This window comes from Falco cherrug, chromosome 9 (genome assembly GCF_023634085.1).
Source record: "Falco cherrug isolate bFalChe1 chromosome 9, bFalChe1.pri, whole genome shotgun sequence".
NCBI lineage: Eukaryota > Metazoa > Chordata > Aves > Falconiformes > Falconidae > Falco > Falco cherrug.
Window position 1 is genome coordinate 22,681,438 of NC_073705.1, and position 144,179 is coordinate 22,825,616.

The 144,179-nt window shown below is 41.7% G+C and overlaps 2 protein-coding genes and 1 long non-coding RNA gene across 5 annotated transcripts; 1 reads left to right on the plus strand and 2 right to left on the minus strand.

Annotated features, from left to right (window-relative positions):
* The first annotated feature begins 5,717 nt into the window (after positions 1-5,717).
* On the plus strand, positions 5,718-59,392 carry NRAP (nebulin related anchoring protein). The gene is made up of 41 exons (XM_005443876.3): positions 5,718-5,806; positions 6,506-6,593; positions 9,867-9,971; positions 10,520-10,624; positions 11,290-11,397; positions 12,225-12,329; positions 12,892-12,999; positions 14,532-14,636; positions 17,382-17,486; positions 19,381-19,497; positions 21,254-21,358; positions 22,314-22,421; positions 23,133-23,237; positions 25,624-25,722; positions 26,244-26,348; positions 27,858-27,965; positions 28,785-28,886; positions 29,381-29,578; positions 29,807-29,911; positions 32,194-32,292; positions 34,349-34,453; positions 34,930-35,037; positions 35,639-35,950; positions 36,960-37,064; positions 39,215-39,313; positions 41,121-41,225; positions 41,925-42,032; positions 42,820-42,933; positions 44,366-44,563; positions 46,158-46,262; positions 47,306-47,404; positions 48,178-48,282; positions 48,642-48,749; positions 50,389-50,700; positions 52,589-52,693; positions 53,375-53,473; positions 53,590-53,694; positions 55,255-55,362; positions 56,027-56,338; positions 56,586-56,732; positions 57,991-59,392. Exons 1-41 carry the CDS (start codon positions 5,751-5,753, stop codon positions 58,090-58,092), a joined length of 5,097 nt encoding a protein of 1,698 aa, XP_005443933.2. The 5' UTR covers positions 5,718-5,750; the 3' UTR covers positions 58,093-59,392.
* LOC129736745 (uncharacterized) lies at positions 51,366-56,088 on the minus strand. The gene is made up of 2 exons (XR_008733765.1): positions 56,010-56,088; positions 51,366-52,427 (listed from the first exon to the last, which is right to left on the minus strand). It is a non-coding gene; the product is annotated as an uncharacterized LOC129736745 (long non-coding RNA).
* Positions 56,452-81,323, minus strand: HABP2 (hyaluronan binding protein 2). Of its 3 annotated transcripts, none has more exons than XM_027812191.2 (14): positions 81,169-81,323; positions 72,807-72,841; positions 67,617-67,753; positions 66,424-66,531; positions 65,897-66,013; positions 65,411-65,530; positions 64,542-64,713; positions 64,020-64,114; positions 63,644-63,890; positions 62,639-62,781; positions 62,159-62,293; positions 60,504-60,649; positions 59,403-59,603; positions 56,452-58,050 (listed from the first exon to the last, which is right to left on the minus strand). In XM_027812191.2, the coding sequence occupies exons 1-13, from the start codon at positions 81,235-81,237 to the stop codon at positions 59,427-59,429; spliced, it is 1,701 nt and encodes a 566-aa protein (XP_027667992.1). In that variant the 5' UTR covers positions 81,238-81,323; the 3' UTR covers positions 56,452-58,050; positions 59,403-59,426. The 3 variants fall into 3 exon arrangements, with proteins under 3 accessions (XP_027667992.1, XP_027667993.1, XP_027667994.1); XM_027812192.2 differs by having other exon boundaries at positions 67,617-67,745; positions 72,805-72,841; XM_027812193.2 differs by lacking the exons at positions 72,807-72,841; positions 81,169-81,323 and adding an exon at positions 68,626-68,772 and having other exon boundaries at positions 67,617-67,745.
* Between the last annotated feature and the right edge of the window lie 62,856 nt (positions 81,324-144,179).

A 144,179-nucleotide genomic window follows, 5' to 3' on the forward strand; every position in this document is an offset into this window, starting at 1 on the left:
GTTTAACATTCACTACCTGAAGAGATTTACATCAAAGGGACATTTTTCAGTGTAACTGCCTCATAATTGGCACAAAACACAGGCATGGTAACAAACAGCCTTTTGTTTCCCGACAGGTCACTGCTTCCATGTGACGGAGGCACGTCTGAACGGCGCGGTGGCTCTTGCCGTGTGTCTGCATGTGCTGCTGCGGCCGGTCTCTGCTTCGTGCGATTATGCCTGTAGCTCCCAGTTGGATATGTAGCCGAAGTTTTCTCCTGAAAATCAAACTAACAGAATCCCATGGTTCCTCTCATGCCATCTGTTAGCTGCTTCTTTTCAAGAAGACAGCACCTCTTCCAAATTTGTAACGGATGGATTGTTATGGAGAACAGAGACACTGGAAATGTGTAGATCTTTAAGTAAATGCGTGGAGGGGAGATGAGGGAGACTGTGCAGTCACCAGCAATGACTGGTAGTGGCACCTAAACTTCAGAACATCCAAATGTGCTTTCCTGAGCAAGTGTATGGAGGTTACCAAGGAAATCCAGAGGCTATTTGCCAGCTGTGACCTTCTATGCCTTGATGAAAACGTTTATCCATTGCCATCTGGCCCCCACAGCAGAATTAGCAAACCTAGAAATGTCTTTTTTCTAAAAGTCATTGTATTGCTATTGAAAAAGTGGTATTGTATGTAATAATGCTTGCCAATTTTCAAGAGTTTAGTAATAGAATTGTATATGGGGAATTTCTGACTCAAACTGTTGATGAACCCCCTGATTCTGTTTTCTTTTCACATTGGCTGCTGGCATTCACAAAGAGAAGAGCTGTTTCCTTAGTGTGCTGCGATATCTTTCTTAAGTACATGTTAGATAAAGCAGTTTTAATGTAGTGTAAGGTACTAGATTTTTCAGAAAATCTTGCTTGTTTTCAGTAATGAGTGAGGGAGAATTAAAAAAGATAGTAGAAGCAGGAGGAAGTATCTTGCTTCGGGACATGAAGTGATTGCTATGTGGGGAAAGGTCAGGAAGGTAAAAATTTCTCATGATATTGCACAGCTGGCCATATGGATTACTGGGCAGGGGGAAGAGCCAGTAGTGCTTTATACCTGGTGACTCACTCCCTAAAAACATTTATAATGAAGCCTTTGACTGGATATTTGTGTTGTGGAAAATAAGTGTTTAACTACCATGTAAGCAGCTGCAGGATGACAATGGAGTATGCCTTTGAGAAATTGAAAGGTAGATGGCAGGTACAAACTAGAAGGCTTGAGGCAACTAAATAGTACCTGTCTGGAATAATAACGGTGCGCTGTGTTCTGCACAACATCTGTGAAAACAAGGTTTGGGCTTTGCTGAGACATGAGGCAGGTGTGGGGATACTTTCAGGATGGAGGATTTGAGCAACTCACAAGGTGTTTCCTGCTAAGTGACTTTTGTTAGAATTTTATGTATTTTGCAAGAAAGGATGGATGGGTTTGGTATGCTATGGGGAATGAGGGTTGTGTGGTGTGATTTGGCACACCACAACTGGATGAAATTTGGTAGAATAATGCATCTCAGTCAGCTTTGTGTATGTATTTGGGTGGGATTTCTCTGTAATCAGGCAGAGGTGATCTATTGCACATGCCATGTTTTATGAATTTCAAACTTGTGTCTTTTTAGTTTATGATACATGATAAATGGGCAGGTTTGGACACTGGAGGTCTCATTGTATGTACATGGGCTATGCTGTGCATGCTTTGCAGAGATTTCTTCAAGCTTTCAGCTTAAATTGTAGCATATCCTCATGACTTCTTGGCCTGTTCGTTCTTTTTTCCATTTCTTTCAACTCCCTTTCTTGCTTTCTCTTGCTCTATTAGAAGCATTTGCAAAATCCCCACACTTTCAAGTTTTCCCAACACTGGTGATGAAGGGAAAGTGTAAACACAAATCCTTTTAGTCATGAAATGTAAACAGTTTGTTGGTTTCTAGAACAGCAAAAATGTAAAAAAACTACTGTACATGTTTGGAAGGCAGTCCCTTAGAAGTTTTTCTTCAAGTCTTAGTGTTGATAAATCTTTTCAAGCTGTCTTTCAATATTTTTGCAAGCTCGATTTGCTACTTTGATAAATTTGATTAGCATGGAGAGGCTACATGAGACAAAAGGCCCTGAGCCCAGGTAACTAATTAATCACGTGGTTCAAGGAAGGTTATGATGAGGCTGGTCTAGTGCTTGAACTTTTACAGGCAGCTTGTAACAGTGGGTAACACCCCCACTTTGTGTAATAAAACAGCACCTTTTTTTTTGCAAACGGAGTGAAGATAGGGTGGCCATAATTTGTGGTGTCTGGCTTCCTGCTATTCATGTAGCTGGAAGGGCACAGTGGCTATTCAGGAGTGACAGAGAAGGTGGCCCTGACTTCAATGTCTGTTAAGTTACTTTGTGTAATGAATGTGTGCTTTTTAGATTCAGATTCAGGATGCAGACATGCTCTCAGTTTTCTATGCAGTTAATTCAATGATTTTAAGGAGGTTGGAGAGGTAACAATGTTTTTTTCCTACTAATTTGCACTTTGAAGGTGCTGTCTCCTTGTACTTTATGTGTAACTGCAGTACTTTTAAACCACATTGATTAAGGTTCTACTGTTAAATAAAGCCTTTTAAGATTTTCATTGATATCAAAAAGCCTTTACGGGGCCGTACTAAAGGAGGAAAAAAGCCACAATGAGCTTTTAACTGAAGAGAAAATGTCTTGCTAAGATTTGTTAAGATAACAAACTTGTGCTGGTTTTGTGATTTAATTCCTTGCATGATCAAAATGCAATGCGTACTTTGTAATGAGACCATACAATGATTGTTTTTCAATAAACTGTCTTTTCCATTAGCAGCTCAGATTTAATCCAGGGTGGTGAAGAACAGATCATGCAACAGGACAGTTTTGAGATGCTCAGAAATGGGGAAATCTTCAATAGACTCCAGCAGAGCTGGTGCACAATGGATGTGAGGGAAGTAGTATGGCTGGGAAAGCCAGTAGCTGTATAGCATTGTGGCCTGCCATGCTTCTCTTCTTGAAAGTGCTGTAACTTGGGAGAAGCAGGAGAGCTTGGAAAATGTGTTCACTGACTTCCAGCCAAGCCAGTAGTATGTGTTGCTGTGAAAAAAACCAAACAGGCTTTGTGTATCTTGAAATGAAGTAAAATTTAGCTGTCTGACATGCCTCTTGAAAGGAGCACGTAGTCTCATTCTTCCCAGGGACCTCTAGTATGCTCCCTGGGTGCACAGCACATATGGGCTGCATACACTGATGCTCCAGGCTGGGGCCCTGTCCAGATCATCAGTGTTCAGGTGACTTCTGAAGGAACGATTTGTTCTGTAGTTGCCAAGCCTTTGTGGTTTTGTGTGTTTCAGGGATGTCCTGCTTTCAGCACCTCTCAAAACTCATTTCAGGGAGGACCTTAAGCAATGTATTGTCTGTGCTAGGACAGGAGCAGGTCATGCATCTTTGTTCTTTCCAAAGCGTGAGACAAGGGCTCTGGCAGATAGCATGAAGACAATGACTATAAAGAAAATATACAATATGGTGACTCTTGGAGTAGACGAACACAAAAGAGGCAGCAGCTGGTAGTGTGCCTGGTGCTAAATAAGGAGGGGACAGCCTGGCCACTGTGACCCTAGTATAGGTCACTTGCATAAACTGAATAGCAATCTGGGACAAGATGGAAAGCTGTCTGAGAAAGGAACAGGAAGACTTCCAAACTATTTTGGTTCACAGGTGTGAGCAGGGTAAATATTATTGTGATGTAACTTGGTCAACATAAAACCACCCCTGATCCCAGATGGAATAACAAGAGGTAACTCAGCAGTTGTTTTAATACAAGAAATTACATTTTGTGAACATTTTTTTTAAAAAAATGAAAATACATCTGTTTACATACTGATATTAGTTACTTACTCTGAAAGGCCTCCAGTGTTTTCAGGACTTTGTGCCATACCCATTGCTCTTCAGATTAGAGATTCTATTTTCAGCGCACCAGTTGCTGACAGTATGTTGTGCCAGTACATTGTCAGCATTCAGTAAAAGTAGTAATAATAAGTTAAGCAGACCTGCATATCTCCGTGGAGAGATGAACAGGAGGCTCTCTAAGCATACCCAGAAGGTTTAGACAGAAAATTATTTTGATTGAATTGCTTGTGACGCATAGAAAAGGAAAGTGCCTAGCAATATCCCAGGACTGCTGCAGGCACGGGAAGTGGTGCAGGTGCATGGACGACTAAGTAGACCTTTACTTGGAATGAGATAACTCTTAGCTGTGTCCCAGGGTAATGGAGCCCTGTGCAGCTGGAGGTATTATGTTTAGGTGAGATGTAAATCTCAAATCCTGACCATTTGTAGCTGGTAGAATTTAATAGCTTCTTTAGTTCAGAGCAGACTTCATAATCCTTCTAGCTTGCTTGAATCCTAGTATCAGGCATAGTAATTTCTTACCATTATTTGGCTATGGAATTTTTATATTCTGATCTATGCCAGCCTAGTCTTTGTGAACACTGTTAAATAGCTGCTTTGTTCATTCAATTCAAAAGTAAATGGTTCCTTTCTGACGTTTTTCCTGTAGGAGACAGATGTTTGGATTTGTACCCATCATGTATTGAACTCTTTGAGATAAGAGGCTCTACCCATTTCACTGTGCGTTGTCCTACACCTGGAGATGGAGTGATAGGTTGATGAAATGGAAAAACATGAGAAATGAGCATGCTCTGCTCTGCTGCCCATAGCATTCAAGGTGAAACTGAGTTGGCACCAAGGGAAAAAAATCATGACTTGACTGGGATAATGGCGGTGCACCTCTTCTAGATCCAACAAAGGGCCAAGAGGCTCCAAATGCATCTCTGGCCTGTGTTCCTGGTGGTACCTCCTTCTAATATGATGCTGTTCCTAAACACAGAGTAGTCCTCTATGAGGTCACTTGCTGTGTATCAGAGTGAGGAGAGACTGTGATAAATTGCTGCTGCTGTGTAAACTCTTCATCCTGGGCTTATGACAACTGGCTTTGCAGCAAAACTGAAATACTAAATGATCAGACTCTGAACGTTCACATGGATATGATTTGTTTCTGTGAGTTCATTCTTCTATTTAGAGAAAGATATTGCTACCCTCCCTTACGCACTGACACAGTTGCCAAAATAACCGCTCTTACTAACTGGCGGCTTTAAAAGCCAGCCTGCAGCTGACTTTGAAACAGAAGGTCAGCAAACGGAGCAACAGACTTCAATTCAGAGCTTTAATGGGAGCCATTGACCACAGCAAAGGGCCCTGACTGGAGTGTCTAGAGTGTGCTTTGCACAGGCCAAAAAGTCACTTTCATACTCTTTGAACCTTTTGTATAAACCTATATATTTTTCACTCTGTGGATTTCAAGATGAATGTGCAGCCGTGTGCTAGATGTGGCTATGGGGTTTACCCTGCTGAGAAGATTAACTGTATAGATCAGGTCAGTTCTCTTTCTTTACTATTTTGGACTATAATAAATGTATGGATTGGCACTTTTAACACAGTGCAAATCTCTTGGTTCCAAAAATTCTTTACTCATAACTGGTTTCAGAACTGAAATGAGTTAATAATAGGCATGTATTTGAAGGATTCTTCAAATTCATGAAATTAATGTTAAAGATCAATACTGAGATTTGAAACTCAACAGAATAATAATGAAATACAATCATGCCTGTTTGGTTTCTCTTTTGTTGTATTTCCAGACATGGCATAAAGCCTGTTTTCACTGTGAAGTATGCAAGATGATGCTAACAGTAAACAACTTTGTTAGCCATGAGAAAAAGCCTTACTGTCAAGCGTAAGTGTGTTTCCTTTTCTTTTTTTTTAAGCAAAGGTTTAAAAAGCCAAGTAATTTAATGTAACAGAAGATCACTATCTGGACTCAGCCTGGTCCCATGTGTGATGTGAAATTATGTATTGTTAGTGCCCTCATGCATATCTTTGGATTTACATGAATCACAAATGATAGGAAACTCCTGTTACTGTATATAAAGCCTCCTCATTTGTCCAGTGTGTTAAAAGATAGCAAATTATATTCAATTTCAGTGCTGTGGGAAGAGAATAAACCCAACCATAAAATTCAGTGCTTTTCAAATCAGCAGTTAAGAGTTAACAAGATTGAGCTGATCATCAGGAAAATGTATAAAATGCAGATTTTGGGGCTGGTTTATTCTAGGAAGTTTTTATTTTATAATGATCAATTCCTGTCAAATTTGTCAGCAGAAAAAGAAGAGATGACAGTTGTTTTTTATTCTATTATTCTCTTTTGTTATTAGAAACACAGCATTGATATGAAGATCATTAAAATTAATTTTGCTCTAGGCACCTACTCAATACAATAATAACTTGAACGTAATCTGAGATCTGTGTGTGAGTGGGGGGAAAGTTATGTGTAGAGGGGTGGAGACTGGTATTGTGTTTTTGAGTCCTCAAAGAGAACCTTTCTGGTGGGCTGCCTGCTACATTCCTAATATCCTTTTACAATTTCCTTCTTTAGGCATAATCCAAAAAACAATGCGTTCACAAGCATATTTGAGACACCAATAAATATGAATGCAAAAAACCTGTCAGAAGTGGTAAGTGAGGTAAGAAGCTTGAGGGCCAAATACATTTAACTTTGTTTTACATTTTGATATCATATTTGTATCGTGTTTTAGAAATATAAATATGTATTCTTTACTTACCCTCCTGTGCTCTTGCAGAGCAGTAAGATCTCAGCCTGGGTTTGAATCATAGTTTTTTAAATGCGTTCCCTCGTGAGAAAGAAAAGTTAGATATGAATTTGCCTCTGCTTTCAGAAAGAAAAATGGGTAGCAGTTTCTCACCTGCCGTATCTGATAATCTACATGGAAATATTTTCCGTATAAACTTCCCAGAGCTATGTAAGCTTAAAAACTAAATCAGGGGGGTTTACGCAGCCATTGGAAACAAGAATGACCTACTTGCTTTGTGATCTTTACGAAACTGAGACTAAAGGGCACGAAACAAAAAGTAAATTCTGTCTCCGTGGAACACAGGCAAAGGTTCTCATAAATGCTTTGTCAAGTATTGCTGGCAAACCAGAGATGAGAAAACACGAAGTCCAGGGAGCTTTGCGTGGTTTTACTGAAAATGGTTTTTGCTGAAATGCTGAGGCGTCCGGGATGGAGCAGTTTGCGTGGCCTTTTAGCTGCCTCTGCCCTGTGAAAGGCTGCTCTGCCCCGGCGAACCGCTAGGGGTGCTCCAGGTCTTCTTTCCTCCCACGGCCAGTCTTCTCTGTCTCGCACTGTTCTCCTCCACCTACATTTGTTTCAGACTTGCATTTCTAAGCTTTTCATGAAGTGAGAAATACAGAAACGGCCAGTAATTGATACCTATCTCACTTCTATGTGTCACGCTGTTTTCTTGAATGTCGTGTCTTTTTATACTCTAAAATAGTACTGCGCACTGCATGGCTATATTTAGTAGGCAAACCAATGTGTGTTGATGTGATTTAGCCATCATTAAAATAAAAACAGAAGGTTGTATTTCTTAGATTATGACATTATAGCTAAATTCATTCTGATGTTCTGTATTAGCTGTCCAAAGCTGAGGTACATTAATAGCCATTATTAGACCCTGTATCTTTTATCACTCTTGTACAGCCTTCTTATGCATCCGTTTTTGCAATATCATGGGAAGTAACTATTTCAGCAGTGACTATCACACTTACTTTAAACTGTGTGTGACAGATCTGTTCAGGAATGAATTTGGGATTACTGCAGGTTCTATTTCTGGTTTTAGGCAGTGATATGAGACTCTGATACTTCCAGTGCATGTGAATATACACGCCAGACAAATTATAGCTCAAAGATCACTTTCCCTTGTTTTTTACACCTAAAGCACCTTCTGTCCTTTTCAATCACATAATGAGGTTCTTCTCCAGAGAGAAAACTGCTAAGGGTAGTAAAAAAGCTGATTATGCAGTACTTAAAGGGAGTACTTCTGTAGAAATTTCAGTGCAGAAAAACTTTTTCATCGGCAGTTGTATAAAATAATGCTAACTTGGGAAAAGGTGTCAATAGCTACTGTAGTTTGTTGGAGTTTTTTAGGTAAAATTATTTCTTATGCAGAAAATGTAACATTTCTGCAATCCTAACACGATGTTCTCACACAAGTCTTACTTTGAGACACCAACTTGAACATAGAGATAAAAATTCAGGTCGCACCCTCTACACAGAATTTCTATGTGAGCAGACAAATCATTCATCTCTCTGTACCTCTGTACTTAATTTATAAATGGGAATAATGGTACTCATGCTTGGTAATTTTTCTGGCCGGTCAGTTTAGATTTTGCACTCTTCAGGACAGGGTCTGTTATTTTTTGCATCTGCAGAGAGAGTTGTATAACAGAGCTGTGATTTCAGTTGTATTTCTACATGCTGTTCCAATGAAGGTAACAGTAGGACAGTGATGACCCAAGACTAAATATAGTAGTCATTTACATTTACACAGTCATGATGCTTTGTGGACACTGTGCAGAGAAATAAGAGAGTAGAATATTTCTTATTGGGTAATAGTTCTTTCATCTAATGCTGCATTGATATGTTCTGCTTAAAATTTCTTAGAGATTTCCAATCCTCATAGATTATTTCCCCAAAAAGTATTATCTAAAGACCAAATAACTCTTTCAAAACTTTATGCTCTATTTCATTTGTAATGTGCTGTTCCTTTACGGATGTGCAGCTCCAATAATAGCAGAAATCTTAGGCAGAAGCTGCATGTGGATTAGCAAGTAGAGTTGTGACCTTAGGGCTAAATGCAGCCAACTCCTTTGGCAAGAATGGGTGTCATGGAAGAAGTACTTATGTAGTCTTTGCATGGCATAGAGCTACAGGCTATGTGGCCTTTTTTTGTACATAAGCAGGGTGTACGTAGTGTTAATCTAAGGAGGGAGAAGGAGAAAAAGATGGAGAGTTTTGCAAGCTTTTAGAAGTTGGTTGGTATTTTTTATCTTTACTGTGGCAGTGGTGAGGCACTGAAAAAGGCTGCTCAGAGAAGCTGTGGATGCCCCATCCCTGGCAGTGTTCAAGGCCAGGCTGGATGGGGCTCTGAGCAACCTGGTCTAGTGGCAGGTGTCCCTGCCCGTGGCAGGGGGGTTGGAACTAGATGATCTTTAAGGTCCCTTCCAACCTAAATCATTCTATGATTCTATGATCCTATGACTTTATTGTGGGCTGTAGAGTTTTTGTGGATCAGGTGTGCTTGTCATAGTCCCTTGATTTCTGCATTCATATCATATGCAAATGTGTCTTCAGGGTGAAATTATTAGTTGGCAGTGAAAATTAGGCTGGTCTGTAACAGCTGGAGATCTAACACAGAGACACAGGTAAACATTATGACTAAAGTAAATCATTAATAAAATTAGTTCTGTGTAGTCATATTATTCCTCTGCTACTCTTGTGATGATGTTGGTAATTTTTACAATGAGGCAGATGGAGGAGCTGACATAGCTGAAAGCTAACACGGCAAAAGCCTACATACGAATTCCCTGATCTAATTTGTCCCATGGTTGGCTGGCTGATGGTGTCAGTGTGTGACAGACAAGAATAAGGGTTGCCTAGCGGGGCCAGAGGTGTTTTTGGAAGTAGCTGTCCTTCAGACCGGTGTAAGATGCAGCCAAAACTAGCAGGCACTACATGGATTTGTTATGGTGGGAACTGCACTGTTTTTGTTCTTTTGTCTTGCATTCACCTCCTTTTGTTGCTGCAGCTTATACAGACTCCGTATTGTTATTGACTAAGAGACTGTCTCCCTTACTGTTCTCCTAAGATGGGGGGGTGTTCGTCTGTACTAACAAAATACTAAAACCAAGTCTTTATTTTGTTTGGGTTTTTTAGATAAAATATCGAGGAGAGGGTGAACAATACAGTTCAGTCTTTCAATGGGATGTAAGGTCCAGAGAAATTGAAGCTGCCTATAAAGCCCAACAACTGGCCACCCAGGTAAGAAAAAATCCTCAAGTCTCCACACCGCTAGCCTGCAGGAGACCGAAGATTGGCCTTGGCAGTCCTGGGTGTTAGGGTTTTACTCACAGCATTTCAATGATAAAAAAGCCATTGCTTCTCATTTGGCTAAACTTTTCAAGGTAGCATAGCTTGATTATAGCTTAGGGTACAAGAATCAGAAGACAGGGAAAGAAGAGTGTACGTATATAGTTAGCTGTCTGAACTGTGGCATGTACAGCCATACTCTATGTATCTTCTTCCTACTGGTGCTGAAGCTTCACAACCAGTGATCTGATTCCCAGGGGGAGTTATCTGAGTCTCACTCCAGGATCCTAGATCCTGACATCTTGATGTCAGTTCTTGCTATAGAAGTTCTGCCCTGGCATTCTGAAGGTATGTGGAGTGTAGGCCTTGTGCTCTACGTCTGCAGAGAGTAAATTTCACTTCCAGAGCTTTGTGTGTGTTTCCTTTTTTTCTGTCAGATCAGCTGTTTGTATATTAAAACAAGGGTGAAGATTGGTAGTTACTTAATTTTGCTTTTGTAGAATGCTTACTATGCTGCCTGTGAGGAAGGAAGATCATGGTACTCAGGGAGCATTCCAGATCCTGAGATGGTCAAGGTAACACAGGCACAGAAGACTCTGAGTAATGTAAGTGGGCTGATGTTTGGAATAGCTTTATTTGTGTGGTCTATCATTCTAGAAGACTTACCAGTGCATCAAAGCCAGTCTTTGGTAAGATGTTACCAAGGGAGAGACTGACATATTCACTTTTGTCAGTAGCAATATTTAACCATATAAATGATTAAAGACACAGAATGGTGCTATTGCCCATCCCAGAAGTCATACATTTATATGTTTATAATTGTATTCAAGTACTTCAAGTACTTCAAGTACTGACCAATGATATCTGAGGTGACCTGATCTAGCAGGCAGTGCTGTTTACCTCAGTAGAGCAGAACTCATGATGGAAAACAGGTCTCATTTTCCATACAGTAGACCTTTCAGTGATTATATTTCCATGACTGATGAAAATAACTTCTGAATTATGATGGATTGTCTATGCCCATACAATGGGTTAGTGACTCTGTCAACATAGCCAATTAACAGTGGATAATTGATGTGAATGGGGAATGTTTTCCGTTGTATGTAGGGAATATTTCTACCTAACAAACTTATAAGGTAGAAGTCCTTTAATGTGTTTACTTTTAAATGAAGTGATATGTATCTTTAGGAAGCAGGCATTGAAAGAATAATCACATTAAACTACAGTGGGTTCTTCTGTAACAAGAAAACACAAAATATTCATTTTCTAGTTCCAATTTACAGAAGAATATGAGCCGCGGAGGGGCAAAGGCAGCTTTCCTGCTATGATCACTCCAGGTTATCAGGTTGCTAAAAGAGCCACCCAACTAAGCAGTAATGTAAGTCACAGTTTTTTACTAAAGAAATGTATGCTAGACTTCTGAATTTGAAGAATCCTGGGTTTAGGTCACTCACTTTAGACAGTAGGTTCTATGATGAAGATTTGTTGTACTGTTAATTCTGCAAAGTGAGAAAACTTTAACATGATGCAGGGAACAGGGTTAACAAACTACTTGGCTTGGGAAGACAATCATGTAAGATAAATGACAATATAGATATTTCCTGAAAGATGTAGCAACTTTTGGTGTAACTTATCACAACCTAAAAAAGATTGTGAATGACTCTAAAGTGCTTATTTAATTAATTATCTTTATCTTCCCTTTATGGCTTTATTAATCTATTTATTTACATCTGACATTTTTTGCTTTCTTTACTATTTGAAGTTAAATACCTGTAATATTGACTTTAATTTATATACAAGCTACTTTATGCACAGAAAAATGCTTATTTATAAAAGCAACAATTCAACTAAGAAAGTAAAGTAAAAATAAGTCCCGTAAAAATTAAAGCATTGCATTGTTTTCTGTACACAGTCTGCATTGTCAGTGAAGTATAATCTTAGTTAGGCTATTCATGACCATTTTCATGATATTTTGATCAAACGTATGGCTCACATAAATCTATTATCATTTGAAAATTTGATTATCTAGGTGCATTTCTGTCTGTTTCTGGCATTCACTTTAAGGAAATTAGGCCTTAAATATACTGATAGCTTGACTGTACAGTGGGGAGTGTCTTGACTCCTGTTGCCCATTTTCTCTTGAAGCCTTGTGATAGAAAATAGTGCTTATTGTTTGTAATACGTATTTCGTGTTTTCTCTGTCAGGTAGAATATAAGCGGGGACATGAAGAAAGAGTTTCGAAGTTCACCTCTGTTGTAGACACTCCAGATATACTTCATGCAAAGGTTGGAGGACAGCTTTCAAGTCATGTAAGTGAAATAAAATAAGTTGACCTGTTTTGACTCTACAGGTGGCTTTTAGGACATTTATAAATCACCTAAAATTATGAACTTAAAAGAAAAAAAATAATATTTTAAGGGAAAACTCAGTTTACCATTAAGTATGTAATACTTCCAGTTATAAAGGACCATATTAAGTTCTAGGCCATTTTAGGGACTAGCTGGCTGGCAGAACTGAAGGCAGAAAACTGATCAGTTCTATACCCAGCAACTGAGTGCCATGCAGAGTAAAGAAGGAAGCTGCCTGACTCTAACATAAATCAAATGGGCATCTTGCAGACAACTTTGGTATATTTTCTTTAAACAGCTGTGATCCATCCTATACTGTGAATGAGACACAGAGGTCCTGCAGAAGTTATGCAGTCATGTAGTTAAACACTACATTGTAAAGATTCAGATTTCATGGTTCATCTTCCTTTAGGCAGGTGACAGCCTTCGGATGCCTGACTTTGCAACTCTAAGAACTGATTATGTGTGCAATCAAGATACATTTGGTCTAATTGCTCCTGAACTGTCTTGATTTTTTTTACAGTTGAAATACACAGAAGACTTTGAAGAACAGAAAGGGAAAGGCAGCTTTCCTGCTATGATCACTCCAGCTTATCAAATAGCCAAGAGAGCGAATGAATTAGCCAGTGATGTAAGTGTCCAAAGCAAAGTTTCTTTTGGGGAAGAAAAGACAAACACGTCACACAAATTTTGGATTAAAATGTTTACTGACAGAAATTCCATTAACATCGTGGACTTAAATTAGCAGTGCACTTCATGCACAGATTTTTAAGAGATTGTCTTTTGCAGGAATGAAGTTGAGTTTTATGCACAAAGAGAAAATTAGGTATTTTATTTGTGAATCAACACTCTAGATTTTTGTAAGCAAAAGTGTCACCTTTACCTCTGTTGCATACAAGTATGAAGGAAGACAATAAGGAGTCAGCAGGAGGTCTTTGATTTCATTCTGCCCAACTCAGTATGAGTTAGAGGGGCTGAAGTGTAGCTCTGATTTACACAGCAACAATATCTCTGGATAACCTTGTACCAGGGGAGGGCTGTGTTTGTAGAGCTCTCTTTGCCATGACTTTACATGTTCCCAGTTGATCCTTACAGTTCATTCTCCTATTCCTTCTTTTATGGTCTTGCAGGATGAGGCTTTTGTGAATGCAAGAAACTAGCTTCCTGAATAGCAATTATATATATATATATTAAGTATATACACACACACATATACACATGCATATATTTGACATAGGTATAGGTTTATAAAATACAGCTTTCTATTCCACTAATTTTGCTGTCCTACTCTTGGGGTTTTTTTAACTCCTTGATGAACTAATCTTTACTGGCTTTCTTTTCCTCTCCAAACATAACAAAACCACAAATCCTTCTGTATTCTTTAAAAAGCATTGTAAAAGGACATCAGTATTGCCTCAAAATGTACAGTTAATTGTGTTTTGCCATTGGAGACTGAAAGGAAAGCTCTTATTGTTGGAGAAGATAACATGTGCTGTACTCAATAGAAGTGAATTTAAAATGTTATTAAGAGTCACTGAGGAAAATAAGAGGCAATCTGTAATTTTGAAGGCAAAAGCAACCGACTCTAAAATATTTACATGTTTTTGTTTGCCTTTGATCTGTGGAAAACCCTTCATTTGTGTCAGCAAACACATGGTGATTAAAGGGCAGTGCCAGGTTACAGACATTATTTTGACCAGCAAAGGTAGTGCAAAACTTAGTCTAAACTTGAAGTTTGGCTGCCTAAATCTTTCTGAAATGAGCCCATTTATTAATGGTGTTCAGATGACCCTGTGGTAAAAAACATGCTCTGTGGTAACCATGAATTTACATTACAATCGGTTCTACTTTTTAACTTGCTAGAGCATCAGGGATTAGCCACTGAAAAACAAGTGGTGCTAAAAACACTGAACTAATGGTCTAGGTTGAAATGGCAAGTCCCATGTTCCTACTGCATTATTCAAAAATACACCACTACTTTTATTATATCTTCAGGTGGCATATTTGACTTCTGTAGATTTGTGGCAATGGGAATTTTGACAATCTTTTGACAATCCTTTATTGTCAACATGTTCATGTCATTGATTATTATTTATTATGCAGCATCTGTGTACCAGACAAAACTCATATGGATTATTCTTTCCTTTTTGTTTTTCCTGTTAGGTGAAGTATCATCAAAGATATGAAAAAGAGATCAAGGGAAAAGCCAGCCATACAGCTGGAACAGATGCTACTTTTGCAAGAGAAAATGTAGATCAGTATGGCCAGGTATGTAACATCTGAGAGATATCCATGCCGGCGTTGATCATTGCTATGGCTGATTGCTCAGAACTTTAGAAACTACAGTAAGATCTATTTTCACTTTTCTTTCTTGTACAAGAAAGTAAGGTCTCAAAGGAAAAGATGGTGTGCAACAGCACCATGCTTTGAATGTGTAATATACTTAAAATACTTCACTTAAAAGGTGAGACTACAAGGTGTATGCACTGTCATTGCACGATCCTTACAGTAGGGACATTCCAAAAGGTAAGCATTACCTTGGTAAATTTTATCTGTGTGCATGTGTGCACTATGCATATCTATTGTGGGGGTGTTATGTATCACACTGAAAAGTGTTTACTTGTGGAAACTTTCCCATTCCATGAGAAAGAAAATGTAAATTCAGTCAGGAGAAAAGGTGCAAGGGCTGTGAAATGGTAGAAAATTAGTAGTTAGGCATCTTTTCCCTGCCAGTATTTTTAGAAATCTTAGAAGCTTTTCAGCTTTAAATATGTGCGAGTAGCACTGAAGATTGTACATGATTTCTTGGATTTGAGCTCTTCTACAGAAGTGGTATTGTAATCTTGACAAGTTGTAGTTCTGTATTTGTGGAACAAATAAGCTATAGTTCAGTTTCGGTCTGTGGCATTCATTTTGGTTTTGTTTCATTTTTAAGGGAATGCAGTTATTTTTGTGGTCTCCCAAAATGCATCCAAAGTTCTGTTACAATTAAGTTAGGGAAATAGTACAGCTGAATAGAACTGAATACAGCTAAAGGCAATTTGAAAGGAACTGAATAGTGGTTTTGTATAAACAAAACTATATGGTTAGTCTCAGGTTTGTCATCCTACCTCCTCATGAGACCCATGTACTTTGGAGAAATGAAGGAACAGGCAATATATTGTCCTAAGACATTTGGGATTTTACATTTCTTCACTTCTTCTGTCCAACCCAACATCATCAATGTGTGAAAAGCAAACCATCATTTAAGAATGTGAGTTTAGAATATGTAGGAATGAAGCCTTCACTCAGTTTCTAGTTTTTGAACTACTGCAAGTTTTAGTAAGAATAAGCAAATAAAATGAATTTGAAAAAGCATTAACTGTATTTTCAAGCATTAAAATGCTTCTATCTTTAGAACTAATTTAATTTTTTTTTCTTCGGAAGTATCTTTGAAACTTCAGTCATAGACTTCAAATCTAATTTGAGTTTTAATATTTGTAGATTGGATTTTGATATTTTTATTCAAATAAAATAGAGCCACTGAAATAAATGGATCTTTCTGAGTGAAAGATGGTTAAAGAGATTAGATTTCTCACTGTTGAGATCATGGAGGTACATCATACAAATATATATATAACATGAGACAATTTAAGTAATCTTACTGTAAAATTCCTGTGTTGTTCATGTTTTGAACATGAACACCTGTTTTGTTCATGTTTAAAATAATCTTAGAAATGGCTAAAATTAATTATCTGGAACTTTGAAAATACTATTTTGTAATATGAGAAATATTAGAAATTATATAAAAATGTATTTGAGAATGTTAGAAGAAAAAGAAAATGGCAAGTTAGTCTGAAGAATTCAGGCTCAGGAACAGTATTTTAAGAAACTAACTCAGCTTATTAGTCAAGGATATTTTTTATTTTCTATGCCTGTTTATAGAATAATTTAGATGCAATAGCTATAATTACATTATATTGTTCACAGAATTATATGACCTATCTTATGATATGACATTGTTGGTGCACAAAATGACCTGCAGTGGATTGTTTTGCATTGAGAAGTCACAAAAGAAATATCCCAGATATTTATAGTCCTTTCTATTTGTGTTCTTCATGACATTATTGACATGCCACATGTTCTTTTTTTCACTTAAACTGACTCTTAACTACAAAGATTTACGAAATATTACAAAGACACATTACACTATATCTTACTTGTTTGTATGCTTACTGTATTGTCCCCAGATCTTGCCACAGAAAGCTTTGGGATGATCATTGTGCATTACCATTTTAAAAAAAACTCCAGTATTTTGTTATTAAATTATCAAAATGCTTTTCATATTGTCAAAAATTTACACCTAAACTTATCTATAGGTAGATTTAAGAGTATTAAGTCCACAACAATTGTTTTTTAAATCAAGCAAATGGAATTTTGTGATTTTGTTTCCTAAGGAATTTAGTTCTTTATATGTTTCTACTTCATTAATGAACCCCTCTTCAAGATGTATCGCTGCACTAGAGAAATATTATTTTTGGTCAGTTATGATGTGAGAAGTGGCCATGGAGAGATCAAGATACTTCTGTCACATCACAGAGGAAGGGTGACCTTATGCGACACTTGGAAAGTTTAAGCAAATCTCCTGGCTGCCCAAATCGTTAGATATTTTTATAGCTTTCCAGGGAAACATCTATTGACAAAGACAGGGGCTAGCAGGTATCATCTCTGTAATAACTGAGGTGAGATTAGAAGGATGTATATCATTGTATACTTGAATTCTGTCTTGACCACAACTAATTGCTACCTAAATTTCTCTTGCAATGCAACATAAGTAATTTTACAGGCACAGTTGATGTAATGGGTGATTTTATTCTTACAGTTTGATCATTTTATTCTCTTTTTCATAAAAAAACCCCACCAAAATGAAGCAATGAAATTTCCTACTAATAAGGACTAATAAGGGGCTTTGTGAAATCACCCATGGTCCCACCTGCTCATGTATGATGAGTAAACACTCTGAATTTTCTTCAGGATTATATGAATGAGTATGAAGAACACAGAGGGAAAGGAAGCTTTCCTGCTATGATCACTCCAGCTTATCAAAATGCCAAGAAAGCAAATGAATTGGCAAGTGATGTAAGTATGAAACCTGAATCAATACAATTCATAAACAATTAAAAACAGCAGTTTGTCAGAGCAGTGCCTGGGAGGAGAATGCTAAAATTACACTTGGGAAGTAAACAACAATGACATTTCACTGCATTGCTGGGAACTGCATGGCTCAGGGGATTAATAATATCCATTAATAGGAAGGGACACAGCTCCAACTTGCATGAGGGAGGAGATGGATGTAGCAACTAATGGGGATCCCTACTGTTAGGTTAACCCTCCTGGCAAATCTGTACCTGTATTATTAATGAAACCTTCAACTGCCTTAATCATCCTGTGGACTACCGTGGTATTCCCAGTAGTGAATAAATGGAGGATGAATGAGCGGTACTGGTTTTGATATTTTGATCTATCATGCCTCTAGTGCAAAGCAAGTCATATGGAGGAAAAGCAACTATGGAGTATGACACTGTCACTTCACAAGAGCTGATTTCTAGGCTGGGGATTTTTAGTTTTGGGTGGTAAGCTAAAGAATTGGCAGAAAAAGTAGCAATGTGCAATTCTTGCATTCAGCTCATTGATTAAAGATCCCCAGTCCTATTTGAGGAGACCGTTTCTCATAGTGACAAAGAAAGAGTCAGTCTGTATGTCACCACACTGTGGCTGCTGTGAAGGGTTCCTGTGAGTGACAGCCTTTGAACTGTGGACACCTGTCCCCCATGGGGCTACCTGAGTTGGTGAGCTCAGTCTGTTTTCTGGGGACCTGACAGATAGTTGAGTGTTTCAGTCTAGCCTGGACTAGACACTAGCAGTAAACTAGAGTGAAAGGATCAGTCATATTCTGTTACCTGAGTTTATGACTGAGAGAATAAAAAAACCCTGAAACCTTCTGTGACTAATCCCTATTTTGATGAAAAACTCAGTGATCCCTTGTTTAAACATGAAATATTTAACCTTTCCAGATAAAGATGGCAGTTTCATAGGTTTTCAAAATGCTAATAGTCAGTAGTTTCCTTTCTAATTTGTAATACCTGGAGCAAGAAGAAGGGTTGGTTCATAGCAGTAACGCTTGCACACCAGAGTACTTATCAAGCTGTTTCTTGTCTTTAAAGCCTGAGAAACTGTGTGCAGACTTGTAAAAAAACCCCCACCAAACCCAAACACTTTGCACTTCAGCATGTTTAAAACAGTTTGTTAATTTGTATATTATGAATCTGATTTTTGAAGCAATAACATAAGATGAAAAACGTAAGCATCTCCTTGTATGCAAAGAATACTGAAATATATTCCCAATAGGGTTTTCGCTGGACAAAGTTTGGTAAAAGGCCAATGTAAGTGTTATCTCTCTTCACCCATCCAATCCCAATTTAAGTCAATAACCTGATGTTGCAATTAAATTAACAGATCCCTTATTTCAATCTTGGTTTTGTAGAGAAATAATTTCCTTAAAAACATTTTAAGTGCAAAAAGACACAGCTTCTTTAAAAAGCTGGTTTCTACAAAAGAAAAAGTTCACAGAGCACTTGATAACTATACAAAATTCTCTGACTAGAAGTGTAAAATTACAGTACTGAGGCTTAACTTCAGTAACAGAAGAACACACAAGCTCCAGCTAGTCACTAGCCAAGGATCCGCTAGCTATCTGTTCACGCTATGAACAACAACCAGTGCTGTTCAATCCAACAAAAAATGGATTAAAAAATGCTGTCTAGTGAAGTGGCTTGACAGGGATTGTTAGGCCTGTGATTTTATATGTGGTTTATTTCAGGAAGTAGCAACTTACAGTGTTTCAACTTAGCAAGTTCTATTTGCTTATCAAAGCAAGAATAGGAAAAATCTTATCCTGACTCATGAAGCCGGTCTAAATAGCAATGGTGAAAAGGTAGACACCTATTTTATAATTTTGCCTACTTCTTTTCAGATAAAATACAAGAAAGATCTTTCCAAGATGAAAGGTGCAGCTCACTTTCACTCCCTAACGGCTGAAGACAACTTAGTCCTGAAACAAGCCCAAAGTGTTAACAAGCTTGTCAGTGAGGTAAGGGGTTGAATTGATCTGATAACAAGTTTGAGAGCAGCTCATACAAACATTTGTGACTGATGGGTAAGGACTACAAATACAAAAAGCTGTTTTTCTTATTACACATGGGCAATGATCTGTCTGTAGCACAGTGACTGGAGAGAAAGGTGCAAAAACAAATTTTCAGGTGCTGTTATCTGGCACTTCCAATGCTCTGTAAGAAAGTATGGGAAATTAACAACAGAAGAGGAATTCTGATTTGGCCACATGAAGAATAGAAATCTAAAAAAAACCCCTGAATTGTGCTCTTAATGTGCTGTGAATTTATATTCATAAATGTTTTAGGATGACTTGGGTATGTACCTTAGAGTGTTTCAAAGAAGGTTCTACTGATAATTTAAAAAATAACACCAACAGAGCCAAAATTTGTACCATTCTGTTAATGCACGTTTCTGTTTTCTTCCGTCATGTTAAAGACTGTGAGTTACTGATAATGCATTCTTCTTCTGCTTGGCAAGGGAAGATTGCTAGGGAATTCTCAGTAGACTCTGAATTACTAATTTATTTATAGTGTCATATCAGCTATAAAGCTATTAATAAATGTGAGTTTCTAGAGCTTCCCCATGGCAGTTTAAAAACTTGCACTCTTGAGATGTCAAAGTATAAAAGTTTCAATAATGAAAACTCCTGGAAGCAGGACTGGAAGGGGCCTCCTGGGCCAACGATTCCTGGATCGCGTTGTTCCAGCACAATATTATATAATCCTCTTCTTCTAATTTCTATCCTACATTTACTCCTGTCCACTTTATTACTATTGTGGTTTGTTGTAACATTGTCCTTTAGTTTAAAAGATTCTTCTCCCTGCATGATTACCTTTCTGAGATGTTTACAAACACATATAATTTTCTTCTCTCTACCTTTTTTTCCTAGACTAAGCAAGCCAAAATCTTCTCATCTCTCACAGTCTTTCACTGCAGCTCTTACAGGCTGAGTGCGTGTTCCTTAAAAAGGAATGACTGTAAGAGAACATAATTTAGTGTTGAGTTCTTGCTGGAACCTGGTGTATGGTATGTGCACTGCCCAGTGCCTACTCAAAAGTCTCCTCTTCCTCCTGCCTGGAGCTGCATTTGCCTTTTTCATGGCTGTGTTACATTGGCATCTTGCCATCTTTCTGTGGTCAGCCTACATATGAAGAGTTTTCTCTTTCTTAGCCTTTCCAGGTGATGAGCTCTTGCAGCTGAAATTTTCATGACTACTCTTGACATATATTAACCTACATCACTAAATTTAGTCTCATTTCCATTGCCCCTTTAAATATCACCCTCAACATTCCTACTTCAGAGCAACGGTACTTAATGAAAATATTAAACCAGCTCTGTATTTAAACTTTCGCTGAATAATTCTGCTGGTGAGTGTCCCCTGTTCAATCCTGCTTGTTGAAAACCACCCATTGCTTTTTCTGTTTTCATTTGCTCCACACTCACCTGAAAATTCCTTTGTAGATCCTTGTTTTTCTTAATAATTTTCCTCATGACACTGTCTCATACACTTTGCTGAGGTCCAAATGAATGAAATTGATTGCATTTTTTTTGCCTATAAAACAAGAACTGAGCATATGAAAATCATCTTCGTATTAACTTTCATCATAAGCCATTTGATGAAAGCCATATATCAAAATCTCTGAACAGTGAGTCTGGCTAATAAAAAGTGTGTGGAGGAACTTGACAGAGCAGGTTAAAGTTTAACCTTTCCCTTGTGCATTTTTGTCACTAAGGTGGAGTATAAGAAGGATCTTGGAAAGAACAGAGGCTACAGCATGAACTATTGTGATACTCCGCAATTCAAGAATGTGAGCAAGATCTCAAAATTCACCAGTGATGTAAGTTTTCAATACCTCATGTGTGGCTTGCTTAACCTGGTAGCTGCTAGAATTGCAAGACATCTCTGTGTGTGTTTCAGATAAGTGTGTGCTGGGAATTTGATTATAACTGATTTTAACCCATGTTGTGTACAGCACCTATCCTAGTCTGTCCAGATGGATAACTGGGTCTTATTTTATATAGGATTATGAAAAGAACTATTATGATATATGAAGAGAATTTACTTACAATAGACTGCTAATCTGGCAAGTAGTTGTCAGTTGTTACTGTAATCTATCATAATTGTTACTTATTTCATTGTGTATGTCCATGTCCTGACTGGAAAGGTAGGCAGAATATACTTTACTGCAGTTACTGTCAGTGAGGAACATGTTTACTGTATGACAGTAAAATATTAATAATTATACTGCTTGTTATCTCATGATACTGAAGTACAACTTTACTTTATACTGCTTGGTACCATTCTCTGAAATCCAGGAGGAGTCGAGCTTTTGCCATACAGATGAGTTGGTGGAGTGATTAATTTACCATGTTGTTGAATTCCCTGCTCTGGGCTTGGTGAAATCGGCACCAAAAGAGTCCAGTTTTGGTAGAGGAGTATTTGTTTGTTAATGTACAAATAATATTTCCCTACAACTTCTTTCTAATACTTAGTTCTGATGAAATAATACGCAGCAACAGAATGCAGAGGTATGTCCTTTACGTGACGTTCAGGTGATCTGAAGAATATGTAAATGACACCTTGAAAATAGGAAACTCACGGAGGGGTTTAGTTTTTATTTTTTAAAGAACAAAGGTTGTTATGGTTGTTATAAATTTCTGTAGTGGTGCAACACTAGTAGACCACAGTTGTAATATTTTGTCTCACTGCTGCAACATATGGAAACTCATAGAAAAATGAAATATATTTTCTCAGAGTTGTTTTTTTTGTTTTTTGGGTTTTTTTTTGTACAGCTTAAATACAAAGAAACCTACCAGAATGAGATGAAAGGTCATTATGTAGGTATCGGCATGGACAAACGAATGCTACATGCCATGAAAGCCGGCAGCTTGGCAAGCAATGTAAGTCTTTTTTTAATCACGCTTGCATGGTTGTTGCTTTCTGGTCTTTAAGTTTTTTCCAGAATTAAACTGACTGATAGAAAACTTTAGATCATATTGTACTGGAGATCTGAAGGATAGATATGTTAAGAAGAGGGGAAATTCTGGAAAACCTTTTGTACTGATTTATAACTCACTGTGTGGAAGAAGTTAAAATAAGCAAATTCAGTGATCTGGCAACATACTGAGCTCCTTCAGGTTTTTTTGACATCAGTAGGATGTTGAAGGTTGCTGTGCCACCACCCCCAGGGTCAGACCTTTGCTGAAAAAAACCCAGTCTTTAATGAAGATTTCTGGATTCCAATTTAATTTACTGGGTTAGTCAAGAAGCTATTTTGTTACATACCATTCCTTCAAGTACATTATTTACAAATCTGTAAGAAGCTTGAGAACTAAGCAGAAAGATAAAAGAGATGTGTCATAGGTGGAAGTTAAGTTAATGCTCCCACTGTTGGCATTGGATTAATTGAGGAGCTGAAAAAGAATCAATTAGTGGCTAAACTATGCAAATAATTTCATTTTCTTTGTCACTCATGACATTGAACTTACTTTGTTTCCTGCATTTAATATTAATATTATTGTTTCTCCTTTCCTCTTGACTGATAATTATTCAAACAAATGACAGCTTAAAAAAAGAAAAAGAATGATTTTTTTTTTCTCCCTGTGTTTCAGGTAGCCTATAAATCTGATTACAAACATGACGGTGTTGACTACAATTACCCAGCTACTCTTACTCCTTCATATCAGACAACAAGGAAGTTGGTCCCTTTGAAAGATGTAAATATGTTTTGGTTTGGGTCTTTTTTTTCCTTAGGACTTGCATGGCTCATCATCTCTCTGTAGGAAAGATTGTGATAGATTGCATGTGTCAAATGATGATTTAATCATGGGAGCAAGCAGCTAGTGGTAACAAAGTTAAAGCAAAATATTGCAGGGAGTCAAGAGGGCTCAGAGGAGTAGAAAGTGCTGCCACCTCCTGGCATTGGTTTCAGTTCAGCACATTGTAAGTGATGTGAAATGGCTGAGTTCTGCCTTATCCCTAGTCTGTGTTGCAAAATGTCTCACCATCCTGGGCAGCTTCCACAGCAACATCAAGCACAGAAGGGGTAGGGAGACTTACATAGGCTTTTCATCCTTTGTGAAATCCCTGAAGAGAGGTGTTGCCCTTTGAAGGGGAACGAATTGGTCACATAACCTTCCTCATGCTTGTGGTCCGTGTGAGAGAAGTGCCCTCTGTGCTTGGGGTTGAGTTACTTACGGAACGTGAAGAAATTTGTGTACTGCTTTGGTTATATGTGCTCTATACATAAATGGAGGACATCAGACTGTAGAAGATACCATACTCTCACCTCTCACAAGCATTGAAGGCTTGATTGGTCTCATCTACCATTGGGAACTTACCCTGTGCCTTAGATAGGAGCACAGTCACCAGGCATCACTTACAAAATCAGCAGGAAGAGAGCAGCACCTCTGCAGGGCATTTCTAACTCCCTAAGACATATACAACCTGTCTTTCCATTGAAATTGCAAAAAACCAGGGGCGAGATGCCTTAAAGAGACCATTAACATATGAGATTTATCTGGGCCTGAATACCTTTTCCAGGAAAAAGATGGTACCATAGTGGGGTAGAATTTAGAACCCTGATGTTTTTGTGGAAGTGCTTGATACACTTCAAATGTAAGACGCACTATTGCTTCTTCAGCAGTAATGTCAGCTTTGTCTTTGAAAAAGCTTTAAGAAATGAAGACCAGCGTTTGATTGCTTAGTGCGGAGAGCACTTTATCCTGAAAGAGTTCTAAGTAAGCATGAATTCATGTCAAAAATGCACAAATTAATTCTACTCACTCTAAACATTTCAGTACTACAGTTCATAGTCAGCATCTGGGTTTGGAGAACATTAAATCCGTTGGCCACAGAGACTCAGTTGCATTAGTCATGATCATCATTTAGTAGCTTGAAACAGTCCCAGGACTCATCGTGTTCACTGATAACCAACATGTTTACTCTGAACTCTTTAAGAATACAACTCTCACACACTAAGGAATCACAAGTAGCCGTAAATACAGAGTTTCAATTAAAAAGAAATATCCCTTTGGTGGAGTTAAAATTCTTTCTGTCTCTATAAAGAAGCAAATGAACTGTTTTAAATACCTTGATCACTTTGGACCTGTGAGAGCCTTTTTTCCTAGGTTTTGTCATTATGGCAGAAAGAACAAGTTTATGTGAGGATACCTGAGATAAGAAGGTTCGCGTTAAAATAGCTCAATAACTCAAAGCCACTAGAAATATATTCCACTTTGCTGGAAAAAAATGTTCTTAAGAGACTAGTTTTAAGCAATGTCATTTGCAGTGTTTACAAGGTGGTGATTAACTACAGTGAATATTAATTAAGGCCTACAGAGAATAATAACTGTGTCCTGCAGTGTAACACTGAGTCCTTTGGCAGCAACAGGTCTGCTAGAATGCTTCACGATTTTTTTTTTATCTTGCATAATTTTGGGATTTAATATATGCATTTTATAGATCATTTTTGCTGCTACCATGCTAATGTGTTAGGAATTTAGTGGGCTGCAATCCTATCAACAATTGACATTAAAATGACTTTGTTTTGTACCATAAATATATATTTTTCTTTTTTCATCATCCACACAAGCTCTTACCACACAGGGAGATTTCATGGTTAATTATTACTTTAAGATTCAATAAAGACAAAGAGTAAGAGAGTTCATTTGCTCTGCACAGCATTACACTGGACAGACCTCTTAATAGACATTAACCATGTTCCTTTATAAAGATAAGCCTAATAAAGATAAAAACAGTCTAAGTGATGGTTAAGAACATCAGTTTTGTAGGAGTGCTTTGGGGAACCAGCTGAAACTGGATCTTTTTAAGAATTTGGGGTTTTGATGGAGAGGAGCTATAAATGAAGTCCATTTTCAAAGTAAAATAAAACCTATGACCTCAGACTATGAAATTTTCAGAGCATTAACTCATATGTCATCCAAGAGATCCTGGCATTTTTCCTTACCTCAATTTATTATGGTTTAAGTAATGATTTATCCAGAGTATTAGCTAACAAAGCTTAGTCTACTGTCTCTCTCATTTTCCAGTCTGAACATTTCTTCCTTTATTAAATCTTTTTAAAATTTTATTTTAAACTAGGTAAACTACAGGCAAAGCATAGACAAGCTGAAGTACAGCTCTGTTGCCAGCACTCCACAAATTGCTCAAGCCAAGATAAATGCGCAGCAGCTCAGTGATGTAAGTTCTGTCATCATTAGCCACCATTGTTTCTTAGAATTATGAGATAATTCTGCTTCATAGCATTTGTAGCACTGAAGTGCTTGATTATTCTTGATAGGTCATCTACAGATTTACAACCAAAATAAGAACACAAATTGAATGAAATAACTTCAAAAAAAGTGGCAAGCATACCTGTAGATCTAGTATTTTCCTCCATTTTTAAGATTTGTATTTGTGTGCTTTGTTAGGGTTTTGTCTTCTGTGTATTTATTAATGCATGTTTTTAATAATATATTTTCTACTTATAGATAATCAGTAACTATTCTATTTATAGAATAATCATTTTACTTTCTAGTACCTAAGTAGAAGTTATAAGTGTCTTATTGTCCTCATATTTATGTCAGCTGTACCTATGAGTGTATCTATAACATATGGCACTACTAGCCTGAAATTCAACAGCAGGCAACCAATGTAATGATCATATTTTTAGTGAATTTAAAATAACTGAATTTGTTGTTGACTTTTTCATTATATGGCAGCTGAACTACCGAGCCCAGTATGAGAAGACAAAAACAAATTACACTCTACCTCAGGATGTACCTCAGTTAGTCAAGGCAAAAGCCAATGCTGAGTTATACAGTGAGGTAAGCCACACAATGTGGAAATGCTGGTGTTCATGATGCTGTTAATAGACAGAAATTAATGTAAAGATGATGACAGTGTTTCTGGAAGCATTTAATATTTATCATCAGTCTTTACTAACCAGCATGAAATATGGTAAACAGAATAGATAGGGATACAATCTCAAGTATAGTGAAACCACTATGTTTTTTTCAAGACCTTTTCAGATAATTTGAAGTTGCTTAGTAAATCAGTGTTCACATTACAAAATTAACTGCCTCTGAGGTGGTGTTTGTATGAAAACCCAACATTTTCACAGTTCTAATATTTCAAAGCCCACTGAAGTCAATGGAAAAATACACAGTGACTTTAGTGATCTTCAATCAAACTCACTTTTGCTGCCATTCATAATTCATGACAATACGTAGTGACTTGCTTGGATACATGGGAGTTAAAATCAAGCACTTGCTGGAAAAGTGTAATTTCTATTTCATTTTTAAAGTATTTTTTCAGGCCTCCATTGTTATAGTTTTGGAGGAAAAAATGCCCAATGAGACAAATAAGTGGAAAACCAGAAAAAAATCCAGACTTACTAACTGACGTGACTGTTATTTTTGAACCAGTTTCATAATTTTTCATGATTGTGAGTTGGCATTACTGGAAGTTTTTCCTGGTATATTCATACCTTGTGTTCTACCCCTAAGTTTTATTTGAATTGCATGGGTAGAGTGTTGCAGAACCACAAAGTGGCTATAATAGGTTGGGATGCATGCTCACTAGTTACTAGTAAAATATAACCATACAAAAAAACAAATCCAGAAATCATGGCTTCCCGGATACTTCATTAGATGCATGCATAGTATGCATGAAGGCATACTTGTTCAGAATTGAAAAAGAGCTTAAACGACTAGTACTTTAACTCCACTTACTTTCAGAAGCTAAACATGTGATTCTCATGCATATTTTGGCTCAAGAAAATCTCCTGATTCTTCACTGAGCCTTGCTTCACACTTTGGGGTGGTCTCAGAACACATGAGCTGGATTCCCTTTGAATGCAGCCAAACTGAAAGATGCTGTCCAGCATCTCACATGAAGAACTTCAGCTACAAATAAGTATTCAGTGTATGGGACCTGACTAGCTCTAGTATGGCAGGGAAGAAATCCTGAAATGAGTAGTGTGACGTCTGATTCTGAGCACCAGCTGTTCTGCCCTCTAGATCAGCTCCTGTTGATTGACATGATTTGCGTATGTAGACATAACCACAGGCACTTTTGAAGAAGTTCCTTCCCCCATGCCTGGTAAAAATTAAGAGCTATTGGTGCATGTTCTGGGATTTAAGGTGCCTGTAAACTCTTAGAATAAAATTCTTGGCTCAATCCTGGCCAATTATAATGAACCGTACCTTAAGAAGGTTCCAGTTTATGGACTGAGCATATTTCTACTTCTGTTTTGCTCTTAGTCATTTTCATGTTTGTTTGAAGATCTTATGTGTTCATGTGTTAGTGACATGTTGATGTCTTTCCTTTCTCAGATTAAGTACAAAGAAGGCTGGGAGAAGAGTAAGGGCCAGGGCTTTGAAATGAAACTTGATTCTCTGCCTTTACTTGCTGCCAAAGCTTCAAGGGATCTTGCCAGTGATGTATGTTATATATAAATACCTAGGTATTATTATTTATATAAGTTGCTATAGCACAGGGAAATAAAGCTTAGCTCACTTCATCTGGATTTTTAAGTTGTGCATTTGGCTGTCCGAATTTCTCAATGGCTGATCAGTTAGAAACTCTCTCAGACTCTACTATGAAATGTCACTCTCTGAAAATTATTTTTTTAAATACAAGTGTACAGAAGGAAGCAAAATTTGCAAAATAACCCCATAGTAAAATTCAGCATTTTGAATTGTTTATAGCCTCAAAAATACTGTTATTATCCACTGCAAAGGGAATGCCTATTTCTTTAGTCTGCTTCTTCAACATAAACACGTCTCTAAAAAAATTTCCAAGCAAACTCTTTTTAAACAAATTATCTCATGATACTTAACCTGCGGAGAGGCAGAAAAGGAAGAAACTCTTCCTGGAAACTGTTCTGCAATGATGCTGATTCTGAAATCCCACCTCATTAAGAAAACCAAATCTTGAGTTCCTTGCTTGATTTTTATTATTGATTTTCTTATCTTTTGCTTTAAGAACCAGATAATTTAGCTAATTGGAAGACTTTAAGTTTATAAACATAGCTACCTTAAAGGAGTGAGCCTTGAAGTGTGAGGTTAAAGACAACATAAATGAGACCAATTTTGCACTTTGGGGATTTCTGAGAAAATCTGGGAAATCTGACGTGACAAAATGAGAATCAGGCAAAGCCCTTCTAAATTTTGACCATCCAAATCACCAGTGAAAAACTTATTGCTTACATCTTGGGTAATTGGAAATGTTCTTTGACTTAAACAATTTTTTTTTCACAGATTAAATATAAAGAAGAATATGAAAAATCAAAAGGAAAAGCAATTGGAGCCAAAGATTCCAGACTTTTGCACTCTTTACAGGTGGCCAAGATGAGTAGTGAGGTAAATTGTTTCTCTTGCTCAAAAGATGTTTTTCATAATTATGAATCTTTCAGCAACAATTTGTGATCTACCACTGTTACTGCTCTCACTATAAGAAACTCTTGGAAGCGTTTAACAAAAATTGGTTTCCTTTCTCCACCTGTTAATCTGCAATGTTTGCACTGTATTTTTGTTCTCATAGGGAATTTTGGGTTGATGGTGTCCTTGTTTTGGGGCAGGAAAATCACATCCTATTAAAAACTCAATATAAACTCTTCTACATAAAACTTTGAAACAGATAAAAATATGTTTAAAGTTAAGATGTACTGTAATAAAGATGTCTCTAGAGTCTGCAAAATTCATCCTGTCATCTTGCCATCCCTCATAGACCCTGATTTCTACATATGTTTTTTGCCTAACCTGCATAAGGACCCAAACAAGAGTGGAGATTTAAGATAGCTTTGGCTTTGCAACACACTGATACAGCCAACTATTTTCATCCCTTCTATTTCTAGATTGCCTACAAAAAAGATTTTGAGGAGAGTAAGACACATTTCCATCTGCCTATGGATATGATAAACCTGAGACATGCTAAGAAGGCCCAGGCACTTGCTAGTGACTTAGATTATAGAAAGAGACTCCATGAATACACAGTGGTTCCAGAAGACATGAAGACGAAATGGGCAAAGAAGGCCTATGGTCTCCAGAGTGATGTAAGTTGATGTATATCTTAACCGTTACAAGAAGTATAAGTGTTCATAGACATTTTCAGTTTGACATTAATTTGCATTTCATATGGACACTGATTTACATTACTTTTTAATGACAAGACTTTAAAAAAAGTCTTTGCAATGTCTTTGAAACTACAAGGGGTGCCCATGTTCACATACAAATATTGTACCTGTGTTCCCCATTCCAATAAATAGCATTTTCCCCTACAGCTTCGATACAGGGCAGATCTGATGTGGATGAAAGGAGCTGGGTGTATCACAGAAGGAAGTCTTAATATACAGCAAGCCAAAAAGGCAGGAGATTTGGTCAGTGAGGTAAGCAAAGTACTCAGGCTTCTGTCATTTATTCAAAGCTTTATGCAGACTTATTCCACTACATCATGTGCAATAGGTAAGGAATTCCTAATATGGAAAATCTAAGAAATAGAAGAACTGGTGCGCATAATTGAGTTATTCTACAGTTTAGACATCCTGGGTTAGGGGTTAAAAGTAATTTTTCCCTTTTTGTGGTTATTGTGTCAGGTTTGTGAAGCAAAAGTCCTCATAATTGTCCTTCCACCTCTTTTCATTCAGCTACTCATTTTGCAGATCGGCATTGAAAGGAATTAGCGTTTCCTATGGTACAGGCTACATGAAATGCATAGAGTTTAAGGAACAGTATTGAAAAAATAGGTATTTGTTAGCCATGTTTGGAAATTTCCTTGCTCTTTGGCCAATAAGGGTTGTGACTTTACTGGCAACTTCAGCTTGTGCTGCTTTTCCTTGCTTTACTTGATTAATTCATGGCTTTGCACTGCCATTAACCTTATGGAAGTACACTTCCTCAGCTGCTTAGCTATGGTTGAGTCATCTCACTAGTGCTAGGAAAACTAGAGGACAGATAGAAGAATAAATTAGGGGAAGTTTGACAAGGAGGATAAAATCCCACTTAGTGCTGGAGGAAGGAACAGAAGCCAGTTAGTTACTGGAGATCACACTCTGATACCTTGGGTCTCTGACATCCTCTCACTACTCCTGCAAGGGGAAAAAAATACATCTTAGAAACAAAAGAAGAGCAGCTACTCTTAGATCTGGTGTCTCACTAGGGATAGACTGACATCTGCTGCTGTGGTGTGCTGTAGTAATAATCACTTCCACAAATATTTAACCCATAATGATCTGCCTTTTCATTCCAGTGCTGTGTAAGGCCAAGAGATGGCTGACAGTCATTTAAACTGGAGACTAGTGGATATTATTTTAGAGAGCTCTATTGCCATACAGTGCCTGGCATTTTGTCATTTTGTTGCAGAATGTCACTACATTGTGTTGCATGCAATGTGACAAAACATGCTTTTTTTAATCCGCCTCCATTCCAGGTTCCTAAAATAAAGCAATGAGCACCTCTTTGAAGTGCTGCATGCTTTTTTAACTTCTATTTTGTGTTCCACTAGCAGAGACACAGCATAAACTGATATGTTCACCCATCAGTTCAAACAGAAGGATTTCTCGCCTGAAATGCCAGATAACGAAAAGATGCTTTCCTTCCTAGGTGGAATGCCCCACTTCATGGTTGAACTGTTAGAATAAGAATTCAACTAAAGTATACAAGAAGTATTTGCTTGGTGTCCCCTATCATATTATGGTCATGAAATAGGATGCTGCATTTCTTTATACTGTGTCAAAGATAAAAAGAGCTGCTTAGCCTTTTGCATCACTCATTTGAGAACAAGCTGAGGCAGAGATATTGATTCAAAACAGGGCTGATCCAAAGCCTGAAGAAGTCAATTAAAGTTTTCCATTCATTTTGGTGTATTTCAAATGCAAAACAAGAAGTAAGATGGAATAAAAGTAAAGACAGTCTTATTTAACAAACTAGAAACACTAGTGTCTATGAAAATTTGTCCATTCAAATAGGTTTTATATAAGTACTGGTACCAGAGGATGAATGAAGCATGATGTTTTTTCCCACATCCAAGACCTGAGCCTTGTGGAGGCCTCTCATAGCTGTTGCTCCCAGGAAGGCTTGACTGCAGTGTCTACACTGAGCTCTGCTTTGAAAAGATCTGGGAGATGGTGGGGAAAGTTTTGAATTTATGTTACTTTCAGGATACTGAAATTGCCTGCTCTAATTTAATTGATAATTTAGAAATATCTTAATTTAAATATCTTAGTAATATATGTTCAGTGATTTGAACATCACATGCATTTGCTTGAGAAGTCTCATGTAAGAAAATGAGATAGTAATATTGACCGTGTAGCTTATGAGCTCTCTTGTATCCTGAGTTAAGTCATACCCAGTTTGCGAAGGACACTCATCAGTTGGTGTGCAACCTAGATCTTGTAAGATACGTAGCTTTTACCTCTGGCACCAAAGAGTACCCATACTTGCAATGTCAGCAACAATGCATTTACCATACTCATTTGCACTGCCCTTGCCTCGAAAATAGTATCACTGGGTAGTATTTGGAAGCTTATTTTGTTGATGCGTATACTAAAACTGTCTTGGGAATTTACATGGGACTTTTGGGTCTATTAGTCACGTACTTTTTGAGAATACTGTATTTACGGGAAAAGGTAGATACTGAAACTTCTGTGTAACCTGCTTTAATTTGATGTAGAAAAAGTACAGACAGAAGGCTGATACTCTGAAGTTCACCAGTGTGGCTGACAGTTCTCAGATCAAGCATGCCAAGAAAAGCCAGGAACTGCAGAGTGATGTGAGTCCTTGACAGAATTTGTATCTTTCCCAGTAGCTTACTCATAATGTGGTCATTCCTGAGATATGTGGACTGGGCTGGTGGTGGAAGAGAACCCAATCCTGAAACCTCTCAATAGATGAAATTTCTTGAGATTTATTTCTAAGGGGTCTTATTTGTTTATTTGATTAATTCTCTCATTAATTCTCTGAACTAGAACAATAACCAAAATCAAACCCCAGTGGGAATGGAAATAGACATGTGAGGTTTCTGATAAATTACGTCAGAGGCTGGCGGGGGAGTGGGAGGGTGCCTCTACAAGACAGTCTCGGTGACAAACGTCTGTGTGGTGCAGGCTGGATCCAAGTATGGCTGAAGTGTGTTCATGAAAGTATAACTGGGTGTTCCAGAGACATTAGTGTCATCTGCAAGACAATTGGTTATCCATGAGGTAGTAAAAGTGAGGAAGGAAGCTGGAGGGAAAACACAGTATTCCCAGCTGATCCTCAAGTGGTGCTTCAAAGCGAGGTAGACATTACCACAGGACTGATATACATCCATCCCAGGTTCTGTGTTTCTCTCCACTGAGGGCCCTGTCAGACTACTTAAAGCTACATCAGCCTTGTGAGACCACACACGTTATTGAGCTGTTGCTTTTAAAGTACTTTACTTACTTTACTAAAGTACTTCACTTTTTGATTCGATGATTTAGTAAAATGCTAAAATAGGCATATTTTCCCAAACTGGGTGCCTTCAGAATGCTCCCTATTCTTCTTTGGGGCTGGGCAACCCTGGCAGACAGATTAGGATAGCTTATAATTTAATAGAATAGAATAGACTATTTCAGTTGGAAGGGACCTACAAAGGTCATTCAGTTCCACTGCCCAACCACTTCAAGGCTGAGATGGTACCTCAGGATTCCTTGGCAGGACTTAGCTGACAGCAGCTCACTTTTAAGTTTCCAAAAGAAAGGGAACCTGTTGTTAAAATTGCTTAATAACAAAATTTGGAACAGTAGTTACTTGCCAAGCTTTTTTAAAATTACTTTTAATATGTTGTGCCTTGAAATGAAGATACTGTCAGCTTCTCAGTTGTTATGTGAATGAAGCATTATTGCTTCTTGATTGGTTTTTTCCAGGAAGCTACCATGTTTGCTTTTTTTTTGCTCCTCTGCTTCAGTAAAAACCTGGCATTTACTTGGATGAGTGTTGTGTGCTCACAGATGACACCATACTGAATCAGAGGAGAATGCTGGTCTCCTGACTCCTGTTACTTATTTCCTATGTACTGGACAGCGCTGCCTTTCTGTATTTGTGCTGAAGTCAGAATAGTAACCACGGATTTAGAGCTTTATAGTAGAGACATTTTTTTATCTTTTTCTGTGAGATGTAAGAAATGTAACATTTTGTGAAATGGAACATCTTTTCATTGCTTTTTAACATCTCCTCCAACAGCTTTATGGGCTTCTGAAACAGAGCAGTTCATTTCTCTGTTGATGTTGCCCTGGGATATAAAATGGAGACATTTGCTACTTGGATCATAAAAGGTCCTTGATATTTTCATTTAAAGTTGGAATATTAGTCCTCACTGGAGTATTAGCAGTCAGCTAATTACATTTAAGTCACAAATTTTCTCTGCAGATTCAATTGCTTAGTGTTCTTAATTTCATGCCTAAAATTCACTGTTTCTGCATCCTATTAAAGACTTTCATTCCACCTAAAAAGTAGCTGTAGTTTAATATTGGATGTATTCTTGCATACATTTTGTACAGAGTATGAATTACTGACAGCTTTATAGCCAGTTAAAGTAGGTAAATTTAGGAAAGAGAATTAAAGTATCCTGATAAGTATGGTGTTTCACTGTTTCCCTGAAATTTAACCATGAGTAATTTGGTCAACCTGACTCTGTGTCAGCTTCCAAATTCATATTTGGCAAAAAAAGTCATGATGCTAAAGACTGACTCACCAAGTAAATTACCCTAACAAATCCTTGAATATTTGGGGTGTTTTAATCAGTATTCCTTCAGTATTAAACATGGACTACTGCTTGTTAACCATGCTTTACTTTCTATGTACAGGTTGCCTACAGGTCAGGAAAAGAGCATTTTCTTCATCAGTACACCATCAGCAAAGATGATCCTGTCTTCATACTGGCCAAAGCAAATGCTGCCAATATCAGTGAGGTACTGTGTAAGACAGAGGTTTGGATTCCCTCACTCCTGTGAATAGTTACAGCTGCTGTTGAAATGTTTGTTCTGTGGGTAAAAGTTAAGTTCTTTCTCTGAGAAGTTCCAAATGTTTTAGATGTAAAAACGTTATAGCTAAATTTGATTACTTGCTCTTAATGAAACACTAGTCACATCTGTTGTTCTAAAGACTTGTTGCTTTTAGAGTTTGAAGCTGTGTATTTTCCACATAAGTAGATTTCCCAGATGAGTGGCACATTGACAGTTTCACTGGAACCAGTGAGATAATGGGGTTACGGTGCCCTCAGTTACAGTATGTAAGTGAAGACACCAGGATCTGATCCTTAGACAGATAGTTTCTGGGCATGGAGTGTATTCTGGTCTGATGTTACTTGAGAGCTTTCATTGTGACTATAGAACAAACAGAATATATTGATAGTAATAAAGAGGCTGTGGTATTTTCATCTCTTTAGAAACTCTACAAGAGTAGCTGGGAGAAGCAGAAGGAAAAAGGATTTGTGCTTCGTTTGGATGCTTTGTCATTCTTGACAGCTAAGGCAAAGAAGGATCTGGCAAGTGATGTGAGTATGGACTCTATGAGCTTCCTTATTCTTAGGACAGCTGACAGTCCACGTTGCTACCAGGTGTTAGGGATATGTCACATACATCTCAGTGCCCTGAGCCACCCTCACTCAATTTGTGCTAAGGATTGGCATTCCATAATTAGTCAGAAAGTTTGCTCTGAGCAATTCAGAGTTTTTCCCCACATGCTGACTGTGTTTTCCTATTCTCATTTTGACCTGAGGGTGAATTTTAGAACTCAAAATGAAGTGAAAATCTCCTGTGAAACATCATAACTAAATACATCTGTGACTGGCCAGAAAATACGTGAAAGAACCGTCTGAACTCAGTGCTTAAAGAATGTTGGTTTTCCTAGAAAGAAACAAAAAGAAAAGATTTCTTACAGCTTTTTGTGAACATATTATTATTTAGAAAAAGTTTATTTATAAACACTTACTAATTTCTAAGGCATTCCAGTTCTCTTTTGCAAATGGACTTCTTTCTTGCTTGTATCAAAGACCAAGAATGTCACAGCTCTGGTAGACCATTGCTTTACTACTCGCAGAGCTGTCAGTTTGGCAGCTTAGATCGTTTACTCACAGTCTATTTTTTTCTTCACAGATTAAATATAAGGAAGGTTATGAGAAGATGAAGGGTAAGCTGATTGGAGTAAAAGCTGTGGAGGAAGATTCACAGATGGCTCATTCCCTTCAAATGTCAAAGTTGCAAAGCGATCTGGAGTACAAGAAGGCATTTGAGGACACAAAGAATCAGTTCCAGGTCTCCATGGATATGGTTAACCTTGTCCATGCCAAAAAGGCTCAGAACTTGGCCACAGATAGAGGGTACAAGACAGCTCTCCATCACTACACAGCCCTGCCTACTGACATGAAAGTGGCATGGGCCAAGTGGGCCTACGGATTGCAAAGTGATGTAAGTCCAGAGCTGAATTTATTTCAGTACCTTTTCATTCAACCCCTTCAGACACTTAGGGCTGAATTTCTTCAGATGTTTATGCTTTTAATGCCATGACGTATTTATGCACCTAATTTTTCAACTATTAAACAGTTAATGTTAAAACAGTAAATATTAACCACTTACTTGCTCAAGAGATATAAAGCCTACTCAAAGCCTACTTCAAATGTTAATAAAACACTAGGATTCATATATGTTGTACAGGTTTTTTTTACCTAATGTGAAGGGAGGTTAAATAATTTAGTGATAAAAGTGGTGATACAATTCCATATAGAGACCACATGCCCAACAGTAACCATCAGATGAACTGTCTGGTACTGTAAATGGTTACTATAAATTAGACTTCCTGTTCTGAGGTTTTAAATCAGAACTTTTCAAGGAGACTAAGATAGATATGTGTATAGGTCTTGTTGAGGTATAGGTGCTGAAAACCTTCTGGCTTCTTTGAGAAACATAGCTGTAGTGCTCGTGTGAGCTTTTGGAATTCAGTAGGCTGTTGGTAGAAGAGGTTTTGTGAGGAAAGTGTGAAGTACTCCTGTACTCAGCCTCCTTAAAGACACATGGAAAAAACAAAACATAATGCTTTCCCTCCAGTACAACAAAAGGATAGGGATTGGGAAATGCTACCGTTTTCTTATCATTGCAAATCATTAATGATATTTGCAACAGTGCACTATGTACAACAGAACCAAAGTTTTTGACACCTTAGAATAAAAATTACAAATGACAGTAAGGTGTAGACCGCTTCTAAAAATTACCTTGCAAAACATATTGCACAAATGCCGGTGAGTCCAAATACTTCTGTTTCATTCTGTAATTTTTTTGCTTTCCTTGCAACTGTGCAATAGTGAATAAAACAAAAGCAGGCACTAATTTGACTTGGTTGTTGTTCCTGAGATGTCTGAATCCTTTAATGGCATTTTAAGTGTATGAACACCAACAATAGGATTTTTTTTTTCTTTGTCAGAACCAATACAGAGCAGATTTGAACTGGATGAAAGGAGCTGGATGGATAGCCACTGGGTCATTAAATGTGGAGCAGGCTAAGAAGGCAGGAGAACTCATTAGTGAGGTGAGATTTCATGACAGCATGTAACAGAATTTGCTGCATAATGCGTGCAAAAAGTCTGTATAAAATTAAAATAATTTCCACTCAAAGGGGAAAGAAAAAGGCATACCACATGAAAGACCTCAAAACCAGGGATAGGACTGGTAATTAGAGGGAAACCAGATACCAAACACACACCAGTAGGAGTCTATATAGCCTTTGCAAAAACAAAGTAGGTGACAAATGATATTATGAATAATAATGGCAATCAAACAGTGCTCAATTGCTACCCACTAACCTACCTTTTTAATGAAGCAAAACAGGAGAGATGATGAAAAGATGCAGTCATTGGACCCAGAACCTTTTTTTGTACCTTCTTGCTCCTTTTCATATATATTCATGTTAGCTATTGAAATTAATATAGATATCTCTATCTGCAGCTATCTATTAGCCCAGGTAGTTTTCATCCTTATTTTTCCCTATAACCAGTATCACTTAGAGGAAAAGGAAGGCTCTAGAATCCTTTGTGTCAGACCCATGAGGCCTTCAGAGGAGGTTCTGGTGGAAATGGTTGAAAGTTTCGTAGTATTCTGGTTCTGTTATTTCAGAGGGAGTCCTACTGGCCAAATCTGCTGCAGTAGGAGACTCAGTCCTGTGATTTTTTAGATAACCACGGGTGATGAAGGAATAATCTGTCCATTCACTCAGTGAGAATAACAGCATAACCACTAGTGTCTCAGAAAAATATGGTAATCCTTTCACGTCTGCCTGATTGCTAACACTATGTTTTCCCTGTGTAATCATCTACAATGAAGAAGGGGGATTTTTTTAGACACAATAAACTAGATCCTCAGCTAGTGTAAAGCAAGGTAGCTTCATAAAAGCCAGTCCAGCAGTGCCAGCTGGAACAGTCTTGGAATCTGTATAGGTATACCATTTTGATGTTAGAATAGTAAAAACTGCCAAGTAGAAATTTGACCTGCTAGGTTGTTCATGTCAACCTTTTTGTGAGTACTAAATAATTTTAGATGGCTATGAGCCTTCTCCTTTCTTACATACACACAGTGACTAGCCCTGGTAGTAATGGTAAAAAGCAATTGCCAGAATATAGTTTCTAGAAAATTTACGTAGAGATGTTCTGGTCAACCCTTATTTGTCTCTAAAGCTGATCAGGACAAAATATAAACCGCTTTTGTCCCCAGTGAAACTTAGCAAGACTGGTCATTTTTTAAGAGATTTCTTTCTGAAACCAAAAAATTGCTCATAAGCTTGTAATACCTTTAAAGTGGTAATGTGTTTTACATTGGTGTTTTGAGTCCCCAAAGAATCAAGATGTTGCCTCAAATAAACTTATGTGGATCACAAGCTCAATGTAAAAGAGAATGACATGCCTTTAGACTCGAACACTGAGATAAAAACAATATCCAGAAGAGCCATGAAATGCTTATTGACTTGGGAGTTCATCACAGGCATTGGGAAAATTTAGTATGCACTATGTAGAGAAGAGATAAGAGTGTTGATGGGTTTAGGACAACTTATGCAGGAAGGGAAGCTTTTAGTGACCTGGTGATATGGAAAGTGTTGTTTTGCCATCAAATAGCCTTCATCTTAATTATGCATATATAACAAGACCTCTCAAAAGCTACTATGGGTCCTTTCGAGCAAGCAGAATTAATATAATTATCCAGAAGATATACCATTACAATTAGGCACAGTGTTAATGGCTGCAGAGATTTAATATAGGTGTTAGGAGGAAACCTAAACCCTGAAACAATAAGTTAAACAATTGCTATTATTAACACATGACAACTGTATATAATATCTTGCTTAAAGAAACCATAAATAAAAAATATAATCAGTCATACTGTATTTGAAGTAATCTGAAAAAGATTTTAAGATCCTGAGTTCTGGAGTATTTAGGTAGGCAGAATCTCATTTTGAAATGTTTTCCTTATATTTATGGAGAAATTCTTTAATATTAATCGGCAAAAGGTTATTGTTAAATTGAAACAAATATTAATCTGAAAGTACCTAGGACATAAAGATGAGGAAAGAGGAATAATAATTATGTTCACAAATTCACTCTAATCTCCAGCAACCTATGATTTTTCTCTTTCAAATAGCATGAAAGAGCAGCACAAAATTCACAGCTTTGATCTTTTTCTGCTCAACAGAAGAAGTACCGTCAGCATCCATATGCTTTGAAGTTTACCAGTATTAAAGACACTCCTGAGATGATCCAGGCTAGAATTAGTTATAACCAGGCTGTGGATGTAAGTTATAATGTATATACATTATGATTATAAGAGTGGTATCCTCTTTGAACGACCTGATTGAAGCACTGGCTTTCTCTCTCTCTCTTTCTCTGAGATTATCCCTGGGAACCATGAAATTTCTGTGTTCTGGTGTGGTGCATCTCACAAAAAGCATGTTTCTAACTTGGAATGGGAAGTCGTAGAGATCCCACTGAAATGAATGAGACTTCCATGTAAAAAGGGATTTCTGTCCAATTTTTATTTTCCAGAAGTAAAATTTAGGAGTAAGACTGACCTTTGACCTTCAGAGACTTTTGGCCATTTGAGATTCATTGAGGAAGAACACATTTGGGGTTCTTTCTCCTTTTCAAACAGACCTTTCAAATTTCAGTTTCTGCATATTCTTTGGAAACAAACTGTAAGTCAGCATGACAAGGAAGAAAAAATAAACTATTTCAAGCTGTCATCCTGCTGAGAGAGAAATCCAGGAGGGGGAAACTTAAAGGGAAGAATTGAGGCTGTTTGGTGTTTAAACATGTTTATTTTTAATAGAAGAGCGATTTAAAAATATTGTAGACTTAACTGGGATAATACAGAAGTGAATAATAAGCAAAAGTCACTCAAAAAAGACAAGTTTCAAACATGAGAGGAGGTTTTATTGTGAAAATAGATATTTTTAAAGTGAAGAAGATGAAAGACTTTGTGTAAAACACATGCTATTGTAATACGTATAGTGTCTATGCCTTTGGTTTAATTAATAAGATCCAAAAGGCTTACATCTCAGGCAGGATAAATATAAGTCATTTTGTTCCACTGAGCCACAGTCAAAATCAGTCTGCTGCTCTACTTCTTCACACATGGAGTTCTCATTAATTTCCCTCTTAGGGAGCTGCAATACAAGTGGACCTACTTGCTAAAGAAAGTGGCAGCAGGGTGAAATGGAGAGGTTCTTTCTAATGTAGAGGATCTCAAAGCCTCACACAGAAATAATAGCCTTGGAAAGGCAAGTTGGGTGGTCAAGATGTGGGTCATATCTAAAGACCCAAAAAATGATGGTGGCTATCTGTACTCACCTGAAAATTATGTCAATGTAAGAAGAAACTAAGCTAGGAAAGGAAAATAATGTGGAAGAGGTGAACTCTGCATAGCCATTGTAGGGGAAGTTCCAGCTAACTGCACAGAACAACTCATACCTGTCTGCAGACATCAGGGAGCTTGTTAGTCCTGAGCCAGCCCTGTATTCTGCCTCCAAGGTAGCCCACATAAACTCCTGTTTTATGATGGGATCAGTCCACTTCTGAGGGTTTTTTAATCTCTTTCCACTGACTATTGAGTACCCTCTTGCAACTAGGGCTGGAAATAACTTTGGAGGAATCGTATAGGTAATTAATATCATATTTGTCTGGTAAAAATGAACAACTTTGGAGAGATGTGTTTGGGGAACTTCATCTCCCCAGATTTCTGTGGAATTTCAAAGTGTTGATGGGCCACCTGTGGCTGCATACCTGTTAATAAATGCTGTTCATTCTCCCTTTCGCTATTCACATATGTTGGAGGTCATCAAATTAATATTCCAATATCTGAATTTTCATATACATTGATTTATACACTCAAAACTTCAAGGAGCTCCTCTTTAGTTGATAGATGTGTCAGACTCCCAGAGCTTTTTGACTAATACAATGGCTTGTATTTATTAATGCTGCTGTCACTTTTCTATAGTCTTTGCTTTCCATAAACTTGTTTATTAATGTTTTTGTCTGAACTAGTGACTGGACATGTAGCGAGTACTTTTTTTTTTAATCTTTTTTTTTTTTTTTCCTCTCAGAGGCTGTACAAGGAGCATGGAGAGAGTGTAAAGCATCAATATACACCAACGACAGATCTTCCTGAAATTCTTCAGGCCAAATTAAATGCTATGAATATCAGTGAGGTATAAATCTGACCTTTAATGCTTTAAAAAAAAAAAAGTGAAAAAGTTGATAGTGCTTTGCTATTTGTCCTACACAGGAAATCAGGCTAAATTTCTTTCCTTTCCCCAGATATGATCTTTATATAGTCTAAATGTTTCTGAATATAAGAAATCAATCTTCTTATAAGTTAGAAAGATTAAGAACGAAAAAATACATTTTAATAACATGTTGTAGTCAGAGTCCAACTCAGCCTCACACAGGGCACCAATTGCTGCAACACAGGCAGGCTAGTAGGCTGCAACAAGGTTTTTACTATCAGTCAGATTCTCCTGCCCGTGCTGTTTCACCTTCCTCCAGAGGTCAGACCACACTGCTCCTCCTCCATCAAGCCCCCTCTCCTAGACTCCTCAGTGCTATTTAACCACTTAGCAGGAACAAGCTACAGCTGCACATCATCCAGGTCAATCAACCCACTGCCTCTGAGGCAAGGCCACAGCTGCATGTTATCAATGCTGATCAACCCACTGCCTTCACTCCTCTACAATAATGGACATTTGTCATGTGATTATTCCTGTTGTGTATTGATAGTTTCATTTATATGAGCCCTCTGCATTAGAATAGAATTAAACTGATGTGTAACATTGCTAGGATAGCAATAATGCTGCAGTGTCAACCCTCTGAACAGCAACTCTGCTTTATTCCTGTTTCCTGCTTCCTAGATTCGCTATAAGGAGTCCTGGGGAAAGATGAAAGATGGTGGCTATCAACTGAAACTAGATGCCATTCCCTTCCAGGCAGCAAAAGCTTCGGGTGAAATCATAAGTGATGTATGTGAACTTACTGCTGATACTGTCCAGTAGTATATGCCAGTCACTCCAGACTGTTTCTGCTCTGCTGAGTGACTCTGGATGGAAGCAGCATGTCCAGCCAACTCACATCTGAGAGACATCTGGCCTCAGTCTAGTTAGTTGGGCTTTTGGAGATGCAGCCATAATGAAGTGCTGTTGGTAACTAAGCAAAGGAAGGTTTGCTAAAACAACAAAATCTGTCAGCTTTGCTAATAAACTTACCTGCTGTAGTGACTCAACAATCTCAGGGATTTTTTAGGAGCTGTCGGCCACTGTTGGCTAGGTAAGCTTTGAAAGAGAGAGCTTATTCAGGGGATTCTACCCTTCAGGGTTTGTCTTGAGTGTCCTTTAAAGGTTGTAGAAATATACAGATTTCAAGCATAGGAGCCCAGTTGTTCTGACTTTGCTAGAATGCTGATGGAGAGAGGCTCCTCAGAGGCTAATTTTGAGCACCTGCACTGGGTTCTTATCTTTCACCACCTGTGCAATAGCAGGTAACTAACCCAAGCTATTTGTAGGTGTTCATTGGTGGGTTTTTTTGTGCTTTTCTCTAAATAGGATAAAATATTAAAATGTTTGCACAGGTGAGGTCTTCCTAGCATCCACTAAAGTTTCATTCAGATTTATTATCATATTAAGTATAGCCAGCATTTATTGTCCGTAGCTTGCTTTCTGTAATGTGAAAACCCTTTTATTCACGTTTTAACAATCTGACTAATGTTTCTCTTCACTCCTATTCACATTTCTATTCTTATTTCCTTTTTAGCACAAGTATAAGGAGGCATTTCAGAAAATGAAAGGACAGATGGTTGGCTCACGAGGCTTGGATGGTGATATTCATATTGCTCATTCAGTCCACGCTGCATTGCTACAGAGTGATGTAAGTACAAGAAAGATGTGGGCATTTTGGAATTGGCTAAGAGCGAGTAGTTCCTCATGAATGATGCACTTAGCTGTGGACTAGCTTACTGTTTAAAACTTGGGTCTTTCTCTCCCACTTGATACAATCATGATATTCTTACCATTCTTTTACATTATTTACAGTAACATTAATATGACAATAAAAGAAGACTGTGCATTCTTGTACAATCCCCTGCTGCATACCGCTGTTGCCTAGCATAGAATATTTTACTCCGTAAAAGTATCACTCAGGGGCAGGTCTAATTGAGAATTAGTAGTGGTCTTTGTACAGAAATAAATTAAATTTAGCAGAGATACGAAGTTATTCAGTGATTATTTTCAGTTTACTGTTTTCCTGAAAGGCTAAAGGATGGATGAGTTTATGAATGAGTTTATGGATTTTCAAGTTGGAATTTTTTGGTTGGGGAATGGTTCCAACTTGGTCTTGGGATAGGGTAAGAATCGCATCATTTGTTCATTGCCTATAGGAATCGTAACTATGCAGTGCATTTTGAACACTGTGGCTTGTTCGAGAAAGTAGTGAAATACTTGTCTGACTTCAAGAACATAAATAATCTAAGATCTACTTATATTCTTGCCAAAACTGTCCATAGTGAGCCCGATTGTGGATATAGATGGGAGAGTGTTCACTTTTAGTAAGTGCTGGGCTTGTACTGGGATTCTTTCTTATGCGATGGTATGCTTAGACATACAGGTAACAACAAGTGTCTGAAGAATTCATCCATCTATCAGGTTACTCTAAATTAGTTTGAAGATTGTCAATAACTCTGGAAGCTCATAATCTGGATGAACAGCCTGAACATCTCAAATTTGCATAAACTGATAGGGAAATGTCATGTTCAAGAAGTTCTTTGAAGATTTCTACACCTTTCTTTTTCTGGATGGAGACAAGAAGTCTAAAAAACCCCACCACTAAAAATGACATTTAAAAATATGAAATTAAACTGGCCAAATCAATGGAGACCAACAAATATTTTGAGTGAGGATATGTACTAATTCTGATATAAATATGGCAGTTTGCATTTTATCCTTGGGTAGTAGCTTCATGTTTTTGTTGTGCTTTCTAGAAATGCAGTGAGTTGTAATTTCATTTATCAGTTTGGTAATTTTATAGATTCAATGTATCCAGTTTTAACAAAAAGAATTATAAATAATATCTTATCTTAATTGAATATAATGTAGGTGGCTACTATTTTGATGAAGGATGGGCTGCCATGTATTCTAGTTATAAGTATTGATCATTCACAGTGTTCTTAAACAAGTTAGGGAACTTTTAAAAAGAATAATTTATACTGGAAAATGGGGGAAATATGGAGAATATCTCTTCGATCAAAACCTGAATTCTAATTACCATGCTGTGATATCTATGTGATCTGTTTTTAATTTGATAGGTGAAATATAAGCAAGGTTTTGAGGATACAAAGACTCACTTCCACCTGCCACTGGATATGATAAACTTGGTACATGCCAGGAAAGCCCAGTCTTTGGTCAGCGAACAAGAATACAGACAGCTGCTACATCAGTACACTCCTTTGACTGATGATGTGAGATTGCGGTGTGCCAAGAATGCATACAAACTACAGAGCGAGGTAACTGCAAAACATCCCAGTGATATTTCCCTGTCGGTCCCAATGCAAGACAGTTCTGTTCCAAACCATGGCACTGTGTATTTAAGCAGCAGCTGAGGGATAAGAAATGGCTGTTCCCCTGTGATTACATTCAGGAATGAGACATTTTTTTTATTGGGCAGTTGTACAGCAGTGATCACACTATCCTGAGGGGTAAAGTATAGTAGTCATTGATGATCAGGCAGAGCAGTGTTTGCAAGTGAGAATCATTGCACTGTTGGTGAAATACTCTTTTTTAAGGTCTTGCTAACCATGCAAACTGTTTGCTGGCTGCTCTTTGAGTTGGTTTGTATCTGGATGAAATTCATGTGTACCTCCACAAGAAAGATGCCTGCTGTTATAAATCTCATTTGTAAGAGACTTATAAACTCTGGGCCAGGGCATAACCACTGAAATTCTAAGAAGCTCCCTATGTAATCTTGAGTGAAATTAACTAGATAAAGCCTTACAAATTGAAGGGTAGGCTGTGTCTGTAGGCACAGCCTTGAGCAAAGGGCTTTTAATGGATTACATTGCCTCCAGAGACCTCAGGAGGGACTGTATCTTAAAAACATGTCTGACACCAAAATGCTGCTGTATATCAATTTAACTTTTGGAGCCAACAGTCTTAAAGATGGCAGGCTGTGTTCAAACAAGCGTAAACATCAGCTGCCATGGTGCTGCCCTAATTCGGGTAAAAACACGTGTAATCAGAGATTCTGAGGCAGTTTTCCATCCATGACTCATTTTGAGTTGGGGGTGAAATGATGATTGGCAGCAATACATCTGAGTGGAGAATTTACTGTCTTAGCAGCTGGTGCTAGTAGCTGACAAGAGGTGGGGACTACACTCTAGCGTTGTCTGCTCTTACCTTCCGACTCACAAAGGACATTTGCTGTACACAGCACTACAATGCCTTTCAGTCTAGAGATTAGCTTTGGACAGGCCTGGATGGAAGGGGAGCTGTTACTGTTTTCCTAGGTGGCTGAATAAAATGAAGGCATAGTCCATTTCCATTATAAGTGGTTGGCTGAACCAAAATGCCTCATTAACTAAAGCTAGTTCCTCCCTCGGTGAGCAGTAGCAATTTTCACATATCCATCAAGTAGGCAAATCTGTACTTTACTAGTTGTTTGGTCTTTATAGCTTTTTTTTTTGAAGCAGAAAATAAAATGATCCTCCTCACCTTTCTTATCATCAAATGTAATAATATTTGTCACAATGTATCTACCAGTAACTTATTGGTGACTTTTGAAAAAGTAGTATTTACAGTGAGTCACTGATAGGTTTGGTGGTCTGGAAAATATTTTAACAAAGTCTGAACAGTGGCTTAGTGCTATTTTTCCTTGGTGTTCCCTGCTTATTCTATGACTATTTGGAACTGTTAAAAACGAAGGCTGTATGCACATGGACACATACATAAACACAAGAACTTAGGGTAATGTATATGAACTGTCTGTGGTAGATACTGATTTTAATGGATTTATCTGAATACAGTTATTGTGTATTTTTGGATGAATAAATATAGGGCATCTCAAATGCAAACTTGTAATTACTTCTGCTTGGTTTTCCTTAGAATTTATACCGCTCTGACATGAACTTTATGAGAGGAGTTGGATGTATTACTCCAGGGGCCCTAGAGATTGAAGGAAAGAAGAAAGCTTCTGAACTCATCAGCGAGGTAACAAAAGAGGGGTTTGATTTCTCCAGTACAAACAAGAGTTTGCCAGATGTCTTTCTATTAAACTGGGCTGGCTAAGTGACTCACTGAATAATGCTAGGCTCCGTCCCCTCGTGTTTGATCATTCCATTCGTGTCCTAACTGCAGATGGGTGAACCTGATGGAGTTCAAGGTTTTGCAGACTTTGCTAAGTGTTTTTGCAAATCTTTTCTCCTGTGTTTCAAACCCAAGAGGTTGTTATTTTGTTATTTATTTTACAATTAAAATGTTTTTTTCAACTAAAAATAAAGCCGTGCCTATCTCTAAGTACCCTAGACTGTTTCTCCAAAATCGGACTGATCTGTGAATTGCCCAATACATTACGCTGTCCTCATCTCAGCTCCTGCTTTACAGTCTTAGTCTGTTTTCCACTTGCTGCTTTTGTGTGCTACTGTTTTTCTCCCTCTGTAACTGAATTTTTATTTCCTTTTTTGTGTTCTCGTATAGTCTCTCCTACTTTCAAAACTTAGATCTGTTGCCCATATTCATATAGATGTGAAATTAAGAAAAATAAGAGTGCTCTTCCTAGTTGTGTTCTAGTGAACAGATCCCTGCTTGTAGTGATCTTGCAGCTATTTTGCTCACAATGCTGACATAGGACCACAGGTCAGATGCAACCTCATTTTTCTCACAAAAAAAGTTCAGTGGGCTTATACAGCACCTTCTCTCTCTGGATTGGATTGCCTTTACTGTTAATTCCACTAGCCAGGTTTAATGACACCAAGTAGTGAAATAACCTTATTACTGTACTCAGCATAGCAGCAGTTGGATTTTTTTTTTAACACCTTATTCTTTATTTACTTTTCACTTCCCCTGTGAGACTTAAATGCACCAAATTCAGAGTAACAAAAAGTAAATTAGTCTAATGGTTAATAGACACATACCCTTTGCACAGTAGAGTTTTAAGCACAAGAAGCAGTACTAGACCGCTGGTATTGCAAAAGCCCCTTATCTGACAAGATAATTTAGTTATTCTGTTCAATTTTCTTTGTGTGTGAACTCAGAATAAATATCGTCAGCTACCACATTCCTTCAAGTACACATTGGTGACAGACTCTCCTGGCCTCCTTCATGCAAAATTCAGCAATATGATTGCTAATGAGGTAGGTTCTCCTAACGTGAATCAGAAAATATGCTCTTCAAAATGCAGTGAGCTAGGGATGGAGGAGTGGGAAAGAGACAGCCCTGTTCTGAAAGCAAAATGTATCAAAAAGAAAGCAAGCATCACTTATTTGTGCTTTTTCACAGTTAGATCACATTTTATTATTTCCAAACATTGAATACAATTTTCAATTAAATCTCTTTTAAAAAGCTTAAATAGTACCCATACGATATAGTCCTGTTACCAGGTTTTTTTACGTAAAACAGCCTCAAAAGATCAGGTCTGTGGGGTGTTCTTGAGGGAGCTCATTTGCATAGTATAGTCCACTTTAGAGGGCTCCTAAACAATGCATCACTTTTCTAATTTTTGAAAAAAGGAGATAAACCTCATAGACAAATTAGCAAAATCATCTATATTAACATGAAGAAAAATCCAAGCTAGAAAATATGGCCAGTGCACCAGAAATGCCTACCTTTTTATTTAAAACATGTTCATGATGTCCTTAACATTCTTAAGTCTGCTTTTGGCCTGCTGGGAACATAACAATGCAAGGCTAAGAATGTAGTGAGTTGGCATCACGATATATGCATAAAAATTAATATAAACATTTTTATGCCCAGAAAAACCCCATTACAGTTGCAATGGTACCTTCTTAGCTGGATTTTGTGCTGGCTAATGTAGTTGTCATAACCATGAACAATTTAAGTACTGCTGTTATATTATTGAAACAATAGAGGAAATTAATTGCAATTGTCTTTTTGATCTCTTTCTTAGCGCCTATATAAAGCAGCAGGAGAGGACAGCCAGCATCACTATACACCAACCCTGGGTCTGCCTGAATTTACACGGGCAAAAATAAATGCAGCCAACCTCAGCGATGTAAGAATTTGTTCTGTATTTCTTATACTTATTTGGGATGGAGGTTGAATCGTGCAGTAGCAAGGAAGATGGATAAGTAGACTTTTTAGATCTATTCTATTTATGCTTTCCCTGATTTGATTATAATGATATTTATCTCCATTAGCATATATCCAGTTGTGAGTAAATTAAATCTACATAAAGAACGAGACATGTTTTGTCTGAGTTAGTAGGATTTCCCAAAGATAATTTTAAAAAATCCTTTGATTATGAAGAATGAGGCTGTAACACAGAATAACAAATGAAAGAGGGTTCCTTTGTTTGTTCCTTTGTGCATTTAAAAGTGAAACAGCAATCTACATGTGCCTTTCCTACTTTAGGCAAAATACAAAGAATCTTGGCATAATCTACGTGCTCAAGGCTACAAGCTGACAACGGAAGCACTCCCGTTCCAGACTGCCAGGGCCTCTAGAGAAATTGCCAGTGATGTGAGTTGAATGATTCAACCTTCCTTCTTGCCTAATTTCTGTTAACTTCATGTAAAACATTGTCTAAAGCAGATTTAACTGAATTAAAGCAACTCCATAACCATGTGAGACAAGTGTGAGACAGAATATATTACTTATGAATGAGATTCTTTGTGTGAATTTAAAAGAAAAAAAAAGAAGAGGAAGAATCGCTGCTAATAGGGAACCAAGCTCGGTTAAACATCTTCCAGTGGGAAATAGCTAGTGAATTAAAGTATTTGCAGACAGACAAATCAGAGGGATTCTGCTCCTTTCCAGTCTTTCAGCTCCTCATATTATAAAGTGCCCACTAATTCTGTCCACCCTGCTTTGAGCTGAGTTTCGGAAGTGCTTAATGTTCCCAAATTGACATGAAGTCAGAAGCTGAGTATGAAAATCAGGAGCTGTCTGTCTGGTTAGGAAGTGAAAATCAGTGGAAGCTCTTGCGTCCCCTTGATTTCTGAAATAGAGGAAATGCATCTTCTTACCCATAAAAATATCTTCTAATTTGGATTGTTGTTTGCAAAACACTTAGACATGGTGGTATCCATTTCTCAGAAAGCTAAGTTCATCCCTTCCTCACAAGACATTTAATAAATTCTAGGAAAAAATGACAATTAAGCTGAATTTAGTAGAAGTAGTTTTCATTTTGTGTAGTATTTAGTGGCATGTTTTCTCTCTAATGTGATAAAATATGAATATATTTAATGTGTATTTGTTTTATCAAGCAACTATTTCTAGCTGTAATTTCTAATGTATACTTAACCATATTTTGCAGAGTGCTTTTGGTTACAGCTTCAGATCTGCTCTAAAGGGTACAAGTCCATAATAGAATTACATCCACTTACAACAGATCTGAATTTGGCCCTTCATCTTGGAAGCACTTTATAAACATTAGCTACTGTAATTCAATCCCCACAACTCTCTTGTGTGGCAGATAAGTGTTATTATCCCATTTCAACTACATTATGAACTCTTCAGGGCCCAGGCCTTCCCTTTAAAGTTCCAAGCACCCTGTTGATGCTATATAAATAATCATTATCATAATCATCGCTATTTCACAGAAAGGATAAATGCAAGATCATAGGGAGAGTCATAGTCCCAGCTAAGATGAGAATGAGGGGTTGCTGGTGGTTATTCTTGTGCTCAGACCACCATCTTAGGCTTCTCAGCATAGTTATTGGTCCAGGAAAACTGAATTTACTCTTTAAAATATCTGGGTGGCATTTGCAAATCTGAAGGCTACAGAGTGCATGATGTTTCTCTTTTGTATAGATTTTTTTCTTCTGTCTTTTGTTTGTTTCTCATGGTTTCTTATTCCTAGCGATAGGAATAAAATTCTATGAGAGATAATAAAAGTACATGATCTGAGGTTAAACATGATCAATACTTTGGGCATATTCAGAGAATGTATTAAGGTGCGCTTAACTTTAATGTTGCAACTCCTGTGGTATTTAAATTTGAGGGCAATGAGAGATTCAGACTATTACTTTCTAGTGCTGCATACCTCGGCTGTTTTTATGGACAGCATAGATGTTTCAGTGGCTTATCCTAAGTTAGTTTGCTAGAGTAGCCAGTCCAAGTTTGGCACTTTTTCACTTTCACCCTTTTTTATTTTTAGTACCAATATAAACACAACTTTGTGACGGAGAGAGGAAAGCACATTGGTGCCAGAAGCATTCTGGATGACACCAGGTTGCTGCATTGCTTGCATGCTGCCAAATTACAGAGTGAACAGGAGTATAAGAAAGGATCCCAAGAAGTGTGGTCTCAATACCATCTGCCCATGGACATGGTGAATCTTGTCCATGCCAGGAAAGCCCAGGCCTTAGCGAGTGATCAAGATTACAGAAAGATACTCCATGAATTTACAGCACTTCCAGAAGACATGAAGATGAAGTGGGCCAAAAGAGCCCACATGCTACAGAGTGAGGTACAGACTTTCCTTCTATTAACAGCAAATGGAATTTAGCAATAACAAACCTTTGAGTGACTGACACGGACTGTATATTGACACTGGGCAGTGATTGCTCCTCACATATGGAATATATGTGAATCAGAGGTTCTCGTGTTATGAACCTGATGGAGAATCACTGTGGTCCATGTTACTTGTTCTAGAGCTGAGGGATATACACAGTCCCCTCCCAGCTGTTTGGATCACAGCTAGTCAGTGATTTGACAGCCACTGGTCTACATGCAGAATTCTTTGAACAGAATATTAAATACTTGGAGGTTGGTTTGGGATATGTTAGAAGGTAATTTGCAAACAGAAACGATCATATCAAATAACCAGTTCCCCAGAAGCGTTTGCAGAAATTGCTCATGCAAATGTAGGCCCAGACAAGCTTTGATGACTGAAAAGATGGAATATCAGCATGGACCACATCCCTGCTCACTTTGCCTTAGCATGTACCTGTGTTCAGGGACAAGCCATTGTCTGTGTGTGCTTTCAAACAGATGTAGATGTTGAGTGTGTGCGTAAAGCTGCATGGATTCGCATAGCTGTATTTTCAAGGACCAGTGTCATTAGCGACTTTGTTAGTGGGAAGCTCTGTTCTGGTGTTCTTTGTTTTGTAAGAGATGAAACTGGATCATTCATCAGGGAAGTGAAAAAGTTTATTTAGAAAGTTATGCTAACTCTTTATAGGTCTTTAGAGAGCTTATCATTTACTGAGCTCAGGATTTTATTGTGAGATAAAGTGATGGGGTATTCGTTGGACTCAGTCAGATCTGATGAGCAGGTATTAACAGATATTCCAGCTGTGAAAATCAGAGCCGCAATCAAAACACTGAAGAGCTTGTGTCCTTTCTTACTCAGTGTATTTGCTATTTGGTATCCCAAATGTAGTCTTCATTGCCAGAACTTTTTTTGGGTATTCTTGGGATGGTATAGAAGCTGTTGCTAGTTCTTTACCTTTCCAACTCCCATTTCTGTCGTCTTCTGTAATGGCTAACAGATGGCATACAGGTAGTTAGATCCAGGAAGGCAGGATTTTTTACTATTTACTGATGTGTGATGGTGGCTCACATGATAGGAAAGTGGCATTTCCAGGGACTTAGTCCTTAGATCCTAAAAGCATATACTTAGGGACAGGATAGGAGGTGAGTAAGAACCTCAGCACTTGGCTCTTTGTCTTTAGACCCCGGAGGTCAGGAATCCAGAGAAATTATGAAGGTGCTTTTTTCTGACACCCTCACTATCTAGTAAAGTACAACATGCTTGAGCTAGCTGGCTGTTACATCCTTCTGCATATAAGGGAAAAAAAACCCAACCCTGAAAAAAATGGATGATCGATTGAGTTAAAATCACAGTAAGCCACTGTTACTCTGAAGAAGTCAGAATTGTCGGGATTGTGGGTACTTTACTGGCTTTCACTTTCTATTGGGTGTGCCTTGTTTTCTTTACTGGATTAGGAGTTTAAGCAAGCCTTTAATGTGAGTAAAAAGAGAGTAAGGTGTCCGCCTAGAAATGGGGTTAATGAGGAAGCATGCACCAGATAAAATAATTAGTATTCCTGACTTGAACTCACCTCAGAAAATTATTTCAAAAGGGGTTCTTTTACACCCAGTACAAACAGGTTATTACTTACTGCTTTGAGTCATACTAATTCACTCGTGGGGCCTTCTCTTGTAACTTGCATATGATACATTATTTAATTCCTGGTGGAATGAACAAATGCAAACAGTTTGGCTTTACGATGTGATATGTGCATGGCAAATGAAAAAACTCAAAATGTTAATATGAATCAGGGAGTCTTTTTAAAAAACCTTAATAGCTATGGATACAAAAACTGATAGCTAACGATTTTCATTTTTAACAGCATCGCTATAAATCAGACTTGAACTTCATGAAAGGAGTTGGTTGGATGGCTCTGAGATCTCCACAGATAGAAAGTGTAAAGAAGGCTGGAGAGCTCATCAGTGAGGTAACTGATAAATCTTTCATGGGGTAGCACGTCTGTAGGAATTGTTTACCATCAAGGCTCCTCGTTACATGACACTTACGAATGTAGCTTATCATTTCCTTTTGATGTGGGAGCCTGTTTATACAAGGTGTAAGTTACCAAGAAGCAGTATGGGAGATGCAAGTCCACTGTGTGACACCTGCTGAATATTTTCCATTCCGAATGAAACACGAAAGTATAAACAAAACACGTAGCAATAAATAAATGCAGTAAACTCCATTATGAAATTCTAAGCAGGTGGTTATGGAAGGCATATAGAAAGATACAGCATTGACAACCACAGTGAAGGGGCATTTGCCTGCTCAGTATCATGCATTAATGGAGAAAAATTATGAGCTGTCAAAAGTGTAGTGTTCTAAAGCTTTTTGCATGTGAATTTTCAGTTAGAAGTCCTTGCACACACACAAAAAAAGAAGTTTGGTGGCCAGGCACCACAGCAATGATACAGAAGCATCCCCATTCCCTAGCTGTAAGAGCAGCTTAAACTAAATCTGAACAGTACGTTTTTTAAATTGTGGCTTCAGGAAGGTGGCTTTTATGTTTGACTCCAGTCATCACATGCTTGGAATTGATGTATCATAAACAGAAACATCCTGTGTTTTTTTTCCTTTGTTTGTTTTGGTTGCCTTCTCCCCCTCTCAGGTAAAGTACCGTCAGAAGCCAGAAAGTTTGAAGTTCACTGCTGTGGTTGACTCTCCAGATTTGATTCATGCTAAAACCAGCTACCTCCAGTGCAATGATGTAGGTTTCATTTTACTATAAGTGATCTTAACTTTAGTTGTTACTAAAATGCGTAAAATAATTATCTTGACATTGCTTCCAGTATCAATTGCATTCAATGACTTTCAACCCCACAGAGACTGTACAAGGCTGAAGGCTTCGAAGCCAGGCACAGGTACACCCTGCCTCCTGATCATCCAGATTTTATCCGAGCCCGCCAGAATGCACTTCACATCAGTGATGTAAGTAAGCCTTTTACTTTGGGGAGTTGACTTGGTAAACTTGCTTGGGAGTGAAAAACTTTCATGTATATGTAGAAGTCAGGTTCTCTAAGCCCGACTAAATCTAATAAAAGCCAGAGGCTGTGGACAGCCAACATGTTGCTAGGTTTGGGCTGGAGGGATCAGGAAAAGACTGTTGATTTTTCTTTTGAGGAGTAGTTCTGCTTTCCAGAGCAGGAAGCCATTATTAAGGATTTCAGTCTTTCAGTATAGATATTGTTAGTTACAAATTTAAATCTTTTTACTTATGTTTGGGTGGGGAAGGAGGGAGAATCCTCTTTCCTTCCTTCATGAAGGATCCACCTTCATGAAGTCACAACGTCGCAACATGACAACTTATCCCTTAGGTACAGTTGTTATCAACCTGGATACAACTGAATCAGTGAATGGAATTGATTTAAAGGGATTTTGTTTCCACATTATCCCAGACAGAGGCACTCAGACTATTACTAATGTACTGTTCCCTGATTAAATAGCTGTTGTCTTTAACTGTAGGGTCAGAGTGACCTTAGTTTGTAAGAAACTTTGAGTTCCTTGTTTGGTGATAGGTGCTCTATAGGTGAAAGAAACAAATAGGATTTACACTCTTTGAAGTGATAGAGGAGGTAAAAAGGCAAAGGGGTGATTGCACACAAATGAAAGGTCAGCCCTAGACCTTTTAGCAGGGTGTATGGTCATGCTTGCATTGTTTCTACCCAGGCTGGCTTGCAGGATTTCTGGCATCTCAGTTTACCTTAAAATTTAGCACCACCTAGCACCAAATTCACCAGTGAAAGAGAGTAATAGCTTTTAAAATGTGAAGTGGATTTTATGCTTGTTTTCATATGATCACAAACCCCAGAAAGTATGAATCAAAGACTTATAGAAAGCAAATCAATAAAGTCAGAAAGGGACAGCCAAAACCACCAGCTAAGATACCATGACTGCGTAGGAAGACCTGCAGACTGGAAGCTAATTTAAGAAAGCTACTAATGGAACAAGAATCAAATCTAGAGCAGTTTTTCTTCAGGATGTAAATGTATTTCACATCCTCAAAGTCACATTAAATATGTTAGAAACGGCTGTTATTCCATGTGAGTTAATGAAGCCACATGTGGCAGGGGATAGAGACAGGGATCACTTGAAAAGCTTGAAATAACTGGTATTGAAATTATGATGCCACGAAACCCAAGACACTGCAAGTGGATGCATCAAAAGAGAGAATAAGGGCAATATCAATGCAATATTGATGTGACTGATGCATCACAGTTTCTAATAGAAATTAAATCACATCAAAAACAACCACATTCAAGTACAAAAGGAAACCCTGGTGGCACTTTTCAGATGAGGCATTTTATCTTTATGGTGAATAGAAAAGAAGTTGAAGTGCTATAGAACTGGATCAAAACCTTGGAGATGGTACTGATGACTCTTGATACAAATAAGCCCAGTAGGATAAAACATTTATTATTGCAGTTTTGGGACTGCGTTTAAGAAACTGTAGGGGGAAATGACTGTTTTGTTCTTTTCTTTTCAACACAGAAATTGTATAAAACATCTTGGGAACAGACAAGGGCATCTGGCTATGATTTTAGGATTGATGCCATCCCATTCCAGACAGCAAAGGCTTCAAGAGAGATTGCTAGTGATGTAAGAACTGTTCTGTTTCAAACACTTCCCAACCCCCCTTCCTATGCCACCCTCAGCCTGTAAAAATGGGTGAACTCTGACGTAAGTGAACCTTGTTCTGCTTTGGAAAATTGGTGAGCCAATGAAACCAAATGCTGGATAACTGCAAAGATTTCCAACTAAATGCTCCCATTAATAATGTTCAATACCAGGCTCCTCTGTTGCACTTCAAAGGGTTGTTCTTCGGAAGGAGGTATATCATGATATAGTTAAATAAAATAGGTGCTAGGCTATGAATAGTTAAAGCATGGTCTAGAATAAAGCGGGTCACCTTTGAACACAGAAGGCCACAGGTGGCAAGAAAGCTGAAGGATGGAGGAGCTTCACTGCTGGAGCTGTGTATTGGTTGTGCTCAAGAGTGCAGCAATAAGAGGATTCTGATTGCTTTTGAGAGATGAGTGTTTTTGGCTCCCTAAGTCTTTCTACTCCTTTAAAAATTACCACAAAGGGCGTTCTTCTAAAGTGTCTTGTTAGATTAGGAGATGTAGTTTGATATCAAACAAACCCTTGGTCTTTGTGCACTACAGGAAGCATGATTGATAGTTAGGGAGGGTAAGTTATTTCGTAACAGAATTTGAAGGCAATCTGAATGTGAAAATGAGATTTACCTCTGCCCTTCCTGCAGTACAAGTACAGAGAAGCCTTCTTGAGAGACAGAGGCCAGCAGATTGGATTCCTGAGTGCAAACGATGATCCCAAAATCAGGCATGTCCTCAGAGTGGGGAAACTCCAGAGTGACAACCAATACAGGAGTGGATATGCCCGAAACAGGGCACAGTTCCAGAGTCACCTCAACCAGCCAGGATTCCTCCATGCTAAGAGAAGCCAGCAGCTTGCAAGCAATGTTAACTACAGGCAGCCTTTTCACCAATACACTTGTGATCCTGAGCAGCTAAACGTGAAGCATGCAAAGCAGGCCTACAAGCTGCAAAGTGATGTAAGTATGGCTGAGCAACACTGTCCTTCCAAGTGCTAGGAGCTGTCTGTGGCGATGTGCTTCGCAGGCCTTACCTATCAACAAAATCATATTCTTGAAAGAACTGCAGTCTGTTTGCTGAAAAGGAATAATGTGTTTATTATTGACTCTGTTGCTCTTTATATGCTCTGTCTTGAATACCCAGGGCATGTGGTTTGATTGGAGACAAACAAAATAAGACACCCTGATGTATGTTTCGTTCTCTCAGGTAAAGTACAAGTCTGACTTGAACTGGCTCAGAGGCATTGGCTGGACTCCCCCAGGTTCTCACAAAGTCGAAATGGCAAGAAGAGCTGCTGAGCTGGCGTACATTCGGGAAATGGGATTGCAGTCTGCTCAGTATGGACCTGGAGTTGTAAGTAGAGTAAACTACTCTCACAGATCCCAGCAGCTCTGCTCTCTAGAAGGCAGGCAGGCACACATCCCATTTTTTTGAATGCTTTTGAATGCTCCCTGGAGTCTACAGTTCTTCTCATTATTTGAACAGAATATGCATACTTCCTTCACGAAGCTTTGTTGCTTTGTGTAAACCTTAATTTGAAGGAATTCAAGAGAATTCATCACTGTCATTGCTGACGAATTCCTGTAGGGACTAGGAAGTGCCATGGAATAGGATTTACTTATACTGTGGGATGTGTTTCACTTAACTCTTGAATGTTGTCAGATCAAAAGGTGTCCCGGTACGTCCATGGAAAGCAGAAGCAGAGGTGGAAGGGAATCCTTGTACAACTGCCATTCTCTTTTCCTAATTCCACTGAGACACCGTGTGCTGCCATGCAATCATGTGTTGCCCTGTAACCTCCACTCGCAGCTGTATTGACAGGCTTGATGTAGACTTCTAACAGCCTAATGTGTGCTGTGGGAGGCTTTTTGCACAGGGGGAATGATCCAGCCTCCTCCATCTCTGTCCAGCTCAAGATACAAGAAATTACAAGCTGGGATCTTCCAGGTTTTTCTTCTCCTTACCTCGACAGGGATGACTCCCAGTTCGCAGTGTCCCAGCACAAGAGAGCAGAAGTCCATGCCTTGTGGCCTCTACAGTTAAGAAGCGTTAAGTTACAATAGAAGAGAAGCTCTGCACTTGAAATGCTTGTTTCATTTAAGTTTTAACTTTGGCAACAAGTCAAACAATAATCCAGCCCAAGAGAAACAGGACATATCCATGGTTTATGTTCGCATCTGAAAAGTTACTCTGGAAATAAATTATAACTATGGTTGAGTAATGCAGGCAGTGGGGACTGCAGGCACTGTCTTCTTAAGCTCTAGGTATGATAATGATCTGATTGTCCAAGGGCAAGCTGCAGGTGTGCAATCCACCTGGAATTTGGGTATTTGCTGGCTTGCTTTTTATTTAGGGCTCAAATTAGGAATTAGGATGTGAACACATTCAGTCCTTTGATATGTATGGTACCTAACCTATGTGAACGGCTCCATTTTTTACACTTTTCCACCTCAGAGGTTCGCTCAGTGCAGGACAGTGATTTAGATTTTGCTCATTTGTTTGCCAGTTGTGATAATTTTTAATATGTAAGTATTTTTTATAGAATAGTTAAAACCTTCTTCTGTCCACTGGATGTCCTCATAATTTACATGGGTTGGGTTTGATTTTACAGGACCAATTGGAGGCAGAAGGATCTCGGCAGGTCACAGTCAACCCTGATGCTTCAGAAATTCTGCAAGTCAAGAGAAGGAAAATGCAGCTGTATCAGAAGTAAAGAAAAACATGACACAACACAAATAGATTTTCGTCTTGTCCTGAGAATCCTGTAGCTTTTCCGGAAGCATGATAGATGGCATCTAAAAACTTCTTGTTTTAAAAAGCAACCTCAACATTGCAAATTATAACTGATCATTTTATTTTTGTGCAGCTACTTGGTGATTTATCACTGTATGTATTACAGCATCTGATATTTATCTGTAGATATCTGTAGAAGCTGTAAATGAAACTAATACTAGGTGACTGGCAGGCTCAGCTTTGTACTACAGATGAATGAACCGGGTCGGTAGAATATAAAATAATTTGTAATGAATAAATTGGTTGAATTGTTGTGGTTATCGCAATAGGGGTAGCTATTGATAGATTAGGTAGCTGCTTGGAGAAGGTTGTAAACCCTGGAATTCAGATGCAAGGGACATCACTGTTTTAAGGAATTGGCTCTTCACAAACATATCTATTCTTTATACCCTGATTTAATACCAATCCCGTTTTTCAAGTTTCTGTGCAGACTAATTGAGCAAAAATTACACAATTTGACTTTTATGAAACACCAAGAACTATCCAATAGCTTCAGAGCCATACTTTTTTAATGGGATTTAATGCCCCCTAGGTCTCACCAGTATTGACGTTAGGCACATATATATCTTTGTAGATCTGGAGCATAAGGAGCTACCCTCTAATCAGGAATAAAGTAGATCATTCCAATATTATTTTGTTCCTTTTTCAATCTGGAATGCATCACTGATGGAATTTGTGGTTATTTACCCTACAGATGTGCTTTTAAAAATAATTCTCCTGCCTGATCCTCTCTCCTCAGATAATTGCAATGGCACAGTCTTGCAAACTTAGGCACATCATTTTTATGTATGTGAAAAATGGTACTGGCTTTAAGAGCACACACCAATAGTTTTAAGGTGTCAGGGTCCAATGACTACAGAAAAAACACACCTTAGACAGGTCATGTCTTCTTAGAGGGGAAGAGTAAATGGCTGGCAGCAGCTGAGCCTGCAGAATTTTCAGGGCTTGAAAAACAGAACTGGAAACATTGGCAACTGTGGCTCTGTTTGGTTTGGGGAAGAACTGGAGTTGGTTTACTTTCTGATCTGTTTTGCTGCCAAATGTGGGCTTATTTCAACCCCCCCCAAAAGAAAAACAGTCACTGACACACTGGCTAATGCTCTAAGGCTATTTTCAAGGTGGCGATGAAGGATGCCGCATGTAGGCCATCAGAAAATATTGGTAACATTATTGGTTGAAGAGGAGGTATTTGAGGAAATGATAAAAAACAAGCAAATTTCTCAAGCTTACCATTTGTTATTCCAAAGCTGTCTGCTAATGAGGTGACCTTGACTCAGACCGAATTTTGGATTTAATCCAACTGAGAAATGTTGTCACCTGGGTATAAACTCCTGGCTTGTTTTTTAACCCACATCCATCACCCCAGCTGACAAGGCCATATACATAGTAGGAGCCATTTTCTACGCAAGTTAGTGGGCCTCCGGAGTCTCCCTGATGAGAAAAAGCACACATGTATAAAAAACGTGAAGCAAAATGTTAACAAAAATAATAATGCTCCCCTCTCATCATATGGCTTTGAAGCTGTAATCATGGGGTTTTTTTCCTAGCGGATGTACCAACAGATGCTGCTCAGTCCCTGAGTAGGCTTGCAGTTCTGGAGACAGGTCAAATGATACCAGGGTTCTGGGATGTTAGTTTTTGTTTGTTCAAGTCTGTGATGTATATCTGACAAGGTCACGTGAAATTTCCCAGGCATGAAAGTACCAGGCATTCAGAGACTGAGTTAGAAAGGTAGAGATGTGATCCTTGGTGTAAATGAAAACACTTGCCTCCCACACCCCTCAAAATGACTTTATTGTGAGCTGGTTGGTCTCAGGTTTTTGTTTTATTGCTGTTTTCTATTGAAAAATGTGCTCACAGTGGTAGTTTGCACCTTAGGAATTGTTGTTCAAACACTTCCCCATCTTAAACAGTACAAATATGAGCTTGCTTCACATTTGCGCTAGCTGTAATGAAAAGAATTAACAACCCTGACTTTCCCTGCGAGTCGTAGCTCTGATAGTGAAAATCAGGTTAGAATTGGTGCTCGTGGCACAGGCCATAATAAAAAGAGAAAAGACAGGCAAGTTTTCAGGTTATTACAACAAACTGCCTCAGAAGCCAAACTTCCCAGGTGAGTCTCTAGCTTCCATCGATCTGCCTGTGGCTGACAGTGACAATATCAGCTCTAGGGGTATACACTTCAAACTGTGCTGAAGAAAGACGACGGGTGTTGAAATACACCGATGGGAGAAACAGACACATATGCAGCACTCTGCCAAAAGTATTACTCTGCACAGCCTGGTTATTTACGCAAAAAATTAGTGTTCAGATACAGAAAAAGCAACAGACCTGACAAGAATCAGCTCTGGGTCTCTGAAGATTTCCTGCACAAAACATGCTTTCATCCAGCACGTGATCATATGCTGTGGGTGAATTGCATTTCCTCTGTGAAATCAGCTTGACATTGGCATCTAACAGCTGACGGGATACTTCATCTATGGGATGTGCACCAAAAAAATGGAGTCAGCTTCCTCCCAATCCTGTTACATGTTGTCTTTGTTCAAAATATAAGCTTGCTTGCCATTTGGAGGGGAAGGGGGAAGGGCAGGGGGGATGCATGTGCTAGCCTGGGAAGAAAAGAATTATCTGTCTGAAATGATAAGGGTTAGAGTTGGAGCCTGGAAGCTTCACTCAGGACACCGAGTTGTTGCCTGAATAAAAGCAAAGTCAGGTATTCAGAACATGGCTCCGATCAGCTCTGTCTGCGTAATCCTGCTTTCCAAAGGTGCTGGTTGTCTGCAGCTCCCATGGGTCCCAATGGGACTTTGAGTTGCTCAGCACTTCTCAGACTGGTGCCATTAGATGTTTTAGTACGCAAGCTAATGAAATAGATGAAACCTGAAAATCATACAATATTTAAGGGCAATGATTAATTACAGTGAATCTAAAGACATAACTTGACATCTAAAGGCAATAGCCAGACCTTCAAAGCACTACATCTGTAGATAATTAAAGGTGGTTTATAAGTTTGGTTCTGCATGAGTTTCAGGAAATATTGCATTTCTGCAGTGATTTCCTGAAATGCTAATAGCTCTGCTCAAAGAAGGAGCCGTCTAGTTTGAACACATACAGGGTACTTGATATTCTTTGTTGGGTAAAAAAATAAAATCCCCCATACCCTTTTTAAGGGAGACTTTTTATTTGGAACTTTTAAAAAATGTCCATTAAATTCTGTTGGTGCATTCTGATCAAATGAACACACTTGTCTCTTGTGGACTTCAATGAGAGTTACATCAGAAGGGAGAATTTGGTCCTATGTATCATATGAGGCTGTATCAGTCACAAAGCACTAGGACACCTACTGCAGCCTCAGTGACACATTTTCCTTCTGCTGCTTTACAGCAACACATCAATCAGAACATGAGAAAATGCATTTTTCAGAAAATTGCCATTATCTTTTTTTAAGAATAGTAATTTCTCCCCTTAGGATTTACTGCGGGCAAGAAAGGTTTTGGACAGAGCTGGTTGAATTTTAAAAGCTTTGCATTTTTATTTTTTTTTTATTTTTCAGCGCATCTGAAGATCCAGATGCTGCTTCTGAAAAGCTTTATCTGACCCAATGGGCTGGAAATCCATGTGAAAATTCCTGTCTTTCTTGGTCCTGTCTTGAAACACACAAACTATACAAAAGCCTCTCTCTTGATACCTTCTTGCTTCTCTTGCTGGCTGCAGCTGAAACCATGACACGGTGTGTCAGATGGCAGGCAAAAAAAGATGCGTCAGGGATTTTTTCAGAATGCTGAAAGGTTTGGTTGCTCTAGCAGTTGGAAATTTCTGCTAATGAGTAATTTCTATGGCAGGGCTTTAGCCTTCCTTAGTTTTGAACTTCATGTCTTGGTCTCACTAAGTGCCTAGGTCCACGCTTGGGTCTGGCAATTGCTACTGAAAGCATCAGCCCACCTTGCCATGAAGTACCCACCAAAACCCAGCTAGCCCACAAATACCTGTCTCGGTTGCACCCCATCCAGAAATGAAGCAGTCAGTCCCAGCAGGAAAGAAGAAGTCAGGCAGGCACACTGTTTTCACATACTTTGTTTCCACTGCACAGTGACCATCAACTGGCTTCAATTTAAGTAGTGCTGGAAAGAAGATAAACAACACAAAGTGTCTGTAGCTAATTTTAATGCCTAGCCATCGTTACCAGTCTGTGGCACAACGATGGCAAAGCTGCACATACTTGATGTTCTGTTTGCACTACATGCCAGACCTATCCCTGTTGTTTTGCTCCTCCCACACAGTGACCTCTGCCTGCCCATCACGATCCACATCCCAAAGCTCCAAACGGGTTTAACCCACAATTTGGCCTCATTATTTCCAGAAGATGGTCTCAATGGGAATTTTACATTGACTTTAGCTGGAGAGAGGAGCGTCAAGCAACTGAGGCTGGAGGTGAACCACAGGAATATTCAACAGAAGCGATTTACCGATATCATTGTGTGGGATACCATCCTTCTCTTTGTATTTGGAATGTACAATGATCTTCTCCACATCAAATATTTGCTCTTGATGCTCTCTCTTCTTGAGGTTTTGCTTTCCAAGGACTACTTGGAGATTTTCTGCTGGTTGTCTGGGAAAAAAAAAAAAGTAAATTACATACAGACATTGTCTATCAGTGGTGGTGAAAACCTGCACCTTTAGTATCAGGAGGTCAAGATATTGCCCTCTGTCATAGAGCATGGCCACAAGATTTCCTGAGGTCATTACAGGAGGGCTTAGACAGGGAAGCAGTGGCATCAGACGATACATGTGCTCTTAACTTGTTGCAATCATGAAATAAAATGTTTTAAAGCCACATAAATATGGTTTCCTTTGCATTTTAGGGCAAAGTGGTAGTGTGCACACAGTCTATTACTGTGACCGTGATGATGAGCAGCAACACAGGGAGCCATGGGAGCACAAGTCCTTGCCACCGTCTGGGCATACTTAAAATCATGTGTTCTGGAATGATCTCCAGAGTGTAATTTACCAGTTTGAAAGGATGGTGGTTTCTAACCTGTTCAACAAAAATGTTGAAGGAAAAGTCATATTCTAAGCTCACTGGCACATGAACATAAATTTTTGGCTGTTCTGGGCATCTCAATTATAATGCAAATATATGATGTTGCTTATGGTAGGTATCCCAATCTCCCCTGAAGTTTTCATAGAGTCCTTCTTTCATACATTACAAAACCTTGTTACTTTCCTCCTTTTTTCCTCTTGCACAACTATTTTAGCTCATTTTAGAGTGTGTGTGTGTGTGTAAGTTTCATTTACTATTCCAGCAAGCACCATTTTCAAGTCTATATATATTTTCATGTATGCGTTCGTTTTTTCGCATACATATTTTTCTTTAATTTGATTCCCAACAATCATTTGGATTCCAAACCGTCTGTAATAACCATCCTGATTTTCATATGTTTATCCACACTAGGCACAGGACATGCACCTACTCAATGCAGTGCCCAGCAGTCAGGACCCAGCACGGTTTAATCAGCACTCCACCACAGAAATGTCTGTTCCTTTTTGAAGTCTTCATCTGCAGAGATGCCATCCAGGGATGTTTGCCAGCTGTAGTCTTAGCTCCACCATAGATTCTCTTGACAGTTCTTTGAATTTCTGGTTGTCCGCATATTTTGAACATTTCATTTGATCCAGGTGGGTCTGTTGGGCTGTCTGTTGGCCATGGGCTCTCTTCAGCTGCATTGGAAGAGACTGCAGATGTACAATGCAGACATAATATCAGACTGGAGGAGTTAAGTAATAGGGGGTCACCTGCTGCTCTGGACCACCTACACACTGCCAAGCAGCTCACTTCTAATTCTTTACCTGTTCCTGAGCAGGGTGAAATGTCACAGAAGTCCCATTCTACTTTGTGTTTTTTTCTGATGTAGCACCAGGGTTTTTCATCCTCATCGGGACTCCTGAAGGCAACGGTTAAGAGTGTCAGCCAGCAGGGATGGATAAATCTCCACAAAACCCGTGAAAGAGCTGAGATGCTTAGGGGAGCAGCCTCATGCTCCCATATGACAGCCAAACTTCCAAAGATATTCTTTCATAAGATTTGACAAAGAAGGTGCCTGAGATAAGAGAGTGGAGCTTCTGCCATTTTACTCTCCCCATACCTATTTTAACCTTAAGAAAAATGAAGAAGAGATTCAGGGAAATGAGGGCTGCTTCTGGAAGCCCCACATCAGTAGGGAATGTCCCTTTAACATCCTGGTTTTTCATGAACAAGCAGTGTCTAGAAAGATGTGAGGTCTTAACACCACCAGTTTGCCAAACTCATGAGCAGTTTGCTCTCAGTGCTCTCTGATACAGACCTTTATAGTTGCTTCACCAAAATGTTACCTGCAGAAGTTATGTTCACCGATGCCATAAGCGTCGGCGTCCTCCATAAAGGCATTAATAGTGTAGTCCAAGAGAAGATGGGAATTCCAGTGCAGGCAGGTCTTGCCATTCGCTGCTTGGTTCACTTTTCCTCTGTACTCAGAGGAGGCCTCTCCATAACAGTCATCCGGTCCTGGAGGAAGACAATGCCAATATGAAAATAACTGTTATGTTGTTCCTTGCCCAAAGTGTGTCCTCTTCCTTCCCTTCCTTGCCCTATGTTCACTTTACAGAGGATCATACTGGGTCATGTAATGATATCCCTTATCCTACATAGGCCAGAAACAAGGGTATTTGTATATGTATAAACAGCATCTGTCCGGCTTGAAGAGTGATTGACTTCAAATGCCTGAAACCTCTTTGCATGGTAGAGCCCCAGCAGCAAAGGGGTGTCTTAATGCCAAAGGAGAATCTCTCTGCCGGTGGCACAGCCAAGAATTGGTATCAGCAAGATCAGAGGGAGGTGGGCACAGAGCTGCTGTCATGCTAGGGCAGTGGATGTGCCGAAAGGAAGGCTGTGGGGTTGTGAACCTAACCTGTAGAGGTGGTGGAGGAAAAGTCACCTGCAATGTAGCAGTACATGGAGTCTGAAGTGCAATCAACTTTTAAAAGAGAAAGAAACAAATCCTTCTCATTGGAAACGTGTGGGATGTGTGCCCATGGTGGCTGCAGGAGTCAGCTTCTTCCTCCGACACTCTCCCCAAGGAGGCCGGTGCCCTGGGCGCAGTCAGGTGCCGGGACTGTATCAGCCAGCCTGGCTGCAGGGGGAAGCCAGACCCTGGCTGCCTGGAGGCTTCGCCCCCACCCTTCCCCCCAGCGCTGTGACATACCGATCTCACAGAATCTCCCTCGGAAAGGTTCAGGGCACTCGCAGGTGAATTTTGATCTGATTCTGTGCCGAATGCAGGTACCTCCGTTTTTGCAAGGATTTGGCCTGCACGGTGAAGATGCTGTCAACGTGGAAAACACAGAAGAGCCTTGTCACTCTGCTAAATGCTGTACAGCCACTCACACACCCGATGGAAGCCGGGCAGAGCTCCCACATAGCCTGTTGGCTTTGAGTTCTTATGAACTCGAAAAACGTTTAGCACTGGGGGGTTTACCGGTGACTGAACCACCACCCTGTAAGTCAAACGTGACTCCTCACTGACCAGCCCCGTGGACGGGAGCTGGAGCAGACTCAGGCTGGATGACCAGGGTGGAGGTTTCCCACCACTGACTGGCCATGGTGAGGACACATTCACCATGCTGTGTGTGTGTCCGTCGTCCCGTCCCCGCCCCCTCCCAGGTCACTCAGTGTCCTGCCGAGTGCTCACCTTGTCGGCAGTCCGGTGAGTTGTAGGGGTGGTTGCAGCTGCACTGAAAATAAGGTGGGGTTAATGTAATCAGGCAGTCCCCCCTGTGGCACCTCTTCTCCAAACACATGTTCTTCACTGTGGAAAACAGGGACATGAGGATCATGGGAAGACACGCTTTCTCCTGATGCTCCAAGGAGGCTTTAATTTAGCAAGCGTGGACTTGGGATTTCCCTTATTGTTCACAGTATCTACGGCAAAAAATCTACAGGATCGATGAGCAGCTCCCTGCTACTCACCTGGCAGGGGATAGAGGAAGGCTTTCTGCTCACCTGAAGCTCATTTTACTATATACTGCTTTAGACAGACCTTGGTCTGGACGCAGAGCTAAGTGTGAGACCTATGGACGTGACTGTGGTGGGCTGTCAGAACCTGCAGCCCAACCAGCAGTGGGTTTATAAAGCCCAGTGTTTGCTTCCATTGACAGAGCTGTAACAGCAATATTAGGGGCCAAAATAAGGAGTGTAAGTTAGCAAAAGAGTGTTCACCTTTCTCACATGTAGTCCCAGCATATGGCTCTGGGCAGAGGCAGCTGAAGCGGCTTCCTCTGTTCTCACACTCACCGTTGTTCTTGCAGGGGTTGGAGGAGCACGGGTCTGCCAGGGCAAGGATGGAAATTGTTTAGTTTGACTCAGCTTCTCCACCTCCATCACCTGCTTTTTCTTTTATTTTCTGACTGCAGAAGGCTGCCTTCCCAGGCACAGCATCCCATGTATCATGTGCCATGCTTCTGCATCAGCTCATCAGCCACAGGAGCAGCTATGAGTTGCTGCAGAGCGTATTGCAAGCCGTAACAGTTCATGGCTTCAGGTCTGCAGCTCCTCAGCTTCCTTTGCCACGTCTATGATGGAGTGGTAACGGGGCTAGTCCCTTCCTTTGCTCAGGGACAGATTTGCCTCTATGGCAAAATCTGAGGGCCAGAGCTGGCCCTGGGCATCCGCCTTCATGCACTTGGTGTGGAGGTGTCTGGATTTGGCATTGCCAATGGTTGCAATGCGGCACTAAAAGTCCTCTGGGTGGCTACTGCTCCAAGGGAGCAGGCACCTACTGAGAGTCACTTGAGTGCTGCTCCTTACACCACGCTCAACTTCTCCACTCCAGGCTGCCAGGAGCATTTGGTATTGGGGACAGCCATATACCAGCTCTTTCTTTGCACCAGGGGATAACCTAGGGGATGTTACAGGCAACTTCCCTGTCTCTCCTTTCATGTTCCCTGAGCAATCTCAAGGAGCCTTTCCTATTCTCCTGAAGTTTGGAAAAACAGAAAAAGAAAAGAAAAAACCCTGCAACTGAGAAAAGGAGGAAGAAAAAAAAAACCAAACACCAAACCTGCTCTACATTTCGTTCCCAGCATAAATACAGAACATATATCCCATGAAAACAGCAATTACATCTTACAGTGTCTATAGACAAATAAGCCTGTGCTTTTTTTTTTTTTTTGTAGTAGCAATCAGAAATATTCTGCATGATCAGAATCCATCCTGTGAAACCCGGAGATAAAACACAGGCTCCTTACAAGAGAAATACAAAGGAGAACACTGCAAACGATCCTCCTAACTCATCCCTTTGATGCAGGCATTTTGAGAGCAGGCTGGCAGCCGAGGCCTGCCATGCTCATGCTGCAAGCACAGGATTGGGATTTTACCCCTTCCTCTCCTCCCTGCCCACCCCTCAGAGGTACCTTTTTTAGTATCACTGTAGCCAAAAAATGACTCAAACCAGTCAGGGTCTTCTGAGAACTGCTGCTGGAGGAAGGGCTCCTGCTCTGGCTGCGTGTACTCATCGTAGTACTCGTACTCATCAGCCTCATCTGCGGCAAGGGGTGAGAAGAGGGTGGAAAAACAGAGGGATTACAACTGCTAGAAGGCGAGAAGGTGTGAAAGAAGTTATCCTCCAGGATGGACAGTCTTTTCCTCCTTCAGGTTGTTTAGGATGCCACTAGGTCTAAAGCTCATATCACCTTGAGGACCAAAGGTGCTGTCCAGCTCTTGCCTGCCGTGGGCAGAGCTCACCCAGCGCGGCCACCCCTGAGCTCCGCCGGCCCCAGCTCTGCCCTCGCCGCAGCTCCCACGGGGTGCTGGGGCCCTGGCTGCCCGGTCGATGGCAGCCGGGACCCCCAGAGGGGACACAGGCAGAGCCTCTGCAGGCAGGGGCATGTGCCCCCCGTGTGGCACCATGGCCAAGGAAGATGCTGATGGCTGTTACCTGCACAATGGGAAAAGGAGATTTAGACTCCTACAAGAAGCAGGGATTTTCTTTGTCCAGCTGTTTCGATCACCAGCATCACCGCTACTGCAGGGCAAGGCAAGACCCTCACCGGCACACAGGTGCCTGCTCCATGTCGGGACATGGAAACCCATTTTGAGGGAAATTGGAGGGGAGTGAGGGCCCAAGGCACCTGCCCCCCTACGTGACCCCCTGCCCACAAAACCCCTTTTGCGGAGCGAGGGCTCAGCGCATCAGACCTGTGCTGGAAGCCCGTCCCCCAGAGCCTGCAGCCCCCCAGCAGTCAGCGTCCTGCCCGGGAGCCCGGCGCAGGCGGCACCCGCAGCTGTGCCAGCCCGCGGTTCTGGGGGTCGGCTGATTAAAGTGGGCTGGCAGCTCCTTGCGTGGGTACGGCGGCTGACAGTGGAAGCCACTCCGCTGTTTCAAAGACAAACTATGGTAATGAGCAAAGCTATGCTACGTACAGAGACATTTTAAAAAGCTCTCCCCTAGGGCCGGACCGATGGCCCCATGGATAATGCTCTGCCTTGAACTGATTATCGACTGCATTATCTTAGTTTTCTCTCCTCATTCATTCGCTTGCAGCCTTTATCTTTATTCTTTCTTTGCTTCTGAAAAAAAAAAAAAAAGAATTTCCACTTTTGTACAATGGGTGTTTTATATTTCATATTAAAATAGAACCGTCTCTTTTTCTTCTTTTTTTTCCTACATGCCAACTCTCATTTCTCACCAAAAAAAAAAAAAAAAAAAAAAAAAAGAGGAAAGTTTCACCTCATTTATTGCTATGTCAAGTCAAGACTCCTTTTCCTCAGCTCATTATTTCCACAGGAGCTGAGTCTCGACAATGTGCAAGTGTTGCAGAAGTGTGTGCCTTGCTGAGGAACAGAAGGATCTCGCTGGAAGATAAGGACATTGTCTACAGTGAACAAAATTAAATTTAATGTGATGTAGTTAAGAAAGGAAAACAAAAAGAGGGTTTTGCCTGAAATGCAGCCTGCAAGCTCACTTTGTCAGAGGGGAGAATTTGCAAGCAGACTTGAGTTTGAGGGGATCATTTCAAGGAGTCTAGGTTTGTTTCCCCTGTTTATCTTCAAAATCTTAGTGGGGAATATTGGCTTTTATTCCACAGACGCTTTCAAGAAGTATTCTGAGGGATGGGGTAGCCTTTCTAACAGAAAAATATACTATATGCTAAAAGTTATGAAAGATGAACAGGGGAGTTATGGCTGCCAAAAGCAGACTGCAAACATGCCCAGCATGCTTTACAGGCTGGTGAGAACTGTCTTGAGTCAACAGAGGAAAAACAAGTGCTCTGAATGATCACAAAAAGCTGAGCCACTGTAGAAGCACCTACCATGGTTTTTAAGCCAACTGCTCAGTGTAACTATGGTGTTAAGAAATGAATATACTGTCACTTCATTTTGTAACATTGGCATCATTTCTTAGCAATGAATTGTTTATTAGCAACACTTAGGAAATTACTTGTTGACCCACCATTGACTATTTTAAGTGCATCTCTGCGGTAAAACCCAAGCTGGCCAAGATGCAATTCCTGTTTTGCAGGATATCTGCTTCTGGCAGCTCTGCAAAGTAGAGGAGGACAAATCCCCGTTTGCACTGACAGGGCAGATGACCCTTGGGAAGTTTTGGGACAAGCTAATGTATACCTCAGGCCAATTTGGCACCCAGCAGCCCTCAAGGAAGGCACTTGTGGGTGGCCAGGGCTAAGGTCATGCAGGTGACACTGAGCAACCCCCTCGTGGGCTGGTAATTACCATTAGAAGAAATTTTATGATCAAACCATGGAGTTAAGGGTGCATGTGGAATGGGCTGGGAAGACAACAGCAAACGCTTTTGGGTACCCTGTCTCACTGTGAGAGCAGTGGGAGTCAGGAAGCTGAGCTGCCTGGCCAGGAGTCCAGCCAAGGTGACGTGAACATGCAGCTGACGTGAGAAACCACCAGCGTCCCTGCCTTCTCCATCACCATCCCTCTTTATGAAACTGTGAAACAGGAATAGCTTCTATGGGTCACGTGAATGATGCTTCTATCTCCCAGCTACTCCATGTCCTCCCAAACTGCATGAAGCAGTGAGCAACAAAGAACAGAAAACCCCGACTTGGGTACATGACATCAAACTAAAAAATGTCTTCTTATTTATCATAGCTTCGACACTAAATAACTATTTGGCTTCCACATCTCTTATTTAAGAACTGCTCCCATTCCATTTTTTTAATTATTCATAACAAGCCATAGGTTTAGTAAAGCAAAAACAACACTATTTTTTATCTGAGCACATAATTAATGCACAAAGTCTGATATACTGGTTGATTTAAACATATTACTAAATCAGAGTGTTCGTTCTTTGTAAGTGCTGGAAAACCTTAACATGCTTAAAAAAGCAGTGATCTGACATTTGTCACTGAAAAGTGACTATTACATGAAATTAAATTAGACATCCTGCATGCAAATTTTCAAAGAATAACTTTCCTCTGTGTAGTACAAAAAAATCCCCCCATAATTGATAGGCAGAGATTGACTTTTAAAGCTTCAAATCAGCTTTGAGGTCTGGGTGATCTTTTAAACTACTCAAGCTTTCATCTGCAGTTTTTCACATTGCCAAGAGCTGTCAATCAAGCAATGGATTTCTGATCAATATCCCCTTGTTCATTAGCTTACACAGGCTCTCTGTTATGGAGAGAACAGATATCCCAACACCGGTAGTCACACTGTTTTCAAAACCTTCACTGGATCAAGTCATGACTAATGTTCCAAGTGAGAAAGTGATGCATTAGGATGCCATTGAGTGACCTGAATGGCCAGGTAACTTTGTTGGACTGCAGTTGTCAAGATGAGTGATGTGCAAAGTTAAAGCCTATTGCCAACACACATCAAGAGCACCAGAAAGGACCCAGCGTTTATTCAAGCTCTCTGAACCTCTGGGGATTGACTGAAATCTGGCCTCATTTAAGCAGGATGAGTTTTTCCACCACCTTTCTAAATACTTTTTGTCTCCAGCTCTGAGAATAATGTCATGTTATTTTGATGAGGCTGAAATCCTGACTGTATTTTAAATAATGAGATGTCCCCCATTTAGTTCTGCAGAGACAACCTCGCAGTATTTCCTCCTTTCCACGCGGGCTGTGGCTGGGAGTATCTGTGGCTTCAGATAGAAATTGCAAAAGAAGTGAGATCAGCTAACCACAAAGCCAGCGAGCCTTTCACAAAGTTTGGTGGCTGCTGCTTAAAAGCAGATTTACGGCACCTTTTCCTTGGAGGGACGGGTGCTGGGTGAAAGCGGGTGATGACAGCTGAAGGAGTGGGGACAGCTGGAGGGTGGGGAGTGGGAGAGTGCCGGGGCAGTGGATGCACAGAAGTAAGTACCAGAAAGCACAAAGGAGGGAATGAATTAAGAAATGGTGAAAGTGATACTCTACTATCAAAAGGCAAATCAACCAGTTTGCACAAGGCTTGTGCATAAAGCATGAAGCCGCACACTCAGCTCTGTGGCCAGATAATTGCAGAAGCCAAATACTGAGTTCAGATACACAAATAATTTGGAAATTTGTTTTCTGCACACATCTTGTTAGAAGAGCAGCATTGATTTGGGGAAAGAAGCAGTGCTTTATGAGCTACAAGCCTGCTGGGCTTGCAGGTTTGACCTGGAAGCCAAAATGCCACCGGAATGAACAGGAATGCAGATGAATAATGAGTGCATAGTAAAAGCCACACTTTTTTTGCAAGAAAATGAGCAAAATTAATGCAATACTTTTTTAGTTATAAATTACAAACTCATGTCTAAGAGTCACTGAAAACACTAAAAGGAGGAGCAGGGCATAAATACTAAACATCAATAAACCCATAATCTTCTATGTGAACCAAGCAGGCTGCGAAAGGATGTACAAATCCTCACACAATCTACACATCCTCACACAACATTCATCACAGCTTTTCCCTTATCAACATCTTGATGCTACATAGTCTTTAACAATTTTTTACTTGCGTGAGCTTGTAAACACTTTTTGAACGTTCTTTCACTTTGGACAAATCCTTGCAGAAATAAGTTCCACAGTCAGTTGTAAGCTGCAAGGGAAAGTTAGCCTTCGTTCATTCGACCTTCAATTTTCATGCACAACTGGACTCTTTATTTATCCTTCTGTGAGGTTTGCAGCCCAGCACCATGACCTGTCCTCCAGCCTGTGACTCACTGTGTCACCCATGGGTCCCCAAAGCTGGGTTGAGCACATGAAGCCACAGAGTGGCAGAAAAGTCTTGGCTTGGAAGAGAGCTGTGAGTTACAGGTGTGGTCTAGGAGTACCCCATGATCAGCTGCAAACTGGTGCTGCTGCACCTCTGTTTTGGGGTTCAGTGCGCCAGACATGCTCCTTGCTGGGACCCGACTCAGCGCTGCCTCCTGTACTGACATAGGGCACATGCGGGGGTCTGCAAGTGCTCACCGTATTACTTGTCCAAAGTCAAACTGACTTTCTACTTGATCACAAGCCTTATTACGAGCTCAGTAAACCTGTACATGGAGTTAATAAAATTCAGTACAGGGCACTAGCAAAGGCTTTTGATGGGCCAGGTTGCCAGCCTCTCAGTTTTGTATGCAGAAGTTAAAATGAAGAAATTGAAACCACTTACCGCGCAGCAGGTCAGCCAGGAAAGAGAAATGGGAAGCCTGCATGAGATAAAAAAGGGCAGAGAGTCAGTTTCTGGAAAAACAAAAGGCATCACGGAGCTCAGTGTGTGGCACAAAGTTTCTGTTTGCTGAACATCCAGATAAGCCTGTTACCCAGTTCGGAGCTAACTGGGTTGGATTTTAAGAGCTCTTTCAAAAGATTAACAGGATGTCTTAAAACACCCATCGCTTCCGACAACCTGCTTGGGAGCTCTGGCTTTTCTGAGCATCCAGCCTAAGCAGCTGGGCTGGTGTGCTTTGGGAGAAATCTGTCCTGAATGAGTTAAATCGCCTGTTTGCTTATTTATTAAGTGACCGAGCACTGACTGTTTGTCCAACTTCTCCGAGATACCGACAGAGGCCACGCTCCAGCCGGCTGCCAAAGCCGGAGGCTGGGACATGCTCGGGCAGGGCAGAGCGGAGGTCAGGCAGCGCAGCGCAGCCCGGGACCCTACACCTGGTGCGGCTGGTGGGATCTGGACCTCCAAGCTGGAAGGCTGTCAACAACCCTTGGATGGAGGAGAACATTTCTGGCACTTCCTGTGAGGAAATGCCATGTGTCTGACCTCTGACGTGGGGCTCCAGCCTTTCCTGTTTGGCTCATATCAAGGGCAAGCAACAAAAAGGAACAGAAGAAGGAAAACAGCTCTCAGCCTTTAAAGAGCGTGAGTGAGGTTTCTCTGAAAGGAGACACACTGACTCCATGCTGGGACGCATCCCCTGCGTGACGATTTCAGCTTGCTTTCCCTCTCGCTTTAAATCCCAGCTGCGGACAGGATTACCTGCCTGTGACAAGAATACATGTGCTAACAGTTGGTGGAAAGAAGGAAATTTGGAACTGCTATTCCTCATCCTTCACATGATTTGTCAGAGGAAAATGTGTTTCAAAATGACTTAACACACGTAATAGACAGCATACATGCACACACACTCACACAGGATTATTATGTGCACCTACACATTGCTACAGATACAGCCAACTGTAAACACTCACCCTGTTTAGTCGTGCATTATATATAGAAATGATATATAAAAGAGTAGCATTCTCAGCTAACACTGGTTGTGGCTAGGAACAAAAAGCAATGAATAAGAAACAACCCTCAAAAAAACCTCAGAACTCACACTTGTGAATATTAGCTGGAATATATAAATGAGTTTTTGCTTCAGGCACGTTTGCATCCCTCTTGTGTTTGAGCCAGGGAGAACAGACACACTCCAGCTCTCCCCTTCCCACTGACTCAAACTGAGTAAGAGCCCCTTTCCAGGTGCTCTTAAGTGAGCCACACACACACGCACACACACACACATACCCACACCCACCCCTAAATCCTTTGCAGCTGGAAGGACACACACGCTCACACAATTGCCCCTCCTGACTGAGTGCAGGGATGATGGTAAATGAGCAGGCTGTAAAAGCTCTGCCTTTGGTGCGTGTGTTTCTTGAGTGCAGGTACAGGCTTTGTCAGATCCTTTGCCAGACCACAATGGAGGCTGTATAAAGAAAAGGACTAATTGCTCCATTTACAATTACTGGTCATGTTCATCCATAAACACAGACCAAAACAAACCCTGCAAGTGTACTCCTTTCTTTTGGAGGAAAAGATGAAACAAAGAACATGGAAGCAGCAATGGGAGCAGCGTGAAGCAAGAAACGTTTTGTCTCCCTCCCCAGCTCTGTGGTGCTGTCTGCCTGATGGGGTTGGAAAGGGTTTGGAGGCAGAAGGGTCTGACTTCAGCCAGGTTGCTCCTGCGCTGGGGGCAGCCCTTGGCACCGCATGGGAATGCTGGAGGGCTTCAGCCCAGGCTGAGCGAGGTGCAGGACGTGACTACATCATGCTCTTTTGTGCCTCAGTTTCCCCCAGCTGTAGAGCAGAGGTGATAGTCTCACAGTGCCCAAGAGGATAGCTCATACACCAAGAGAAGAAGAAAGATGAGAGACCTAGCACTTTGCTATGCTACTTTCTTTTCCAGGTTATGCACCTGGCCCTCCCATCCAAGCGCTCCGGGGGCAGAGCTGACTACAAAAGTGCAGATACCCTAAAATCCCTCTTGCAATATACTGGTGCCCTAGAAACTGTGCAGCTTTCCAGTAGCATCCTTCAGAGCAGGCAGTGGCTTGTACTCTAGCATGGCTGAGTCCCACGTTTTAATTCCTGCTTTTGGATGAAAGCCTTTATCTGCTGCCACAGTACAAACGTCACTGGAAACAAAGCTCCTGGAGCACCTGGCACAGGGAGATCCAAGAGTCAAACCCAATCTTTACCATAAGGCTCCAGTGTCCCATTTTGTCCTGGAGCTTTTCGCCTCATCATGTACCTGTCACAAGCTGCAGCAGCAGAGCCACAGGGGACAAACTTCCTGTCAGAGCTGACCTCTCAGTGTGGAGGCTTTCATCCTCCCTTCTGGGGTCCACTGGACCACTCATCAGACCACACTGGTTGTGATGCATTTTCACCCCTGCTAACCAGCACAGGGCCAAATTTTAGCCCTTTGGCTCCCTGCATTGAAGCCTTCCATGGTGGCATGCAGCAAAGGAGGGAGAAGCGCTTGCCTCCTTCCCTCCAGCCTGCTTGAGCTTGCCCTTTCCTCCATGCCAGGAGGGGATGCAGGATGCAGGACGTGGGGTGCAAGGTGTGGGATGCGGGATGCAGGACGTGGGGTGCAAGGTGTGGGATGCGGGATGCAGGACGTGGGGTGCAAGGTGTGGGATGCGGGATGCAGGACGTAGGGTGCAAGGTGTGTCATGCGGGATGCAGAAGGAGGCTGTTAGGAGGGGCCACAGGCTGGGGGAGGCGGGGGGGTGTGGGGTGTCCAGGAGGGGTCTGCGGGGGGTCTGCAGGAGGAGGGGCTGCAGGGAGGGTGCAGGCAGGGGCAGTGAAGGCAGGGCCTCCTGCCTGCCGTGCCGTATTTGCTGATGGCCAGCAGAGGAGGATCTTGTCCTTCCGACGAGGTGCAATGCTGAACCCAGAGAGGAAGAGAGGAGCAGGATTCAAACAAAAGGAGGAGGGGGCCGGGGGGTGGGGGGGGGGCGGGGGGGGAGAGAAGAAATTAGGCTGCGGGGCTGGTTTCACCAAACATTCGCCTTACTGCAGCTCGACACCGATACTTTGTGTGCTCTCTCAAGAGGGAATAAAATCGCTGGATCCTATTCATAGCAGGTCCACAGAGACGGGGGACGAAGCTGGAAGAATTTGCAGAGAGCAATTTTAAATTTTATTACTTTAGGCTCATAAAAAAGAAACTCTACACACACAAAAAAAAAAAAAAAATCTGGGAGAGACATTTTATATGGGTACCGGTGCATTGCTGAATGTGAAGCCGAGTACATTTATAGGGCTCCTAGAAAAAATGGTGGAAAAATGGCTGAAATTCGAAATATCCTAATTTCACCTGACCTTTGTTGTTTGTTGTCATCATCGTAATGATTAGCACTTCACTAAAACTTTGTTTCTCCAAAGAACCATCAAAATTTTGCAAATTAGGCTTTGTACCAAGGTTGTACGCTGCAGATACATGATACTCTCCATTTTTCCATTTCAACTCCTCAAGGAAAGAGACTAATGAAATGTAATATATTTCAAACAGTAATGCCAGAATCATGCTTTCTTGGTCTCGGAACAGAATCCTACTGCTCTCTCTCAGACAAAAATGTCCAGTTAATCTCTGGCAATTCTTTCTGAATAAAGACAGGAAGATTTGACCCCAAATTCAAGGGAAATTATTTACAGCTGCCAAGGGCATTCTGCAGTTGAACTGTTTATTGTGCCTTTGGTACATTTGCTACCTTTTATTACAATCAAAATGAATAATTAAAACACAAAAGCAGGTGAAAAAAACAGGCAGCACAAAGGTGACAACCCAGGGTTAGGCTGTGAATCTACATATGTGCAAAACAGAAGTCATTCCAGAGAAAACAGTGTAGCTACTCAAGCTGGCACGACAGACTAGCAAAAGGGGTGAAAACTACCTCTGCAGATGTACACACTTTGCAACAAAGCACTACAGGAGTTCAAGCATTAAACTACGTTGGTAGGAATTGACGTGTTCCCTTAATTGCACTAAGTTGTGCAAATTCTCCTGCAACTTGTCAGAAAGTGGCCTCCACAGCAGAAAAACAAATATTACCCCTTTCATTTGCTCCTCTGTACAGTCACAGCTTTGCAGCTGAGAAGGAGGTGGGATGGGGATGAACTGGAGAACAAGCATGGATATTTGATCAACTTCCATCCACAACTGACATAAGGCGTGAAGGAGCCATGAGGGCAGACACAACTACTGCCTTTTCGTAGTGAACCCCTTGATCCCGCTGACAGCTCTCAGTGGGAACCTTTGTCTGGGCTTCTAGCCAAAGGAGGAGGGAATCGACAGTTCTGATGCTCTTACAATCGGCCAGATTTTTGCCTGCAACCATCTTGGGTAGTGACAGTCTTTGAACTTCAAGGGAAAGTGGCTTTTCCAGCAATGACATTGTATTTCTCAGCCAAGGCCACGGTTGCAGTATAATGAAAGCAGGGCATATTATCATCTGGAGCACACATGCAACACGTTGTATTTTTAGCCTGGGAAACCATCCTCTGAAAGGATTCCACCAAGACCTCTGAGGTCTTCACCTCTCTACTAGCAAGACACCTCCTGCCTCCACAGTGAACCGCAACGTGTGCCTCAGAGTGAATGACATGATCCTTATCGACTGGCCCCAAGGTACCCAGATAAGTTTACATCTAAAGTCTTTATTTTGCTGACTATTTAGTCGTGAACCTTTCCCATGGTAGCACCTGATACTAAACCCACAGGGATCCAGGAAAAAGCGAGAGCCCTCAGAGGTGCTGCTGAAACCAGCTTGGTTCTCTGCACAGGCGTTACCCGCTCCTGTTTTCCAAGAGATCAAAGTTTCCAAATTAATCTTTGCACTGTAAGAGATGGCCTGGTGGCAGCTGGCTGTTTTTAAAGTTGCTCGCTGGTGGATGAGGCGTGCTTGTGCTCCCAGGTGGAAAAAGGGGTCAGCCTTGCATGCCACAGCAAGGGGAAGCTACACAATCTGTTTCACGGGGGCTGCAGGAGCCGGCTCGTCACACTAACACAAGTGCGCTGCGCTATCAAACGCTTTCCCAGCCAGTGCCGGGCATGCAGGTTATCCTGCTAGACTTAAAGCTTATGCAAAGTCATTAAGTCCCTTTAGTTACACGGGATACCAACCTGCACGCTTCAGGGCATAAGCTGATTGCCTTGGGGGGTCAGCGAGGAACGCTTCCCTCTTGAGAGCACTTCGCTGGGGGGTGCTCCCAGGGCTTTGCTGCTTTCCTGCTGCGCCAGGCAAATTTAGGTGAGTGCTGCAGAAGGGCAATGCACCTGGCGGGCCACAGATCTGGAGGGACTTGACAACATTCACTTTATTTTGCAGTGATCGGTTGGCGACACAGTGGAGCATAAAGCCCTTGTGTCAGTGGTGCAGCACTGGACAGAGGGTGAGGGGAGCAGGAGTATTCGTTTACTACAAGAATAGATCCGTTGGTGGGTAGAAAAGGATGCCAGACAGAGCTGCCTTTGGGACACCCTAAAATATCGGTCTCCAAGCACCCGAGGCGAGGAAAGACCTGTACTACTGGTAGCAGTTTCCTACCTGCTATGGGCTGACTAGGAGACGGGCACCGATGATAAGTTTTCTTTGCAATTATTTGATCTTCATGTGATACTATAATCCTTCCCTTTCTGCTACTAAGCGCACTTGGTTATTGGAGTAGTCATGGCTAGTGACTTCAAAATACTCGCCATCACAACTAAGCAGACAGCCGTACCCTGAAATTCCTAAATATTCAGTGAAGAGCCACCTCTGCTGCTCTGCCCCCAGCATGTCTTCCCCTCTGCTGCCAGGGGTGTCAAGTTTGCAGGGAACCTTGATATGACAAAAATATCTGAACATCTGTTCATTTAAAAATCACTTTTTTTTTCCCCCTATAAGCATGTGCCCAAGCACTTTAGAGCATTGTTAAATGGGAGCTGCAGCCTGGTCTGTGAGCAGTTTCATCACTGGAGTGTTGTGGGATCCAACTCGGTCTTGTCCTGTTGCAGATTTCTCTAGCCCAACTCAGCACAACGTTTAAGCATACCATTTAAATCTATGTGTATTTCAGAAAAGTTGCTTCAATACAAGTCTGACTAAGGAGGGATACACAGCTGAATTGCACAACGTGCTGCAGCAGAGCTCTTTGGATTTCTCTTTGGCTACGTAAGGAATACTTAACAATACAATACCTTATGGCAGGCACATTTCTACTACAGTATCTTGCTGAGCAAGTGTAATTGAAAGTCAACACCCCCATCATACACCACCCCCCAACCTGAGAAGACCTGTCATGTCTGAAGACAACCTGTGGTATAGTTGCATCATGGATGCTAAAATAAAGGTCCAAATTTTGTTCTCACTTGCACCCATCATGCAGCTTGATGCCGTCTATGGAAATCGTTTGGATTCATGCAGGTGAAACCAGTTTCTTTTCAGGTAATAAAAAAGAACTGAATGGGAATTTTTGCCTTAGGGTCCTGTTCCAAATCTGCCAGATCCATGAATGTCTGAGTGCTTTCCCATTCTATTTTGACCAACTCGATATGAGCTACTGCTTAAATCTGCATTTGACTTCTGCTGTGTATCTCCAAAAATATTTATTAATCAGAGTGTCACTTATAAAAACTCCTAAAACCATGCTTGAATAAAAATGAGAATTATGAAGGTAGATAGTTTTGGGAAAGGATGGAAATAGGAATTTAAGGGTCTTTTCCATGGTTTCAGCAAAGTGAAAAATCTCCTAATTTTTCATTCAAACTATATTGGTGTAACTTTTTCTTTGGAACAAATCATTAAGGCAAAAATGTCCTCTCATAACATGTTTGTCATGCAATGGTCACATCATGGCCACTCATTCCCCTCTTTTTTTTCTGGGATCCATGCCAAGTGCTAAGCCAGAAAACCTTGTTATATTAATTATGAAGAAAAAACATGTTTTATTAAAAACTAGCCTGCTGAATATTCTGTCGTGCTGCTTTTCAGTGACAGCAGAATTGCTTTTGCATTTTAGCAGTGTTAATGAATTTTCAGGGGTGGGGAGAGTTATGCACTACATTTTCCACAGCAATATTTGAGTGAAGTCAGATTAGGATTGTCAAAGCTAATGAATCAATCTAACGCTTAGGACGAGTTAGGAAAAATCTGTGCAAGAATTCGTGTTGTCTAAGACTGCACCTACGTCTTCCTCATTGAGTATGAATTAACACAACCAATTCATTATGAGCTTATTTATATTAGATTGCGTTCCCACAATGTCTGTAAAACTGGCATTGAACAACCCCAGAGCTGATCCCCTCAGTAAGCGGCCACATGTACTGGTGGATCAAGTGTGCCATACCCACTGCTGTCAGAGGATAGATAGCTCTGATGATACACTAATTAACAAATACCTATTGTGTCGCAAAAATCACCGGTTGCAAATTCACTGAGCTCTTCAAAAAGATCTATAACCTATTAAATCTCCTCACTATATATTTTTCCCAAAGGACTCAATTTAAACGTGTCAACATCTGAAATTTTGCAACGCATGTCAGTAAATAAGAACCTGCACACACAGGAACATCATTAGGAAAGCAGGGGTTTGAAAGAACTTTGAATTCCTTCATGAGAAAATCTACTTGCTTGCAATGCTTAGAGGAACAGAAAAAATGTTTTTTAAACCAACTTTTAACTTTGCTTTGGTTACGAGTCACTCTTTCAGTCTTCTTTAAAGAGATGAATAGGTTTGGGAAAGTCTATCAAGCTCTGCCGGAGCAGGGCTCTGGCCATCTCTAGCTGTGTTGAATATTTTGCCATTAACCTTCCTTCCATGTTGGTGCTGATGACAATTCAGCCATCCAAAACACACGGCTGGGCTAAATTTTACCTCTGACAAAAGATGGTGCCAAATTGCCAAGCCAGTGCATACCCTGACCTGTTTAGTCGGGTACCTAGTCCCTTCAGCATGAAGATGAGCTGCTCATGCTGCATCCCAGTGGTGTGTGGGGTCTCCCAGTGCCCAGGGCCAGGGGAGCGACTGCCCTCCCCAGCGCACACCCTGGGACGCAGGGTGGTCACCCAGTGCACCCAGACAGGTCGTTCCTTGTCGCTGTAGGTATCTGCTCCAAAACCCCCACAGGGCTTCCCTCTTACGCAGCATTTACTTGAGCACCTCAGTGTCCTGAAATGTGAATACTTGGCTAAATGCTCCTCCGGCTGCCCGGGAAGGGCTCGGCAAGGAGCAGAGCTGGCAATGGCAAGAACAGCAATATAAAAACATACTCACGCACAAATGTGTGTTCCCTAGGAGAATGACCAGTGGAAGAACCTGAAGGGTAAAAGCACTGTTGACCATCCTTATGCTCGTTTTTTCTTGAAATTAGCTTTTTCTTCTTGCCTACGTTTTTTCAGATAAGCCACAATCATTCGAGGGTGAGCTAATGCAGTGCAAATAATTAACCGTGCTTCAAATATTGTTTAATGTTCAACAGATTGCCCTGATCAAGTAAATGCATCCTGTCCAGATAATCACTGCATTCACTGCTGGTAGATGTTCCAAATCAGTATCAAAGATGGGAACAGTATAAATTAACAATGAAACAAAGTATTTTTCTTATATTACAGTTATTTTTAAACTATTATTGTCCATTGAAAAAAGTATGAATCAGACTTACTTCTTTTCCCTCCACCTGGAAAAATAGTGACATCTAGTTATAAAATATAAGATTTTTAAAAACATGAAAGTGTGCTTTCTATTATTTTCTAAATTTCAGAAATCAAGGTTCATGATCTCAAGCATTTGTCCACAAATATGAGAACCTGGCATCTTTTTTTTAAAATAAAAATTGAACTTCTTGAATAATCTGGACTCCAGAAGCTGAAGCATCTGTAACAACAGTAGCGACTGAGAAAATCACATTATTGTTGCAAGTATAAATAACCCTCTATTACGGAAATGCTGACAAACTTTTATTGAACAGATTTTGTTGATGTTACATCTTATAAAAACAAATTAAAAGATGTATTTTTTCTCCCAGATAGATCAGACCCTGAGTAGGGGGAAGGAAAAGGGTTATAGAAATACAGTGTTTTCACATCACAGCCCAAATTCAGAAAGAAGTCCCTAGCAATATGTTTTCTGTATGGTTGTAGAACAGTTATAATAGGGTAGTGCTAAGCACATTACACAACACCAGGTAAAAAATGGATATGGTTGTCTGCTCAGGAGGACCTGAATAGTGTATAGTAAATAAAATGGATGGATGGGGTTTCCACATGCATAAATTTGAGGAAGAAAACAGTGAAATCACAAGGGCCTCATCATTTCCCATCCTGAATGGGATTTTCAGGTGAAAAAGGTGTGAGCACTTGATTACAGACTCCGTAACAAGTGCTGAAATTGGGATTTTGGGGAACCTTATTTCTGATGATTCCTCACTTTGGAGCCTGACTGTCCTGAAGAAGATTTCATAAATCAAAAAATACACAAATAATTTAGGTATGTTAATTATACCACATGTGCATAATTTAAGCAGGTGTCTACAAGCAAAACGTGTTTGAGATTTACTATGTTGGTGGCCACACATAGAAGTTTAAGAGATTGAGATTCTTTCACTAGTTAGAAAGACAGCAAGATAAAAGGAGTTAGATAACGCATGACTTTATGTAATGTGTCCTTGAGTAAGCTGATTTGCACTGAATTTTAATAGAGGCCTGATTCATCAAATCTCAAACAGAATTAAGGTATGGACTGGATCCTAATAACATCATGCTTTATATCCATGAAAGATAAATTAAAGGATGCAAAACTGCTATTGACAAACATTGATTATATGTACTTTGATGGACTTTGAAGTTGTGCCAGATGCGTCTTGTCAGCCTCCAAAGTTTTCTTTTAAATCTCATTGCATAAGGCTTTTACTTTTTAATTATTTTTTTCCTTCAGCCTCTTTGATCAAGAAAAAATGTAGCTCATATTTGCGTGATGCTATTTCCTATGCATTTTATTTAGATAAGCCCTTGTGCACAGCTCATGATATGTAAAAAAAGTTACATGGCAAATAGTCATCTTAGCCTGTTATCCTGGGTGCTATTTAACACTTCACTGACCTTCTCAAGCTGCTGAGAGAAATCTTGCCATGTGCAGAGGGCCAGCACAACACTCATATCTTTTTGTGCCACATAAATCTGCAGAATAAGACACAAGCGACAAGGTTGCCGATCTCTTTGCTCCCAGGAGAGTTTTCACTGTTGAGAATGTTTTATGGATCCATCTCATGCTGTCCCGCTGTCTGTGGCCAAGTGGTCCTCATGTCAGACCCTATGGAAAGGCAAAGCTGTTTGCAGCTTCTGCTGATTTTAGAAGATGGAATAAAGTTTAAGCATGTGAAACTCTTTCTTCCTCTTTCCTATGTGTGGAAAAGTCTTGTCAGTAGGGAGCTTCAAGAAACTGAAAAGAAGCTTTGGAGCCATTTTGATTCTTAGAAGTTGTGAGCCCACATACACCATCTTGCTTTCCCCGTCCATCAGGGTATGGCCATCCCTTTCATGGCACAGAAGTACATAAAGTATGTTGCCGTGTGTGGCAAAAGGCTTCAAAGGTGGTGCTGGTTTTGGATTCAGATGATCTTGTTTTGGGAATGGACCCATTCCCTACATCTCCAAGGCCATCTTAGTGATGATCAGATGCTCATCAGATATGAGGCACTTTTCTGTGACAGTCTAGGTGTCTTCAAACAATAAATATGGACAAAAAATTAGATGAGAACCATCCAATCTTTTTTAAATTAAGAATAAATAGATGAAAACAGGTGTGTTAAGTACTGGATCAGACCTGTGGCTGATGAGGGGGGTTTCTGCATAGCCATATATACTACCTTGAAAAATGGTTTACTCTCAATATTCCTTCATTCCCACCTCAAGAGTGGGGGTAGTAACTTCACTTCTTTCACTGTGTGTTGCCTCTTTAGATAACACACTCTTCTGGTTCAGTATTTTTTCCTGTATTAACGAGCAGCTCCAGGCACAAGAGGTGCCCTGGCTTGACTCTGACATCTACTATAAAAGAAGGAAAATGACCTAAAAGACTACAGTCTCAATGATTTGTTTGGAATTACTAGTAAGTATTGTACTCTATAATACTTGAGTAGTTTTGGTTGCCAAAATAAACAGCAGAAACATTACTTTGTCCTTTTCCTCCTCCCCCTCCTCCCCCCCCCCCCCAAAAAAAAAAAAAAAAAAAAAAGGGAATTTCCACTGGAAAAATATTTCTTTTGGACATTTTTCTGCCACTGTACTTGTTGAATTCTGATCCTGGAAAGCATTTCAAGCCCTTCCTGGCTGATAACTCTTCTCCATCCTCCAACACAAATGAATATTCCGTGCTGGCTCAACCTACGTGTGCCTGGTGTTTGTGGATTAGTATGGTGTCAGATACACTAACGGCAGATCTAGTTATTAACACCAGAAGAAACAAATCACCACAGGTGTGAGTGAAGAGAGAAAACTCCTAAGGTAAAAGAAAAATAAAAACATCTACTATGCAAAACAGTGGTTCTAGACATACATGCCTGCACCAGCCATCCTCAGCACCATGCCCACAAAAGCATAAGCCAGCCCCTTCAACGATCAGGACATCTTTCTTCAGACTCAACAGCAATGCCATAGAATACACAAAACTTGATGATTTCACTTTGGCCTTTTCCACCGCCATCATTTTGTGGCTTTCTTTAATTAACCGATTAACTCAAAAGCCCTATACATGTTCATGCTTCCTTTTTAGTGTTCCCTCCACTTCCATTATATACAGGCCTTTTTCAAATGGCAAATGGAAATAAGAAAGCAGAAGCCATATTATTCCGCTCTATACAGAAAGACCAGAGTTGAGTGAGTATAGGGAACTGACTTTTAATTTAAAATCTGGGAAGGGGAGGAGGGGTATTCTCTTTGTGAAATTCATCTTGGTGCAGAAAGCCAGCATGAGGTCTAGACACCACTTAAATCAACATTTAAAGTGTTGCGGTTGCATTTTGTTTCATAATTCTCTGTAGCAGCACATTCCCAGCGATGGTTTCAATTCTTGGGCTCAGATCAAAAGCACAGTAAAAATTTAAAGACAAGCAAACAAACAAAAACCAGAATAAGCACAGGCAGCAGAAAGTTCTGTTGGACGTGCAAAAGGGCCCTTCCCTTGTCCCTGCTACTATAACCCAGAAGTAACTCTTCAAAGGCTTTATGCAAGCTCAAAGCTGGTGCAAGAAGAGGCTCAGCTACTTAGGGAGAGAGGCAATCCCACTGCAGTGGTGCACACTAGGACCAGCAACCTCTCTGACGCTGATTCGGTACCAGACTCTCCCTCTGAAGATGCATAAACACCACTGAGCACTTGAAGAACAGCCTGCCATGGTGGAGCTTTGTTCCTGTCCTCAGTCAAAGACTGGTGTATGCCCTGACCAAAAGGTTTTCTGTCCGCTTCTGGCCTCCTGGGTGTTCTTTTAAATCTTTCCTATAACCGCTCCAGATATTCTTGTTAGCTGTGCAGCTTTCTGAGCCCATTTTTGTGTCTTGGAGCTGACTGCTAAAAGCATTAAAATTGTAAAGTGGTGGACGAAGGAAGACAGTTTTGCTTTCAAGATGAAAAACATGCATCAAAGCCCATGTAGTAAATTTACAGAGTATTAAAACAAACAGAATCTGACCGTAGGGTAATATCATTTTAGGAAAGATGCGATGGCCTACCTCAAATTCTGCATTTAATGTGCACAGCTCTCACTTAACTTGCCTAGGCTATAAATCCCAAAGGCCAAATTCTGTCCAACCATCCTAAAACAGAGATATTTTTACACAGCAAAAGTAGACTTAATATAGCCTCTCTGTCCCAGTTACCAAATGCCCCCTTCACAGGCTCTGCTGATCCTTCTCCAGACAAAGTACAAAGCAGCGAACACCAGTCTGAGGGAAGATGGGTTTTCTGGAAGGTGCAGTATTTGGGTTTTAACCTGATGGCAGCAATAAAAGCATGGGAAGGGAAGGAGAAGCTGTAACAGCAAAGATGAAGTGATGCTGCTGGACACTGGGGCCTGGTACTGTGCTGCAAGTAAAATATACAAAAGATTTTCAGTTTCCATTTATTTAGTTCATGGCTACATATTGACAGTTAGCCATCTGATGGCCAGCTGAAAGGATGCACAACTGAAGCAGTGCATGGTTGTAGTCCCTGCCTTACCTACTTGGTTGTCATACATGGAGGTGATGAAATGTGTAACAGCTCTAGTACTTATGTCATATTTATCTTGGCTTTGTTTTTAACTTGGCTGGCCTAGTGTGATGAGCAGGGCCAATTTGGTTGAGCATAAAGATATTGACATCATTTCAAGCCCACATTCCCCAGGTTGCAATTCTTTGTTTTGACCTGTTATCTCAGATTATACTTTGACCCTGGCTTTTCGGTCTGAAAAGCAATTTTTCTATGGACACTGATCGAGTGTTCAAGCTCATTTTTTGCATAATTGAGGTCGAACAAGTATTTTTTAAAGTCTCTGAAACTTACAAGTAGCACAGCACTGTTTGCACTTTTGTCTGTGTAGCAGTAGCAACCACAAGAAAAATTGATTATGGTTTTTATAAGACTGTCTGGGATAAGAAAGCTGTCGCTTGAGCAGCAATGCTAAATGTGAGCTCCAGATCAATAACTGCGGTGCTAATAGCTTATAAATTAGTCACTGGAATTGTGAGCAGTTCCTAAGGGATTTTGTGTCCTGCTCCCGCTGAATTCCCCCTTAACTTCCTTTGAAAACCCCAGCCACTGTTCCTCCTCTTTTTGTTCACTGCATCCAGCACTATTTCCCTGCTTCCCTCCAGTCCTCTTTAACTGACCCTTTTTTGTCTATGCTTCTCCTAAATCTCTTTGCTCCCTTTTCCACTCTCTATTTTCTAATCTTCTCGTTGCAGCCAAACCAGTCATCTTGCAGGCCCTACCATTACACTGATGGCAGGCACCTGGATCCAGGCCCAGCAAAAGCGACGGGAGAAAGATGCTTGCAGCTCAGAGGGTCTCCATGCCCACACCACTAGCACAGCTTTCCAAGGGCCAGACTGGGAATGGACAGGCCTGGTGCCATGAAAAATCAGTGTTTGGGTTTCACAAAGGGAAATGCAGACCCTGTCCCGGGAGGCTTCCTCATTAACAGCCAACAACTCACTGGAAAGTCAGTGTGGTTTTCCTGCTTCCTAAACAAAAACTGAGTATTTTTGAGGCTGGGAAACTCTGGTGCGAGCCCACCATCACAATGTTTCACGGCAGTGGCAGTGAAGTTCCTCCTCCCCTAGCACTCAGTAGTAGCATGGGCGTCCTGGGGTGGCAATCTTCCTGTGGTGCACCACAGTCTCCCAAAAAGCAGAGATGTAAGAGTCACCAAGCTCCTATGAAATGCTTCCAAAAAAGGCTATCGGTGGATCCTTTTGGCTGTTGTTAAAAAGAACTTTCTGGGAAGAAGCTGACATTTTGTGTGGAAAGCAGTGCTTTTCATACGGTGTGTTTAGACAGGCACCTAACATTTCACTACAGATTTTGAATGTTGGGGTGCTGGTATGGGTGGCAGCATGTATCAGTGCTTACATTAAAAGTAATTACAGTGATGTTATAATCATCCCTAAGCCAGGCATTGCAAAACTGAATGATTTATTTTTAAACTTAATTCAAACATGCTCTGAAGTGTAACTGAGTAGCATGAGCTTGGCTCTGTAATGACATCCTGAAGCCAGCAAAGCAATATAGTTACGTTATTTTAAAGCCTGTGGTCTGTGCTTAGAGCACACCATTTTTCAAATGAGTATTTATTTCCCCTTTTCCCTTTCCCATAGTGGTTCCCATAAGCGCAAAGGTTTGTTCATTCCCAGACATGCCCTCCTCTCCCCCGACACCCTCTGTGCACCACCCTCACTGTGCAGCACAGCTCTGCTACAGCACCTGCACCTCAGTCCCTCTCCTCAGGGCTCCTCTTCCTGCTGCTCCCCACACACTGACCCGAGCTGCCCTGCCTGCTGGGCTGGCTTGAAGAATGGCTTAGTGGAGGCAATGGCTCCAGTTCACCCCTCCAGCCCCCAGAGGAAACCTGTCACATATTGTCATGCCTATGGCAGTGCTCCCACTTGGGCACCTAAGTGGAACTCAAAAAACCAAAGTGAATGACCCCCATGAGGGAAGGAGCTTTCACACCATGTACAGGATGCTCCAGGAGAGGAGGCTCTGGACAGGAGGACAAGCTGGAAAGCCCAGCCACCCTTGCCCCTGCAGCTACTCCTGAAGCCGAGGTTCACCTGGGAGAGCTGCCCAGCTCCTGGCATCACGCCCAGCAGGGGGTCTGACAGACAGGCCCTGCACATAGACCCCCTTTGCTCTTTGGGATGTCTTTGGGACCATCTGCCCAGCAACCCACTCCATATACTAGATGCCAAGATAAATTCCTGGGGAAGGAAGAAGTATGCCTGAAGTTACCCCTTCCCTTTCCTTCCCTGCCTTTCCCTCCCCAAGCAGATGTACCCGCTCCACAGCCCACATTTGCAAACTTTTTGCTTCTTCGAGCGATTTTTGCACTCTGAAACGGCATCATTGAATTTTGCTTGTTAAGGCAACATGGCTCATGTCTCAAAATGTTTGCTAGATTGGGTCTCATTTTGTAACATTTCCCCTCAAAGGACCATTCAGTGATGCATCTTAGAATCAGATTCCAGAGAGGGAACTAAAAGAAACATCAATAAAAAAAGAAACTGTGAGGAAACTAAATATAGAACAGGCCAATATGAATTAAACAACATCCTAGAAATCTTCACACAATAATTGATTTGCTCATTTGTACTTCTTTCTATTCTTTAATCTTTCAGCAGGGTTTCAATCCTCCCCCCATTGCTTTTTTAATATTCTCTGTTCATCTGTTGTCTACAATATTGTTTCTGATCTCTCTCATCCCATCAATCATCTATAAAAAGAGACTAGTCCACACACTCTGGTCTCCAATCCTAATGACTGTAAAGAACTAATCACCTAAACTGAGTGATGTTCATTGTTGTAAGTGTCTCTTTGATTTATTAAACATCTCTGTATAAATTCCTGCATGTTTTGCAAGTTGTTTCCTAGAACCTGTATGAAGGCACTTTGAAATCCTAAACCTGTCTGCTTATGGGGTTTTTGGTTCACCTAATAAATGGATTCTTGTCATGAAAAATGAACTTCTACTTAACTGAAAGGACCACTCAATTCCAAATTCAGGTCAGGTCCTCAGTTTGAGCTTTCCCTGAATACACAGCAAACTTACAAAGGCCACTCATATGCACTTTATATTAATTTGAAAATACTCTGTGCCTCGATTTGGCACATCTGCCTGCTGACGGAGAGCCATAGACACTATGGAAATGCTTTTAATGATGGCATTTTCTCTAGCTGTCACTTTCACATGCTGTTGCAAGCTCTTCAGTTGAGCAAGGAGACTTCCAATCTGACTAAATAAAGTTTAAGAACTGAATATGTTCACATTCTGTCCTAGTCAAAACGACGTATTCAGCACCACGCTGTCAGTGTGCAACTGTTCCTCACAGTGATGAGGTTGGATTTGTGTGCTGAAGTTGGCCTCTTTGACCAGACAGCAATGGTGAGGCCACCAAATGCCCAGCAAAGGATCTGTGTGTAACCAGATTTGGGAATTCTGAAAGGGGTGCAAGATCCACGTTCTGTCAGTCACATTGAGGGCTCTCTCTCCATTTAACCTGGTCTTATTTCGGAGAAAAAAAGACACTAAGGATAGAGCAGATTGCAATGTGAGCAAGGTATGTCTGGAGATGGTATGAGACTTCTTGAATGAGCCCAACATGATATTGTCATGAGCTAATTGTGAAAATGGGAACTGCACAAAATATTATATGGGCACGGCTGTTGGTAGAACCACACTTGGGACAAAACTCAAACCAAAGGAGCAGCTTGACCCACAACCCCTCTCTGGGTCTGCTTTAAGGCTTGTCTATTCACATTTTTTCACTGACACCTTAGGGTGCAGGACTAGAAAGAAAAGGTATAAAATGTTTGAACTGTGCCATTCTGGGAAGGATTTTTTTGCCAATGAGAAGTTTATAAATTCCGGTCCCCTTTCCCATGCTGGATTTGCTCAGAATATTGAGTGTCTGCTAAAAATAAATGCATATTCCTTAATGTTCACCACACTTTTTACAGCAGTCCCTGCTAATAAACCAGCTGCTGTTACAAGCAGGTGAGTTTCATGCATTGATTGCCTTAGTGCTTCATACTAAGTAAAAAAGACATTAATAATCTTATTATTACAGAAACAACATGAAAACTCATAAATATAGATTCAACAGTTAACATCACAAACCTGTGAAAACCCTTTTTTCAGCACAGTATGGGCATGGTTATGCTGGCAGGCAAAAGGTGTGGGGAAATACTATGTATAATTTATTCTATAGATTTGCCCACTTTTTTCTGTTTACAAAATGTGCATTAATACCTTACAGCTTTTGTGTTCTGTAACCGTTAGCAAAACAGTCGCTTGCAACCCTGTCTGGTAAGGGTGGACTAAGCTGAGCTGGTAAATTTGGTTTGGTGTGTAGAGCTCATGCGGCTTTCCTTGTCGCTGCCTGATTAGCAGGTTGTCAAGTGTTACGCTTAGAATGAAATTTTGTTTCCTTACATTCACTTTAGCATTCAAAATTTGCTTTCTGCACTTAGCTCAGGATCCCATACAAACATCAAGGGATTTGTGATTAAGGTTGCTGGCTAGAGCAGCCACTGAAAGTGATTAGCTCCACCACAAATGAATACACTCAGAAAGGGCTGCAACATAGAAACACAGCAGAAGAGGGGTCTTCTCTCTCTCTCTCTGAAAACGTGGAAATTATGTTTGGGGGAAAAAATTGGGGTTTTTCCCCCCAAATAACTGAAAAACAAATACAGAGAAAATAGATTTAGATTTCTGTTCAAGAAAATATTCATGGAACTGATTAGTGAAGTTTAAAACGTCCCCATCATCTGCACTCATATATATAACGTTGCTGTAAAAAGATATTTCTATTAATATCAGGTGAGAGAACTCCATTACCCAGTCATAAGAACATAAATAAATAATAGCCATCCGCAACACTGGTGTCAGCATCTTTATCATAGATGCTGATTTGGGCTAGATGATTTCCAAACTCTCAGGAAGGAGAGACTCATTTCTATTCCGAGAGGCTCCTGCTCAGAGGACCGTCACGCAAACGGACAGAGATTAGGAACAACTGACAATTTCTACATATGTGAACCCACCACACTACAAAAAGGGCTGCAGAGAGAAATCGTTCTTTAAAGTGCTTAAGAATTAAAGCACAGGCAGGGCAGAGGCTTTACATTGCAAGGAAAAAAGCACGAACAGGACAGTAAAAAATACACAAAGAATTTAACCCCCAAACAAGTCCTACAAAAACATTTTTTTTTTTGCTTAGAGACACCATATCACGCCACCCTGCAGTCAGATCACCTATATTAATACTGTATATTTAAAATATTTGCTGATCTGATAAAGTCCATCCACAAATTTGGTATCAGTGGTTTCACTGGGAAGTGATCTGTGGTTTTTCTCCGCACAGCTACACTTGACAATTTAAAGGTTATTATCTTGCAACCTACCTCAATGTTAAAAATTAATTTTTTCTCCTTTTTCATACAAACAATTGCCAAATCTCTGTGGAATAAACATGGTGATTATTTAACTTGTTTTACAACCTATTGAGCTTTAAACATGTCAGCTTATCTAAGAATGGATATTATAAATTATACAGCTCTGGTTTGGGAGAAAATCCTACATCTTGAAGAAAAGAAACAAAGACTTCCCTTTTCTGATTGGTGGTGGGTTTTTTTGTTTTGTTTTTGTGTTGTTTTGTTTTTTTTTTCCCCAGAAAGATGGTTGCTGCTTGAGAGGCACTGAGCAGTAAAGAAGACTGGAAGTAGTTAGTCTTGGTGGAGGTGAACTGTACGGTTAGAGGGCAGAAAAAGAGGTCAGAGGTATATATGATCAATACAATATTGCACAGGAATTGCCACAGCGGACACCTCATACCTACTTTGTCTGTGCACTTATAAATACCTGTCCGTACTGCCAATCCCTGGCTCAGCTGAAAAAGGTTCTGTATCTTTGACGTGAGGCAAGAAGATCTCCATCCCCGCAGTTCTACTGAGATTACTCAGCTGTGAACAGATAACTCGATACAAAGAAGAGGAAGAAAAAGCAAGGAAAAAAGTAGAAGCAGACAATTTCATAGAGCCCAAACCAGACAAGACTCTCTCTGATGACCAAGGGAAAAGCTTTGATAAACGGTAGGGCAGCTCCTCAAATCCAGGTCTCTGAAAGTGGGGGTGGAACACTGCAGGAAATAATGTGAGAGTCCCTGCTGTGGGAGTCAAGGGAGACAGGGAAAATAGTTCAGGTAATAAAAAAAATGTTAATATTACAAGAGTGGAATGCATCTGAGTATAATTCCAGACTTTTAAGTTCAGTTTTCAAATCTTGGGGAAAGAAAGACAGCCCGCTGCCATCTCACTAGTTTGTCGCATTGGGTTTAAGGTGTGGAATAAATCAAAACTTTTTTTTTTTTTTTTTTCGGAACATGGTACAAAGAAATGCATTAATAATACATGAAAAATGTTCATCACGTTGGTGTGCATCAGTGGAAACACTATTTTAAAGAAGCTATGAGCAACACATGAAAAGACTTGACCTAGGTTTCACTTCTGATGTGTCGGGGTGGGGGCAAGGCAAGCATTTCTCTTACCCACTGATGTGCTGAATCTGTGACTTCCCGCTTGGGTAGAGAAGTTGGGTTCCCAAAGCAGGGACAAATCTTTTTTTCCCCCACAAGCAAGCAAGGAAGTTTGAATCCTCTGAGCCATCCTCTCTAAGTGTATTCAAGAGGAACAGAGAGAGAAATAAAACAAAACCTCCCAGCTAACTTGTAGCTGCCATGCCTTTTCTTCCTCTGCATGCTGAATGTTTAAATGTCTAAAGACTCTGATGTTTGCCGAGAACAGCAGTCATTTTTGTGCTCAGCTCTGCCAGGCTGGAGTGCAGAGGACTGGGACACATGCACATGCCCACATCCTGTGCCTTTCTAAATGGTTTTGATTTCCTTCCCTTTAGCTTCCAGATAGAAGTTTTTTTGTTTTGTTTTGGTTTGGTTTTTTTTAAATAATTATAAAAGTTGTTCTGATTAAAAGTATACAATTGCTATTTATGGAAGAGCATAGCTGCAATAAATATTTGTTTCTAAGCTAGCTGAATCTATCAGCAGAGTGTGGGAAAGATCAAAGGGAAGAGAAGATAAACACAAAAATGACATTTGTGATTCAGATTGTGGTAGCGTCCAAACACTCCACACAAAAATGAGGCCTCCTGCAGTTGATGCTGTACAGGCAAATAGTGGGATTTTCTTCTCTTCTGAAGTGCCAACAGAGGGGGATGAAAACAGATGATTTCTGCTACTGACCAGAATGAGGAAATGCTCATTTTGCCAGGGCATCTCTGCTCCTGGGGCTAATTCGCTTTGCAAGAACTGTGGGCACCCTCTGCCTGGCCGATGACATGGTGACAAGAAATATTTGGGTGCCACGACCTCCATGGGGCTGTGTGTCCATGTGGAAACCCTTTGGAGACCTTGTGCTTCAGGCAAAGCTTCGGTTCCACCAGCTCTTCCATGAGCTCCCTGTCCTCTCAGGGCTGATGAAATTCAGTCAAACTGGACAATTTCCTTTGCTTGATGGGCAGAGGGGGAAATGGACAGTCACTCGGCCGTGCAAACCCACAGGCAGCCTCTGTCGTGCCTCACTTTCCCACACACGTTGGAGGACACTTCAGCTGTGCCTCAGCGAGCTCGGAGAGGAGGCGTGAGCTCTGCCACGTGCCCTGCTGGGTGGAGGAACCACAGCTGACAGGCCCTCACATGGGGCTTTGTATGTGTTTTGTTCCCCTCTTCCCCGCACACTGCCGCTCTGTCGCCTTCCCCTGCCTCTGAGAAGCCCAGGGGTAAGCATGGTTGTCTGACCATGTCACAAGCCACAGGGGGGGATGTGGCCGTGGGACCTCTTTGCACTGACCTGCTGGTGGCCATCACCCCCACGTGGAGTCAGCAGAGCAGTCTTTAGCAAACCCGTAATCCTGAGCGAGGAGTGGCTCAGCATTCAATCACCCTGCCTCTCCCTGCTGGACCCTGATTTTCAGGTGGAGTTTATCACTCCAGCAGACAGTCATTGCACTCCTTATATATGCCTTAAGCCTGTTGTCACCGTCTTCATTTGTAGTTTTGTGAACTACTTTAAACTTATTTAATAGACTCTTGCAATAGGAAAAAAAGACCCTAAGGAAAGAGAGTAAAAATTGTTACTTTGCTAAGACCTTGCCTGGCAAGTTTCAGCTCAGAAACCCCAGAGAATGCAGAAGAGATTAATGAAAATGCTGAGAATCACCATAATAATTCCAACTACCCGCACCAGTGTCAGCAGGCTCAGCAGGGCCTGTCATTAGAAAGACCCCTTTTAAAATGGGTGTCCCTCCTATTAGTTAAATTATCTAGACTGTGGTGAAGAATATTCCAAGGTGACAGAAATCGGAACAGTACAGACTGCTAGAAATGAAAATCAGATAATTGCTCATAAATTACTTCTGGGGTCTTTCAAGATCTTTCAGTCTTGCTGACTGAAAGGCAAGTCATTTGGAATGCAATAATTAAAATAAAAGCTGCAACATACAGGAAATGTAGTTGGAAGGAAGATATTAAGAGATATATTGTACCTGCATAAATTATCAACTGGTTTTCAATAGCATCCTGAATTCATTCTTGTTCTCCTTAAGAAGCAAGTATGGATGAGAGCCTTGGCGTGGAGACCAACCCTGGCTCTGGTCCCCAGGCTCCTCCCTGGACTTCACACGTATTTGAGACAGGGGGGAAAAGGGGCTGGATATTATTGTCCTTTTTCTCGCTCTTTCCCTGATGCTGTGTTTGGTTAATGCTCCGTGACACCCACCCCTGACACGGGGGATCAGCAGATCTTCAAGGGTGGCAGAGCAGCCCTCTGGTCCCCTGGTGGCTTCAGCCCCTCCGAAGGAGGGATACTGCCCTGCTCGCATGGGTTGAAGGGACAAACCAAACTTTCTTCCCTTGAGATGGGACCTCGAGGCTTCATGGGGAAATATTATAAACAGGAGGCCTTTTCTCCTGATTTGACACATCTAAGGGTAAAATTAATGTCACTTGGTGTTCAGCTGAGCCACCTCCATATTAGGTTTTTTCAGTAGCTTTAGATGAAAGCTGCTTAGAGATGGAAGGGGTGCTCTGGTGAGCTGAGGGTCAAGGCATAGTCACCTCTTCAGCTGTATTCTCTCTTCTTTTTCTGATCATCCCACACAGCTCCCAACTGTTTGGAGGAGGATAGCAATGCAACTCCAGAAAATGTCTGTTAAAACTCCCTTTGACATTCATTTACTGCTGACCACGTTTGGTCTCAAAACATTAAGAAATTATTTCACCCCTCTTGGCATTTATTGGACTACATGGAGATGTTTTTTCAGACTACTTTTTTTTTTTTTTTTTTTTTTTTAAATCCAGACTATATTTTGTTAGTTGCCCAGAGGATTTCACGCATGGGCTACTCTATAAATAAGACTTACTACTCCCCAGTGACAAATGTGGTTTCTTTCTCAGAAGTTGCATAATAGCTCAAGCGGGATAAACAGGAATTTTCTGATGGTGTTAAGTTTCACAATTAAACAGGGGACAGTTCCTGCTGTAAGAGGGATAGCTAACCAGTTTTTAAATGACCTTTTTATTTTGTACTGAAGCCAACAAGTCCTCTAGCCATGAGTTACAGCTGGGCGATGGGGAGGCCATGAGCCACCAACTTGTGATTGCCTGCGGTTCCCCAGAGATAAATTTGATTCTCCCAACCAAATTTATAGCTAGGAGGAGGTAAGGAAGGCTGTAAAGTCTACCACTGGGTTGGCACTGTTACACTGATCCCAGTAAGGCCAAGGACTATACCAGCAGCTGAAATATCCCATGCTGTTCCAGGCGAGGCAGGAGGCAAGCCTGCAGGAGTGTCTGCAGCATGAACGACACCGCCTGTTTCTGGGAAGGAAAATGGAAGATTTCTGTCTTCAGGGCTGCTTCTCTGCACTTTTTGCCAAAACTAAATTAACCCCACGAACACAGAACAAGCGTACATATATTACCGAGCTTCTTTCATGAATAAAGGATGCCAGGTCACCTAACCTCCATCCAAATGAGCAGCACAGGAAGGGGGAGAGGAGAAGTGAAGGTAATTTGAAGTTACAGCGAGGAGGAGACAGAGGTTTACTCACAGCTGAATCATCCAACAACCCAATCTGTCAGCAATCAGTAAATATCACGCAAATTTGCATGGTTTTCGTCAATCTGTCCCCTGCCCTAGCGCTGCCAGGATCTCCTTTAGCCAGCATTCAGACCCCTTGCATGGTGGAGATGCCGCAGCCTCCCAGTACAACCACTTCCAGCGCTGATCTCCCTTTGACGCTGGACCTCAGCACAAAGGAAGGGTCAGGGATGATTTTTCCAGTTATGACATAATTTCCCCCAAATTATGCTTTTCCCCAATCCCATCACCTAAAGCTCCCTTAACATCTGGTGGTTTAGTACATGCTCAAAATTTCCATTACAGTGAGTCTTTACCATTCTTCCTGCTCTTTAGGCTTAGGAAATAATTTGCATAGGATTCAGGGCATGCAGGTGAGAGTGTTCTTGCGGACTGACCTTTCCATAATCTGTATTTCTCAGTGGTCATCGTTTCACCTTCATCTGGAAACTTACAGGGAAAAATGTCTTTTGGAACAATGAGAAAAGGCTGATAAAAACTGCTCATCAGTTTCTGGGATGTGTGAGAAGAAGAAGGATGGTTATCCCTCAGTCAATGCCTGAAATCAGCAGTCAAGAACAAACAAAGAGCTCATACTCCTATTTTATGACTAGATCTCAGCATTACATTGAAATGAAGTTGGCTATACCAAGTGCTACCTGGGCCATTCAGAGCTTGACCACAAAAGGCACCATGGGGCTGATGCTCAGTGGCACCACTGAGCTGTGTGTCTTCAGCACGGACACCCACTGGTAGGCACGTTTAGGGGGACAGGGTTCCTAGCTAAATGCATTGAGATGGACTGTGTGTTGTCATTACGTAGGAAGCACGTGTGTGCAGCCTAGTGGATATCAAATTTATTTGTACACAGGGGAACTTTGAAGTCTTTCAATGTGAAAACCCACAAGAGAGCAGAGGGATATGAAGCTGCAGAGTTGGTATTTTACGATAGGTCTCAGTTCCAGCATTGCTAGTCTCACATGCTCCTCTTATATTTCCCTGCTCCTTTACCACACCATTTCTATATACTTACCATTGAAAAGTATTTACATGAAAAATGTTCAAAAGGGAGAGAGGTTAGAAAAACTGTCAACTGGGCTAAAAATATTAAGCAAATCTTTTCCAGACTCCATGAAGTAATAGATTTCTAGTGCTGCCTACTCGGGACTTCTAGCAGGCTGCTGTACTCACAGGAGGGTGCGTTCTTAGCTTATTTTATGCATCAGCTTCATGTAGAATAATTGGTTCTGTAAGCAAAGAACACACGTTTTCTGGGGGAGATTGCCTACCTCAAGGACAAACTAAATGTAGATCTTTATTTTGGAGAACATTAGCTTTTGTGTAATTTAGCTAGCAAATGTAAAAACGTGTATATTCTTGAGGATTTTCTTCAAGCTAGAGCAGATACGTCCTCAGAAATGACTGAAAATGCAATGACGTTGAGTCTGAACTCAAAGCTGAGCCCTTGAACTCTTACAAGCCCAGGTCTGAGACCTCCATTCTCACACACTTTTTGAGAGGTAGACCTCTACATTAATCTCTCTAGTCAGACCCATGTTTGACTTAATTTTCCTCTACCAATAGCTGGAAATCTTCCTTTTCAGATAGGCATCCAGCCACCTACATCTCTGTATCTAAGACAGGCACAGAGTAAAACCAGGACTGTTTTGGCTGCCCTCCCACAAGGAAGTCCTATGTTTTCCATCTACACTGCCTCTGCCCAACGAATCACCCCTGCACCCAAAGGAACTGGGCCATATCTTTGGTGAAGAAACAGTGAGGACAGAAGAGTGGGTGTCCTGCTGTGCTGGCTGAAAGAGGACAAATAGAGAGAAGAGGGAGAGAGCGAATTTGCAAAATGCAGCTGCAGCCTGTGACATTGGGACAGACAGCAGAGAGGGGACGAGAACTCGTGGGGTGGAGCAAATTATGCAGTTTGTTTGCTCTGTGCTGATGAAACGGAAAGGTCAGTTTCTATACACCCTGGTTTCTAGGCTGGCATATACGATTCATATATATCTGTATTTTAAGTCTTCTATATCTCTGCAGCTCAGGCTGCCACTCATTTCTAGCTTTCTAACAAGCAGGCTTTTGAACAGCATTCATGCTCACTTTTTAAGTTTTGGAAGAGGCGTCTCTTGCTGTAGAGGCTGCTGCTAATGAGAGATGAGGCAAAGGGAGGAGACAGCACTGCTCTAGGTAGTCTCTGTGTTGTGCCATCCTGTGCTGTATAAGCAGATGATAGCAACGCTCTCCACCACTCCGGCTGCACCGCGTGGGTCAGAGTCTATGTTAGCACACAAGTAACCATTAACCTGGCCTTTGCTGCTGGCTTCCAAAAACATTTCTGAGCATTCACCTCTCATTCTGTAAATAACAGTTGCATTCAAGGAAATGTCAGCGAGCAACAAGACAGAGCTCACTAGAACAGGAGTGACAAAAAAGCAAGGTCATGGCAACACAGACTTCACTCCAGTCTGGGCAGCTAAAGAAACTCTCCCTCACCAGCTCCATCTGCGCAAAGGGAGCTGCATGGGGACTGGCAGGGCAATGTGAGCCTGCACCGCAGCTCACAGCCACAGCAACGGCTGCGGCACAAAGCCCCTCTGCTCTTCCCACCACTGGGCACACACTTGACATTGAAGTGGCGTGACCTGCAAGTTTGTCTGGCCTGTGCTGGGAAGACCTATTGAAATGGGTGCTCAGCATCTCTTAGCCCTTGGTTCTTTGAGGGTTTATTCACAAAGCAGACGAGGAACTCCTCTCTCTAGCCACATCCACTTCAGACTCAATGCTAGAGGTATTTGAAATGTTGAGGTCTGAAAAGAAGGTATCCTAGTACATACATGAAAGTACAAACTCCCCCTGTTCCATGATTCACAAAATACAGGATTGAGAGCTGTGTGTGCACAGTATTACTATTAATAGATGCAGCAAAGCTGTCTGGCCAGGCTTGTTGGATGGTCCCATTAGAAGTTTTGCCTGTTCCTGTGCCCCCATCTGCTCCCCTCCACCCTTTTCAAAGACGAAATATTGTAATTTTTTTTGACATGGCTGCCACAGCTCAGGGCTTATGAAAACAGAAGGGCTGACAGTGCTGATTCCTCTCTTCTGCCCTGCTCCAGCCCAAACCTTTAAGCTGTGGACCCTGACAATGGTCCTCAAGCCTATTGTTTGCCCCCTTCACCAGTTCTGCTCAGCAGCTCCTGCTGCAACAGAGATGGGTGCTGCCAGGCCCTAACTCCCAACCCTGTCTGCATCTCTGCTGTGGCCCCCAAACTCACCAACAGCTCCCTTGAGGGTCTGTCTCCGGGAGCAAGCCAGTCATGCAGTTCTGGGCTTCTGACAGAGGAACATGGTGAATGTGTTGGGCTGGCAGGGCTTTGCTCCTGACCTTAACCCAGCATCTCGGTTCCTGCATCCCGAGGTGAAAATTCTGCTGACTCCCTTCTGAGTGAAAACTGGGCCTGTGCTGACCCTGCATAATCCCAACGTAAGGGACAAGGAAGAAGGGAGATGACCCCTTTCTGTAGGTGATGACTAGCAGCGTTCAGCAGTGAGCCCAGCCCGTGCTTGTGTGGAGCCACACTGAGCATCATGGAGAGCAGAGGTGCGTGCGGGTCACAAGCGCAGCACTGGGGACGTCTCCCTCAGTCACCTCGTGAGGAACAGGGTTTTCCCCTTGGGAAAGAAGGCAGAAGTGGCAGCTACCTGCATGTCACTGCTGCTGTCAGGGTACTACCTAAGGATGCCTCCAACCCTGCCTCAGTTCCACTGAGGCTTTATAATCTCTGACCAGTAAGAACCAGCACAGGCATAGAGAATCCCAGTACCTTCCCTCCTCCTCTTTGCAAAAACACCTTTACAAGAAACCTCCCCACACAAGGAGCATCAGTTTCGTACCAGCAGAAGACAAAACCAGCAATACAACATCATCTTACTGGGAAATTCCCACACCTTTGGAGGACATCAGCAACAGAGGAAAAACTCTACCCAGACCTGGTCTGGCTTTGATTTGCTGTGTCCCTCAAAATGAAAAGTGATGCCTACACAGTCGTACAGAGCCCTGAAAAACAGAGGAAGGAAAGACGACTCTTGCTCAATTAAATTTTTTCAAAACCAACAAATGTTCTCTGCCTGCTGTCTCTTTCTCAGCACAAGGCTTCAGGGGCTGGGCAACGCATGGCTCAGTGAAATGGTTATACTAAACACAGAGAAAAAGTCCTTCTCATTTACAGCTCTCCTACCTTCAACAGCATTACAGCAGGGATCAGTTTCATCTGCAGTACAGAGCTGTGCAATTTATACACCCTCCTCTGTCTTAAAATTCCCAAGCTGCACCATACAAGTAAGGAAGCAATAAAAGCACAGTGCACAGACAAGACTTACAGCCTGCACTCAGTTCTGATGCTGTAAAAAATGCCTAGCTGAAACAAAGATCTAAGTTTCACATCATTTATTTAACTTTAGAACATCATATCCTAGGTTTTACAGTGATGGGCACTACAGAAAACACGATGAGAAATAGATGGGTAATTATGGTGGTGGTTTTGACTTTTACCATCATCTAAAACTGTAGTAAAGTCAGAAGACACAGGTTTATGCTTCTTGAGATATGTGTTTAAATCTAGTTTGTGTCATAAGTGATCTGAATGTAATGGTCACAGCTTGACTCCTAACCAGGCTCGGATATGTGACTTCACTTTAGAATGAGATGGGGGGTTCTGTATCAGAGTATGCATCCCGCACGGTTTGGCACAAATTGGTGTGACTGGCAGCAGGTTTTGGGACTAGGAAGGAACAAGAAACTTGTTTTCTGAAAGAAAAAGAAAGCCATAGGCAGTGATGTGCATGGGAGGCTCCCTCGGCAGCTGCCTGTACCCTGCCTGCTCCTCAGCCTGCAGTCCCTCGCTCCAGCTCCGAGCACTGCTGTGTGTGAGAGGCACTGCTGGGGTTGGGAGAAAAAGGAAGGGGCAGACACAAGAAGCTGGTAAAAAAAAAAAAAAATATATGAGAAGAACAAAACTGACAGGGGAGATGTTTTAAATGGTGTGTATGTATAGATGATGGGGGAGGTCTGAAATGCACGGCCAAGTATTGAAGTGGACACCATACAGTCCATAACTCCTGACTGTCACAGCAACCCCAAGCAGGTAGGGACTGGCTCGGGCTGCATCATCCCTTGGTGTCCAGGTACATGACAAGAGCATGAGTCACCGCTGGCGAGGGACCAGACAGGGCAGACCCGCTCCAGAACCGGGGTCAACAGCCAGGCATCCCCCGCAGACCGCGACAAGGGGCCGTGCTTCCTCCAGGGGCAGGTGACAGCTAGGCTTGTCCCCTCCAGCGCAGGTGGCCCTGCCCCCGCAGGGGAGGACCCGGGGCACAGGGACCCGCGTGGGGCCATGTCCGTCCCCCCCAGCCTGCGTGGCCCCGCAGGGACACCCGCGCTGCGAGGCTGCCGGGGTGGCCGGCCGTGCCGAAAGCAGGGGAGGGCGCTGGGGGGTCCCCCCCGCGGGGTGCTGCCTGGGAGCATCCCTGGTGGCCGTGTCCCCGCGTGGGGCCGCCCGTGTCCCCGCGGCGTGCGAGCCACGAGAGGGCACTGAAACACAGCCGAAGCGCGGAGAGGCGCTCAGCCCTGCCAACGCCGGGTCTCCCGCCTGATGCCACTGCCGCCCCAGCATTCGATCTTTAGACAAAATTCCAGAACAAAGGACCGATCCAAGGGTACACTCGTTGCTGTGCGTTTCAACTGTCCTTTATGAGGTCTGAAACAAACCCGGGGTTCATAAACACGCTACAATGAAACGCTTCATGCGTCGGGAGCTCCTTCGGTGAAATAGGACTTGCTGTTGTAGTTGGTCGTCAGGCTAAAACAATAATTATATTGAAATTCATTTTTAATTAAACTGTTTGCTGTGCTCTGGGAGTCTGCATTGGCATTTATGTAGTGTCCATCATCGCTGTATCGGTGTGCTTTATCTGCACAATCAGTTAAGCTTAGTATATTTTAATTGAAATTCTTTCAGTCTTTCAGCTGCTACTTCCCCCTTCAGATTATCATTCATAATATAGCTGCATTTCATGCTTATCCTATCCTGAGCGATTACAAGAATTATTCTGCCATTATTTTTAATTATTCCCTACTTCCCCCTCACTTTCACAATCCCTTTTTGCTATCCACTATTGCTGTTATGAGGGATTTATTTTTTTTTACTATAAACCAGATGTAAGAAACCCCAACATTAAAAACATGCAGCACCAAAAGACTGTCATTTTTGAGAACTGAAAATATGCCACTAAGATAATACAGAACATTTTAAAATGCAACTGGAATATCTAAAATGCAATTACTGAAATAATTTTAGTAAAATAGACCCGTAAAATTTCCAAGAGACAACCTCATCAAAAAAGGAGGGAAAAGAGATCCTGATACTGTCTTTTTTATACCACATATTTTCTTTTACTTCATGTAAATTGCATTCTTTTAAATTTTTTGTTAAGCATTCTTAGCTTATTTTACTATAAAAAAAGGAAAAAGAAACCAGGAGATTCATAGGTTTCTCGCATGAAAGAAAAAGGTTAAAATCAAAATTATTTGTAGGAGAGAGATTTAGATTTGCATTTGTCCAATAATTCCAATATATTAACTTAGTTAAAAAATAAGTTCTGCAGACAGTTATAGCAATTTATACTCTCTCAGGAATGCATTTCTTACTGCAACCCTTGGAAATATATATTTTTTAATCTCTCTTTGATGTTCATTGTCTCTCATCTCACCAATATGGCACTATTTATAATTTAAGTACAGGTCTTACTGCTGAACGCCCCGATCTCTAGCAGCCTGCATTCCTAACCTCTGTTAGGAACAAAAGAGACAGGATGTAGAGGGAAGCTGAGAGGAAGGAATAGCATCGAAGTTTGTTTTTACTACAGTGGGAAGCATCACATAAGTAAGAACAATTTGTGTGAATAAAGGTTTTGCAGGACAACGGTGCACATCCGATGCTGGCAAGGGAGAGGACTTAACTTAAAAGGTTATTTCCACATCTCACTACTACCACCAGCCTAAGTAACATCCACTATGTTCAGCTTGAATGAGGCATTTATTTCAACTTCTGGGAGCTAAATTCTTCCCGATCGCAACAGCATTGTTCTGGCACTCAGTGTGGACCTGCAGCTTCTGTTAGCATCTGCAAGGGCCCTAGGAGCAGAGCCGAACCAAAGCACCCACAGACACCCGCTCAGCAGGATTACAGGGAATTTTGCCATTCGTTTTTCAAACCTTTAGACCTCGGGATTTTTTTATACATCTAAGTCCAGACCACTTATGTGAGAGTGTGTGTGCCAGTATGGTAGGGGAAAAGAAGACTTCTTTAAGGATCTGTATTGCCTGGTGATGGTTTTCTAAGGAAAAAAATAGATTTTGTCTTGGCTTGTGCTATATTTCAGAAAGCTCATATCAAGGTAAAAATGCATCAGAGAGACCTCTTCATGGCTTTAATGTAAGCTGTGGAAAATATTTTCTTGTGCTTCCAAACAGCTTATTCATATCCACAATATATTTCAAAATATAGAAGAAATATATAAACACATAGTGAAAATACTTCCATATATCAGAGCAGAATATATTCTGTATGTTTCCATTATATATCTGTCTGTATATGTATGCATGCATGCACGGAAATTCTGCCTATTGCAGAGGGGGAAGAAAACACTGAAAATGCATCCCTGTTTAATCTGGCAAATTCCTGGTTACATTGATTAAGGGGAGTAGAGATTTGTCTGGCTCCTGGGCAGATGACCAGTCTGTAGCACACTTGGTGGTTTACAGCTTTAGATCTCTCATGGCCCATAAAACCTGTGCAAGTATTTCTTATTGTTAACTGTGGTATTTCACGATGCAGGTAAAGCTGATCTCTTGAATGATTTCCTCCCACCAAGCTACTCAGCGAAGCAAACCTGACAAACACACCCAACTACACTGGCTCCTCTTTTGCACCACTGGGGAACACACTGAGCAATATTGCCTGCCGGGAGCAAACGCCAGCCCAGCAGTGCTTGAGATGCACTCGCCTTCAGGGGAGGGGAGAAAAATATCTTTTCAAATTCTCTGGGAAGATTCAACTACCTCCCCAACCTTTTTTCCCCCTCCTTTAAATGTCAGACTCCTACACAGTTTCTTTGAAAGTTTGAACAGTTAGTTAGATCAGTCTGGAAGCAAAACAAACCACAGCACATTTCACCTTTTGCAGAACTTTCCAAGAGACAGCATGCATTTCAGAGCGGTGACTATTCAGCATTTAGCTCTCTGGGGCTGGGGTGTAGACCAAAAATTCAAAACATTTTTTTGTACATCTGTGTTGAATCAGAGCTTATTTCTGAGTAAGGTGGCTGAATTTTTAATATTACATTCTTTTTTAAATTGATCACGGTTGTATTTAGGGACATCAGATGGAAATGGATAGTTCTGCTGTAGCGCTGCTCACTCCGCTTTATGATCCAAGTTAACTGGGTTGGAAGGTTTCTGATTTTTCCTTCAGCTGTGTTTTGCCTGAGGTACAGCCTGTGACAACAGAGCCTAGACTCTTTGACCTACGCATGGCATTTTCTTTCACTGCGTGTGCTGGGAGATGCTCAGGCTGCCGCTCTTTCCCTTGTCCTGATGCTCGCTCGATGGGAAGTTCATCCTCTCCACCTTTCCCTGCTCAGGGGAGGCTGGGTGCTGGAGCATCCCAGGCTGATGGCACATAGGGCACAGCTGAGAGAGGCCTTCCCAGGCAATAAAGTGTTATGGGAGATACTGGTCTGTTTTGAACCCCAAGCTTTGAAGGGTAGTTGCTTCTGCTCCAACTTGTTGTGAGATCTGAGCCAGAGCAGCGATCTCACCACCCCAGTACTGGGCAGAGCAAGGGATGCAGTGCGAACACCCCTACCGCTCATTGGGGGGGGGGGATCTGTAAGCAGCCAAACCCACCCAAATGCAGGGAATAGAGAAGGAGGGGCAGAAGAAAGAAACAGGTTTGAGTCCTTAGTGCACCTGGTAACAAGAGGAGCTTGTGTTTCCCTGTCCTTCATCCCCAAAAGGAGCATCAAGCTGGAGCTGAACTAGCAACTAGTAGTCTGCCAAATACTCTCAGGTGAGCATTGGTTTTGCATATGTCATCACCCTGGCAGCATCAGCCGGGAGGGTCCCTGACACATTTGGGGGTGCACAAGTGAACATTGTTGTGATAAAGAAAGGTACCTAATGAGCAGCACTGGATCTGAAGGGTCCAGATAATGATGTGTGGTTGCGGCAGATGATGCTGCCAGCTCGCACATCATACACACAGACGGTGGGAAACACCCAGCATGATGTTCCAAGTGCCGTTTGCTAACTGCTAAATGCGGGTTAGTGTGTTTATGCTGTATCCAGGAATCAGCAGGATACCCTCCAGGCAGGCAGGCAGGGCAGCAGGCTCATGGGGTCCACACTGGGAAAAGAGAGAGCAGCAACACTGTGTGTCCAGTGCAGCCAGTGGAGTGAAGAGGGCAGAAAACGGTCCTGCCGAGATAAGCAAAAGCACGCCATTTATGAGTAATTGAGGAGAGCTTGACAGTGGTTTGATTCACCAGGACCTGTCACTGAACAACTGCAGCTCCTGGTCCCCTGGACCAGGGCTGCCACAGCAGCTGCCTGCCAAAGCCAGGGCGGGGGGACAGGGATGCCTCTACCCTTCTGTCTGACCTTCATGGCCGGAGTCAGTTTGTGGCTAGAGCTTATGGCACAAATTTAGGCGCACTGGAAGGTACAAGGTTGCCGTGCCAGCTGTGCTCATGTCAAGTTTCAACAGCTCAGCTCATGGTTAGGGAGGTGAGGGCCTAGGTAGAGGCTGGCAGCAGGTAGGCAGCATGCTGGGGAGCAAAGCTGTCTTCTGGCAGAACTACTCTGACTGCCTGGCATGGTGGGATGGTGGGAGGAGAGTGGTAGGGATGTAAATCGCATCTGCACAACACTGGTGCTCACAATATGCTGCAAGTCATCTCTGGCAGCGCGGCTTGCCTGGAGGTGGTGGCTGAGTCCACCTCCCCAGTATTTTCAGACTGTTCCATGTCTGGTGTTTGTATGTGCTAAGATAATGAAGAATTACAATGCTTATTTTTTCGAAGGAATGCATCATAAGCTTTATCAACCTGGAAAATATTGTGATTTATCTATCTGCGGTCACTGGATTTGCCCACCCCATGTCAAACTTAGTTATTCCTCGTCATTATTCATCATGCAAGACGAATGGCCAAGGACACCCTCTTAGCCCCCAAGCCTAATTCTGTGACAACCTAACATTTTGCCTTAACTCTTAGCTCTCCAGACAGAATCCTCTCAGCTCTGAATTAAAGAGATGACAGAAACACTAAAAAGAAAGGTCCTTCCGTAACAACTGTGACTTCAGAATAAGTGGTCTCTTCTTCTCAATATTAGCAACACAGAAACACTCTCACTACGAAGCTCAACCCCATGTGCAGTCTATGTATAACCTTTTAAACAGCTTTTGCTGTAAAACACAAGTCTGTGTTTGCTGTAACAGAAGCGTTTCATTCCTCACAGTAGAATAAAAGAGTTTGCTGAAAGAGAAAGGGCATTGCAAGTCCCTGCTTTGTGCTCTGAATTCTTTTCCAGCATCTTCCTTTTAATACATCACAAAAAAGGGGAAAGAAGAAGAAAAAAAACACATTAAAAAAAAGTGTTTTAGAGTGTTTTCCCAAGAAATATCACACACTGAATTGAAACACCTTATCTACAAGGAGGTCCTGGTGGCAAGTGCAGAAGCAACACAGGAAAAAAATCAATACAGCCTGCAGAGATTAAAAACATACTGGAAAAACATAAGAAAAATGCAACAATTAATGCCAGTTGTACATATAATATGTGAAAACAAAACAGAGAGGCATTAGTGTCTACACACAGATCTATTGGATAGGTAATGCTTTTATCTCAACTTGAAAATGGAAGCTTTATTAGAATGCTTCCCATCAGGAGGCATCATACCAAGAGCAGTGTAAAGCTCTAACTAGCTAAAAGCCTCTCCCCCCACACACCTTCTGTCCCAATCACTTTGCATATGGGTGAAAATCAAATGGCTCAACCTCAGGCAGAGGCGGTGTCAAACGGGGGGCTCAGATTTACCAGCTTGGATGAAACCACGCACTCCCCCTCCAGTGGAAGACATGGATCGGCCAAACAAGATGCCTTGTGGTAGTTGGGAGCATTTGGTCTGTGGCTTAAAAAGCGCCTTGATGAAGTTACAGCTACAGATTGTCTTATTACATCGTGTTATGCTGTATCATCTATTATTATATACCTGACTTGAACAAAGTGTCTTACACAGGTATCAGCTGTGGAGGGTTTCATAATAAAGATAGATGTTAACACACAAAAATCAAGCAGATTATTAAGGTGTGGCTCAGTGGAATGATTCCTCAAAATTCCCTCCAGCAGCTTTGCATTGATACAATAATTAGACTAAATTTTACCAATTTACCCAGTATCTCGAGTGTAAAGCTCACAAAAAGCATCATACCTAACAGCTCTTTCTTACTCTGGTGCCTAATGTTAAAGTACATTATGAAGCCTAAGTAGAATATCTGCATCCTTAGTTTTCTGGATCAGGAACAATAAAGGGGAACACCTTCCTTCTCATTGACACATACCATCAACATAAATTTTAATAAAACTGCACAAGAAGACTCACAGCAGGGTTAAAATGAGGATAAGCATCAGGTAGCTTGGCAATACTGGAAGAATAGTGTTTTAACCTTCCTTCTGCTACTATCCCATCAAAATAAATGAAGGTTAAACCCTTTCTTTTTAAACCCCAGAAACATAACTTATGGTTTACTCAACCCCTTCCTGTCCACCGGTGAGTAGAGAGGCAGGTCACACAAGTGCCAGTGGCTTGGACCCTTGGTATTACTTCAAGGCAGTAAAAAAGCTAAGCTGACTAAACCACCCGAGGGCCCTCCCAGCATAGGGACTTTAAGAACTAACCCAGGCCTCTAACGCACATTTGGTACAACTTCAATCCAAATACCTTCACCACACTCAGCACAGCACAGAGGTCAGCAGCACAGCAGCATCTTTAGTAGAAGTCTGTGCTGTACAGACACAAACAGGGACGATGCACACCGAGCTGTGGTTATATGCCGCTGTGAAGGGAAGGATTTCATGAAGTTAGGAGCTGTGTTTCACATGGATTTCATGAACAGCTTTTGGAGCTAAGCTCCTGTTTTGTCCTTGCTTTTTGTGGCAGGGGCACCTCATGCTTTGGCCAGGCTCCCATTTTAGCATCGTATAAATCCAAACGGATAAAGAACATACTTGGGCACTGGTGTTCCCACTACAGACAGGCTGCTTGCCAGCATGGATAAACAAAAGTACTTTTCATTTATTAGTTACTAGATTTCATTCAAACTCCCAGAGCGCCGATTCTTTTACTTTGGACCACATCCCGTACTTCCACTGAAGCCAGTTGTAAGATTCTCCTGATCACGTTGAGAGCAGATTCATTTGAAAAGCTTTTTAAAGGCTCAGCTCTGCCATTCTTACACAAGAAGGTGCAAAGTGACTTCTATGGGTAGTTCCCAAGGATGACTTTGCACATGCCAAATTTGCAAGATTTTAATGAACCTTGATTAAGACTGCTAGCTTTTTTTCAGTAATGCTGTCCTCTCCCAGCAATAAGTAATAAACATTCACAACACCCCATGAGGCAAGAAGTCATAGCTGGGTCTACTTTAAGATGCATAAGCTGCAGAAAAGCTATTAAAGCTTCATAGTGAGCCAACACTGGAGCCAGTACTCGGTGTGCAGGCAGTCCTGGTTCTTAATGCACATATGAACCTGCTAGTGCTAAGGTTCAACTTTGTCCTGTCAGATATCTTGAGTGTTTACTAAATCCAGATGGCCTGAGGAAATAAATGAGATTAAAGAGAGTCTGTTTCATTCTCACACTTCTCCAAGCCCTCTGCAAAGTATTGAGTTGCTACAGATAACGTATGTACGTGTGGGCAATGGTGCAACCATTATGAATATGCTAAGGACTCCATTTAACTTGTCCTTAGCAAAGCTTAAAAGCCTTTAACACTTCCACATCCATATAGAAAAGGAACATGACATCTCTGCCTTCTCTGTTCATTTTGACAAATGCTGCCTGGTTTTTGATTATACAGCATCTGGGAAACATTGTCACTGACGTCTCCAAGAGTCCTTGGTGGCATTTCCCATGATGGGGAGGATAGGAAGGGATCCTAACCTCTTTGAGGGGTGCAGGAAGGACACACAGGGGACACAGGCTAAGCGGTGATGGAGAGGTGGCAAGTGGAAGCACTTGATCTCAGAGACCCCCCACTCACGCTCTGGATACACCAGTGTACAGATGGGCTGGAACTTGCCAGCCCTGCCCAGAGGCAGAAAAACATGGGTTTGCTTAGTCTAGCACAAAAGAAAAAGGCAAAGAGGACAAAATCTTCTACATATGAACGGCTGTTATGAAAGAAGGATGAGTAACAACCCTCTGTGTTCCCCAGGGAAGTATATATTGAGTTTGGGCCACCAGCCCCCTGGAGAAGCAGGAACCTGCAGGATGCCCTCGATGGAGCTGCTAGGGAAGATACCTGAAATAGGTCAGGAAGATCTAGGAGTGCTCAGTTCCACATCAGCGAGGGTAGAAGGGCTAAACACCCTCCTAAGGCTGCACCACGGAGTATGTGCAGGGATGAAATTAGCCCAGCTGCTCTTGATATGGGTTGCAAAAGGACAGATGAGGAACTTCGCAGTCACAGTCTGCAAGCCAGCACCTGGCCATGCTCTGCGCTGGCCTGCAGGAGCATGGCGTTCAGGCATGTGTCCTTCAGCAGACAGCAGTACCATGCAGGGCCAGCCGCTGCTGTGCTCACGGGCACGGCTGTATGGGGGTGCATGAACACCCAGAAAGGAGCCGGGGTGCCAGTAGAGTGAAAGAGATGATGCAGTCAACTCATTCTTCTGCTGTTTGATGTGGGCTTTTTAGTGTTTGTGGGCACAGGCTGGACAAGAAGGTCAATTTTGTAGCAAAGATGGGCAAGATCTTAATGTTTCACTTTCAATAGCAAAGATGGGCAAGATCTTAATGTTTCACTTTCAATAGCTACCCTTTACTTGTAAGCCCTTCTCAGACCTCCTCCCCCATGACTGTCTTCCTTCTTCATTTTAATCTGATTAAACATTTCCCTTTTTGTAAAGTAAAAGGCATCAGGCTGAGAGCTTCATATAGAGTGAGAGGAGGGAAACACACTCAGGGTAAGGGGTTGTGGCTCGGGGAAGCCCGGATCACTGCTACTAGAGACTTGGACAGGGTCTCCTGCTTGTTCCCCACTTCAGCTCACTGCTTGCAAGCCAAAGATAACAGACTTCTTTTCTTCAAGCCATTTGTCTGGGACGATTTGGGGTTACTGCACATCCAGCAAGAGGTGGCCCAGGCCTCAGCAGAGATGCCGACACTTTACCATTGTACAAACAATAGCACCTCTGAGAAGCAAGCCTTTGCTTTGTATATTTACTTCGTTTCTTATTCAAGCTTTGTTAGGGAACGGAGGCACTTAGGCTGGTTACTAAAATAAAGAAGTGCTATAAAAAGAGAAAAGCTTCTGCAAGGAAATCCAAGCTGCAGCAACATGAACAAAGATCCATTGAAAGGCAGTGTTAAATAAATACAAATTAATTTTGCATAGTTCCAAAGTCCTACGGTCAATACACGCCTGTTCTCATTATTATTCAATAACATTTAGCTAATATATTTGGATTTGCAAGGCCAATGTTTTCAAACATTTTTCTAAATTAGCACAAATCTTCTGCTTCGTCTTTTCTTCATCTACTGTCAGCGGAGCAAATAATCAGAGAACAAATAGATACGTACTCCGCTTATAAATTCTTCTTGCCAAAGACTCGACCTCTAGAGACTTGACTTCACATTTGCTTTCCTGTAGAATTTAACAAAATTAGTCAAGTGCGATTTGTTGCATGTTTGTTTCTTTTCAAATGACGACAAAGCTCAGAAATGTCTAGCTCTGGTGATTAAAGGAAGAATAGAGATTTTCTTAATAATGCTTAAGTGGAAGGATGTTAGAATGCCAGGAATACTTACTAACATCTTCCACCTGTAGGTAAAAGCTTATAAAATTTTGTCTTCTGTCAAGACTGTGGTCATGTCCCACTTACTGCCACAAAGTCAAAAAACAAGGGAACAAATCCCAGCCTCAGATACCCTTGCATCTTCCTGGCTGGGCTGTGAGTGAGACAGGCCAAATACAAAATTTCACAACAGAATAACGTGCAAAGCACCTGTACGATGTGGTCCTAACCTGAGGCACAGACAACCTGAGATGATCACGTATCACCAAAAGGACATCCTTTCCCCTCTTTCTTATCAGAGCTGGAGGGATGGACTCTGGCTGAACCATTTGCTGCATTTGGTGCAAGAAGGAGACATCTGCATTTCAATAGGACACTCGTCAAGGTTGACAGCAACTCGAAAGCTACTTGTTATAACGTTGCATTCCATAGTTGCCACAGCCCTACTGTATGTGCCTGCTTACTGCAAGCACACTTACTTGTCATTTGAATGTCTTTAAAGCGTGTGGCAACAGGGGCTCAAACGCCGCAGAAAGGGAGGAGAAGCAGAGGATGTGGCCAGCTTCTTGAACAGGGTTCTACCTTCATTTTTATCAGGCAGCCTTTCTGGTCTCGAGTGATAATAAACGGAGGGTTTGGAGATCAAAGGTAGTTTGATTTCTGAAAGAAAACTAACTGTGATAAACATGCTACCTGGGTACGTTTCAAGTCAGCAGCATCAGGGAAGTTATTAAATTACTGCACTGATGCTTCCCCTCTAAAAATGCAAAGAGTCAGAAACTGGCAGTCCTGCTCTGTTCACTTAAGAGGGGATGTCCAAGCCATCTCACACTGGCCAAAGTCAGCAGAGCAATGGGGAGAATATTTGGGAAGAGTCCCAGCTGTCAGCACCTGGCAAGAAATGGTAGACACTCACCAAGTGATAATTACTTTGTTTAATGGAATAGAAAAGATATATGCCTAGAAAATTTGCATCCATTACAGATCTGGCCTTCCGCACTCTGTGTTCGTGGCCCTAGCAAGAACTGCTTATTCCTCCCCAACCCAACAAGGCTGACATTTCCAGCCATGCCAGCTCTAACCTGCCACATCTAAACCAAATAGGATTCAGCCAGTATTTTGGTATGTCCAAGAGAGAACCTTACCTTGGAAGCAGAGTTAGCATCTCTTTTTATTGGCCTCTGACCTGGTACTAAAAGGAGTTTCAGCATGCTATGGCAACACCCCAGGTGAGTCAACCCTCTGAATTTCACTTCAGCCAGAGCCACTACGATGGACATGACCATTCACTGTCAGATTAGAGCCCAGTAGAACCACCTACAATTTTTCTCTAAGAAACTGGAAAGTGCTTCATTGAAACCAGCATTAACACTTGTGTTGGGTGAAACCAGTATCTGAAAACTGTTCAAGCCAGCAGCTACAGTCAGTTGCTTTCTGCATAATTGAGCAGAACAGCTAATAACATCTCCTCGGGAAGCACGTTCTAGAACCAATCACTTAGTGCAAGCTGCCTAACTATCCATCTTTCTCTTTTCATCTCCATTTCTTCCATCTTCCCACCTGCGCACCTTTTTCTATCCTCTTATGCCCTGCCTTTCCTCCAACCCGTCACTTTTGTGCTACTTTTCCATCACCACCTTTCAACATTCAACTTATTCCCTTCTAATTCCACTCAGGGAAAAATAAAAGTTTATGAACAACATGCATACAGGTTGCTTCAAATATGGCTTATCTCAAGTGGTCCTTTCACCTCTGGGCCATTAAGTAATACCTTCATAAACACAGCAAATTCACTCTTTGAAAGATACCTGAGGCCAGAATAGAGATACTGCCCACTTAGTGCATGCCCACATCCATGGGCAGTAAACTCCGTCAGGAAGGCTGTCCTGTGGGTGAGTTCACCAAGGCAGTACGAGCTCAGCAATCTGCTTTGCTTTTTGCGCTTTTTTCGGTCCTGTGTTTGACTAAAGGGGAGTGCACGGACTGCACAGCTTTCCAACAACAGTACCTATAGGTGACCATTTCTTTGTTTGACATCAACCCTTCTTTCTTTATAGAAGAGTTCTTAATTTTGCCAAATTTTATTGAGAAACAACCCTTCCCCTTCTCAAAACATGTGAGGAAAAGAGTTTTCTTGTTCGCTTCACTAGACAGCACCGAGCTGCTGAAGGGGCAAACAGCTGGGGTCAGCATTACCCAGGTGGTAAAAAGCAAGTTGGCAAAAAAAAAAAAAAAAAAGAAAGAAAAGAAAAGTCTTCATTCTCTACCAGACAAGCACCTTCTTTGAACAGATTTGTGCATTTAAGAGACAAGCTACGGGAGCACCTGGTGTTGTGGCATTTGGAGAAGCATAGACCTAGATAATGATGTATTGCAGCCAGATCACTAAAGCCACTAATAAATCAAAGTCTTCCTTTTGAAAGACAGAGCAAAAGACTCCGTTGCACAGTGAAATGACTCTTCCCGAAAGCAATCCAGGAGTCAAGACGTGTTAGTTGTTACCTTTCGCACTGGCAGCCCACCCCTTTCTAAAGACATAAGTGCTGTGTGTGCGCCACAGCTGGGGTCCAGCAGCCTGAGCCACTCCCATGACCAGCAGTGTCCCCACATGCTGGGCCACCTGGAAACACCACTGGAAGGAGGAAAACAAGTATGGGAGCTCAATGATGGCTTCACTGATTCTCTTTTATACTGGGAAAACTTAGTAAAAACAAATAAAAAACAACAATAACATTATAATTGTCCAATAAGCAAGCCACTCGGTGCAGGCAGAGCTTTTTCAGACACATCTGGATGCCCCCAGACATGGCTTACAGGTCCTCCTTAGCTTCTGATGAAGCTTTTTAATTCCGCATCTCCCATGGCCTAAAACGAGGTCACAGATTAGCTGAGACTTGCCTTTTTCTGGGTTAAGACCCAAATAGTTGGGTCTCCAAGCAAATCCATCCCCCTCGTTGGGTGCGATTTGGGAGCAAATGGCAGCCCTGCAAAGCGTGCCCCTCCTGGCTTCCACAGGTCTCCTGGTGTTCCCAAAGGCAATAGCAAACCATCATGCACTTCGACGGATGGAAATACCCAACAACTCTTGGCAAAAAAGCACACCATAACACGGATAAAATGTTTAAAAACATTTCAATAACCTTCTGCAGCTGGAAGCCTGATTCACATTAATAGTTTTAAGAACTTCACCCTGTGTTTCAGGTAAATTCAGAAGATATTGGATCTAGTTGTAATCAAAACAAAACTCTGAAACTGGGCCTATTTCCACTGGCCTCAGCAGGCCTTGGATCAGGCTGACATTTATGTTTGAAATAACATATTTAAGAGCCTGTACTAAGTGAGTCTGTTCTGAATATTACCCCAGTCATGTGTTTATATGGAATTACTGGGCTCCTGTTACTTCACTGAGCATCCATTTATGACCAAAATAGCCACTTTTTTATGATTCACGTTATCCAACTCCTCATGGTAAATAGAGGGACCTCTTAAGCTAAGGGACAGCTGCAGATGACTCAGAAAATATTGAACTATTTCAAATGTTTTTCTTTCAGGAATGAAAATCACTTGTCATTCTTTTAAACACAAGCTTTTTAGTTTAGGGTGGGTTTTGTGTTTGCCTTTTGTTTTTAATGACATGATTGGCCTTCTTCATTCTCATGAAAAAAAAAAACCTTAGAAACAAGACCAGGATGAAATAACCTGCTGTAAGCTTTGCCAAGTCTGAAAAACACCAGAGGCTTGGCCAGCTGCTGACAAGGAGTTAAGCTTGCTTGGGAGAAATTGCTAAGCACCTTTCAAAATAAATAAATAATAAAAAATAAACAAACAGAAAGTTTGTCTGTCTTAATCTTCTGTGTTATCACTATGTTTGCCCAGAAAGCTTCTGTAATTTTAATAATGTGAAAAATAATTTCTTTGTCCTTATGGACAAAAAGCCTTTTTCAGCTCATTGTACATTGGAAAAATCTCAACTATAAGGTGCTTTGTAATTTAGTTCTGATATACACCTTGGCTCAGAGGTGTAATTAAAAACCCATTATAATCATCCAACAAGCAAATGAGAGCAGTCCCGCGAGGAGCTGAGCTGTAAGAGCCTCTATTTATAAAATCATATTTAATGTAGTCTTATCTCTACAGTGAAAAAAACATCTGTTTAACATACTGTAAACAAAAATATTAAGGTTCCCTGGCCTTTTTGTCAGAATGACTTATGACATGATCTGCCACATATGCAATTAAGGTGTAGCAGAAGAACTGCCTAATTTCTATGGGAACAACTACAAAAACATTGTGTGTTTGCTCCTGGTTGATACTTTCAAAGCAGGAGTAAGAAAACAAGGACTGATGGGGTAAGGGGGGGGAGGCAGGGGGCTGGGGTGGGGGGGGCGTTAAGGCGGGTTTGGTCAACAATTTGCAGCTTTTTTTTTATGTCTCGTCCCGGACTAAATAAAGGTGGCAATAATTTTTTTCCCCCTATGAGACTACAGGGAAAAAACATGTTGCCTCAAGTGGTAACAAGCTCAAATTAAAAATAAACATAAACCAGCCACTACCAGCACCATAACAGAGCAATAAGCATATTTGCATAATCCACTCTCTCCCATGCATTTATAGATAACCATGTCTTATATCCAGAAGATGAGATGCAGTTTGTGCAACCATGAGGATAAAAATGGGAATATAAGCCCTTTATGTTTTAAGAAGTAAGACTAAAATAACACAATGAGACCAACAGAAATTGGCCATCAGCTGTTTCCATTGTCATTCTAGGAAAGTTAAGCAAAAATCTTCTCCACTGCCTCTGTGAAATCACGTGCCCCGCCAATATAGTGAATTTAGAGCTGGTGGATAGACACTATGCTGAGTGCCAGGATCATGATGGACTTCGATGAGTAGTGCTACACTCAGACGCTGCGCTCTCTAGGAGCAAGACAGATCCAAGCAACACCACAGCATAGTGAAACCCAAGGTCTTCCACTTGTCAGTGGGAAACACACCACCAGCACAGGCAATAGGGCTGCACAGTTAGGTTTCTGGGGAGCTTCACGGATGAGAGTGGGATATCACACTGGAATTCACGTGTGCATCAAAACACAGAATAAGGGTCAGTGCTGGAGCTGGCTGTGCTCTGACCAGGTGGACTGTGGAGCTGCTGCCCCTGCAGGAGCCCAGCACTGCCCGTGTCTGTACGCCCTGCACTTGCAGCACCCGGTGCTACTGTCACAGGCAGGGATGGCTGGAGCTACACCGGGAGCCTGGGTACCCTGAAACACCCAACACTTTATGCTCGCCTCGACCAGCTGCCATCCAAACCTGGTGTGTGGGCCTTTTTTCCGGGCCACTTGTAGAGATTATCCTCTTCTTGCTTCATTTTTGTCCCTTTGTTAGTTTAGAGATGAGAATAGAATGTATTAGCTTCTGTTTAGGGGTAAAGCTCTATTTCCCTAGTTTATTGTTGCCAGGCTTTTATAAGGGTGGACATAACTGCAGCAATAATCATATTTTTGAGCAAACTGATAATTCCCTAAGATTACATGTTGATAAAGCACAAGATGCAAAGGAACATCATCCTGGGAATCTGAGGAAATTAGATCAGAAAAGCCTTCACAGCAAGGACATTGCTAAAGACAGAGAAAGGAGCTGAGACACCCTACACTGCCCAGTTTGTTTACTTCCATTTTCCGCTTGGAGACAGTATCAGGTTGTATGGTTTCTGATTGCTGGAGACAGTTTTTCGGTACATAAAAATGCCAACCTACAAATGGGAAGCCTCTCACATGCAAAATCCAGAAGCCAACAGTCAGATGGCACTTCTGGTTCCCTCAGATTTGCCTAAATAGGGTAAATGTGTAAGGTACACGATTGTTTGCCTGGGCAAAAAGGTGTCCATGAACTGCAGCTTTCAAGATCATGAAGTGCTGTATTAAATGACTAGAGCAGGAAATGCAAACCAATGCAGGGTCAGGCAGCAGCAAGTATCAGTTCATTGGGAAAATGTCCAATTGTAACATTCCCCAAACCTGAAGGCAGTAGGTATGCCATAGTATTGAAGCTCTTCATAAACAACCGCTTGCTAAGTGCACTCAAAGCCATGGCTGAAACTCTGGGGAATGCTGAAGTGGGTGAAAAATTTCTGACACATACAACAGCAACAGGATCCAGCCCTGTGTGATGTACCCATGCTACGGTCTTCTGCACAGGGATGTGTAGTTAACTTTCAACATCTGCTCTTGTTGTGCGCTGGTGCAGAGGGTATCTTAATTCAGACAGAAGTGACTGTTACTGGCTCTGGAGATCTCATGGCTGACCCACCTACACAAGTGTTAAACACCTTGTGTTCATTTCCACATGGGTCCATTGGCAAACAGACAGTATGAGGCTTGCTTGAGGTTATGTGATTACAGTTAACAACGGAATATACCTGGTTAAGAGAAACTACAGGACAATCCATTTTACAAGCACCAGTTTTCCTTTGAAAACTCTTCTAACCGACTCTAGCTACATAACTGAGCCATTTCCCTGCTTTTCTCAATAGCACAGTTGAGCGAAAAGGGAAGGATTTCCTCTGATGTTCACTTGAGCCAAAAAAACAAAACAACCTCAGAGCTGAATTTACCACCCTTTCGCAACCACCAAGTATCAGAAGGGACTGTCTGAGATCACAACAGACACACAAAGAAATTAATTTGGTGTTGACACTTCACAGTGCTTTGAGATTGTAAATCAGAGGCTGCTTGGCAGGAAACAAACACCACCTCCCTTAAACACAGGAACACAGCAGCCGGGGAGACCTTTCTAAGTCATCAAGCACAATCCCCCACTATCATAGATTGCAGCATCTAATATCCCTGCTTCCTTAATAGCCTTCATTATCACAGCAGCTAAGCATCTGGCAAAGTACACAACGTTGGCACTGCCCTCCCACCACGATCTGAGCCTCTGTGCTTGCTAAGAGGAAAGAGATATTCGTTCTTACGTTTTGACATACCTGTGAACTCTGAAAACAGACAAGTCACTTATAGCCCAATGGAAACCTGGGCAGGAAAGATCTTTGAAATATTTCTCAGGTGGTTGAGAAAGACAGAAATAAAGCAAATGATTCTATCTCACTCTTATACCTGAAAGAATCAGAGTATATTTAGGCAACACATTCCTTCCATGCAAAAATTTAGTCCCAGACCTTAAAAAGAACAAATAATCTTTCCAGCCTTAAAAAAAGTCTGTGTACTCAGCTTAGACGGGCACATGGCAACGTCAAGTGGAACACATATTCCCTGTGATAATAAATATAACGGAAATCAAAGCCAAGTTGAACTGCACATTAGGCATTAAGTGTCCCAAACTGCTCATCTCACTAAACCTTCATAATAAAAACCCATTACAGTCTATAATTACATGGTGTAATGATGCCACAGGAGTAAAGCTCAGGAAAGGCTTAGTTTTCCAGGCTTCGCAACAAGTGTGAATTGGTGCAAGGTTTAAAAGGCATTCACAGTCTGGATTGATCCCAGCCTAGGTGCAAATAAGACTATCATATGTGACTTAAACCAGACAAACGTGACAAGTTAATGCTCAGAGCTGCTAAGCAAGCACTGGGAAGCTCCCAAAAGCCACCCAGATCCACTGGCCCAGCGCTGCAGCAAAGGCTGCCTGTTGCACCTGCGTTGGTCCTGACAGGTCTGAACAGAGGGACCTGGAAAGGCTGGGAGACTTTTTGCATTGCTGCTTCTGACAAACTGTGAAACAACAGCTGCTAAAACTGGGAAATTAGGAAATATTTCAAAAATACAAACTTTGCTTTTAATAGTCATCTCCACTCCCATGGAGAAAGATAGCCCGTGCTCAACTGCTTCAGCAGAGGACAAGCCACCTCCTGGAAGTGCCTCTTTTTGTCAGCGCCTGCAGAGGGACCAGCCTGAGGGGGTCTGGGTGAGATGCTCAACTTTCAAATCACTGTGTGGTTAAACCAATCCTTTTGCTCATCTTTTCCTTCACCTTCTCTTGGAACTTCTAACCCACGGGATACTACACTGTTGTGAAATCAATAGATGTTGAAATATCAAAAAGCTCATGGAACAAATTGTTCAGGAACAAAAACAGAAGTAGTAAAATGTTTAATTTCAATATCTAACAACAACATTTTGGGGATTATGGCAACATTTAATTTTCTTCTTTCACTAACCTGAAATATTTCAATTTGAGTCAAGAGATGCCAAAACCAAAACAGAATTAGATCAGTGTTATACTGAGCCGAAATAAACCCCTAACCTCTTTCAGACAGAAGACCAGCATTTAGAAGGAAAGCAAGATTTTTTCCAATCATTTTGATTTTGTAATAATGTCACCTTCCCATTAAAATGATTTTCAGAATTCTGTCTAGCCCTATGACTGTCTAAAAATTTAGCATCTTACACACTTCTGCAGATTTTTACTTTCAATGTACCAATGGATCGGAATTTTACCCTGAAGTCCCACTAAAATGGAGTGCCTGTGTTTCATTATCCCACCTTAATCTCATAAGTTGTTTTGGTAATTTTTTTAAAACCAGACTTGCTCAAAAAGCTTCCTGTTATAAATACAGACTCTATTTTATAGAGCTAAAAGATAATAATAGGAATAAATTCAATTAATTAGACCTTAGTTACCTATGCCTTAAGAGTGCAGGAATTATGCATAAAACAAAAGGTCTCATTTGCTACTTGGATGCTTTCTCTGTATTCTGCACCTTTTTTATGTGCCAAACTTCTCCTTGAGGAATGGGTGCAGAATAAGCAACAGGTCCAAAGGATGGCCGAGATCCATGCTGCAGATCAGAAGGGATAATTTCAGCCTGCACCACTAAGGACAGTCGAGAGTCACCACAGCAAAGAACAGAGCATCAGACCTAAAGGTTCTGGGTTTGAATGTAGGCTGCAGGGGTAGAGGAGCCATTCCTGCCTTTCCTTACAGCAAATCCAGGGCAGTAGTTCTAATCCGACTCCCTCGGTGTGTTCAAGAGTTGTATGAGCAAAAAGGAACAAATAAAATATTTTGCGTTCATGCAATCTGCAAGGCAAAAGTTGATAACAACGTCTGTTTTGGAAAAAAAAACAGACAGCTGTAGTTTCATTAATTGTCTGTACAGGGTACAGTGGAAGCTGTATCGCTTATGTATTGACAGAGATACATTATGCAGCATTTTTGTAAGGTTTTGAATGTTTTACATGTTAATGACTCAAACGCTGAAGTCCTCACTTGTGGCTTGGTTTTGGATGCGGAGGAGGAGTGCACCAAGAATATGTATGTATATACATACAATACATATGTGGATGTTTTTTTAATAGTGATTAGATTCACCATTCCTCAGTTCCTCTACACTGGTTGCTATTTTTCCTTATGTTGCATTAAAGGTACAGGTTGGTGGATCTCTTAGCTGGATTGGGGTCACAGCACTCACCTTGGTTCCGTGTTCTGCCCAGTAATGACTAAAGGCACAGGCGGACAAAATTTTGACCTTAAAAAGTCCATTATAAAAAAACATCCATTGACTTCAAAAGGACCAGGATTTCAACTTTCTTTCCCCGTGGTGCACAGGTATTGCTGCAAGCGCTCTCAGACATGTCCAGGGACCTAGGCCTTTTGAGTATGAGTAACTTTTTTATTTACAGACGTATAAGACCCATAAGGGTCACATAAATAGCAAGAGGGGAGTGAAAAGGTCATGGCTGTCCTACAAAAACTCTATCCATTACTGGGCACATGGTGATAGGTCAATCATGGGGTCCCCTGAGCCATGTGGGAGCTGCATCTAGGGGTCTGCACAGCTTCCTCACGAACTCCAGCTGGGCTGGAAAAACTACCCGTTATGTCTAGAAATGCTTGTGTATAATAGGATGACTATAAGAAGTAAGTCTCCCTACAGAAGTCTCTGACACACCCTTCTCTTACCCACTCTTCAGATGCTTTTGACAAACACTAGTGAAAACAGCCTCTTGAGGTGTGGGGTTAATTGTTCTTCCTCTTCTGTTTATGGAAGTATTCTGCAGACTGAGAATCGCTGCTTTCAGAAATACACAAATTAAGTAAAAGTTGCATATCTCCACCTCACGGATAATTTCAGAGCCTGAATCATCTGGTTTGCAGCAATTAAAACAAAGGGTGCTTGTTCTAATGCATTGTTTTCACACTAGAAAGCCTTCAGCTGTCTTTACCAACTAGGAATTCAAGAAGAAAGAAGCTATTAAAGTTTCCTCTACCCAGTTTAAATGTGGCACAACACAGATTCCTGGCCAACTTTTCAGACTAAACATCTTAGTAAATTCTTCCTGACAATAGTTAGTGACAAGCATGTCAAAAACAACAAACTCAGTCACATATAAGGCTTATCAATAATTTAGTCTTTTCCCCCCATGAGAGACTGTGTGTTTTGCAATAATGAAATATATGATTTTAAAAATAAATAATAGGCTGTTGTCAGGCCGATTGTAGCAAGAAGTTATGAATTTGATTGATTGAACATTTGACTTCATTCTCTCTAGCAAGATCAAAGCGAAACTCTTCCATTTGCCCAAGGCCACTTGCAATTTATTTAGAGATTGTGTTCATATCCCAGCAGGTAGCAATATTGGACTGAGGTACACAGAAAATCAGCTCTTTGAGGTTTTTTCTGAGTCCAAGGGATGCAACAAATGAGATTTTTTTTAGTTCATTAAATCATTAACCACTTAATCACTGAAAAACACAACTTTAGTTGCATTTCCCCTTAGCTAGGTGTAACAAGGAAGCAGTCATGGTGTTGAAAACATCTGTTTTAGCATCGGTGCCTTTCTCAAATATGACAGCCTGTATTTTTTGTTTGTATGGCTATTTGCTCCCTCCCGCCTTTGTGGTTTAATTAGCATGGCAGGAGGCAATGACACCCAAAAGCGAGAGGCATATGAATTGCGATGAGAAATCCTTCTAAGAGCAACATGGGGAAGAGACGTACATGTGCATAAAAGCACACAGAAGATGTTTGTAAAGCAAATATTGCAAATACCCTAGTGTAAAAGAGCCCCAAAGAAGTCAGCCCAGACTAATGTGAAATCTTCAGTCACCGTGGGACATAGCCAATATCAGCTGCTTTTTTCCCCCCTCTCCTGATAGCATTCACATGCTGCCTACAGACATGTGCAAGGCTTTCTCGCCAAAAAAAAAAAAAAGAATCATTCTTTAGCTGTCCTGTATCCATCCTACATAAGATTTGGGGATTAGCAGCTTTAAAAGAAACAAAACCCAAACCCAACCAAGACGGGTCAGTGCAGGCGGCCGAGCAGCAGCTTGTTGGCAGCGATGCACACACATGCAAATCAGCAGCGGCTGCATGCGTGGGACCTCAGCAGGGGCTGCCAGCAACAAAGAGCCAGCAGCCCAGAAAGCCTGTATAGATATAAAAATAGGGTGGAATTAATTGCGGAAGGACGACTTCCAGGAGTCAGGTGCACCCACCTCAAAACAAGAGAGAGGGTTTGTAGGAACCATAGCAGATCCAACCTGGGCGACCACAAGCTGAGAGGAGAAGTGCAACACTGCAAGCGTCCAGGATGCCTGGTTCAAGTCTGCAACGTATCATGCCACTTGTGGCCTTAATGCCTTTTGCCAAAGGACAAGACCTTCATCTCCCATTCAAGTGGCAGAAAGACACCTCTTGATCTGATGACAACTTGGATGAGGCCTAGATCCAAAGCTCTGGTTAAGTGCAACTTCAGTGGGCTTTGTTTACACTAGTGAGAGCATGCACTGGGAACAGAGACCTATCCATCCATGGGTCAATGAACAGTGGTGCTAGTGTCTTCTTCAGAGGGCTTGGCACTATCCAGCTAAAGGGCAGAGGGTCCCCAGGGCAGCTGTTATCTTGTACTCTCTCTGTGACAGTGCTCCTTGGATCCCTGAACCTTGGCTGACCGAAGCAGAAACCAGGAATTAGGGATCCAAGTACTTTTTTGTCTTTTTTTTTCTTTTTTTTTTTTTGTTTTTAATAGAAGATCTACTTGTAGAAGTGATCTCACAGTGAGAGCTGGGAACACAACCAAGCACTCCCAAACCTCTCATTCCCAGTTCTCCTGCTCATTAGGGAGAGCAAAGTTACTGCAGCTGTGGAGAAATACCATTAGGCCAAGTAACATTTGTTGCAGATGGGCTACTCCAGACTGGGGGAAAACGTGGCATCCAGGTTTATCAGGGAAAAGTGACAGCTAATATCTGCTCCTGCTATCTGTAAAAAAAGGGAATTAAAAGCTGAACAAACACAGTGGTGTCAGGGGGGTTTCTCACATACAGTAGCTTTATTATAAGTATGGAGCTAAAAGGAAGGAATAAAGAGTGAATGTTTTCTCAAAAAACAAACTTCATTAAAGTTTCCCATAACAGACCAGTACCGTAAGTGGCCAATGGTCCAGCTAAGTAACACTTCAAGACAGACCTACGAGACGTGTACCAAAGATACACCGACTCTACGCAACGTACAGCTCCTTACAGTGATCACCAGTCACTAGAGGGCATTTATGTCCATGAAGCTGTCAGACCCAATTTTTTTCACTGAAGGTATGATTAGTTAATGAGGCTTGACAGTTCCTAGAGTTCAGCTAAACAGCTGAACATAATCATGTGGAAACAAACACGTAAGCACAATTAGCAGAATTCTTCACAGACTTTCAGAAATGTTGACAGTGAGTTAAAAGAACAAGCCTGGCTAGTTTTCTTTGTGGTACAGCCTGAAGGCGAGAAAAACCGAAAGGCTTCAGGGTCAGAATTAGCCAAGATTCAGCTCCTCTAGGATGAAGGGATAAGAGCAGAGATTCAATCTGCTTAGAAAAATGACCTGAAGGGACAACCAGACCCTGATTCAGAAACAAGATCCTAATGTGAAGAATGGGAATAGTCTTTTGGACCTCAGCGGGTATGAAATGGTTGATCTGGGCACCTCATCAGGTAGGAAGTTCATCAGGAGTTTACATGCATGTTCCATGGTGTCATGACTAGAATATGAATGCTTATTGTATGAATCAGATTTTATTTAATAACAGACTAGAGGGACAAAGCTGCAGGCAAACCCAATAAAGGCTTAAGAACTACCTAAGAACTGCCTTAAATAGTACAGAGGCATGCCAAAGCTATTACTTTTAAAAAAATGTATTTCTACTTGAACAAATCTGCAACACTTTTTATTTTTTTTATAAATGTTAATGCCCAGGTGATTAAGAGAAGAAAAGAAATTAAACTAGACCACTGACACCCTCTAGGACATATGAAGAAACTAGATATGGTTAGAATAATCGATAGAAAGCTGGTTAACAACATTGTTTTTCCATCAAAAACCTTTTATCTAAATACTTTCTTCCCACCACTAAGATAAACCACAGTTTGTTTCTCAACTCTTTGCTGATTTCAGTGACAGATTGCAGAAAGGTATGAAACACAGGTGGATCTTCTATGCTAAACAGACAGTGAAATGAGTATTGTAAGTCACAGCCTAAGACACAGAACTGCAGGGATTAATCCAGAAAGTGAGCCTTAAAGTAGTGGGCAGAGCAGATGCTATCCTTTAAAAAGAGGAAAACTATTAACTTAGCCTTACAGAAGGTGATGGATTGACTGAACACATCTCTATGGAAGACTCCAGCACTTTTGCCATTTGTGCTGGAAATTGTGCTTAGGTTAACAAAAACATTAAACAATATGTTCTGAGTACACATACAATCTTAAATTAATGTTTTAAATTAGCCCTCACTTTTCTCAAACTTGCTTGTCCATTATTTGTTCAACCACGAAGAAATATTCTGAGTGGGGAGAAAGAAATCAACCACTGAGAGCAAATACAAACAAACACCCCCACCCCCCCCACCCCCCCCGTAGCCTTCAGAAATCACCTTCTAGTTCACAAACAAAATAATTAAGTTCTTGCTAATGACAAAACATCATTGTAGTCCTGCTAGTCTAAGAACACAAGCAAGACAGCAGCAATAAGGAAGTTATATTAAGCCAAATGGTTTTGCCTCTCCTGTAGACCTTGCTTATATACTTAGATGGTCATGGCTACAGCACGGATGAGTAAAGTTCACCATTTGAAAGGGTAACTACCAAACATGACATAGATTAACAGCAACATCTGCTTTCTAGCTGGTTTGCTAAAAAAAAAGCTTTATTTACTCCCACAAACTGTGCCTCATTAGTAACACAATATCATCTTCCCCAGCTGGTTAGTTTTGCAGTCTCTCAATCCAGCTTTCTGCACACATATCCCATTGCCAAGGCAAAAGAAGGAAAGTTTGGGGTTCTGAATTCCCTGCCAGGCTCTGAAGCTGTCAATAAATGAAAAAAAAAAAAAAATCCAGTGCAGAGAGGAGGTTTTACTGTCATCTAAGAACAGCTGAAACTACACAAAGACTGTTCAGCATGCAATGTCCAGGAAGGTGCATGCAAGTGTAAAACAGAAATCAATGAGACCATTTCAATCCAGAAAAAAAATTACAGGCTTAAGGCCTGATGAAAGTTCCTGCGTGAAAAGATAATTTGAACTTTTTTAACTGAGAAAAAAGAAAGAAAAGTCACACTGCACATCAGTGAGGTGGAAGAAAGTTCTGGTTATCTACATTGGCAGGGAAATGGTAATTAATGAAAATCACTCGCATTCTCTGCCTACTGCCAGCAATGGTCGACAAGCTAAACTTGGCACATAGCGATAGGCCGAAAAATGCTGCATGTATTGGCAGCTCTTACTTTTCCTCCCAGTATCTCCCCCCCAGCTGCTGATTTTATTTTTACTTTTAGAGATTTTGGATTTCTCTACTGGTATCCTGTTGTTGCTTTCGTACTACAGCATGGTGGGGTCCTAGCATAAGTTCCCAAGCGTTTGCAAAATGAATAAATAGAATTAGTTGTAGCTGTAGTGGAAGGGCTAATTCAGAGTAGCTATTCGTGTTTACCCTGCGACAACAGCTGGACTTGCTTAAGCAGTCATCTTAAGCATGGGGAGACAACTTGGAGCTGGCTGCACAAAGAAAATCTTGGAGTTGTGACTTCTAAATTCTTAACCAGCTAATGAAGGCAGTAGTCCAGAGTTAAGCCTGCAGGGAACGCTACCCACCTGAAAGCATGAACCACAAAAATCAGAGCTCTGATCACAAGCCAGTGGCAAGTGCCAAGGAGATGTATAGGAGCCCTATGTAAAACCAATAAGGTGCAGCAAATATTTCAGAAGAGCACATCACCTGTGTAACTACTGGAGCAGGAGTTTCTCGTCAGGCTTGCTTGCCCTTCCCATCTGCAGTACCTTTCCTATTTCTCACCCTACGTATCTGTATAGTTTGCTTTCCCTGTCACACAGTTGCTGGGGGCTGCTCCTCCTAAGAGCATTTGCTGATGTGATAGTATGAAACTTCATTAATTGGTTCAAATCAGAGCCACAAACAGAGCTTCCTTGAAGGAAGCTGCGTATGTGTAACAGCCAAATTTGCCCCTTAACATCCATAAAATGCCCTGGAACATTCAGATAAAAGGCTTTAGAGAAGTTGACAGAGTGATAATTAAAGCTGACTGCTCCTATTTCAGCCGAAGACATCCTGACCTTTAAGTTCAGGCATGGAAAAGCTGGTAGTCAAAGCATGCCCAGATAGGTGCCTTGCTAACCGTGAAGCTACTACAAGCATGTACGACAACAGCAGAGCCCATCGTGGAGTTCCAGGGTTTCTCCTTCCACCACGTTGTGCAACATAAAGCATGTGGGGCTGGAAAACCAGCCACTGTGCTTGTGCTGAAGACCTGAAAGGTCAGCAACAAATCACCACGTAGGATACAGCTCCTGTCTCTCCACTTTTGTTTTGTTTTCCAGAGCACACTGAAAAGAAATCAGTGAACCTACAAATGTGCTGATACGACCTCTTACATTGTTCCCTTGGGCTTAGACACCAGTGCTACTATGAAACAGCTCCGCGCTGGCATGGCATTGTGGCATTGACATGCAAATGAGCAAAGCCAACAGAATATCTTCCAGTCCTTATGAATGCCTGATTTTTGTTATTTTTTTTAATAGGTATTTACTTTTTGATGCTTTCATAGTCCCACAGAATAACTTAGATGTATTCCTACTTTGACTGCTACAATTTTTTTTTTCCCCAGCAGACTTAGAGTCTTAGTGTGTTTCTTTATATATACATGTATATGTGTGTAAATTCAGCTTACTTTAGGAACAGGAATATTTTAAGCATTTCAACCACAAGAAAAAAACATATGATGATTCTTTGAAATTCCTTAGTGTAAAACAACTGCAGCTGCCCCTGTCTTGCTTTAAAATTGACAGAAAATCTGAGACCTGACACCCAGCAATGATTATTCGGCTCCCATGAACTGACAGTCTGTGCACCATTCAAGAGTAAAAAATAAAAAAAAATAAAATAAAATGCATTCCTCCCTTCCTCTTTTGGTTCATCAGGGATGAGCCAAAACCTCAGCAAGTAAAACCTTGACTGAAAGTTTTACTGCAAAATTGTTCAGAAATGCACTTTTTGCATAGTTTAATTGTCTGGGTTTGGTTCCCCAGGGTCAAAAACAACTCCCCTGACCTATTCTAGCAGACAACTAAAAGGAAAACACTGAAATCTTCAGTGGGCTTAACTTACAATAAAGATACAGAGCAGGGTTTATCCAGTCTTCCAAGTACTTCCAGAATTCTAGCTGATGTCTGAGAAGACACTGAAGTTCAGGGTACGGTTTACCTAGGAGATGGACAACTGCGTCTTTTGCATATAGGCTACAGGAGAAGCAGAAGCACATTCACCCAGTATGGTTGAGTCAAAAAACTGGAGCAGTCATCTCTGTCCCCATCCGTCCCCCCCATTAGACATCAGGGGACACTGGTAACACTGAAAACAATAGCAAGGCTCCTCTGCTGAAACAGCTCACTCGTTTTAGATGACATAGAGTGGCAGGTTGCTGTAAGATGTGCCTAATGCTTTTGGGTGCTATTTCAACGAGAAATTACATTTGTGCCCTCCCAGATGCTTGCTGAGTGCCATTTCTACTTACTTCCACCTATTCCTCCCCAAATGGTAACTTTTTTACACTTGTCTTAATGATCAAGTGAAATCTGACAAACATTGTAATGAACTCTGGGCCAGATTTCTCATGTGATCTACCACTTTATGCAAAGCTAAGGAAACATTTTTAGGATTTGGCCAGCAAAAGGACCTCATGATGAAGACATGTATTTTAAGGCTTCTCTGTGTGCATTCATTTTTTACACGTATATAGCAATAGATATTAAAGCACTCAGAATAGCAGAAAATTCTACCATTGCTTAATAATAGCATTGATTTTAACATCCCTGGCTATATATAACATCTTGAGGTTCACATCCAGAGGGAGGGTTTGTTTTGTTTGAACCACAGAACTGTGGTGCAGTGGCCCAGACAGACCTAATTTTATTTAGCTTAGGAAAAAAACAGGAGACAAAGTGTTTTCATCTCCAAACATCTTCAATAAACCCATGGTTTATTGCTAATACCAGACCTCTGTGAATCTCATCCCCAAGCCCAGTATTGCCATTGATTACCCCGAGGTTTTCGACAAGCTGGCAGTCCATGATTCCTCCAGAGGATGAGAGCAGACAAAATAAGGTGGGTGGAGTAAAGAGGAAGGGGATGTTTCAATTCAGAGGATGCTCTACTAGACACAAATTGGCTTGAAAGAACAGGAACGTAAACAACACACCACCCTTGGCAATGAGCAAGTTAGCAAACAGAAATACCCCAGGACTTTCTGTAATGGTGCCTGATCACTATCGGAAGGGCCCTAGATTTCCATTTAAATGTTAGAACTGAATTTGGATTTGAAAACAAAGGATAAACATATTTCTTCTGACATTTAATGTTGTCTGATGACATGCAATTTCATTGCTTTTTCTTTATGATGTAATTTTTGTAAGTGATACCAGTTGTCATCAAACGTCATAAAAGCCAGACTTGCCTCAAGTCATCAGTATTTATTGTTCTCTTATAACAGAGCCTGTTTCGAGTTTGGTGTGCACGGCTTTAATTGTTTAATGGAAGAGTCAAGCCCAGCCTTTCCTAGTATAAAACATCAGGCTGAGATGGATCTGTTGACATGATGAAATTGAGATATTCTGGCAGCTGGTGTAGCAAATACCCTTTACGGGAAAAAAAACAACCCCAAAACAGAGGGAAGAGATGGGGAACTGGCTGGATGACAGGATTAGTAACAGGATACTGCACCTTTTGCCTCTGGGTCAGTCATTCAAGCTCTCCCTGGGTCAGGAGCACCCACCAGCCCCCTGCCACTGCTGGGTCACTGGGCCCCCACAGGCCAGGCTGGCAGGTGTCCCCAGCATTACACACGACGTTAATTCTCACCATGCTTCACCAGTGAAGCCAGGAGAGACCAGTGGGAAACAAAGGTGCCCTGGAGGGGCGAGTGTGTTGAGAGCTGAGACCAGCCTGAACAACTGCTATGGTCTAACTGCTAGGAGCTACATGGTCAGGGAGATACATCCAGCAGCTTCTGGAAAGAGCAGGGCCTCCAAGTGGACCCCTGCTCCTTCAGCCTCTGTGTTGGGCCTCAAGCCCTATATGTAATGGGGACATGGGGAACAAACCCAACAACAAAACCCCAAAACAACCCCCACACCTTTTTTTCACTAATACTTGTTCTTCCACCATTGTCCAAGACATACATATTATGGGAAGTCATGCCTCATCCCTCAGAGGCACCATGAAGGATGCTGACCTGGAGGGACATCTCATCCCACAAACACCCATAGCCCCAGCCTCCCACAGACCCCTCCTGTCAGTTTACTGTCTCCTTCCAGGGGATTTCTAAGTCTTCATGCCCCTCTCCTTTTGCCAAAGGGAAGCAGTAAACTTCCCAGCTGTTTCAGGGCTGACTGGAAGAAAAACATTTGGCTATGTGCAGTCACTAAAACACAAAACCAAACAGCTAAAGCCCATTTAAAAGAGATGGAGACTAGAGCAGTAGAAGTTTGACAAGAAGAGGGACGTAGCAGAGAGACCAAAGAGAGCATTTTTGGAAGGAGCTCTCTGAGCTTCAGCGTCTCTGGAGAGCTGCATAAAGTTCACCGGAGCAGCTGAAAGCAAGGAATACATTTCACCTGACTTGTCAGAACATTGTTCACAAAACCCTATTAATTTTGCTCTTAAAGTGCATAGACTAACTCACATACATACAGGCTCAGACAGAGGCACTTCTGCTTGCTTACCACATTTAGTTTAGCTGGGTGAGTTTTGTTTTTCGAGGGTTGTTTTGTGTTTTTGGTGTGGTGGGTTGGTTTTCTTTTTTCTGGTCCACACAGCTGGTAGAGGGAGCCTGTAGCAGCTTCAGCTCGCATTTGTCTTTGTGAATATTTTATGTTACCACCCAGGATATCAGCGCTAGATCACCAAAACACAGTGCAGCACAGGTGCTGTACAACTCCAATATGCCTAGGATTACACATCCTAAAAACCTCATATTAAAAAAAATATTGAAATTTCAAGACTTTGCTTACAGTTTTAATTGGTTCTCGAATTCTCTTCACACATGCATGAGACAGGCTGGATTTTGTGCACAGGCCTGTAACACAGGGAGGTTTGGTCAGGATCTATTAAAACATGCTCAGCTTCCTTAGCAGCGCTCTGAGACCGCATGGCTTTATTTATTTGTTATTTTGCATTTATCCACCCTGGGTCCTTCATGCACATTCATTAAGGAGACCTCACAGCTTGTCTGGAAAGTGTGTCGCTACTTCTGTTTATTTCATATACGGGTAAACCAAGCTGAGCAACAGCTTTGGGTGCTTGGGAAGATTTCTGTCAGCTGTGCGCAGTGCCTCCAAGGGGAACACAGGGACATGGTGAGGAATCCAGCCCTTTAGAGGCAGCTTTTGGAGGAGCAGAAAGGCTGTGACGATCACCCAGGTGCCCACCTTCCCAGCTGTGGTCAGGGTGCTACTGTGCCAGCAGGAACTAAGCCGCTGTGTTGCTTATTGTTGGCTCTCCACCAGTTTCTGCAGCTGTAAATCACATCACAGGTATGATGGAGCCAGTCTGCATTGAGCTGAAGTAGGGACAACAGAGGGAGATCCCTGCCAACAACCAGCCACTGGAAAAGGCACAAGGTTGAACCAGGATGTTGGGGTGCATGGTAGAGTGTGCTCAACTCAGACATAATCAGTCTGCTGCCTTCTGTTGGTGCAGATCCGTGCAGACCAGTTGCTTTCATCAGCACAGGGCTGCTCTGTGCAAGGGGAGGGAAGCCCAAAGCCCCAGAGAATGGCAGTGGGTTGCCAGACTGATTACTTAAAGCATCAGAGACGATTGCGTGGCTTTGTACTTACATCGATGGCTCCTGGGTTTGGTCAGCAGCAACGGCATGCTACAGTCTCCCAAAGGCTGACAGCTTAGGGAAGAGAGCACCACAGCCACTTCACTGTCAGGCCCTCAGCAAGGCTTTCTTGCAACAGAACAACAAAGTCCAACAGAGGAAAGAGAAAACACACTCTTCGTTAGCCCATGCACCAGTACTTAATCTGGGGAACTCCCCTTCCTGCCCCAACTAGGGGCAAGACCTTAACTCAGGATCCCAGACCACCAGCTCAGGATACAACTAGCATGATTTCAACAAAGCCTACACGAGGAAATCCTAAACCCCCAGCTGTTGAGCCCAAACCTCCTCACCATCAGAAGTGAAACATTCTGAAACCTTTCTCCAGCAGCAGGTCAAAGTTCTGCCAGGCTCTCCTATATACCTTCTCTGGAGCTGTGTCTCATCCTAGATGAGCAGCACCTGCCTGAGGGTGGGACCCACCTCAAGTGAGGTCTATGTCAGCCCACTAGCTGATAGTGGATGAGGAGATAACCCAGGGGAACCTTTTCCAGTTCATCTGGGTGGTCATTAATTGTTTCCATTTGTTTCATGTATGTATATATGTTATGCTGCTGGGAAAGAACCTCCTCTATCTCTATCCTTGTCCCAAGTCTGCAGCAGGGGCTTGTCTCCAAGAATTTTGTAGGCAGGTGAGAGCTGAGTGCAGAGGTGGCAATACCAGCTCTGCTGTGACACCAGCTTTTGCTCAGCTTGGAGCCTGGGTGCAGTAAGCTTGCATCTGTTTTCAAAGACAGTACAGTTCCATCTACTTTTATTTTCAAGTTTTGATCAAGAAGCCAATATTTTTCTCACTAAGAAGTCCTGCTGCATAAGATAAAGCCAGATCTACATTTATGTTCCTGACACTTCAGATCCACACATTTTTAATAGAAAGGACTGAGAAAAAAACTTGGCCCTTCCTAGATCACCTAGTCCAGAAGACAGTGTAGCAATACTGTTTTTTAAAAATACTAAAAGTCTTAAATATTGTTCCCAAGAGAAACAATACTTTCGTTACAAATTATTTTGAATTTTGCATAAAATGTTTCCATTTCCCATTAAGTTCTATTAGCCTGGAGGGAGAGGAAAGATGGCCCCTTTCTGGTGCACAGGATTTTTCATTTAACTTTCAAACTCCAGGCTTCTCTCAGTTGTCTGTCTGTGCAGCTCTCACCCTGGAGAACTCTCTTTCCATGGTGCTGGAGGACAGCCCCAGTGGAGAAATGACTTGGTAAAAAACATGGAACAGACCAGATGAGGAGCTAGAAATGTGCAGGATGGCCTTAAATGTAAATTGGAATAAAAACAGTGATTTGAGGATGATGTGAATACTGTCTGCTCTTTAATGCAGTGTATTGGTCTGCCCTAATGCCACCATTCAGCCTGGTTTTAATTCAGTATTTGTCATGATGGAAGGTCATTATGCAGATTTGGTGATCTGGTAGCTACTGAAGCATCACACAGTAGAGGGAATATCTGGTGATCTCTCATTTGTTAAAGATCTGCACAGAATAGCATATTGAATTTTGGGTGAGTGCTATATGATGTGAGGACTCTTTGATTTGGTCTGTGAAGATTAATAATGTAGGGACTAGGAAATTATGGAGCACAAAGGGAAGAACACTACACTGACTGCTTTTACTTGCCAATGGAAATCAACGTTTTCCTTCCTGTTAAGAGATTGTGGCAGTGGAGGCAATGTAAGGAGATTTTACATACACACCCTGTACCTCCACAGGTGTGCTCAGCTGTTTGGAGTGAGGGTGTACGGCAAATCTTTGTAAAAAGAGAAGAAGAAAACCCATACTTACACAAACCTATTCAACAAAACACCCTCCGGCAGGTGCAAAGAAACTTGTTTTCAAATAGGTTTTCCATCTTTTTAAGCAACATTAGCTATCACTTGTGCAAAAGGAGACAGGCTGCAGTGTCCATGGGGAGCTGATGCAACATCTTGGGATGATAACTGGCCTTTGCAAGAGCTTTTGCTTAAAAAATGTATTTACCCAGTGTCGGTTTAATATTCCTTGCTTAAGAGAGCCTGGGCATAACCAAAGACAGTGGTGTTTAATCAGGCTAAAGAGCTGTTTAAACATACTTACAACTGTAGCACAGTACAATGTGGCCAGCCAGCATGGAGAAGGCAGGGTCATGCAGTGTGTTAAGAAGCAAACAGCCCTTTCTTCTGCTGCACGCTGATCCAGCAGTGCTTTTCAAACTGGGTCCCCTGGGCTAATTCCCAGCTGAGCACTGGAAAGTTTAGTTTGTATTGGCAGATGCTGGCTTCAAAAGGTAAACTGTGTGCCCTGCCTGCTTTAATAAGACAGACCTGTCCATATGCACGTAACCCTCCTAGCTTCTTCAGATCCTTTCAGTTCCTTGGATGACACTGGCTGAGCGCCAAACCTCCACTGCCCAACAAGCCTGTGGCTAAACCCACAGGAGGGGCTGCAGCACCTCGCAGTGTTGATAAAGCCAATTCTGCTGAAACATGCAGAATTTGATCTTTATCCAAAACATCACTGAGCTGGGCCAAAAATACCATTAGCTATTTCCATCCTTATCCCTAATAAGCACACAATGAAAAGAAGTGAAACATGATGTTAAAAAAAAGGTATTTTTTTTTTCAGCCATAAGAAAGGATTCACTCTGGGCAGGGCTTGTTCCTGCTGTCATATCCATCTTCTTTTTTGAGGATTTGACCCTGCAGAGCCCCCGGCTCACGCTCATCAGCACCTTTGGCTGTCGAGTTTTAATTATCTAATGAAATAATAATAATAATAATAAAAAAACCAAAAAAACCCACCTAATTTTTCCTTAATCTTAAAGCCATTGCTAACATGTGGTTTGTCATTCCCTTTGGAAAGATATGGCCCTGGAGGGGCACCAGGTAAAAGCCTGGGAGCCTCCAGCTGTGGCCCAGATGCCCAGTGGGCCACAGCCACGGTGCTGAGTCTCTGCCTTTGTGGTCTGCCAGGGAAGGGGAGAACACTGCGCTGTCACAGGCAGCATTTCCCCAGCAGCCGTGAAGGGTGCTTGGAGCTTTTGCAGTCTGGTATTCGTGGCTGCCACCGTGACCCAGAGCAGCTGCACCTTCAGGAGTGTAACCACTTATTCAGGTGCACAAATGTAGCTTTCTAGGTGCATGGCACAGATGAGTCCGTGTGTGCTCCTCAATACAAAATGTAAACACAGTTGCACTGAAAGGAAAAGGAGGAAGAAAAGGAGTACAGCCATGCACACATCTGAAGATGAGAAGGACAAATCAAGAAAAGGCAATGACATCTGTGTTGAGCAGAGTAATATTTCCAGGCATTTCAAGTCCGCCAGTGTGTGTGGAGGTGGGTGGTGTGTCCTGTCAAAAAGGATGCAGGACAGAGTTTATAACGTGAATCCCAGGAGCATGTGGTTTACCGCTAATCATTAATAATCTCCTTTAATTCCCACAAAGGTGTGAGGCATTCCAGCTAAGCACACTTTATAGCAATATCCACCTTGGATAAACAATATGCAATGTAGTTAGTGCTCCTGCAAACTCCTTGGCCAAGTAATTACTGCGCCTTCTTGTCAATAATCCAAGGAGAGGAGAAAAGGGGTTTCCATGAAGAGAAGTAAGAAACACTGACCTTCATGCAAATACTTCTTTCTTCTGCTTCATTTCTCCCCTCCTGTTTTCCAGCAATAAGACTGTTTTAGATGGCCAGGAAAGAGGTTGTTTAGGAATGGAGGTGCTGCATTTTGTTATGCAGGTTTTTTTAAAGAAATGTCTAGGTAATTTCACAATTAGCCTACAGCAAAATTTAGTCCTTCATGTAGATTCACACAAAAAATAGACTGTTTTTACTGGGACTGTAGTAAACATTTCTAAAACAGACGTAGCCTGAGGTGAAGCTATTCTTGTACCTGTGTTTAGAAAGGAAGGGATAAAAAAATTACAAAATGAATAATTCCTGAGTGGATTAAAACTGTAGATGCCTGTTAAAACACAGTCTCTGATCATGTGGGCAGAGGGTGCATCCTACTATATAACATTGCCACCTGGCAAAATGAGCTGCAATTTAATTGACAGGCATTTTCAAATCCACACTAGTACACCTTACAGTGAGTGAGTTGGAGCCTCATGCTGCAGCCCTTATTCTTGGGAGTAATCATTACTCACCAGAGTAGTCTACTGGTTTCACCTTTTACCAGCTTTAAACTGGGGGGGAAATAAAGAATATCCATGGACAAATTTTTATCTTTGTTAAGATGACACATTCTCTTCACCCATTCAAGAAATATCGTCCTCTCTTATCACCCTCTCAAGGTCTTCAAGTACCTACATGGGGAAGAGATTTCTGATGGAAGACGGGTCTTTAATCTAGCAGAAAAAGGCATAATGAGATCCAGTGATTGAAAGCTGAAGTTAGACAAATTCAAACTATCTTATCTAGGAGCTTGGTAGATTCCCCATCACTTTTGAAGTCTTTAAGAAGATATCCAGTCTTGATGTAAAAGATATGCTCTAGATCAAACAGAAGTTATGGGTTTGATGCGAAAATTATTGGGTGAGGTTCTGCAGTCTGTGTTATGCAGGAGGTCAGGCAAGGGAATCATAATAGTCCCTTCTGGCTTTAAAATCTGTGAAGCCCAAACACGACTTCAATGAGGAAAAAGCAAGCCACCCTGACGACCTCTTCTGCCCACAGAACTTTAATTTTGGAAACAGAGGCTGGTTAAAGCAGTTCATCAGCCTTACCTGGACTCTGCCTAGCAGAGTATTCGTAACACCCCAGGTTCTTTCAAAGAAAGAAATTTGAAAACACTCTAGTTTCTCTTTAATAAAAGTAGTTGGAAAATGCTGACTGGTTTCTCAACCAGCATATAGCTATTTCTTTTCAAAATATAACAACTTTTTGTACTTTAAATTTGCACAGCAAATGTTTTACGCTGTTTCTCATAATTTTCAGCATCTATTTATTTGTTGCTCCTTATGACGTATTCCTGTAAATGAAGAGGAATTGAACTAATTTGGTAAGATTCCTATTTTTAATGACATTTATACATCTGCTAAGTGGGGAATAATTAATGTCTTATAATCATATTACTTTTATTGCTTCTCCACTGTGTAGCTAAGTCAAGAAACAGCTTTCAAATTGATCCCCAAAAATACCAGCTTCCACAGCTTTATCTTGAGTGTTGTATAATTTTCCTTAAATTGCCAGCTCCAGGAGTCATGTCAATATATGAAAATATTGACATTTCTTTTCAAAAAAATAATCATTCATGGTGGTTGCCAGTAAAGTTTGAAAATATGATACTTGCTCCTCAAAAGACTTAAGCAAATAGCCGAGAAAATAAACACATCCTTTTCTTTTTTCATCTTATTATTTTAAAGGAAATCTCGTGATTCTGGAATTTAAACAATTGGGGTTGGCAGCTCCCAGGTGTGCTGAGACTGAACTTCTCCCATGTGGAAGGAAAAGCTGGCTGGGGGAGAAAAGGCCACCTCGGTTTGTGTGGAGTGGTGGGGGCTTAAGAACCCCTATATTTTCTAAAAAAATCCTCCAAAGTCTAGTACCAAAAAAAACCAAAGACCTGAACATGAGATGAACCCTTTGAGATGCTGATGGTCTGGTCTGGGCGCAGGGACTGTGTGTGGCATCTCCTGACAGCACCTTTCCCTTCTCCAGCGGTTTGGAGGGTGGTGGTTCAATCGACCCTCTGAGCTGTGATGAATATTTGGCCAAGGATGCAGTAACACACACCACGGTGCTTCCCACACCACCAGCAGTAAATACTCGCTTCAGTGGCAGCCAGGTGTTTCCTGCGCTGGGAGCATTAAAGAGGCTAAACCCAGTTTTCTGTGACACGGAGATGTTTTATTTGCATGGGGGGGCTGCCACGCTCTGTGCAGCTTTTGGGCATCGCGTTTGCCACCCACAAGGCTCCTGGAGGTGCCTGGGGGGTGGGGGGTGTAGGGGATGTCCAGAAGGTCCTGGCACTGCTGGGAGCCATCACCAACTGGGGAGCGGGCTGTGGGGGACAGAAGAGGCTGGGTGGGGTGGGAGGGGTGGTATGGGGACTGTCCCCACAGCCTTGCTGGCATGCACAGCCGTGGGCATAGAAAGGTGTGCGTGTGTGGGTGTGGGGCTGCAGGGTGGGTGCTGGGGCACTGGGGGCAGCTGCGGGCAGGGGGATCGGGCAGCCCATACGCGCTCCCCTCAGCCTGCCTGATCCCCCCACCACCTCAACCTGACAAGCATCCCTGGCTGACCGTTCCATAGCCAAACTGCAGTGAGCAAGCCAGTCTGACTTTGCGCTGGGATGGAAGGGGAGCGATCACATAACTACAGCTGAGCATGAGCCTTGAAGGAATCTGACCCTCACCTTTCCTCGGCTTGTCTGAGATTATTCTGTCATTCATGCACTTCTTGTATAGATGGGAGCTCACATTTTTTTCTGAAGGGATTTCTCTGCTCGAACGCTATCTCAAGCCTTAGACTGTCATGCTTTCATTTGAAGGGTGTGGATCGACAGCAAGGTGGGCAGAAACTCAGAGCTTTAATGCGCTTAAATGACCATGTGGACCTGCTCACACTAGCAGCAGCAGGGTTCACAAATGAGCTGTGGTGCAGAAGGTGTGTGAAAAATGGCAATAATATGTAAAAGCCTCTTTAAAGTCTCCAGTTCTTAAAGAGGCATGGACGTCCCTCAGGCTCTCCAGCTCTATTCTGTTGTCATCTCACTCCAAACTGTCACAAGATGTCAGTGTTTTCAGATACTCCCGCTATGGCTGAGCAAACAGTCTCTCTGCACTGTCTGGCTGACTTTCAATGGCACAGAATTCATCCATAAAACTGAGCCATAAGGTTCACAGCAGAGTGGCTGTGAAGTTTCCAAATCCAAGTTTCAGCCTCCAGTGGCGGGATCAAGGCAGAGTCGCTGTTTCCCCTTGGCCTTGGGGTAGCTTTAAGGCACCCAGCGCTCGAGCTGAGGTGGGTGATGCTTATTTGGAGCTTGGTGTCGGCATGGAATTCCTCAGCGCATAAATGCAGCAGGGTGAACCAAGAGGAGGAAACGTGGCAAAGCAGCAGAAAACTTCTCTTCCCATGTGTGGTTTAACATGTGCTAAAGGTTTGTACTTCAGGGGGGATCCTAGAGACTCAGAGACAGGCCACGGTCGTGTTGCAGCCTCCCCATGCTGGCAGTGTGACAGACAGAGGGACACTGCTTTAGCACCCGACTTGCTCCTATCAGGCATGATGCAATAAGCAGAAATGGTGCAGGTGGGAAAGGAAGCGGCTGAACCTGTTAATGTGATACTACCTAGCAAGGTGGTGCTTGGGCAGGTCTCAACGTTAATGCACTGGAGCTAATGCAGCCCTGATTTTGAAGTAAATCTTGCCTTTCCGCCCCCCCCCCCCCCCCCCTTTCCTTTTTTATTTCTTCTTGAGAAATCCTTTCAGAGTGCTCTGGGATAAGAAGTTTCTTTTAGCTGGTAAATTCATTAATCCCAGGTTCCCCTGCAAGGCATATCAGCCATGATGACCTTTGGTGGGTGGTTCAACATCCTGTCTATAGGTATTTTTGTAGGTCCTTTTACATCCAAAGACCTTAATCCAGTCCTCTTTTCACCCATATATACATAGAAAGATTTGCAAGGACCCAATGTCATCCACTCTTCCCAACAAATACAGAACATGTAATTTCCTATCCACTGCTGACCCTGCTGCTCTGGGACATGAAGGTTATAAAAAATGGCAAAGCCTTATGCTGAGAGCCCTGGACATTTTCTTCCTGGTCACTTTACAAGTCCACTTGTAAAACTTAAGAGGAGCACCTTAGCGTGAAAGGCATCTACATTTACAGAACTATCTCCAAGGTCCCTATAAAACCACTTCATGTGTTATAAAATTGATATGGGATCCTACTTAGGAAGCTTTGGATTACCCCTTTAGGGAGCCACTCACTGCCATCATCTAAATAAGAATAATATCTTACCAGGCAACTGATAGACTCCACCAGTTGGATAGCACTGATGTGCTGTTGTTCCACTGGACCTTCCTGGCAGTATTCACTGACCCCTCCAATGGGGACAAATGGTGTTGTATAAGAATTTTTCCCCCATGTTCTTTATGGGAGATTTGTCCTTCTCAAGGCCCAAAGTGTGGGGTTTTTTTTTAACAGAGACCTTTGTGGAGTGTGCCTGTGAAGCCATGAAAATGAGCATAATTTCAGATGGAGATGTGTTACTGGGAAAAACCTGGTCCCATTGCATAGAAAACTCCTTGGAAAAATAAATAGGTTATGATAATGTTTGTTGCTCAGACAAATCCCTCTGAGTTGAGCCTTTTGTGTTAATTCCAAAGTATTTACTTCAGAGAGATACTCTAGGTTGGATGTTTCTGTATGAGAGGACAGCCGATGCACGCCGTGATTGTTTGCCACCGAGCTGTCCTGCTGCCTCGCAAGCCACACCTTTTGCTGCCATCCCAAGGTTTGGATTTGATTTCCCTTAAGGAAGAAGCTTGTGTTCGCATTCTCCATCCACCTGTGTTGCCTCAATACAGCATTGTACATTTCCTGCTTCCCCTGCACACCCCACCTCCAGCCCCCCGCCCCGAATTTGCTCTCCTTGAGTGGCACGAAGGAAAAAAAAAAATATCTAAAAAAAAAGCCCACCTCCTACTAAGAGGACTAAGACCTGGAGAGCCATCGAAGAGGAGAGGCCGTTGCTTCTAAAGTTCAGATATAAAAAAAATGACTCGTTCTTTTGAGCTTGCTGTTCCCTGATGTGACACTGTGATCAGTATCAAATGCTTGGTGGCAAGGATTTTTGTCAAGCTTTCCCCAGCTAAAATAGATTTAACCTACCAGTTGCTCTTTGTGGGTTTAACAATGTGTGTGACAATAAAGGGCTGCTGCCGCTGCATTGTTAATACATGAATAGTCCCGCTTCTCTGTATTTACTATTGTGCGCTGCAGATTTCCAGGAAGGAGTGTTTGGCTCTGGCTGTTGATACAGGTCCTGTTTTGCAGAAGGAGCTGAATCAGCCCCTCGGTGATTAGTCCATGCAAAGGTGCAGTTAGGATTTAATTGAAATTAAAGGAAAGCACCTGATTGTGTTTGAATTGCTGGCTGGGTTTTTTCCCTGCTCAGAGATGGTGCACCTGGGGTCTGCACTGTGCTGTCACTGCCTCTGGGCACGAGGAGTTCACCCCGTGGGCAGGGAACTTGCAAAATGCAAAAGTCAGGGAAGAAATCTGCTCCTTGATAGCGGTTTGTGGTTTGCTTCTGGCTGGGGCTGGCCGATAGTGCAATGGCCAGAATAAGAGGCATCGAGAGGGAAACTGATGCACCGTGGCCTCCTGAAAAAGCGTGAATGAATGAGAGGGGAGCTGCAAATGCCCTCGAAGAGGCTCCTGGTGACTCCTGTGCATGTCGTTTATTTTCATTCTATGTCGCACACCATGAGCACCCAGCCAGGACCAGGCTGCCTGGCACGGAGGAGGATGGTGAAGGCAGGATGGCTAGCCGGGGTGAAGCAGAGTGTGGCAGCATCCCTACTTGTCCAGTACTGAGGGGACTGCCCCGTGCACCGTGTTGGAGGTATGTCCCCATCCCTGCTTCACCAATCCAAAATGCCCTTGCAGCCTCCATGAGGCAAGAGGGTTGCCCGTGAACCTTGGCCAGCCCCATGAATGTCCCCTCAGGAGCAAATCTCCATGATGCCTTTGCTCCCCCAAGCCTAAAGGAGCCCTTCTGGGCAGCGCCCTCGATGGGAGCCAAATCCAGCTCTCCCCTGGACAGCCTCCAGCGATCTCCAGTGACCCAGAGTTGGCCACCCAGGTGGGAAAGGGAAACTTGCTGTCAAGCGCTGGGGAAAAAAGGGGAAAAACCCCAGAGGGTCAAGCACCCTTCCATCCTGGAAGCGATCTTTGCTGGTGTTTCTCTTGGTTTCATTTCCGTAACAATCAGCCACTTATTATTAAATCAGAGCTGCTGGGGAAATGGAGTTAAATTAAGGGAGATCAGAGGCAGGAACGGAAGCGATGTCTATATAAATATCTGCCTATATTATATAGAGTACTGTAGTTAATCAATCCTGAGAACAAAGAACTTGGCTTGAACTAAGAAACAGCCCCAGCCAAGTGAAGGAGCCCTGCTGTGGTAAGCAAGCAAACAGCGCTATCGACAAGGAAATGTTTCTAAAGGCCTCTCTCCCACTGAAGGAGTTGAAAAACAAGGGTTTTCAGCCCCTGGGGCAAGCACTGGTTCCCTGGCTCTTTGGGCGAGCACTCCTCTGAAGGTTAGCGAGCGCGGGAGCCAGATGAGGGGACAGCAGCTTCTCTTAACTGAGGCAAAAAACTTATTGATTATACGTTCAATAAAAGGTCAAAACTCCCTTTGAGGGTCACCACAGTGGCAGTAAAGCTCTTCCCAGCCCCAGCCCCTCTCCCTGTCTGCTGAGTGTTTCGTGCCAGTCTCTCCAGGTGGACACCTGGGGTAAAAGTGAGCTGCAAATGAGCTAATCATCATTAATGTGTCGGTAGAACCTGCCAGCCTGACATCCCTCCTAATGGCTGACAAATGTCAGGGTGACTTGTATGCTTTTTTTGTTAATTGAATTGGTTAATTAGGTCCCAGAGGCCTGGCTGCTAATTGTGAGCTGCAGTGGAATACCGTGGTGTTTCTTTTTTTTAAAAAAAAACCAAAACAAAAAACAACAAAAATGCCACAACAAAAAAAAACAAAACCCCCCATAAAATCCGATGCAAGGAAGTTAAAACAAAAGGGAGCAATGGGGGGAAAAACAGCACCCCCCACTCACTCACTCACACACACGCACACACAAAACCTCCTTTGTGTTCTTTACAATCTGTACAGTTACCTTCGCTTAATTTCTGACCTGCCACATGCTACTGCCTTCTTGATGTGTTTTTAAAAGGAGGGTTAGAGAAATTCCAAATCTGCCGTTTTTGTTGGGAGCATCTGCTCAGTCAGAAACACAGTCATTAATTTTCTGCCAATTAGCAAAAAAAGAGAGAGAGAGAGAAAGAGAGAGAGGAAAAAAAGAGGAGGGAAAAAACCCCTCCAGATTTGCATCTTAATTTGTTACTTTGTAAAGATGATGTTTTTTTTAAAAGTTAAATACTCCCTCCGGTTTGCCAGTCATAGAAAGTGAAGAGATGATAGCAACTTCCCACCAAGAAAAGGCAATTAATCATTATATTTTGCACTTCTATAGCAGCTTTCATCCCCTGATCTCAAAGCGCTTTGTGAAATTACTGTATTAAGTCTCCTGCCAAGCCCCGGTGAGGGTGGCAGTGTACCAGCAAACTCCTTGGGGCCAAGGTGGTCTTAATCTGCGCCTGCTGAAATGTGCCAAGGACACTAATAAACTTTATAATAAATAATTACTGGTCTACCTGTTTCAGGGAGGGGTATGCAGAGATGCAGGGAGCATTTGGGGGCTTCCTGCAGCAATACAACCTGGGAGCTGGAGGGAACGTCTTGAACCACCTTCTCCTAGTCTCGGCATTCCTGGCTGGCTCCTACATGCAGAAAGATCTCTTGCATTGCAGTAATTAAATGTATTAGAGCTAAAGCTGTTCAAGTAGCAGCTTTTTCACTGTGCAGAATACCCCACAGACTATGAAAACTGCATCCACTCTGTCCTGAAACAAATAACTTGTGAATGCGAACACTTCCTTCCAGGCAAAAGTAGAATAAAAAATGCCCAGTCACTTGAAATATCTTTGTCATAAACTGTACCACTTTGCACCACATCTCAGCATTGTAAACTCTGCTCATTTCCCCCTTCCTACAAGGAAATCTATTTTGCTTTAAAAATCAAAGCCATTTTTTTCTGAATGAAATGAGGGTATTCTTGTTGATGGGGTTTGGTTTTGTTTAAATCAGATGCTTCCCTCCAGAACTGGTTTGTGCGATTTTACAGCAAGATGTCAAAATCCATACATTTCCAAAGAAACGGAAAAAAGGTCCAATTAACACCGAATAACCATCACTCCTAAAACAGCCTTTTCCTGAACCACTACTGACCTGGGAGGCTTAGCCGCTTGCCTGTTTCCACGTGTATTTTTGATTGTTGGTAATTTTTCTTCCTTTGTATAACAGAGGGATCCTATTGACACAGAAAGTGGAAATCCCCATGGTTGATCCCTGGTGTTATTTCTGCTGCAGACTTGTTGCAACAGCACAAGTCAGTTTGCCTCAGTTTCCCCTTTCTCCCCTTGGCCGGGGACGCATGGTTCCCCCAGGCAACCTCCCTGCCAGCCAGGCACATGCCTTTGCTCCCCCCCTCTCTTCTCACCCCAAAGCTCTTACAGGCACCTC

Coding starts and splice junctions, on each gene's coding strand:
- HABP2 (XM_027812191.2), bottom strand. CDS start 81,237: ATGGTCAACAGTGCTTTTACCCTTCAGGTTCTTCCACTGGTCATTCTC. Junction 67,754..72,806: donor TTCCTGGCTGACCTGCTGCG/CGGTAAGTGGTT, acceptor CTTCTCACCCCT/TGCCGCAGATGAGGCTGATG. Junction 65,531..65,896: donor CTCACCGGACTGCCGACAAG/GTGAGCACTCGG, acceptor CCACGTTGACAG/CATCTTCACCGTGCAGGCCA.
- NRAP (XM_005443876.3), top strand. CDS start 5,751: ATGATGCTAACAGTAAACAACTTTGTTAGCCATGAGAAAAAGCCTTAC. Junction 12,330..12,891: donor GAGGACAGCTTTCAAGTCAT/GTAAGTGAAATA, acceptor TTTTTTTTACAG/TTGAAATACACAGAAGACTT. Junction 19,498..21,253: donor TTAACAAGCTTGTCAGTGAG/GTAAGGGGTTGA, acceptor TTTGTCACTAAG/GTGGAGTATAAGAAGGATCT.